A 123,203-nucleotide genomic window follows, 5' to 3' on the forward strand; every position below is an offset into this window, starting at 1 on the left:
ATTCCAATGATATATTTGACTTTATGGGGACTGAATGCTGAGTTAAGGCTGCCAGGCTTGCTAGGGCAGAGCAGATACAACTTCAATTAGTACCGAGGTGTTTGGGCCCAACAAGTGGCAGGAGTCTTTGAAGCCCCCTCCTGCTGTTCAAAGACCACCCACTGGCATTTTCTACAAGTAATCTGCCTCCAGAAATAAAAGCTTCTCTCAAGTGGGTGTGATACCTACTCCCGTTGCCTGCTGCACGGATTCCACCTGGCGATCTGTTCACCGCCTGCCCTGGCCGGTCTCCCCCTGTCTGGTACATGTACCCCCACCACACTCCCCCTCTCTCCCGGGCTTTCACTCGCCTCCAGCACACACACACTGTTGGGGAGAGTGACTCTGAACTTACAATGGCTGGTTATGTTGTTATGTTAAGTTATTTCATTTTTTCTTGTGCATTTTGCCATTTCCCTCATGGCTCCTGCATGCTTTGTTGACTACGAACTTTCTTTACCCAACCGTGGGACAGACTGTTTGTTCCCACACTCGGGACTCTGACTCTATTGGTTACAAGGACTCTTGGCCTCCCGTCCTATTCTAACCACCCTTTGCCGGCTTTGTAATCATGTTACCTGATGAAATTGCTGTAGAATATGATCTTGTTGCCATATGATGCACATTCAATCAATATGATGTTATCTGTGATTGTTTCTGTTGAATTGTGTCTTTGTTTTGTATGTTTGAAATGTACTTGTCTGTATGCCTAAAACTGTATATGTCAACATGTTTACACAGGGCACAGCCGTAAAAGAGATCCAGGTCTCAGTCTGTTTTCCCTGTTAAAATAAAGATTTTTAAAAAATTAAAAAAATTCAGATGTCATAAATCAGCACTGCAGAGCTCTCCCTGTCCTATGCCGTGCCTTGATTGTATTACTGTTGATGATATCTGGAAATGTGCATGTACACCCTGGCCCATCTACTGTTGCTAGCCGCAATTCTGACTTCTGCTCTGATATCTGCTTCACTGATTTCTGCTCTCGTAAAAGCCTGGGTTTTCTGCACGTTAACACAAGAAGCTTATTACCTAAAATGGATCAATTGAAAATGTGGGTTCACAGCTCCAATCCAGATGTTGGTCATTACTGAGACGTGGTTAAGGAAGAGTGTTTTGAACACGGATGTTAACCTTTCTGGTTAACTGTTTTCGGCAAGACAGATCTTCCAAAGGTGAGGGAGTGGCAAGCTTTACCTTCAGTGCTCGGTTGTCTACACCAAGTCTTTCACCAAACAAGTTGATTTGCTGGTTTTAAGCATTACACTTTCAAATAGCTCTTCGTTAACTGTTGCTGGGTGCTATCGTCCTCCATCAGCACCGGCCTGTACCCTACCTGCCCTAAGAGCTCTCCTAGCCCCTTACACTAAGTCTGAATATGTCCTGCTAGGTGACCTAAACTGAGACATGCTTAAACCACCTGACCAAGTCCTAAAGAAATGGGACTCCCTCTCTCTCAGATTTATATCAATCCCACAGCATATGACTCCACCCAGAAAAGGCTACTCTCCTTGATGTTATCCTCACAAATAATCCTGATAGGTACCAGTCTGGTGTTTTCTGTAATGACCTTAGTGATTACTGTTTTACAGCCTGTGTTCGTAATGGCTGCTCAGTGAAACAACCTGTTCTGATTTATCATAGACGCTTGCTAAAAAAACTTGAATGAGCAAGTCTTCCTTCATGAACTGGCCTCAGTAAAATGATATAGAATGAGATTGAACCCCTCTGGCGAAGACGCTTATACCTTCTTTTTTGATATTTTCAGTGGTATTGCTAATTTAAAAAAATTGAATTAAAAACAGGTTCAGCCCCTGATTCGACCGTGATCTTGGAGAGTTACTTCACCTCAAGAATTGCATTTGGTGACAGGCTCGGCACACGCATACTTAGGCTGACTGGCTCTCGTTCAGGCAAATGAGAAATAAGTGCACTCAGGCTATCCAGAAGGCCAAAGTTAGTTACTTTTAGGAGCAGTTCTCTCTCTGTGGGTCTAACCCCAAGAAGTTCCGGAAAACGGTTAAAGACCTGAAGAATAAACCCTCCTCCTCACAGCTGCCCATGTCCCTTAACATTGATGTGGTTGTTACTGACAGGAAGCACATGGCTGAGCTCTTTAATCACCAATTCATTAAGTCAGGATTCATATTGGACTCAGCCATGCCTCCTTGCCCGTCCAACATTTTCTCATCTCCCACCCCTTCTTATGCAACTATCCCCGATGCTTCTCCTTCTTCTCCTGCCCCACTACAAAGTTTCTCCCTGCAGGCAGTCACGGAGTCCAAGGTGCTAAAGGAGCTCATGAAACTTGACCCCAACAAAACATCTGGGTCAGATGGTTTAGACCCTTCAAGGTTGCTGCCCTTATCATCACCAAGCCTATTTCCAACTTTTTAAAAACGTATCTCTCCTTTCTGGGGAGGTTCCCATTGCTTGGAAGGCAGCCACGGTACGTCCTTTATTTACAGGAGGAGATCAAGCTGATCCTAACTGTTATAGGCCTATTTCTATTTTGCCCTGTTTATCAAAAGTGTTGGAAAAACTTGTCAATAATGAAGTGACTGGCTTTCTTGATGTCTATTGTATACCAGATAGTATTCTATCTGGTTTCCGCTAAGGTTATGGATGTGTCACTGCAACCTTAAAGGTCCTCAATGAGGTCACCATTACCCTTCATTCTAAGAAATGTTGTGCTGCTATTTTTATTGACTTGGCCAAAGCTTTGATACGGTAGACCATTCTATTCGTGTGGGCCGGCTAAAGAGTATTGGTGTTTGTGATGGGTCTTTGGCCTTATTTGCTAACTACCTCTCTGAGTGCAGTGTATAAAGTCAGAACATCTGCTGTCTCAGCCACTGCCTGTCACCAAGGGAGTACCCCAAGGCTCAATGCTAGGCCCCAAGCTCTTCTCAATTTACATCAACAACATAGCTCAGGCAGTAGGAAGCGCTCTCATCAATCAAGCAAACGTATTTATAAAGCCCTTTTTACATCAGCCGTTGTCACAAAGTGCTGTACAGAAACCCAGCCTAAAACCTCAAACGGCAAGCAATGCATATGTAGAATCCATTTATATGCAGATGATAGTCTTATACTCAGCTGGCCCCTCCCCGGACTTTGTTAAATGCTCTACAACAAAGCTTTCTTAGTGTCCAACAAGCTTTCTCTACCCTTGACCTTTGTTTTGAAGGTGTTCAGAACAAGGTTATGTGGTTTGGTAAGAAGAATGCCCCTCTCCCCACATGTGTGATTACTACATCTGAGGGTTTAGAGCTTGAGGTAGTCACAAGTACTTGGGAGTATGGCTAGACGGTACACTGTCCTTCTCTCAGCACATATCAAAGCTGCAGGCTAAAGGTAAATCTAGACTTGGTTTCCTCTATCGTAATCGCTCCTTTTTCACTCCAGCTGTCAAACTAACCCTGATTCAGATGACCATCCTACCCATGCTAGATTACAGAGACATAATTTATAGATCGGCATGTAAGGGTGCTCTCGAGCGGCTAGATGTTCTTTACCATTCGGCCATCAGATTTGCCACCAATGCTCCTTATAGGACACATCACTGCAATCTATACTCCTCTGTAAGCTGGTCATCTCTGTATACCCGTCGCAAGACCCACTGGTTGATGCTTATTTATAAAACCCTCTTAGGCCTCACTCCCCTATCTGAGATATCTACTGTAGCCCTCATCCTCCACATACAACACCCGTTCTGCCAGTCACATTATGTTAAATGTCCCCAAAGCACACACATCCCTGGGTCGCTCTTCTTTTCAGTTCGCTGCAGCTAGCAACTGGAACGAGCTGCAACAAACACTCAAACTGGACAGTTTTATCTCAATCTCTTCATTCAAAGACTCAATCATGGACACTCTTACTGATAGTTGTGGCTGCTTTGCGTGATGTATTGTTGTCTCTACCTTGTTGCCCTTTGTGCGGTTGTCTGTGCCCAATAATGTTTGTACCATGTTTTGTGCAACTACCATGTTGTTGCTACCATGGTGTGTTGTCATGTGTTGCTGCCTTGCTATGTTGTCTTAGGTCTCTCTTTATGTAGTGTTGTCTCTCTTGTCGTGATGTGTGTGTGTTGTCCTATATTTATATTTTATTTATTTTACATTTTTAACCCCAGCCCTTGTCCCTGTAGGAGGCCTTTTGCCTTTTGGTAGGCCGTTATTGTAAATAAGAATATGTTCTTAACTGACTTGTCTAGTTAAATAAAGGTTAAATAAACATGCAAAAACACTGCTATTAAAAACAATTCCAAAAAATCAACCTGCAGTACAGCATATTGAGTAAAAAGTTAATTTATCATAATTAAAAAAAAAAAAAAAGTTGTGACTTCTCATTTAGTTGAGTTAGTACCACATAAACATTTGTAAGGGATAAATGCCGACGTTTTGTTCATTACCTTGGAAATAATGGATGACGCAATCCACGAGTCCCTTTGCAGAGTTAAAGTGAAACTGACAGCCTTTTAGCAACATGAAATCTTATTCAAATCTGTTCATATACAGTACCAGTCAAAAGTTTGGGCACACCTACTCATTCAAGGGTTTTTCTTTTGGTTACTACATGATTCCATATGTGTTATTTCATAGTTGTGATGTCTTTACTATTATTCTACAATGTAGAAAATACTACAAATTAAGAAAAACACTGGAATTAGTAGGTGTCCATACTTTTGACTGGTTCTGTACACCCCCAGGAGGAATATCTCACCATACTTAAAAAAAAAAAAGATAATTCTGACATGCATGAACTTAGATGTGGTCATTTTCATAAATTCATAGAATTTTTTGGAATGACGTATAGTAAGGCATTTGTGAAAATTCTACAGCAATATAGAGTGGGAAAGCTAACGTGTATTTGGACAATAAATAGACACTGCAGTAAATAAAACCTAATAAAAACATTTATCTTGTCCAGGACCGGAGTTTACACAGACCGGTGCACCATAGCCAATCAGTGCTACAGTAGGCCTATATGCAAATAATTTGCCACACGGGCCTGCCATCATTCACTGAACTGTCTGTTTACAGGCAGTAGAAACAGGTGCACCTTGTGCTGGGAACAATAAAAGCCTACTCTACACATATTCCACAAATGTCTCACGTTTTGAGGGAAAGTGCAATTGGCAAGCTGATTGCAGGAATGTCCACCATCATTTTTCAACCCTCAGTCGCCTCTAACGTCGTTTTAGAGAATTTGGCAGTATGTCCAACCGGCCTCACAACCGCAGAACGCATATAACCACGCCAGGGACCTACCCATCCGGCTTCTTCATCTGATGAAACTGTGGGTTTGCGCAACTGAAGAATTTCTGCACAAACTGTCAGAAACCATCTCAGGGAAGCTCATCTGCATGCTTGTCGTCCTCACCAGGGTCTTGACCTGACTGCAGTTGGGTGTCGTAAGTGACTTCAGTGGGCAAATGCTCACATTCGATGGCCACTGGCATGCTGGAGAAGTGTGCTCTTCACAGATGAATTCCGGTTTCAATTTTACCCGGGCAGATGGCAGACCGTGTGTTTGGTGTTGTGTGGGCGAGCTATGGTTTGGGCAGGCATAAGTTACAGACAATGAACACAGTTACATTTTATCAATGAAAATTTGAATGCACAGAGATACCGTGACGAGATCCTGAGGACCATTGTTGTACCATTCAGCCGCCGCTATTGCCTCATGTTTCACCATCATAATGCATGGCCCCATGTCGCAAGAATCTGCACAATTCCTGGAAGCTGAAAATGTCCCTTTTCTTCAATGGCCTGCATACTCACCAGACGTGTCACCCATTGAGCATGCTTGGGATGCTCTGGATCGACGTGTACAACAGCGTGTTCCAGTTCCCGCCAATATCCAGAAACTTCGCACAGCCAGTCAAGTTCTTCCACACCAATCTCGAAAAACTATTTCTGTATGAACTTTGTTTTGTGCACGGAGGCACTGTCATGCTGAAACAGGAAAGGGCCTTCCCCAAACTGTTGCCACAAAGTTGGACTCACAGAATTGTCTAGAATGTCATTGTATACTGTAGCATTAAGATTTCCTTTTCACTGAAACTAAGGGCTTTAGCCAGAACCATGAAAAACAGCCCCAGGCCATTACTACTCCTCCACCAAACTTTACAGTTGGCACTATGCATTGGGGCAGGTGGTTTTCTCCTGGCATCCGTCAAACCCAGATGCGTCTGTCTGACTGCCAGATGGTGAAGCATGATTTATCACTCCAGAGAATGAGTTTCCACGGCTCCAGAGTCGAATGGCGACAGGTTTTACACCACTCCAGCCAATGCTTGGCATTGCACATGGTGATCTTAGGCTTGTGTGCGGCTACTTGGCCATGGAAACCCATTTCATGAAGCTCCCGACGAACAGTGCTTGTGCTGACGTTGCTTCCAGAGGCAGTTTGGAACTTGGTAGTGAGTGTTACAGACAATTTCTACACGCTTCAACACTCAGCGGTTTCCGTTCTGTGAGCTTGTGTGGCCTACCACTTCGCAACTGAGCCATTGTTGCTCCTAGACGTTTCCACTTCACAATAACAACACTTGACACAGTTGACCGGGGCAGCTCTAGCAATGCAGAAATTTGACGAACTGACTTGTTGGAAAGGTGGCATCCTATGATGTTGTCACGTTGAAAGCCACTGAGCTCTTCAGTGCGGGCCAATCTACTGCCAGTGTTTGTCTATCAAGATTGCATGGCTGTTAGCTCGATTTTATACACCTGTCAGCAACGGGTGTGGCTGTAATAGCAGAATCCACTAATTTGAAGGCATGCAAAGGCCAAATTGAGCTCCATACCGTGTCGATGAGCGCAGTATAGCTCCGTATAGCTCCGCATTGACATGATTGGTTGACGGTAGGTGGGGGCGGGAGGTCCTGTATAAACAAGCTCACTTTCTTGACAACTTTAATCCAATCAACACTAATTATTATTTGGCTGTCCATGGTTCTGATTTCTGTGTGTGTGTGCGTTTGTTCAAGTAGGAAAAACATGTTGACGCACCCTATTTGTAGAGAAACGCCAATGCCATCCTCTCTTTCATGTTGATGAAACAGTCTATGACCGTCATACAGTACGCTTTTAGTTTTTGTTGTCATTGGCTACCTGGCTAAAATGCTTGCTCGCTAGCCTAACTTCCTTTCATGGGCAACAATGACCCAGCTAGTTAACATTAGTCTACTACATTTAGCCAGCCTACATATTGAACTTCCATCATCTCAGGCCAGGGGCACAAAGTAGGAATTCATGGTTGGATCAGAATCGCTGTTATAATCATTGGCTAACTAGCTAGCCACCGGAGTTTAGCAACACAACGAGATGCAACAATTCCATTTTTTTTATGTCATTTCACATTTTGCTCTCGATTTGATTGGTGTGAAACCAAATCCAAACTGGCTTCCCTTTACACTTTTTTTGGTGTGCCAGGACCATTCACAGTTTAGTTCACTCAGTTTACCTCAATGCTGATTATTTTATACTTTTTTTTGTCAAGGGAGGCCAAATGCTTGCTGGCTTCCCATGCATTCAATGCTAAGGGCAGCAACAATGTCCTACTCTTTTTGTAACGGGGTGTCAAGTAGCCTAGTGGTTAGAGCATTGGGCCAGTAACCGAAAGGTTGTTAGATCAAATCCCCAAGGTAAAAGTGTGTCATTCTGCCCCTGAACAAGGCAGTTAACCCACTGTTCCTTGGCCATCATTGTAAATAAGAATTTGTTCTTAACTGACTTGCCTAGTTAAATAAATAAAAATCAGATGGGCTACAGAGACAGAGGGGCACTGTTTCGCTTGCTTGGGTGCTTTCTCTTGTGAGATACATTCAACCTCTTGCGAATTGAATGAAAATTATTTAACCCAGAGAGACAATATAAATTATTACTATGATTTAAAAAAAAATCTTGGTAAATTTGGGAGACACAAGGCAGTGCATTAAGGCCAATTTATGCTTGATCCGGAAATGTGGTCCGAGGCTTCGTAAGGAGGGTGTGACGCAATTGCAGAGCCTCCGGAGGCATGCAGAAGCCAAATCAAGGTCCGTACTGCATCATCGTGCACCTCTCAAATTTTGTAACAATGCTGAGGGTCACACCCAGATCTGTTTCACCTGTCTTTGTGATTGTCTCCACCCCCCTCCAGGTGTCGCCCATCTTGCCCATTATCCTCTGTGTATTTATACCTGTGTTCTCTGTTTGTCTTTTGCCAGTTCATTTTGTTTTGTCAAGCCTACAAGCGGTTTTCCCTCTCTTCCTGTCTCTCGCTTGTTGCTGTTTTTTAGTTTTCCTGGAGTTGACCTTTTCTGCATGCCTGCCGTCCTGTACCTTTGCCCCACCTATCTGGATTACTGCGCCAACCAGGACCTCAAGACTACTCTGTGCTGCCTGGTCTCCGCCAACCCCACCACCTGGAGCCAGCAGCTTGTGTGGGTGGAATATGCCCGCAACACCCTTCCCTGCTCTGCCATGGGCCTATCGCCATTTGAGTGTTCCCTGGGGTATCAGGCCCCGCTCTTCCCCAAGCAGGAAGAAGAGGTTGGCATACCTTCTGCCCAGATGTTTGTCCGCCGTTGTCGTCGTACCCGGAGAAGACCCTGGTCGGCCCTCCTCCTATATAAAAACAAACTCACTTTCTTGACTACTTCCTTCACAATAGCTTTGCTCTGCTAAGCACAAGAAGTAGGATAACACTGACGTCTGCGGAGGCTGCATCACAGTAAATGCTGTACGGTCACTTCAGATGTCAGATTGACCATGCAGTAGTACATGCAGAGCCTTGTACTGATCTCGATTTGGCCTCTGTAAGCCTCCTGAGGCTCCGCAATTGCGTCACACCCTCTGTTCTGAGCCTACGGATCATATTCCAGAGCAAGCATAAATTGGCTTTACAGTCACAACTTCTGCAGCCAGAATAACAGCAAAGTAGCTGCATTTAAGATTTTTTCTATTGTCTTTTGTTTGTTTTTAATTAGTTATTTTTTTTGGCTTGTATTTTGTATTTATATTTTGCTGTGTATTTTCTGTACATGACGTAATTCAGGGCTCATCTGTAAAAGAGACCTTAGTCTCAGTATGAGTCACTGATAAAATAAAGGTTAAATAAATAAATCAAAATGTGGATACCTCTATAACAATGAGCTGATGATGCCCAATTTTGCCTGGCATAGTGCCTTCTCATCAAAACACACGTTGACACTGTTCATTACGAGGATTGCGTATCAAACACTAGGCTAGAAGCTAACCTATTTCTCCCCTATTTGACCTAGACAGTTTGTGTATTGATATGTAGGCTACGTGTGCCTATTTTTATTGATGTAGTTCTGTCCTTGAGCTCTTCTTGTCTATTAATGTTCTGTATTATGTAATGTTTTGTGTGGATCACAGGAAGAGTAGCTGCTGCTTTTGCAACAGCTAATGGGGATCCTAATAAAATACTAAATAGTTTGTTGTTAGCAAACTGAATTCAAAAATATCAGTTGCTGAAAACGGCTTGTCAAACAAAAAATGTAATGTGGGAGGATTTGACAGTAGGGACCGGAGAAAGTCATGTTCATCATCACTCACCACGTTAGATGCTCCCAAAAAACATGTCTTTGCAAAAACAAATCAATTGCTAGCTAGCTATCTACGGTTTTCATCGTTGGACCTGCGTTTACAATTAATCCAATTTCGTTTTGTGTGGTTGTTGGTTTAACTTTCTGTAACTTTGTAGCAAGTACGGTCTGCATGTGTAAGCACATATTGCGTCATGATTGCAAGGTGTCCGGATATCTTCTTCAACTGTCCTGATATATTTTCCAACTGTCCCTTTTATCTGGTTTTAATGTCCATTCTAGAATGCCTTTCTAGCCAATCAGAAACGAGTATTCAACAATTCTGTGGTATAATAAGTAATAAGGACTTTTTATTGACTTTGAGTTCACTTACTAGAAGTATTTGAGTTAAAAATGCCTTGGGGTTTACAATGCAGCATACAGAGTTTGAAATGCAAACATGTGGATAGGATGAAAACCCATAGATCAGAAAGTGCTTCCTCAAGCGAGTTTCCATAATGTTTCATATTTGATGAAAACAAGATTCTGTTGCAGCCACTATACTACTCTAAGTGTCATGTTGTCATGGATATGAGTCAAAATGTTTGGAATTGTGCCAAACCTTTGTGCACTTTTGATGCCCACACAGCCGAGTGTGTGTGTGTGTGTGTGTGTGTGTGTGTGTGTGTGTGTTATGAGTCATATGACACATTGACACTACATAACCTGACCATACATAACAACTTATCTAACCATCCAAGCACAATGTGTCCCCCCCAACATCAATCTTCTGCTCAGTCAAGATAAAAGGAGGATTGTTTGAGGATGAAACCATGGGAAGATTATGATTTCAAACAGCAGGGACGGTTATGCTTATGTTTGTGCAGAGCTATGCCTCATTTACTGTAAGATTTATGATATATCTGTCTGACCTTATTGGATTCTCTAAAAGGTTTTTTCCCCTCGTCGGAGGGGAAAAACGGTGCGTAAACAGCATTATTAGGTTATTAACCATAGTAAAATGGTAACTATGTAATTACTTAGAAATCCCCTTGTTATTTGTTGTGGTGCTGATATTGAAATGTGAGAAATAAGGGTAGGCCTATGCTAATACACGTACTGCACCAAAACCACACTAAGAGAGAGGTACTTAACTGAGTATTCACCCACAATGGTTCTCAGTGTCGGTGGTATACTAAACAACAGACCTGTGTTCATAGAGTATTGTCATGGTTTCTCCTGGCACAAGACGGCAGCAGAGACCGCCCTAGAGACCTGTTATTGTACTCAGGTGTGTCTTATTATTTCATGATTGTTTCCCCTTTAAGAGAGGTGTGTTCTGTTTCCTTTTGTTAGTTCTTGAATTCAGTTTCCTCTGTTTCCCCATGTGAGTTTTGAGTGCTAGTGTTTGTTGTTTTTGATTAAATATATATAAAAATTGAAAATGTCTACCTGTTTTTGCTTTGTCATTATGGGGTATTATGTGTAGATTAATGAGGGGGGAAAAAACAATTTAATCCATTTTAGAATAAGGCTGTAGCGTAACAAAATATGGAAAAAGTCAAGGGGTCTGAATACTTTCCGAATGCACTGTGTGTGTGTATACATAAATGTGTATGTACAGTGCATTCGGAAAGTATTGAGACCCCTACACTTTTTCCATATTTTGTTACGCTACAGCCTTATTCTAAAATTGATTAAATTATTTTTTCCCCTCATCAATCTACACAATACCCTATAAAGACAAACCAAAAACAGGTTTTAGAAATGTTTGCAAATTTATACAAAATAAACCCTTTACTCAGTACTTTGTTTAAGCACCTTTGGCAGCAATTACAGACTTGAGTCTTCTTGGGTATGGCGCTACGAGCTTAGCACACCTGTATTTAGGGAGTTCATCCCATTATTTTCTGCAGATCCTCTCAAGCGCTGTTGAGTTGGATGGGGAGCTTCACTGCTAAGCTATTTTCAGGTCTCTCCAGAGATGTCCGATCGGGTTCAAGTCCGGGCTCTGGCTGGGCCACTTAAGGACATTCAGAGACTTGTCCCAAAGCCACTCCTACATTGTCTTGGCTGTGTGCTTAGTGTCGTTGTCCTGTTGGAAGGTGAACCTTTTCCCCAGTCGGAGGTCCTGGGTGCACTGGAGCAGGTTTTCATCAAGGAACTCTGTGTACTCTGCTCCGGTCATCTTTCCCTCGATCCTGACTAGTCTCCCAGTCCCTGCCGCTTAAAAACATCCCCAGAGCATGATGCTGCCACCACCATCCTTCACTGTAGTATTGGTGTCAGGTTTCCTCCAGATGTGAAGCCTGGCATTCAGGCCAAAGAGTTCAATCTTGGTTTCATCAGAGCAGAGAATCTTGTTTCTCATGGTCTGAGAGTCCTTTAGGTGCCTTTTGGCAAACTCTAAGCGGGCTGTCATGTGCCTTTTACTGAGAAGTGGCTTCCGTCTGGCCACTCTACCATAAAGGCCTGATTGGTGTAGTGCTGCAGAGATGGTTGTCCCTCTGGAAGCTTCTGCCATCTCCAAAGAGGAACTCTGGAGCTCTGTCAGAGTGACCATCGGGTTCTTGGTCACCTCCCTGACCAAGGCCCTTTTCCCCCAGTTACTCAGTTTGGCTGGGCGTCCAGCTTCAGGAAGAGTCTTGGTGGTTCCAAACTTATTCCATTTAAGAATGATGGAGGCCACTGTGTTCTTGGATCTTCAATGCTGTAGAAATTTTTTTCTACCCTTCCTCAGATCTGTGCCTCAACACAATCCTGTCTCAGAGCTCTATGGACAATTCCTTTGACCTCGTGGCTTGGTTTTTGTGCTGTCAACTGTGGGACCTTATATAGACAGGTGTGTGCCTTTCCAAATCACGTCCAATCAATTGAATTTACCACAGGTGGACTCCAAGTTTTAGAAACATCTCAAGGATGATCAATGGAAGCAGGATTCACCTGAGCTAAATTTAAAGTAACATAGCAAAGGGTCTGCATACTTATGTAAATAAGGCATTTCTGTTTTATTTTTAATACATTTGCAAAAATGTGTCAACCTGTTTTCGCTTCATTTTGGGGTATTGTGTGTAGATTGAGGGGAAAAAATGATTTAATCTATTTTAGAATAAGACTAACATAACATATAGCATGTGGAAAAAGTCGAGGGGTCTGAATACTTTCCCAATGCACTGTATGTATATACTGTATATACTGTACTAGTCAAATGTTTGGACACATATTCAGTGTTTTTCTTTAATTGTATTATTTTCTACATTGTAGAATAATAGTGAAGACATCAAAACTATGAAATAACACATATGGAATCATGTAGTAACCAAAAGTATTAAACAAATTCCAATATATTTTAGATTTGTCAAAGTAGGCACCCTTTGCCTTGACAGCTTTGAAGACTCTTGGCATTTTTTCAACGAGCTTCATGAGGAATGCTTTTCCGAAAGTCTTGAAGGAGTTCCCACATATGCTGAGCACTTGTTGGCTGCTTTTCCTTCACTCTGCAGTCCAACTCATCCCAAACCATCTCAATTGGGTCGAGGTCGGGTGATTGTGGAGGCCAGGCCATCTGATGTAGCACTCCATCACTCTCCTTCTTGGTCATATAGCCCTTACACACCCTGGAGGTGTATTTTGGGTCATTGTCCTGTTGAAAAACAAATGATAGTCCCACTAAGCGCAAACCAGATGGTTTGGCGTATCGCTGCAGAATGCTGTGGTAGCCATGCTGGTTAAGTGTGCCTTGAATTCTAAATAAATCACTGACAGTGTCACCAGCACACCTCCTCCTCCATGCTTCACGGTGGGAACCACATATGCGGAGATCATTCGTTCATCTACTCACAAAGACGCAGCAGTTGGAACCTAAAATCGCAAATTTGGACACATCAAACCAAAGCACAAATTTCCACTGGTCTAATGTCCATTGCTAATGTTTCTTGGCCCAAGCAAGTCTCTTCTTCTTTTTGGTGGCCTTTAATCAATGACACCGCCCTGGACCAGGAAGATTCTAACTTCCTGAATGCAAAAATATCTCGAAGCCGAAAAGGCCTTTGACCAAGTTGAGTGGTCCTATTTATTTGCGGTCCAACAGAAATGTGATATTGGAAACAGGTTCATAAAATGGATCCAGCTTTTTTATAGGAGCCCCTGCGCGAGAGTACTCACTAACCAATCATTGCCGCTCCAATTTAATCTTTATAGAGGGATGAGGTAGGGTTGTGCATTGTCGCCTCTGCTTTTTGCTCGTCATTGAACCTTTCGCTCAAGCAATCAGATCTCACGTAATAATACACAGCTATAATACTAAAGATACTCTAAATAAGATCTCTCTATACGCAGATGACATTCTCATCTATGTAACTGAACCCCAATCTAGTATTCCAGCTATTCTTGATTTGATTTGTGACGTGATGAGGTTGGACCCAGGTGCAGAGAAGAGACCAGACGAGGAATCAGTGGTTAAGGATACACATAATACTTTACTGAGGAACAGTAAACAAAGGATCACAGTAACACTGGTGTAACTCACTCACTCACTCATGAGACAACCGCAAATGGCAAACAGTTCAAGCTTCTGCAAAGCACAAGAGAAAACACACCTCTTTTAACAGGGAAATCATGAGTAATAGAACATGCCTGAGTGTCATAATTGTCTCTAGGATGGTCTCTGCCACCCTCTGGTGACAGGTGGAACCATGACATGAATAACCTGTGTTGTACCTTCTCGGGATATAGAATCAATTCGAACAAGAGTGAACTAATGCCCATACAGGTGCAAAACCCTTCTTGGTTAGAACATCTTCGATTTAAAATATCTTAAGACAATTGTACCTATCTGGGTATTGAAGTTACCAAACAATACTCCTTTACCTATTCCAGAACATCCTGGTATTCAAGTCCGTTCATAAAAACAACTGGACTCAATTATCAATCCATTCATCTGGGATTATAAAACACACAGGATAGGTAGAAAAAAAACCCACCTGTCACGACTGTTTAAATGATCGGACCAACGCGCAGCATGGTTGTAGTTCCACATAATGATATTTATTGTGAAACGTTGCAAAACACCAAATACTTCAATATACAAAAAAACAACAAACCGTGACGCAGAGAGGAAAACACACTACTCAAAAGATAATCACCCACAAAAACAGGTGGGACAAACATCAACTTAAATAGGACCTCCAATTAGAGACAACGACAACCGGCTCCCTCTAATTGGAGGTCATGCCAAACAAAAATCAACATAGAAATACAAAACTAGAAACTGAACATAGAAATAGAAAAACAGACAAACACCCCCTGTCACGCCCTGACCTACTCTACCATAGAAAATAACAACTTACTATGGTCAGGACGTGACAACACCTCTGTGAATTCAAGACGAAAGGAGGATTGGCTTTCCCAAATGTTATATTTTACTATTGGGCTGCTAACCTCCATGCTGTTACGTTTTGGCGTCATCCAGCTGGCTTAGTATGGAGCGTGAGGATTGCCACCCCTTCTATTGGAGCTGTGATTCTGTCCCCTGTCAATTTGGGGATGTCACTTTATAGTAAAAATCGAGTTATACATAGCACAGTCTGTATCTGGAAGTAAATTAAGGTCCATTTTGACCTTAGACCAAAATAATTCCTGCTCCCTATAGCAAGGAATCCCTCCTTTGTCCCTTCTAACCTTGAAAACACATTTGAGCTATGAGGAAAGCTATGGATCAAACCCATAGGGGATCTATATATATATAGAGGGACCTTTGCCTCTGTTGATTTGCTGAAGGGAACCTATAATCTTCCCAGAAGTAACTTTTCAGATACCTACAGATTAGAGACTGTTAGAAAACATCTTCCTACATTTGAAAATGCTAAACCTTCCACGTTTGACGGTTGAAACAAAATATGTCCCACCTCAGGCAAACTGATATCTATATGATGCTTTTCGATTTGTAAGCACACCCTCTACAGATGCCAGGCCCTGACATTTGTGTAGCAGACTGGGAGGATAGCTTGGAGTATATCCACACCGGCTCAATTAACTCCAGACATTGTCTTATACAATTCAAGATTTTACACAGATTACACTATTCCAAAAATAAACTGCATAGAATATTTCCTGATACCTCCCCTATGTGTGATACATTAATGGAGAGAGATTGGGGTAGGTGGGGGGGCTGTGAGGGGGGGACATCTGCCATCTTGTCTGTTTATTTGTCCTTGTTCTGTTTTTATTTTTATATATTTTTTTACTCTGGGTCTATTTGTATCTGTATTTTGTCTATATAAGAAATGCACACTTTTCTACAAAGTACCTATACACAATTCTTATGTGTTCAATATTTATTTTTTGATTGTTAAAAAGCTGGAGTGCATTATCCAGTGTGTGTGCGTGCGCGTGCAATTGTTGGCACTGTCATTGTTGGCACTATTAAATAATAAAAATGTTATTCTAGGGCTGGCATAGCAAAATGGCTCCTTAACTTAGTTACATGGCTAGCCCTAGGCACATGCGGTCGCTTGCGGCCCTTGGCCACTAGGGGGCCACCAACAATTTATTTATGTTTTTGGGGGAACTCCGTTCGGGGTCTCAACTTACTGTTGAGAGTTATAATAGTAGAATACACAAGGTGCAATTTCAAAATGTGGTTGTGCATCAGCAGTTTTCCTTTTATGTCAGTCACTGAAAGTAACTCAATTACCAGATGTCAGCAACATTTTTAGATCGGTAAATTAGTCTAGCCAGCTATCTAAATTTGAATTAATCATGGCCGTCAAATTACCGACCGGGCACGAAGGCCACATGCCCAGGGACCCTGACCTCCAGGGGGCCCCCATTTGCTATTTAACATTTTTTATGGACTCAGTCAGGGTCTCAACTTACTGTTGACAGTTAGAATACACAACGTGCAATTTCGAAATTTGGTTTTGCATCAGCAGTTTTTTTTTTCTCTTATGTCAGTCACTGATAGTCCAACATCATGGCCGAATTACAGACTGGGCACGAATATCATATTAACATGGCATAAGTCATTGCAAAATGTGTAGAATTTCAGGAAATTTGCTTTAAAACTGCAAAAATGTCTCTCCACCGCATGGGAAAATGTGTTGAATCGCAGAAAAGTTGCTGTAAAACTACACATTTTTCTCTCGGCCTCATGGCAAAATGAGTAGAATTCAGGGCTGTTTCTAGGATTTGAAGACATTGGGGGCTCAGCCAAAGCCAGTAGGAGGGTCCGGGGACATTTTCCCCCAGCAAAAAATTAATTTCAACAGCTAAATGCATCCATTTGTTGCACTTTGAGATGAACATTGAGATCTTTTTCAGGAAACTTGCAACTTCCCACCTGCCACAGCAGACACTGCCAGTACTCAATTACAGTTGTTACTGTGGGTCTCTCCATTCTGGAACACTCCTTACTCTGGAACACATGCATCTATTGCCAAGAACCACAACATAGACTCTGAGCCAATGAGCCAAACTGATTAATGAATCCCACAGTACCCAAACACCATTTCTCTCTCGAACACACACACACACACAATGTGCAGTAATTAGAATGCATAGAGCAGCTTTAAGTGACACAGTCTACTGTGTGCTCAGCCCTCTGCCTCTCCATTGCTTTCTCTGTGTCGTCTGTTGCTGTCTCTTGTCTGCCCTCTTGTCTGCCCTCTTCTGTTGCTGTCTCCTGTCTGCCCTCTTCTGTTGCTGTCTCTGAGTATTCTATGTTGCTGTCTCTTGTGTACCCTTTCTCATACTGTCCTGGTTGCAAAAAGTGAAAAGTAAACAATTGTTTTAAAAGTAATTTCAGAGGCTTTTTCACCTCACCTGCAAATTCTTTGTAAATTATGTTTGACTTTTTCACTGTCTGTATTTCACCTGCTATAATTTGTGCAAATAAATAAAACAAATGAGAATCTATAGAGCAGCTTGAAGTGATACAGTCTGCTGTGTGCTCAACCGACCCTTTGTTCTATTTCTGTCTTCTCTCTTCTGCCACTTTCTCTGCGTCTTGTCTGTTGCTGTCTCAGGTTCTTGTTTGTTACTGTCTGTCTATCCTCTTCTGTTATGGACTGTTCTGTTCTTCTAGTGTCTCTCTCCAACATATACTATTCTTCTGTTGCGGTCTCTGTCTTATCTCTTGTCTCCATCATCTACCCCACTATTGCTGCCTCTGTGTCTTGTCTGGTGTGTCCCTTTTAGTTTTGCAATCCAAAACAGTCAAAGGGATACTAGGGTAGCTTAACTTGTTTTGGGCCTATGTCTGGGTCACCTAAATCATCCTATTCCCTACCATTTGCCCCTGGCTGCTATTTTTCTAAGTACTCCCCCTGGCCTGCTGTTCTCATCTGACCTCTTCCTTGGCTCATCAGAAAGGTAGCAAGGTAGAGGTGCAACATGTCATTAGTTTTGTTTTAAAGGGCGACTGTACTTTCTGATTTGGCCTTGTTTTAGATTTGGTTAATTTAGAAATGATAGCAGCCATGACTGAATTCAAAAGTGAGTTGGTTTCGGGTGTGGTTTGATGTGGTTGTCTAGTGTGTGTTCGCAGGTGGGAAGAGTTAGCCAAATTATTTAGCCAATTAGCTTCAGTCGGCTGGTGTGCGACCAGACTTTGACTTTGGATAGCCTATCTCCGGGGCTAGTTAGGGACCGTCAATGAATTACACAATGTAAATGAGACAATATTTTCATGTTGCACACCTTCTCATTAAATGCTTTCAATATTTGTATGGACATTTCTACAGTTTATAGTTGGTTTATAAGCTATTGGAATTTTAACATATTGTCCCATGTACATTGTGTAATTTACCGATGGTCCCTAACTAGCCCCACAAGACATGCCACCAGAGGTCTCTTCACAGTCCCCAAGTCCAGAACAGACTATGGGAGGCGTACAGTACTACATAGAGCCATGACTACATGGAACTCGATTGCATATCAAGTAACTCCAGCAAGCAGTAAAAATTGATTTAAAAAACAGATAAAAACACACCTTATGGAACAGCGGGGACTGTGAAGCAACACAAACATAGGCACTGACACATGCATACAAACACACGATAACAAACGCACTATACACAAGTACACATGGATTTTGTGTTGTAGATATGTGGTAGTAGAGTAGGGGACTGAGTATACACAGTTAATATGTTGTGAAATCTGTTGTGAATAAATTGTAATAAAAAAATGTATAACTGCCTTCATTTTGCTGGACCCCAGGAAGAGTAGCTGCTGCCTTGGCACAAAGATAATGGGGATCTATAATAAATACAAATGGGGATCTCCAAAGTCAACCCAAATTTACCACAGGCATTACAATTGGGTTGCGTGCAGCTGCACTCCAAATTGATGATTACTTGTGTGCTGCCAGCTGTGGGCATGTGGGCAGGATTGAAACAAACCCAACCTTAATTTACGCTATGATACAGTGATGACCACAAGTCTCGAAAATCTCAGTTTTGGAGGAGACTGACTTTATGACAAATTATCCTATTTACACTTTGGTCAATTTTGACAGTAGAATACATTTTTCTGACTCATATCGATGCCACATAGTCTGTTTTCTAAATGAGAAGTTGGTTTTTAGGGGCAGTTGCTCTTTACAGTTACTGTACATTGACATGAACATGGCAACTCAACTGTAAAGAAAAATTCAAGTGCCCGCATAACAACGCAACACAACTCCCAATATGACAGATAAGAAGCTACATAGCCCCTTTGCTATATGAATATAAAGAGACATTAGCCCCTAAAAATTACCTGTAAAATGGAATAAGTTATAAGACCTCAATAATGAATTTAAATTTGTCAGTTCTACCAGCTAATGTGAGATATTTAGATTACATAACATTTGAAGACACATAGTTTAAGGGCCTATGCATTTTCAATGTTTTGTTAACGTACAATCTAAACAAAAAGCTGTGGCTTGAGCACCCTCAAGTTTGTTTATTTCTCATATACACATGATATACGTACATGGAGTACACAGTGAAATGAAATGCTTAATTGTCGGTTAACTTTTCGATAATGCAACAATAAAAAAGGTAAGTAGCTACAGTGTGAATAAAAAGATTAATAAAAATAAAAAATCTAAGAATTTCACCAATTTAATAATGTATATATATTTTTTGTTTTATACATTTTTGTACAAATAGTTACAGTTGAAGTCGGAAGTTTTACAGACACCTTAGCCAAATACTTTTAAACTCAGATTTTCACAATTCCTAACATTTAATCCTAGTAAAAATTCCCTGTCTTAGGTCAGTTAGGATCACCACTTTATTTTATGAATGTGAAATGTCAGAATAATAGTAGAGAGAATGATTTATTTCAGATTTTATCTTTCATCACATTCCCAGTGGGTCAGAAGTTTACATACAGTCAATTAGTATTTGGTAGCATTGCCTTTAAATTGTTTAACTTGGGTCAAACGCTTCGGGTAGCCTTCCACAAGCTTCCCACAATAAGTTGGGTGAATTTTGGCCCATTCCTCCTGACAGAGCTGGTGTAACTGAGTCAGGTTTGTAGGACTCCTTGCTGGCACATGATTTTTTTGGTTCTGCCCACAAATTTTCTATAGGATAGGGTCAGGGCTTTGTGATGGCCACTCCAACACCTTGACTTTGTTGTCCTTAAGCCATTTTGCCACAACTTTGGAAGTATGCTTGGGGTCATTGTCCATTTGGAAGATCCATTTGCGACCAAGCTTTTACTTCCTGACTGATGTCTTGAGATGTTGCTTCAATATATCCACATAATTTTCCTCCCTTTTCTAAAAATGTTCTCTCTGCCCCATGGCAAAATGTGTAGAATTGCAGGAAATTAACTTTAAACATAACATTTTTATTTCTGCCATCAACAGATGTGGGTGGCTCTCGAGTGGCGCTGTGGTCTAAGACACTGCATCTCAGTGCAAGAAGCCTCACTGCAAAACCTGCTTCAAATCCAGGCTGCATCACATCCGGCTGTGATTGTGAGTCCCATAGGGAGGCGTACAATTGGCCCAGCGTTGTCTGGGTTTGGCCGGGGTAGGCTGTCATTGTAAATAAGAATTTGTTTCTAACTGACTTGCCTAGTTAAATAAAAAAAAATCTTGCTACTATATCTCAAATAATGTCAGAGTATAGTTTCAAATACACACTGTGTAACTGTCTGACAGTCTGTTAATTGATACAGATGTGGTATAACTTCCTGTTAAAAAGTACACATTTCTTACGAGAAATCTGTTTTAAGGCTATAGTTTAGGTGTAGCTTAAGGCTTCAATTCAGATACACCTATGTCATATGTCGTACTGGAGACCAATATCTATCTTGGGTTATTAAAGCTATGTAAAACGACGGTCGTTGACGTGAATGGCTGCATTTCAGATAGATTTTTGTACATTTGAATGTCGCAGTAGTAGGACCTACAGTACTAGGACATTTATCTGTCTGGTGCTTTAGCATTTAAGCAAGCGAGAGAGAAAGAGTGTAGGTTTTCATAGAATATATGACTCCCCTCTAAACATGAAGGGTTGAAGGTAGATCAAATGCTTGGTACACTCTGGAATTATCAGAAGTCATTCATAATAGAGATGATGCTTGAGTCAAGGCCAGGAACACAAGCTTCGGCCCGAACTGACAAGCTTTCAAGCAACTGAGGAATCATTGTGTATGACAAATTGAAAAGGCTAAATCTGATTATTATGTAACCGCTCTTTCGGATTGTAATGGGAACCCGGCTAAATTCTGGTAAACTGTCAAATCCCTGAAGGGTTCTACTTCTATCTGCCACAGCAAATTAATTCAGACACTGGCCTCATTACGGGAAAAAAATGCCATCAGTGATGCATTTAATCACCATCTCTTCGAAAGAACTTCTAAGCCTATTCACAGTGATATTGGGCTGGATGCTGATAGGGGAAACTTGCTGAATGATCAGAGAAATCATAGTCAAAGCTTTTCTTTTAGTCTATTTATTAAAAAAAAGTCCTGGTGCTTTGCTAGCAATGGACAACAAGAAATCCACAGGGGCCTGCTTAAGTCTGCAGTGCCCATCGTTGTTGGCTCAATAACCCACATTTTTTTTATTCAACATTTATCAGGAAATATTCCAAAAGTATAAATATTCCTCCATAATTGCAGGAATAGTAGTGATCTTAATTATCGCCCCATTTCAAGGCTTCCTTGTCTAGCGAATAATCTTGAATCCTTGGTAAATGTACAACTTTGCTCTTTTTTTATCTGAGAAATTTATTTTGATGTAAACCAATCAGGGTTTAGGCCTGGGCATAGCACTATTACAGCAACCACTTTAGTTGTTAATGATCTTCTCAATGCTTTAGACACTAAAATGAAATGTGCTGCTTTGTTTGTGGACCTGTCAAAAGCTTTTGATACTGTTGATCATGCTATTTTATTGAATAGGTTGTCAGTGATAGGCTTGAGCTCTGACACCTGTTCATGGTTTCATGACTATCTTAATGACAGGACTCAGGCCATCGTGATTGATGGGGTTAAGTTTGAATATCTTGAAATACATAACGGTGTACCACAGGGATCGATTTTGGCACCTGTTCTCTTTACTATTTATATAAACGCCATTGGTCAATCGAAAAAATAAATAAACTTCATCTACTGTTGAAGTCAGAAGTTTACATACACCTTAGCCAATTACATTTAAACTCAGTTTTTCACCATTCCTGACATTAAATCCTAGTAAAAATTTCCCTGTCTCACCACTTTATTTTAAGAATGTGAAATGTCAGAATAAGAGTAGAGAGAATTATTTATTTCAGCTTTTATTTCTTACATCACATTCCCAGTGGGTTAGAAGTTTACATACACTCAATAAGTATTTGGTAGCATTGCCTTTAAATTGGGTCAAACATTTCGGGTAGCCTTCCACAAGCTTCCAACAATAAGTTGGGTGAATTTTAGCCCATTCCTCCTGACAGAGCTGGTGTAACTGAGTCAGGTTTGTAGGCCTCCTTGCTCGCACACGCTTTTCAGTTCTGCCCAAAAATGTTCCATAGGATTGAAGTCAGGGCTTTGTGAAGGCCACTCCAATTCCTTGACTTTGTTGTCCTTATGCCACTTTGCCACAACTTTGGAAGTATGCTTGGGGTCATTGTCCATTTGGAAGACCCATTTGCGACCAAGCTTTTAACTTCCTGACTAATGTCTTGAGATGTTGCTTCAATATATCTACATAATTTTCCTACCTCATGATGCCATCTATTTTGTTAAGTGGACCAGTCCCTCCTGCATCAAAGCACCCCCACAACATGATGCTGCCACCCCTGTGCTTCATGGTTGGGATGGTGTTCTTCAGCTTGCAAGCATCCGCCTTTTTCCTCCAAACATAATGATGGTCATTACGGCCAAACAGTGCTTTTTTTGTTTCATCAGACCAGAGGACATTTCTCCAAAAAGTACGATCTTTGTCCCCATGTGCAGTTGCAAACCATAGTCTGGCTTTTTTATGGTAGTTTTGGAGCAGTGGCTTCTTCCTTGCTGAGCGGCCTTTCAGGTTTTGTCGATATAGGACTCATTTTTCTGTGGAAATAGATACTTTTGTACTTGTTTCCTCCAGCATCTTCACAAGGTCCTTTGCTGCTGTTCTGGGATTGATTTGCACTTTTCGCACCAAAGTACGTTCATCTCTAGGAGACAGAACGCGTCTCCTTCCTGAGCGGTATGACAGCGGCGTGGTCCCATGGTGTTAATACTTGCGTACTATTGTTTGTACAGATGAACGTGGTACCTTCAGGCGCTTGGAAATTGCTCCCAAGGATGAACCAGACTTGTGGAGGTCTACAATTTTTTTTATGAGTTCTTGGCTGATTTCTTTTGATTTTCCTATGATGTCAAGCAAAAAGGCACTGAGTTTGAAGGTAGGCCTTGAAATACATCCACAGGTACACCTCCAATTGACTCAAATGATGTCACTTAGCCTGTCAGAAACTTCTAAAGCCGTGACATCATTTTCTAGAATTTTCCAAGCTGTTTAAAGGCTCAGTCAACCTAGTGTTTATAAACTTCTGACCCACTGGAATTGTGATACTGTGAATTATAAGTGAAATAATCTGTCTGTAAACAATTGTTGGAAAAATGACTTGTCTTGCACAAAGTAGATGTCCTTACTGACTTGCCAAAACTATAGTTTGTTAACAAGAAATTTGTGGAGTGGTTGAAATACGAGTTTTAATGCTCCAACCTAAGTGTATGTAAACTTCTGACTCCAACTGTATATGTGGATGATACTATTATGTATGCTATACCCCCGACTGTTGATCTGGCTGTGTCAAAACTAGTCCGATTTTATAGCTATGTAGAAATCCCTTGCTGATTTAATACTTGTGCTTAATACAGGAAAAATGAAATACATGTTGTTTTCAAACTCTCATAAGAATGTTTCAGATTAAATACATGTTCACTCATTAGATGCTTCTCTAATCGAACGTGTTCCTGCACATTTGGATTGATATGGATTTGATGTTTAAGAAACATTTAGATGAGCTGGTTAAGAAGCTAAGATTTGGCTTTTTCTACAGAAACAGATTGTGCCTTTCTCTAAGCAGTAGGAAGCAGATTATTCAGTCAACCTTTATCTGTTCTTGATTATGGTGATATTATTTATTTATAGTGCAGCTGCTACTACTCTTAAACCTTTGGATGGCATTGTAACGGAGACGCAGGGAGTCAGGAAGCAGGTGCAGTCGTGAGTTTAATAGGAACGAACATGGAGTGAATACAAAAACAGGAGTAGTGTCTAAACATGAAAAAAGAATTCTACCTAATGGGTGATACAACGGAGTGCTAGATAAAGGGGAAGACGTGACGGCCATCTACCATAGCGCCTTTCGATTTATTACAGACAGTTTTGACACTCATCACTGCATCCTGTATCAAAAGGTTGTCTGGACTTCGCTAAAAGAACTGTTACACATTAATAGGCTATTATGTAAGTGCCCTCTGGTGTTCAGGAAATGACATGAACATCTGAGATGGATTTAGAACAAGAATATCTTTTCCCTAAAGTCATAAAGAAAAGATGATAACAAGCAAGAAAGGAAAAAAAAATAGGAAAATTGTGTAGTTTGATTACAACACTTTATTTTAATCATCAATACTAAGTAATGTAGCCTACTTCAAAAATGGGTTGGTTGCAGTAGCAATTTAGCCTAGGCCTACTAATACATATGCATACCGGTAGCTAGCTAAATATTCATGTCAAGGTGACATGTCAGTAAGGCATAAGCATTTTTCCTTTGCTACCACTTCAAATTCTAATAATAAAGTAGAGCATGTAATAAAGTGGGCTATCCAGAGCATCTTTTCAACACACTTTGTTCACTCCCATGAACCGCAAGAACTGATTTGTGATCTGGGACATCCGGATCTTCAGCTGCTTAGGTTACAGCAAAAATTAACTTCGCATCACTCAGGCTCTGCAGGCCTATCTCGGAAGTCTTCAAATAGTGGGCTGGAACAGAGAGAGGAATGATCAGTGTTAACAACTATACATGTTGGAGATAAACGGTGACTGGATTGACACACTTATGGCACCCTATTCTCTATATGGTGCACTAGAGCCCTATTGGCAGTGGTCAAATGTAGTGCGCTACATAGGGAATAGTGTGCCATTTCGGATTCACATTATCATTTATAGCATCAATGGTACTGGTGTCATACGTTGTCTATGGTCTTACCTTGGTGAAGCTCTGGAATCTGTATCTTGGTGTCTTTTCCCAGGCGCTGTTGGAGTCTCGCCATCGGTGGCATGAGGTAGGGTCCATCAAATCCTCTGGCATAGTCCCATAAGCTCCACAGGTCTGGAGGTCTCAAGTTGTCCAGGAGATGTCTGCCGATAACGCTGCAAACATCTAGGCACATTTCCGTGTCTAGGAGGATGCCCCTCCTCAAACCTTCCTGGGGATGGAAGACATGGGCGGGCACACTCACTCAGGATGTCCCGGGGCCAGATTGCTGGTGAGCTTCAGACGATGCTCATTCTCACACAGCAAGTGGACCATGTCGTTGTTGAGCAAGTTCAGCTCATTCTCCATTAAAGGCGAACCCCCCACGTGTTGCGGAACAAGTCCTTAAGCAGCTGCTTCAGGATGGTGATGGGTGTGGGGAGGAAAGAAGAGTCCTTTTTAACAGCTCTAGGTTTTTTCAGAGATGTGTCCTCTGCAATAAATACAGGGGTCTTCACGAGGCTGAGCTCCACTTTGGACTGGTTGACGATTTTAGTTTGGGACTCAACATTGATCTGGCATTTGGTCAGAGATGTATCCTCAGTAAGTACAGTGCATTCTGAAAATATTCAGACCTCTTGACTTTTTCCACATTTTGTTATGTTACATCCTTATTCTAAAATTGATTAAATTGTTTTCCCCCTCATGAATTTACACACAATACCCCATAATGACAAAGCAAAAACAGGATTTTAGACATTTTTACATATTTATTAACAACAGAAAACTGATATCACATTTGCATAAGTATTCAGACCCTTAACTAAGTACTTTGTTGAAGCACCTTTGGAAGCGATTACAGCCTCGAGTCTTCTTGGATATGATGCTACAAGCTTGGCACACCAGTATTTGGGGAGTTTCTCCCATTTTTCTCTGTAGATCCTCTCAAGCTCTGTCAGATTGGATGGGGGGTGGGGTGGGGGGGCGTCGCTGCACAGCTATTTCTAGGTCTCTCCAGAGATGTTCGGTCGGGTTTAAGTCTGGGCCACTCAAGGACATTCAGAGACTTGTCCCGAAACCACTCCTCGTTGTGTGCTTAGGGTCGCCTTATTCTGAGATCCTGAGCGCTCTGGAGCAGGTTTTCATCAAGGATCTCTCTGTACTATTCTTCATTAATCTTTCCCTCGATCCTGACTAGTCTCCCAGTCCCTGCCACTGAAAAACATCCCTACAACATGATGCTGCCACCACCATGCTTCACCGTAGGGATTTCCTCCAGATGTGACGCTTGGCATTTAGACCAAAGAGTTCAATCTTGGTTTCATCAGACCAGAGAATCTTGTTTCTCATGGTCTGAGAATCCTTTAGGTGCCTTTTGGTAAACTCCAAGCGGGCTGTCATGAGTCTTTTACTGAGGAGTGGCTTCCGTCTGGCCACTCTACAATAAAGGCCTGATTGGTGGAGCGCTCCCAGAAGGACAACCATCTCCACAGAGGAACTCCTGAGCTCTGTCAAAGTGACCCTGGGTTCTTGGTCACCTCCCTGATCAAGGCCCTTCTCCCCCGATTGCTCAGTTTGGCCGGGTGGCCAGCTCTAGGTGGTTCCAAACTTCTTCCATTTAACAATTGTCATGACGTTGGCCTGTGGGTAAGGTTTATGACCCCCCCATAAATACCTTTCTCCCTTCCCCTCTCTTACTGACCCTACTGAAGGACTGCTGTCCTGTTAAATATAGAGAGTCTGGGAACATCAAACAAATGGGGAAAGGAACCATATTTTGGTAATAAAACCAGTTGGAAATATGCTTGATAACGTAATGAGTATGGAGGTCAGTTCATTGTTATCTGGGACATTATGATTGATGACAGGACGACATAAACTGTACCTGAGAAAGTATACACCCTCTAGTTATCAGAGTCACATGGAATTGTTATGCAATTGAAATGTTTGATATTGAAATTGTTTGTTAGGAGATTAAATGTAATTTTAGCTTCCAAATGAGAGAATTGGGTTTTCATAAGGAAAGTGCCCTGCTCGATCAGTGGCCCAACCCTGTGAAGAGACAGGGGTTATAAACGATGAAACACCTCCTACCCCCCTCTCCACTATATAAGCCTTTGATGAAAAGATAACCAGTAGTTCCAGTACGGGAGGTCTGCAGCCTCTACGTTAGAAGGACACATGTCAAGAACAGAACTAAGCCAACCTTGGCGTGAGCTATGGTATGAACTGGTATGAACTTTGAGCTTATTCACTACAGAAGTGATACTTCCTAGCCGTTGAGTTAGCAGCGGCCGCTGTCGACGGGGGCTAGGAAAGGACGGACGACGGATCCAGTCTAACAAACAGACGAAGATACCACCACGTATCCAATTTACCACCAGAGACATTGTTCCGAGTACAAGAAGATCTGTTGGCCAACCCGGCCAGCATCTACGACCAATCTACCGAAGCGCAGCTCAGAGTAAATATTTATTGCATTTTCCTTTTCCAAATGGGCGGTAATTTAGAATGCATAAGATAATGTATTTACGATAGCATAGCTGCTGTTTCTCTGTTCCTAAATCTTCCCGCTCTTTCATTCAAGCCCAACCCCCTTTCCTTTGTGTAACCAGGTTCCGTCCACCGGGACGTTTTCTGTATGACATCATTGGTATTCTGTGTATTTGTAATTCTGTGTGATTAGTTAGGTATTTAGTAAATAAATAATTAAACCCAATTTTGTATTGCTGATTCAACTTGTTAGCTAGGGTTCGTGAAGATAACCAAGAATTTACAACTTTCATTATGAGACTGAAAATAAGTTAAGGGTTAATATTGACTGCTATCGATGTAAAATATTACTAAGTATTTTAAGAGTTTATTCGGAAGATAACAGCTCTATAAACGTTCTTCCGTGGTGCCCCGACTTTCTAGTTAATTACATTTACATGATTAGCTTAATCAGGTAATATTAATTACAGAGAAATCATTTTATAAGTTAGCATGTCATATCACTTAATCCGGCATAGCCAAAGACACGACACAATGATGGAGGTCACTGTGTTCTTGGGGACCTTCAATGCTGCAGAAATGTTTTGGTACCCTTCCCCAGATCTGTGCCTCGACACATTCCTGTCTTGGAGCTCCAGGGACAATTCCTTCGACCTCATGGCTTGCTCTGACATGCACTGTCAACTGTGGGACCTCATATAGACATTTGTGTACCTTTCCAAATCATGTCCAATCAATGAAATGTACCACTTGTGGACTCCAATCAAGTTGTAGAAACATCTCAAGGATGATCAATGTAAACAGGATGCATCTGTGCTCAATTTTGAGTCTCATAGCAAAGTGTCTGAATACTTATGTAAGTATTTAAGATATTTCAGTTTTTTATTTTTTGTAGATTGATGAGGATGTTTTTTTATTTAATCCATTTTAGAATAAGGCTGTAATGTAACAATGTGGAAAAAGGGAAGGGCTCTGAATACTTTCCGAATGCACTGTATATCAGCCCAGGTGGCCCAGGTGGGCTAGGCTTGACTTTGGACCAGATAACAATCGGTAGGGAGGAGAAGGGAGGAGAAAAAAAGTGGGATGCTTTTTCAACAACAGGAGGTTTGGTCAGAAATGTTGCCCTTTTAAGTCCAGGGCTCAGCAGGTAGGTGGGCATGAATTTGGACCATTCAACATCATCTCAATGGGCAAGAGAGTGGGACAAGAGAGGGACTCTTTTGGGGTTCTTCACGCAGGTGGTCTCAACTTTGGTCCGGTCCAAAATGTCTTTCTTCTTCACTTGTAAAGACTCCTTCAGGAGACTCTCATCTTTGTCATCCCTGATCCAATAGAGGATCTGATTCCTCCATTTGAAAAATAGCTCAAACCTTCAATATAGGACATAGAATACATAACAAAATGCATGCGATTTGGAATAGTTTTCATCCAATAAAAGAGTCAAAAGGTCGAGCATGGTATATTCAAGGCTACAGAGGGAGAATTAAGAGTTTTAAAGCATCATGACACTACATGACCAAAGGTATCGTCAAACATCTCATTTCAAAATCATGGGCATTAATATGGAGTTGGTCCCCCCTTTGCTGCTATAATGGCCTCCACTCTTCTGGGAATGCTTTCCACAAGAACATTAGTGAGGTCGGGCACTGATGTTGGGCGATTAGGCCTGGCTCGCAGTCTGTGGTCCAATTCATCCCAAAGGTATTTTGATGGGGTTGAGGTCAGGGCTCTGTGTAGGCCCGTCAAGTTCTTCCACACTGATCTCAACAAACCATGTCTGTATGGACCTCGCTTTGTGCCCAGGGGCATTGCCATAGTGAAACAGGAAAGGGCCTTCTTCAAACTGTTGACACAAAGTTGGAAGCACAGAATTGTCACTGTATGCTGTAGCGTTAAGGTTTTCCTTCACTGGAACTAAGGGGCCTAGTCCGAACCATGAAAAACAGCCTCAGACCATTATTCCTCCTCCATCAAACTTTACAGTTGGCACTATGCATTGGGGCAAGTAGCGTTCTCCTGGCATCCGCCAAACCCAGATTCGTCCGTTGGATTGCCAGATGGGGAAGCGTGATTCATCAGTCCAGAGAACATGTTTCCACTGCTCCAGAGTCCAATGGCAGATAGCTTTACACCACTGAAGCCGATGCTTGGCACTGCACATGGTGATCTTAGGCTTGTATGTGGCTGCCCAGCCATGGAAACCCATTTCATGAAGCTCATGAAAGAACAGTTCTTGTGCTGATGTTGCTTCCAGAGGCACTAGTGAGTGTTGCAACCGAGGACAGACCATTTTTACGGGCTTCAGGACTCGGCGGTCTCGTTCCGTAAGCTTGTGTGGCCTATTACTTTGTGGCTGAGTCGTTGTTGCTCCTAGGAGTGTTCCACTTCACAATAACAGCACTTACAGTTGACCAGGACAGCTCTAGCAGGGCAGAAACATCCTATGACGGACGGTGTGACATTGAAAGTACCTGAGCTCTTCAGTAAAGCCATTCAACAGCCAATGTTTGTGTATGGAGATTGCATGGCTGTGTGCTCGATTTGTATACACCTGTCTGCAACGGGTGTGGCTGAAATAGCTGAATCCACACATTTTTGAAGGGAATTCCACATACTTTTTGTATATATAGTGTAATTGTGAAAGAGCTTTCCCTCCATCGCTGATCAACCACTGTTTAAACTGTCACTGGGTTATCTGCTCTAGGGCCTACTGGGGTTTTCCATAACCTTTAGGATATTCAACTCTAAAAAGGAACATCCATTTACAATGATTAAACCTGTGCATGTATCTATGGAGAGGGGATGCCCCCAGCACATGTTATGTATTGTAACCTAAACTAATAATTGCTGAATATTTTTTTTCACCTTCTCTTTAACATATACAGTATATCCCAGGAGAAAATGTGGAATTTAAAAAATATATATTAATATGCTCACAGACCCACGGACAGACAGTCAGATGCGCGGCACAGACACACACACGCTCGTTTATACCATCTATTGCATCTTGCCTATGCTGCTCTGTCACTGCTCATCCATATATTTATATGCATATATTATTATTCAATTCCTTTACTTAGATTAGTGTTTATTAGGTAGTTGTTGTGGAATTGTTAGAATACATGTTACATATATTGCTGCACTGTCGGAACTAGAAGCACAAGCACACGTCCATACACTCGCAATAACATCAGCTAACCATGTGTACAGTATGTGACCAATAACATTTTATTTGATTGATTTGAACTCAACTCCGCGGTGAAGGAAGTTTCTGATGAACTCCACCAGTGGAGTTGAGAAGAGACCAGGCTTTGTGGAATTCATATCTGACTACATCGATTCGCCCAAAGTCAATACTTGGAACATTTTACAATTATGAAACGCTTACATTGTACATATGTTTGTCCTCTGTCGTTGCTTGCCTTTCTTTGTTTGATGAAATCAATACTTTTTAATAAATGTTAATGAAAAACAACCACCGACTGTTTTCTTGTTGGGAATTGATGTGCATTCGCGCCGAATTACCATTTTAGAGCAACAGCAACGAGGAAGCAGTCAGTGGTTGTACATGATAAACGTTTTCTTGAAAAGTAGGCTGTGCATTTCAGCAAACTAAGAAGTGTAAGGAAGTCCCCACGTTTAATCAGTCAGCACAAACTAGTAGCTAATCGAGAATCATGTTCAAATGAACTTTAAGAATAGTGAATACATTACATTTCAATTATTAATCGGAACCATATTCGGGATGTTTATCGCAGTTGGATTTCGATACCACTAGAGGGTAGTAGTATAGTGAAACCTAGCGTCCACGCCAGACAATAAAAGCAAGAGATAGCTGACAGACGGCTGCTCGGGCTCAACATCAGCATCCTTACCGTGGTGGGCAAACCGAGAAATGACTGCAAATTAATTGTCAACAGCCCAGTAACCCGCCCGGGAGAAATATGGATGTATGGCCGCCGAATTTGGAATAGAGATGTAGCGTTCAAGGATGTCACCCATCTACGTCTCTCGTTTGTTCCTCTTTATTTTTATCTCCGCGGTCTGGGAGGCGCAAGCCAAATCTCTTCCAGATCAAGGAGCACTTGGTAAGCTCACGCCATATGGGGATGCTGCACAATGAGGGAGGATGGGAGTGGTTGCAGTTTTTTTTATTTTTTTTATGGCTTTTGTTGACAAATATTACTGAAATTGCAACCGTTGGTTTGAAAGGATTCTTGCTAATGATACGAGTCACCGTTTTTCTTTAAATTGTATTGTTTATCAATGTGTATTTGGCATCAAATGGATCTTCGGAGCGTCCCAATCAAATGAAATAGCTAGTCATGCCATGAAGCGGATGTGTTTATAACAATAGGTAGAATAATATTTACCTTATCAGCTTTTTTGAAGATATGTAAAATCAATAAAAAAAACTCAATATAGGCCTATCAAATTGTTACAACCCAATTCTCCCTGTCAGGCTATTTGAAGGGCTCATCATGATAAGGGAAAATGTGCCGCTGTAAAACATGTAACCATCACAGTCGAGGAAAATAAATCACAGGCCTAGGTGTTCACATATTTCTCTTGTTAGTTAGGTCCTAAATCGATGTCCCTTTGGCAGCTATGCTAGCCAGGGGTCGACATAGTAATTCATTTAACAGTAACAATGTATCCCGGTCATTTGTGCATTCATAAACTGCTCATGTAGGCCTTGGCATAGAAATATACAGGCCTATATAGTATGTAAAGCATAGTTCCACTCCCAATAAAAAAAAATCTGCAGTATCTATTCTATTCAGCCCTTCATATTTCATATTTGGTTCTGGAATATATCCATTGTATAAATACACCCCCAGCAATTATTTATTGGAGCCTGTGTCCTCAAACACACCAAATGCATTTGTTGAAACAGTAGGGCTCTGTAATGATGGCATGCATGGCAGAAGGAAACACATATGCATGGGAATGCATGCATGTAGCCTGCTATTGGACAAATGCTAGAGCTATCAGAATTAAGAATGGCAACATATGTCTATTTAACAGTCGGCCTAGGTCTCATACTGTAGGCCTACACCCATTCCAGTAGCATTTCTATTTGCCATTTTGAAACACACCTAGTGGAGACTCCTGTATCCACTGAAACCTCCACAGCATATAACCCATATCTATGGAATTAGAGAAACAAGATGCGGAAGAAAAAAAATTCAGAGAGGAAATTATCAGTAGGGGGTCCCAAAGTGTCTACTTGGGTGTGAAGCTACACAGCGTTGGATAGGTTTAGAACGGATGTATTGACAAATTCTATCTGTTGCTCGTGTTTATTGTATTGGTTTATTCAACTGAAGACCAAATACTGGACTTTGTCAGCAACAATAACACCAGTAGCACACACGTTTACTTCTGCAAGTTTGCAATCGCGTGTTTGGGACTATTAAGGTTCTGTCTGCGTTTTTGTCAAAATGTTATTGGCTCTAGCCTAGTTCTGTGCAATGTACTCTACCTATCAGAGGAGGTTGGTGGGAGGAGGTATAGGAGGACAGGCTCATTGTAATGGCTGGAATCTCCACTGCTCCACACCGTCTTCACTGCTACCTATATAGAACTCTAAATACACCAAGTCATGTTGTTAAGTTCAAAAGAATACCATATAAAAATTGCTGACACCATTCAAACCAATGAAGGTTTGGAACCTTTAAGCCAATTTATCTCAGAATCAACTTTTTAAAGATACATCCCAAGCTCTCGCAATTTAACCGTTATTTAACTAGGCAAGTCAGTTAAGAACAAATTCTTATTTACAATGACGGCCTACCTCGGCCAAACCTGGACGACGCTGGGCCAATTGTGCGCCGCCCTATGGGACTCTCAATCACGGCCGGATGTGATACAGCCTGTAGTCCAATCAGGGACTGTAGTGACGCTTCTAACACTGAAATGCAGCGCCTTAGACCGCTTCGCCACTCGGGAACCCAATAGGATGCCATAGAAGCTGAATTATGACAGCACCATTGTGCGTGTTTGAGATCGACTACAGTCAGACTGCACAAAATCACTGATCTAAAAATCATCCTGCATGCCAAATAACTACTAATTATGTGATCAAGATGATCAATTTCTGCACCTCGCCTCGCTCACACTGAACCCCTCAAGCGCTGATTGTTTTCATTCCTTTGCAGAGGTCCAGATCAGAGTTCAGGTGTTCGACAACAGTGACCTCTCACCTTTGGCCGGCGCCGCCATAGAGGTTCATGGGAACCGGTCTGTGTTAGCGTCCAGCCAGGCGGGCAGTGATGGCGTGCTTAGGGTGACCTTCCTGTACCATCCGGGAACCTGGGTCATCATATCAGCGTCCAAACACGACTATGTCACCAACTCCGTCCCCTGGCACGCTAGCCGCATCCCTCGTAAGTGAAAATGCCTATTACAAGTTACATTTCATTTCAGTTCACAAAAATGTGACGAGACGAGAATTCCACATGAGACTAAAGGACATTATATTTCACATAGCATTGTCCAATTAGGCCTACTATCTGAATGTGCACATGGTGGAAGTTAGAGGTAGCCGAAATAGTAATTATTTATTAGATAGAAGGCAGACTACTATGTGACTAAAATGGCTGTGACTAAAACTAGACAAACATTTTCCAGAGTTTTAGTTGAATGATAACATAAACTAACGAAGAATGAAATGACTAAAATGTGACTAACACTAAAATGTATTTTAAGACTAAAAGTAAGACTGAAATATAACAAAACTGTTTGACATAGAAACATTGGATTTTCAGGCGGATTTTTGAAATGTTGATTAATGATTAAATCTGTACCCCTCACATACAATTATCTGTAAGGTCTCTCAGTTGAGCAATTTCAAACACAAAAACCAGGAAGGTTTTCCAAAGAAGGGCACCTATTGGTAGTTGGGTAAAAAAAAGCCGACATTGAATATCCCTTTGAGTATGGTGAAGTTATTAATTACACTTTGGATGGTGTATCAATACACCCAGTCACTACAAAGATGCAGGTGCCTAATTTAGTTTCCGGAAAAGAAGGAAACCATTTAAGGATTTCACTATGAGGCCAAGGGTGATTTTAAAACAGTTACAGAGTTTAATGGCTGTGATAGGAGACGACTGAGGGTGGATCAACAACGTTGTAGTTATTACTCCACAATGCTAACCTAAATGACAGAGTGAAAACAAGGAAGCCTGTATAGAATACAAATATTCCAAAACATGCATCCTGTTTGCAATAAGGCATTAAAGTAAAACTACAAAAATGTTGCAAAGAAATTAACTTTATATCCTGAATACAAAGCGTAATGTTTGGGGCAAATCCAACACATCACTGAGCACTACTCTTCATATCTTCCAGCATGGTGGTGGCTGTGTCATGTTGTGGGTATGCTTGTCATCGGCAAAGACTAGGGAGTTTTTTAGGATAAAAAGAAACGGAATAGAGCTAAGCACAGGCAAAATTCTAGAAGAAAACCTGATTCAGTTTGCTTTCCAAGAGACACTGGGAAACAAATTCATGTTTCAGCAGGACAGTAACCTAAAACACAAGGCCAAATGTACACTGGAGTTGCTTACCAAGACAACATTGAATGTTTCTGAGTGGCCTAGTTACAGTTCTGACTTAAATCTGCTTGAAAATCTATGGTATAACTGGAAAATGGCAATCTATCAAAGATCAACAACCAACTTGACAGAGCTTGAGGAATACAAATAATAATAATGTGCAAATATTGTACTATCCAGGTGTGCAAAGCTCTTAGAGACTTACACATAAAGACTCACAGCTGTAATCGCTGCCAAATGTGATTCTAACATGTATTGAATCAGGGGTGTGAATACTTATGTAAATGAGATACTTATGTATTTAATTTGCAATACATTTGCAATATTGTCTAAAAACAAGTTTTTACTTTGTCTTTATGGGTGAATTGTGTGTAGATAGGTGAGAGATATATATATTTTTAATCCATTTTGAATTCAGGGTGTAACACAACAAAATGTGGAATACGTCAATGGGTATGAATACTTTCTGAAGGCACTGTAATTGGTTTGTATGTGTGGGGCTTTAGCTGAGATTGTTCTTTACAGAGTCAAGTGTATTTGTCCAGGCCTCAATTGTTTCGCTGTCGGTAATTCTAATGTGATAACTTCTAATAGTAACTGTATCCACTGGTTAAATGTTTTTAGAATAGTCACACAAAAAACACAATAACAATAGGTTGGTCTGCCACATCCAGACCCACGCAGAAGTGATCCTATCCTTTGTTTCTCTGTCTCTCAAAATAGGCTGAATTCCAAATTGGGGCCCCTAGCCGCTTCTCCCTAGGCAATTCCTGTAGATCTGAAATCCAGGGGTAGATGTAAGAAATTGCCTAGCTAGACTCAGTCGCGCATTAATATCGGTGTTTTTGTCTCTTGCAGTGTATGCATCGGTCAGCTTGTACCTCCTAGTCCAGAGGCCAGGCACCCTCATTCTCTATGATGATGTCATCCAGGTGCTGCATGGATCCCCAGGTAGGCTACAATAACGAGCTAAGTGGTATTGCCTAGTTGGTCTTTTTCAGTCTTTCTCCCTAGAGCAACATCCAGACAAACTAGGATTTAAGTGATCAATTGAAATTAATAGAAGCCAAACTCTCTTAGGTGGGGGGACCCATCCTGCCTATAGATTTTACATTTGAGTAATTTAGCAGACGCTCTTATTCAGAGCGACTTACAGGAGCAATTAGGATTAAGTGCCTTGCTCAAGGGCATATTGACAGATTTTTCACCATGTCGGCTCGGGGATTCAAACCAGCAACCTTTCGGTTACTGTCCCAATGCTCTTAACTGCTAATGGTAAGGGAAACACTGCTTCTTTGTCCTGCTCTCTGCATGACCTTTTCCTCCTAAAGGGGCAGTCTTTACTCAGACTATTACAGAAATTATGGAAGGAATGTGGTGTTTCAGGTTTGATGCACTATTTGAAATCTGATCAGAGTTCTGAGGCCAATAACAAACATTTATTGTCCAGAATCCACCTCCTTCAAAGAGGGGGAGGGAAGGTCCAATTTTCACCTGACTCCTCTCTGTTCTTGCACTCAACGGCCTCCAGAGGTTCTCACGTGACACTCTATTTCCTTCTGCTGTCTCCATAGCAACAACCACAGTGGAGTACTTGGCTGCTGTTTTGTACAAGTCCATTTCCCAAATTCATGACTACATGTCTCATGTCTCAAACATACAGTACTATTGCCTTAAAGGGGCAATCTGCCGTAGATACAATAACAAAGCGGGCACCCCGCCACTGTTTTTGGCAAACAGCTTAGTGTTGGGGCTAGAGAAATGTTACCTCTCAAATTCATAAACAGCGCTATGGGTGCAAGGACTGACCATCCATGACATCAAAATGTCAAAAGAGGACTGGCCACCCCTCATAGTCTGGTTCCTCTCTAGGTTTCTTCCTAGGTTCCGGCCTTTCTAGGGAGTTTTTCCTAGCCACCGTGCTTCTACACCTGCATTGCTTGCTATTTGGGGTTTTAGGCTGGGTTTCTGTACAGTACTTTGAGATATCAGCTGATGTAAGAAGGGCTATACAAATAAATTTGATTTGATCAAAATCATAGTTTTAACCATGTTTTGAGGCTTTAAAGTGTTTGTTTTGAGTAGCATGTTTACAAACAATGAAATAAAACAAGCTTATATTTTGGGTTCTTATGGGGTACGGCAGTTTAACTAAGCCCATGAGGCATTCTTCAAGAATCAATGGGTATATATGTACAGTATATATCATTAATGTAAAAGTAAAAAAATGTATGTAGCTACTGCAGATTGCCCCTTTAAGTGTTGATAGTGATGTAGTATTTTACCCTACATACTGTAGCTTTTATGTCAAAGTCACTGCCAGGTGAGTGCTGTTATGGTTGAATCAGACTTTGGGTAATTTTTCATTAGGCACCAGACAAGAAAAGGGACTGAAAGGGTGTGCCCTAATGAACATGACCCATATGTCTCACGATTGGCATCTGTTACTTCCTTTATAGGTGCACGGAACCAGCCATTGGTTCAGCTCCAGAGAAAGTCCCTTCAGCTGCCAGCTGATTCCAACTACACAGCACTGTCGGCTGTGCTGACTACTGCCAGAAGCCAGTATGAGATCGGGGGCTTCCCTTACCTCCTGGGCCTGGAAACCAACAGCACAGGTTGGCTTGGGAGAAAGAAAATGTACATTTTAGTTATTTAACAGATGCTCGTATCCAGAGCGACGCACAATAAGTGCCTTCAGTAAAGTAGGTAAGATAACTACATATCACGACGATCATTACAAAATCATGATTGGCCCAGCTTGTTTGGTGCTACTTGTGGTAGTTGATATCAAGGGCATAGTGTTAGGAATGCTTGTTGTTATAGGCTATGGATGGTCAACATATCTCTGTTCACTTTAACCATATCTACATGTACATACTACCTCAATCAGCCTGACTAACCAGTGTCTGTATGTAGCCTCGCTACTGTATATAGCCTCGCTACTGTATGTAGCCTCGCTACTGTATGTAGCCTCGCTACTGTATATAGCCTCGCTACTGTATATAGCCTCGCTACTGTATGTAGCCTCGCTACTGTATATAGTCTGTCTTTTTACTGTTTTATTTCTTTACTTACCTAATACATTTTTTGCACTATTGGTTAGAGCCTGTAAGTAAGCATTTCACTGTAAAGTCTACACCTGTTGCACGTGACAAATAAACTTTGATTTGATTTAACAATAACATGTACACTACAGGGGCAGAGACAGGATGGACAGACTTAACAGCACTGGCAGTGGTCAGCGTTCAGCTCTTTGACCACGATGGGACCGTCATCCAGGTGTCTGACCCGGTTCACGTCTCCGTACCGCTGCCCTCGGATACTCGCACCAGGATCGCCACCAGCATTCCCGCCTGGCTGTACCAGCCCAAGACGGGTATGTGAAAGCTACTGGGATCATATGTTCCATTTGAAATTCTCATATTCATCCATCAGTCTGTGTTATATTTATAGACACAAACATGATAAATAGGTAATCTGGGTTAAAAGGACTCCTTAACCCATAAAGCTGCGCTTTGCAGAAATCGCTCGGCCATTTTCTAGGTGCAAAAATTCTATTCGTTTGCCTAATTTAAGTTTGTGACAAAACAAACATGTACAGTGTAGATAACCATTGTACCAGCTAAACCGCTGTGAAATATATCATTCATAACCCAAAATATTGTACAGTATTTTTAGCTGTTTGAAGCTGGTGTAAAAAACTGAAAGTAAAAGACGGGAAAAAACAAACTTAAGAATGGGAAGCATAAAAATAGCGCCCATAGAACAGATCTACCGACTTGCTTTCAATGAGAATGACAGATCTATAACTCACATCTCTATGTGAATTTGGTCAGGTCGCCCAAAAGGTTACATATTGCAGCTTTAACCTGTATTAAGCATATTCCTGGACTGCATTGAGCATGCTTTTTAGTTCATTAGAAATCATAAGGGGTCTGCACTCACAGCTTAATGAATGCTTCGGTAATGTATTACAAAGTCCCTGGATTATTTGGTTTTAGAGACCCATTTCAGACTACCAAAATTTTAACATTTACATTTACGTCATTTAGCAGACGCTCATATCCAGAGCGACTTACAAATTGGTGCATTCACCTTATGATATCCAAAATGACATATTATTTAACCTTTTTCTAACTAGGCAAGTCATTTAAGAACAAATTCTTATTTACAATGACGGCTTACACCGGCCAAACCCGGACCAATTGTGCACCGCCCTATGGGACTCCCAAACACGGCCAGTTGTGATACAGCCTGGAGTCAAACCAGGTTGTCTGTAGTGACACTTCTAGCACTGAGATGCAGTGCCTTAGACCGCTGCGCCACTCGGGAGCATATGTTTGAATGCTTTTAACTTGTTGCCTACTAAAACATTTATATGTTGGGTGTGTGGATTTTGTTGCAGGTCTGTGGGTCAGGAATGGAACTGGCTACATTAAAAAAGAGGGCACACAACTAATCTGGAACGTGGTCGTTCCTCAGTTGGGGTATTGGGTCGCAGCCTTCCCTTCATCTGCAGGTACTGTAACTGGCTAATTGCCTTGTGCTACGTCTTGGACATTTTGTTAGGATCTTAATTTAAGCCAGTTTGCTACAGCAGAAAAATAATCATGCAGCAACTGGAAATATGAATAATTAGGTGGATTATAATTAATTAACATTTTTGTAGTGGTTGATACATTTTTTGTTAGGGTAAATCAAGTCTGAAGTCGAAATGATAAACTTTAGAAGCTTTTTTAACACTCAAATACACTACATGTTTGCATTTCCTGCTACGCAGGAAAATTCACAGCAACGAAATAGTGATCAAATTAAGATACTACATCTGTAACGGCATCATCTACAAACTAACCATTTTCGTCATGTAATGTTCATTGAACCCCGGTCGTCTTCTTTCCGCAACAGTGCTTTTGCACACTGCACCACAATATATCGCTCAGATATTTCCCTTTTAGCCCACAAATATACAGTATCAGTAACTAATCCTCCACTGCACATATTTTGGTTTTTCATAGAAAAAAATATTACATCCTATTTTTTAGCAGATTTAGGCTTTCTAATGTATCCTCAAAAATGTTTTACTTTTACCCCGTACACCCAGGATTTTTTTTGTTGCCTCAGGGCAAAGCTTTGCCATAAGGGTACTAAAACTCAAAGGAAAATCTGATATTTTCAGACCACTTATTTTAAATAAAATACAGTAGAAACAAGCACTCTTTTCATAAGAAAATTTGTTCAGGACATATTTGTACTGTGCATTAAGCACAATTGTCTCCCATTTCCCCTCCCCCTTGTCCCTCCCCACTATCTCTCTCTCCATATGTCCCATCTGAATCTCTTTATCTATCTCTGTCTCCCCTCCTCTCTCGTCTGTGTCTCTATCTTTGTCCTCTCCTGTCCCTGTCCTCTCTTGTCACTTTATCCTCTCCTGTCTATGTCTCTGTCCTCTCCCTGTCCACTCCTGGCCCTGTCTTTCTGTCTCCTGTCTGTCTACAGTCGTGGCCAAAGGTTTTGAGAATGACACAAATATACATTTTCACAAAGTCTGCTGCCTCAGTGTCTTTAGATATTTTTGGCAGATGTTACAATGGAATACTGAAGTATAATTACAAGCATTTCATAAGTGTCAAAGGCTTTTATTGACAATTACATGGAGTTGATGCAAAGAGTCAATATTTGCAGTGTTGACCCTTCTTTTTCAAGACCTCTGCAATCCGCCCTGGCATGCTGTCAATTAACTTCTGGGCCACATCCTGACTGATGGCAGCCCATTCTTGCATAATCAATGCTTGGAGTTTGTCAGATTTTGTGGGGTTTTGTTTGTCCACCCACCTCTTGAGGATTGACAACAAGTTATCAATGGGATTAAGGTCTGGGGAGTTTCCTGGCCATGGACCCAAAATATTGATATTTTGTTCCCCAAGCCACTTAGTTAAGGCAATACTCCATTTCAACAAGCCGCACCACAAGACACCAGACATCTTTCTTGGCAAGAGCTCTCAAACTATATGCAAATGATCTCTCTATCACTAAAGACATTCATATGCATGTTTATTGATTTAGTGGTATGCCAATTTGTTGTTTATGACAAATGATTTATTGATGACGCACTGTCCATGTAGTTAGGTTGATCATATGTTTAACTTGTGTTTTATATTGTATGACATCACATGTATATATGTTGCTGCATATGTACCAAGACGTTCAAAGAAACATAAACATAAACAAACGACACATGACATATCAAAGGTACAGGGAGAGGGACAACTGCTTGGAATTAAATATAAAGTGCATTTGCAAACTATTCAGACCCCTTCCCTTTTTCTACATTTTGTTACATTACAGCCTTATTCAAAAATTGATAAAAAAAATAAAAATCCTCATCAATCTACAACATTTTTAAAACAGAAATACCTTATTTACATAAGTATTCAGACCCTTTGCTATGAGACTCGAAATTGATTTCAGGTGCATCCTGTTTCCATTGATCATCCTTGAATTGTTTCTACAACTTGGAGTCCACCTGTGGTAAATTCAGTTGATTGGTCATGATTTGGAAAGGCACACACCCATCTATATGAGGTCCCACAGTTGATAGTGCATGTCAGAGCAACAACCAAGCCATGAGGTCGAAGGAATTGTCCGTAGAGCACAGAGACAGGATTGTGTCAAGGCACAGATCTGGGGAAGGGTACAAAAACAATTCTGCAGCATTGAAGGACCCCAAGAACACAGTGGCCTCCATCATTGTTAAATGGAAGAAGTTTGGAACGACCAAGACTCTTCCTAGAGCTGGCCACCCGGCCAAACTGAGCAATCGGGGGAGAAGGGCCTTGGGCAGGGAGGTGACCAAGAACCTGATGATCACTCTGACAGAGCTCCAGAGTTCCTCTGGGGAGATGGGAGAACCTTCAAGAAGGACAACCATCTCTCCAGCACTCCACCAATCAGGTCTTTATGACAAAGTGGCCAGACAGTAACTCCTCATTTAAAACGCAGCCCTCTTGGAGTTTGCCAAAAGGCAACTAAAGGACTCTCAGACCATGAGAAACATGATTCTCTGGTCTGATGAAACCAAGATTGAACTCTTTGGTCTGAATGCTAAGCATCACATCTGGAGGAAACCTGGCACCATCTCTACGGTGAACCATGGTGGTGGCAGCATTATGTTGTGGGGATGTTTTTCAGCGGCAGGGACTGGAAGACTAGTCAGGATCGAGGGAAAGGTCAACAGAGCAAAGTACAGAGAGATTCTTGATGAAAACCTGCTCCAGAGCACCCAGGACCTCAGACTGGGGCAGAGGTTCACCTTCCGACAGGACAACGACCCAAAGCACACAGCCAAGACAACGCAGGAGTAGTTTTGGGACAGGTCTCTGAATGTCCTTGAGTGGCCCAGCCAGAGCCTGGACTTGAACCCAATTGAACATCTCTGGAGAGACTTGAAAATAGCTGAGCAGCGAAGCTCCCCCATCCAAACTGACAGAACTTGAGAGGATCTGCAGAGAAGAATGAGAGAAACTCCCCAAATACAGGTGTACCAAGAAGACTCGAGTCTGTAATTGCTGATAAAGGTACTTCAACAAAGTACTGAGCAAAGGGTCTGAATACTTACACTACCGTTCAAAAGTTTGGGTTCGCTTAGAAATTTCCTTGTTTTTGAAAGAAAAGCACATTTTTTGTCCATTAAAATAACATCAAATTGATCAGAAATACAGTGTAGACATTGTTCATGTTGTAAATGACTATTGAGCTGGAAATGGCAGATTTTTTTAATGGAATATCTACATAGGTGCATAGATGCCCATTATCAGCAACCATCCCTCCTGTGTTCCAATGGCACATTGTGTTAGCAAATCCAAGTTTATCATTTTAAAAGGGTAACTGATCATTAGAAACCCTTTTGCAATTATGTTAGCACAGCTGAAAATTGATTAAAGAAGCAATAAAACTGGCCTTCATTAGACTAGTTGAGTGTCTGGGGTATCAGCATTTGTGGGTTTGATTACAGGCTCAAAATGGCCAGAAACAAAGTATTTTCTTCTGTAACTCGTCAGTCTATTCTTGTTCTGAGAAATGAAGGCTATTCCAAGCAAGAAATTGCCAAGGAACTGAAGAACTCGTACAACGCTGTGCACTACTCCCTTCACAGAACAGCACAAACTGTCTCTAACCAGAATAGAAAGAGAGTGGGAGGCCCCAGTGCACAACTGAGCTAGAGGACAAGTACATTAGAGTGTCTAGTTTGAGAAACAGACGCCTCACAAGTCCTCAACTGGCAGCTTCATTAAATAGTACCCGAAAAAACACCAGTCTCAACGTCAACAGTGAAGAGGTGACTCCGGGATGCTGGCCTTTTCTTTAAAAAAACAATAACATTTCTAAGTGACCCAAACTTTTGAACGGTAGTGTATGTAAATGTGATATTTCAGTTAAAACATTTTTATAAATGTGCAAACATTTCTAAAAACCTGGTTTTGCTTTGTCATTATGGGGTTTTGTGTGTAGATTGATGACAGAAAAAAAACAATTTAATCAATGTTAGTATAAGGCTGTAACGTAACAGAGGGTGGAAAAAGTCAAGGGGTCTGAATACTTTCCGAATGCACTGTAATCCCTTTAGTTGTAAGTAGGCTTCTGCTTCAATCATGGTTCAAATACATTATGTAAAATACTATAGTATTACTGGTGTGCTTGATTTAGTTCGGAATTGGCACTTTTGGGACTACTCCACTGTTTCCATTGTACCAGGCAAACTAAATCAAGCGCCGTTCCAGTATTTAAGTATTTGACCCAGGTCTGCTCCGCTTTATCTTCCACTCAGGCGTAGTCCTGGGTTTCAGGTGCCCTTGATTTAGCATGGAGTTTGCACTTTTTGGGACTACTCTATTGGTTACATTTGATCAGGCAAACTAAATCAAGCGCAGCTCCAGTATCTGACCCAGGTCTGCTCCTATGGGCTTTGTCTTTCATGCAGGCGTGGGTCTGGGGGGTCACTCGGGCCTGAGGGACATCACCACCTACCACACCTTGTTCCTGCTCTCCATCCTGGGCTCGCTGGCTCTGCTGGTGCTCATCCTGCTCTGTGTGCTGCTCTACTACTGCAGGTGTGGAGCACGTAGACATAGGTCTCACTTCTAATGGGCTTCTACATTATGAACATGCGTTAGAAACAAACAACAAAATAATACATTTTTTCATTTGTTTTGTCTGGGGTTTCCACGTCTTTGTCCAAGTTTTTGGTTTCTTTTGTCTGGGGTTTTGTTTGTTTTGTCTGAGTTTTTTAGTTTTGTCTGACTTTTTTGTTTTGTTCTTTTTCCAGACGGAAGTGTCTAAAACCACGGCGACAACAAGGCAAGCCACACACGGCTCTGAACAGCTCCAAGCGCGACCAGGGCACATCCACTTCCCGCCTCAACCTCATCTGTGGTGGCCATGTTGAATCCGGTCCATCCAATGACGCCAGCAAATCTGACCCATCCCCCTCACGAGACTACCAGAGCTCACGGGAGGAGTTCGCCAAGCACGTCCCCGCCCACAAGCTGCGGCATTCGAAGGCGAAAGGAGCCTCGGGACCTCAGAGGGGCGAGAGCTTCCCTATGAAGGTGACCCGCGCCACAGACACCAACAATCTCGACAACCCCCTGCTACTGCAAGAAGACTACTCACGGAACTACAGCCCCATCATGGAGGACGACAAGGACTCGGACTACCACATACGCTGCCACACCGCCAATGACAATCGCGGCTACACCTCGGATGGGGGCTCCCCTCCTCGTTTCCTGTCGGACAAGTCAGACAAGCCTCCCGAGTACTCTGCGGCCGCCGCCGACCACCTAGCCCGCCCGACGTCGCTCAACACCCAACCGGGCCAGATCATCTTCTGCCACTCCATGGACCAGATGAAGGAAAACATGTACCGAAGCATGGTTCCCACCTTGGTCATACCGGCCCACTACATGCGTATGTCCTCAGACTTCTCCGGGAAGGAGCAGCAGCAGGATAAGGAAGGGGGGATGCAGATGGGTGCTGGTCAGTCACACCATCCCCAGCAACAGAGCCAGCACCAGCAGCACCAGCAGCAGGGCGGCTCCCAAGGGGATGACTCGGAGGGTCAAAACTGGAACTCGGACCCATCCCAGGGCCCTGTGCGGATCCCTGTGCTCTTTAACGACTCCACCATGGCACAGATGAATGGCGAGCTGCAGGGGCTGACTGAGAAGAAGCTCCTGGAGCTGGGCATTAAGCAGCACCCACGCGCCTGGTTCATCTCAATGGACGGCCGCGCCAACCACGTGCGCCATTCTTATATCGACGTGAGCAACGACCTCAGCAGCGGCGGAATTGGCGGGGGAGGCGGTGGCCCCAGCTGCAGCACAATCCGAGAAGCCAACCTCGAAGGACCCATGGATAGCACCCAAGACCGCAAGGCTGCGGCAATCCGTAAGGGTAAGGACGAACGGTGGGGAACTGGTGGACGGAAGGGTGGTGGCAGTAAGGGCATGTCCAAGCTGGCATACCAGGAGCACAGCGAGCCCAGCAGCAGCGAGGGCCGCCCGGTGTCGCCCGAGGAGAACTCCCTTACCCCACTGCTGGACGACGGGCCCTCGTCGCGGGGCTCCACCATCCCCCGGAGGGGCCGCAGCCGCATGAACAGCGCGCGCAGCAGCAACAGCGAGAACCGTCGCGACTCCATGACTAGCCCAGAGGACGACCCGGACAGCAAGGACGAGAACAAGAAGAGCCCGTGGCAGAAGATCGAAGACCGGCCTCTCATGGTGTTTCCCCCTAAAAAGTTGTAGGCTAACATCTCAGGCCCCACTCATATGGAACATAAGAGTTGGTCCAGTAGTCAGGGCAATTATACAGCCATTTTGAGACACCTAAAGAAACAATAAAAGGAAGGTGGAGGAGTAGCATTTGACCGAAAGAAGATCCTAGAAAAGCACAAGCCTGCTTGTTAATCCGTGAAATGGTACTATTTTAATGACAGCCTCTTTCTATGGTTTTTGTGGTTCACATTTTTTCGATCACACTCCTAATTCCCATCGTTCTTCTCCTTGTCTTTACAAATCCATTTTTGAGATCCCTCTCAGTAAATTCAACTCTGAGCCACTGACTTTGGAAATAACCATCTTAACGAAGAAAACACAATGGTTATATTTGGAGAGAACTAACCTACAGTATCTTGTTGCGACTGAAATAATTTGCCCAGTGTTGTGAATGGACTTCTACATGAGAAAGACAAGTTACTTCAAGGACAGGACTACCCTCTTTTCTCCTGGACTTGTGTACTACACATTTATGAAGGCCAGGGTCAATTCGATTTCAGTTCAGTCAATTCAGGAAGCAAACCGAAATGTGTAATTTACTTTTGCAACCTGAATTGGCTGAATTAAAATGGAATTGACCAAAACCCTGATATAAGCCCACCTTGAGTTTTAGTGGTTGTAATTCTGTCACTTTGGTCAGCCTGCTTCCTGGACCATAAGGAGATACTGTATTCTGTGAAGACATTAGCACACATTATCCCAAAGCATAAATGTGTGGAGATTATGTGGTTTCTTTCTTTATGGTTTTCTATTTGGAGGATTTTTATGGAATGATAGTTAGTGTAAAATATCTGTTGATCTCCATTTGTCGTGTGTACAATTATGTACTTTTAATGTGAAATGTGCATTACTCCTTCAGGGAAATGTATTTGCAATTCTTTGTGTTGTAATGATTTATTATAATACTGTAAGCCACTTATCTGAGGTGGGATCTCCTACAATTTTGCACAGATTTGTCGTCCTGTTACATGCCACCGGCCATTTTATATTCCACGGGTTTTATTTAGAATTGTTTCTGTTTTTGTGTTTGGAATACCACGGTTGCTATGGGAGATCATGCTGTCTCAATGCATATGATGTAAGCATTTGTAGGCCAATTTCGAAACTGTAGAATAACTGCATTACCTACAATGCTCTACTCAACCATCGACAAACTTCTCCGTCCATTGGACAACCCTTCTCTTACAATCACCACCGACCTCTGTGACAGTTTTCTGGCCTTCAGGCTACCTACCAACAGTTGCAGCAGTCTCACCCTTCATCTGCCCCCAACCCCACCCCACCCCCGCCAGGACTACCTGACTCACAACCTGTGAACAGACTTAATGTCCTCCCTTGTCAATGAAACCACCATTACTGAACTCTTGTCTAAATCCAAAACCAAAGCTCTCTTGACCCAATGTCCACTGCCTTAGTTAAGGTACGCCTCCCAGTTCTCTGCCCCTGGTTGTCAAGATTGTAAATGCATCCCTTACATCTGGCATTGCTCCTACTCCTTTGAAAACGGTGTCTACAACTCCCATGCTGAAGAAACAGGGCCTGGACCCTGACATCCTCACCAACTACAGGCCTATCTCAAACCTACCCTTCCTCGCCAAACTGCTTGAGTGGGTGGTAGCATCACCAATCCAACAACACATGGCCTCTCATGAACTTTCCAAACCCCTCCAGTCGGGCTTCTGGACTATGCATAGCACTGAAACTTCATTGATAAAAGGTAGTGAACGATCTCACCTGTGCTGCCGATGCTGGGAACATCTCCATCCTCATCCTCATGGACCTGTTTGCAGCATTTGACATGGTCTGTCATCAGATTTTAACTGACTGCATCACCCCTTGCCTGGTTCCACTCTTATCTATCTAATAGACAACAGTTTGTCTCCCTTGACAACTGGAGGTCTGCCCCAGCCCCTGTATCACAAGGTGTCCCACAAGTCTCACTGTTCAGTGTTTGGTCCATTACTGTTATGCAGACGACACACAAATCTACATCCACACAAAATCCAACTCCGCTATGCCACCCCCCTCTGTGGTTGACTGTCTGAAAACTTGGATGAGCAATAACTTTTAAAAACGAAACGACGACAAAACAGAGATCACGCTGATGGGCCCCAACTCCGTCGTCAAGAAACTGGGTCAATTCAACATGACAATCAACGGCTGCACCATCCACTCCAACTCCACAGGCAGGATACACGGTGTTACATTTGAACCCCACATCCTTAACATCACCAAGTCAGCCTTTTTCCACCTCAAAAACATCTCATGACTCAGACCCTCTCTCATTGACACCACAACCCTCATCCATGCCTTTGTTTTATCATGCCTGGCCTACTGCAACGCCATTCTCTACGGACTCACCAACAAAACACTGGGCAAACTTCGAAATTCAGCTGCACGGGTACTCACACACACCAGACCTTGGGACCACATCACCCCCACCCTCATCAACCTCCACTGGCTCCCAGTTCAATACAGGATCATATTGCTCATGGTCACCTACAAAGCACTCAATGGACTGGCGCCCACGTACCTTACTGACCTCCTGCACCCCTACACTCCCACCTGTTCACAGCGCTCCTCTGATACTGGCCTCCTCACCATCCCACGCACCAGGCTCCGCTCCATGGGAGACTGGGCTTTTAGCTGTGCAGCTCCTCAAGTCTGGAACTCCCTCCCTCTCCATGTCAGAACCGGACAATCCATACACATATTCAAGTCCACACTAAATACACACCTCTTCACACAGGCTTACCCGGATTATCTGCTGCTTTAGCTTTTATCCTCTGTCTAGTTCACTTCCCTGGTTAATCTGTCATCGTGTTTAGTGTTCTCCATGGTTAGTCTGTCCTTACGTTTAGTGTACTTTTATATACTTCATTATTTTATGTGATTTTAATGCTTTTTATCCTGCTGATTCTCGTGTGTATGTAAAGTGACTTTGGGTGTTGTGAAAAGTGCTTAAAATAACATTTATTTGTATTATTATTATAATGCTCATTGACTGAACATTCCAAATTACTGTGGCAATTATGCATCACAATGCTACCATGGCAATTATGCGTCACAATATGAATTATATTTATGTTGTGTAGGGCATTCCAGTAACTTTTGCAACCAAATCATTGTATTGCACCCAGTTGCATAGAGACTTTTATGGTCACACAAGCTGACACCTGTGGATACAAAATTAGTATCTTAATTATTTACATGCCCCCCCCCCCCAAAAAAAGAGGAGAATTCCACGTTCACATATATTTTCTAGTTTTTATTTAGACAGATTCAATTACAAGGGGATACAGAGGTAACAAGGGGAAAAGTTGGAAGGGTCAACTCGGGGATTAAACCCGGGTCTCTGACGGGGAGTCGCATATAATATGTCACACGAAGAGCGACATTTTTTTTGTGCGCAATTGGCAACATTTGAAATAAACGGGAAGTTGCAATAGCTTATTAGCAGCATGAATTTCTGCTTTGTAGGTGGGGTTATTGAGTGAACAATTCTGTGATGGTTGCAGTCCACAAAGATTAAATTCCATTGAATCAAATGAATCAGATCTATTGATTTACCGCCTGTAGGGCGGGGGTGCAACTAGTGTATTGTATATAGCTATCAAAGATGACGATGACAATTTCAAATGTCGGTCATGATGCACAATCTTTCCTTTACTTCCAGGGTCTTCATTCGTTTGTGTAGTAGTGATAAACTTTGCCAAAATCTGAGACATTTCTGCTTTTCTCCTGTGCCATTTGGTTATTTGCTTGCTGTAAATAATATTTAGCTTTGAGAGACCTTTTGGTTGAAGGTTGCATGTATGAAATAAGCAGAAGGCACCAAAAAAAAGGCCATGCAAATCTATACCACTTTTCTCCTGTAAGTGCCTTTTACATAGGGTTAAGTGACTGGCATGGAGGGCCTTTTCAAAATGCAGTCCAAGAAGGTTTACATCGCCTAAGCTAGTCTTGTCAAATGGACAGACACAAAAATGGAAGCACACTGCATTTAGTTAAGAACACACATATCTTCCTCGGGGGAAGAGCATGCATGCCAAAATTGATCAATGACTCATTTTGTGTTCAATATGTCCTTGTGTTCATAGTTTCTTGTGTATATCCTTTCTCACCAAACGTGTAGACTAAGTGATTGCTATTTATTGTACAAGTTTGATAAGTGACAAATTCCCGAGAACTATATAAGATTGTGTGTGTATATGTACTGTATGTGCACGTAATATGTAGAGTAGAGTGTTTTTAATGGAAAGTTTTTTGATAATATCCAGAATGTTGCTGGCACACATGAAGTATATCAAATTCTGTTGCCAAATGTACACACATTTTAGATGAATTTCGCTCTACTCTTAAAATTCACTTCCGGTCTTAAATGTTTACAAGTACAACATACTGGCCAATATGCTCTCACTGTAGATTGCATCACAATTGCCTATGACACTTAACAACTGTGAGTCATATTTCTTACAGATGTAAATGAAGAAATGCATAGCTAAAGTACAATACAGTCACAAAGAGTTGGTGCGGTAGATCTATAAATGGATGTAATAACATTGAGAGAGATTGTAAAAATAGACAAAAAAGTTATTAAAAATAAAAAGGCGACAATGCGAGGGTAAAACAACATTATTTTGTTGCAGTACATTTTTTTTCTCTCTCTGTTATAAATGGGGAGGAATTTGTTCCGTTTATATTGACAGTAGACTTTTATGAATTTCTTGTTTTTGCTATTTTCAAAGTTGTTCTGAATAATGTTGACTTAAATGTATAGTATGGCTACCCTGACTCTGGATGAAAAATTGTATAGCTCTATTCTAATGGATTCCCAGGTCTATTCTTGCCAAATGATTATGTCATTTTTTCATACAAGCTGTCCATAACCTTTTCCAATGCAGTAAGACAATGTGATGTCGTGTTTGGTTGGTTACAAGAGGAAAAAGTAATGTTCAGAATCTCCCTACCTACTACTAGGCCGGATTTGACAGCATCTTGATTTTAGTGCAATTGTGGATTTGTTTAGTTTGATCCCAGACCTTGAATTGAGCAAAATTACAAAAATAGATTAGTTCAAAATGTAGACCTCATTCAAGTATTTTTAAGTTTTGTGATATCACAATATTACAAAATCAAAAAAACAAACGTACCTGTACACAAGTCTGAATAATGTCCTGCAAATTTTACTTGTGGTTGTGAATTCAATAGATGTCTGTTGGGGTCACCTAATTTCCATCCAATACCCTGATTGCACAAAAACACATTGTCACTCTTGTGTATAAAGAGCAGCTGTATATTAAAAACATCTTTGGGAGTGGAAGAGGACACAACACTTTGTATATTATTCTGTGTGAGAAAAAAAAATTGTCAGTTTGTAAACTGTAAATCGATTCTGTACATGAGATAAGATAGAAATAAACTTGTTTGCACTGTCGAACAATTACATTGGTGATGTGATTTTGTGTACCTTTTATCTCTGTTTGTTCTCATCCATTCACTTTTGTCCTTAGCCGTTACTTCCTCTTACAGTGGTGGTGCCTTTAGCGGGTCATTTCTGTAGATCTCACACCATCCATCCATATCGCTCTCTCGCTCTCTCTCGTTCAATTCAGTTTCAATTGGCTTTATTGGCATGACGTTTTGAAAGCACAATGTTACATTACAAAAAGAGTAATTAACAATAGAACATGATAAAATGATAATAGCTATAGAAAATACACAATTCGAATTTGTGGAAGTAAGATTCTTAAATTGTTGTGTATTTTGTGCATTTTATTGGGAAGTGCAGCTCTGTCTCTGTTTCTTTCATGCTGCAGTGATCACACAGCCTTTCTACTTTTGACAGCCAGCTTTTTCTGTGTCTGCCCTTTTCTATGGCTATGGGCTGTGTTCACTGAGTCTGTACTTTCTCAAATATTTGTACAAAGTTTTGTCATGATGTACTGTCAATTTAAGGACAGATAGCGCTGCATTTTGCTTTGTGCGTGTGTTTTTTACCCAATAGGTGATTTTGTTTTGACTGGGTTGTGATTTGTTTTATTCTATTTGATTGGATGTTCTGGTCCTGAGGCTTCAGTGTGTTAGTAGAACAGGTTTGTGAACTCAGGCCCAGGACCAGCTGGAAGAGGGGACTCTTCTTTGCTCGGCTCTTACAGGGCTTGGTAATGATGTGATAGGGGGTCACTGTATTTCAGTGTTTCAAGTTTTAATGTCACATGCACAGTGAAGTACAGTGAATTGCATTTCTTGCCAGCTCTAACCTCAACAATGCAGTAATCAATAACAATGTAATACTAAAAATAACAAGGTAGAACAAAAACATACAATACATAAAAACAAGAAATAAGAGCACGATAAAGTAAGCATACTATATACAGCAGAGGAGGCTGGTGGGAGGCGCTATAGGAGGACACGCTCATTGTAATGGCAGAAATTGATTAAATGGAACGGAGTCAAACTAGTTGTTTCCATGTGTTTGATGTGTTGGTACCATTCCATAGATTTCATTCCAGCCGTTACAATGAGCCTGTCCTCCTACCAGCCTCCTCTGATATACAGGGTCAGTTCCAGTACCCTATTTACAATGTGCAGGGATACTGGATCGGTAGAGGTAGATATGTATAGGGGTAAGCTGACTAGGCATCAGGATATATGATAAACAGAGTAGCAGCAGCGTATATGCTGATTGTATGTGTGGGTGTGCGTGTGTGTAGAGTCAGTATACATGTACTGTACAGTGTATGCATATTATGTGTGTGTGTGAGCAAATTACTGAGTGTTTTTATGTGTGTTGGAGTGTCAGTGTGCATAAGAGTGTAGGGCCCTGTGAGTTTGCATAAAGACAATAAGAAAAAAGTCTGTGTAGTCATTTTGTTTGCTATTTAGTTAGCAGTCTTATTGCATGGGGATAAAGGTGGTTTAGGAGCCTGTTGGTGTCAGACTTTATGTACCTGTACCGCTTGCCGTGCGGAAGCAAAGAGAATAATCTATGGCTTGGGTGGTTGGTGTCTTTTTTTTGTGTTTATGTCATTGGGTGAAATCTTGTGCTGGACTTCACGCCTCGCTGCCATAAAGTGCAAGACAATTACTTCAAGTTATTTGATGCTACTGCCCAAGCCAACTACAAGGTAGAGTTCTATGGATATGGGAACTTCCCTGGAGTCATTGGCTGTATAGATGGATGTCATATTCCCATCAAGTATCCCTTTACAACAGATGCTGAGAAGTACAGGAATCGTAAAAACGGGTTCTCAATGAATGCACAAAGGGTGTGCACTCCCAATTTGCAGTTCTCCAACATTGTTGCACGTCGGTAAAGTGCAACTCAGGACTCAAGGATTTTCCAAAACTCCTCTTTGTATGCTCAGCTTGAAGGAGGACAACATAGTGGAATCATACTTGGTGACAGTGGGTATGCACAGACCAACTTCTTGTTCACCCTTTATCTTCCTGCAATAGGACCTAGGCAAAACAACGGTACAACCAAGCTCATTTCCACACCAGAGGTGTAGTGGAGCGCATGTTTATTGTATGGAAGAGTCGTTTCCAGTGTCTCAGAAACACATTTCAACCAAGAAGATGCTACATTGTCATAATTGCAACAGCAATGCTTCACAATTACCTCAAACAGCATGGCTGCCCAGATCTTCGCATTGAAAATGAGGATGACCCAGATGTTCCCATGGTTGAGGCAGACAATGATAGAAATGGACTAGCCTGCAGAGATGCTTTTGCTATGCAGCACTTCTCACAACAAAGATAGCTCAAGTGATTGAAGCGAAAAATAGCCATGGATTGTTAACAAAGAGGTTTGATTGAAGCGAACGATAGCCATGGATTGGTAACAAAGAGGTTTTTAATTCACAAATGGAAATATTGTGACCCTGAACTGGTGCTGGTTTGAGAAGAACATTTGTACTGCTGCTGCTTCATGTTTCCCTCCTCCTTCATAGCCAACTCAACAGGAAGGATTTACATCCATGCTCTTCTTATAAATACATTAGTTTGCACTCATGAAATTCCATGGCCAGTTCATCATGCATGCTCAGCCTCTGTCTTTATCCTCCGGCCTGGGTTAACGCACAATGTTTCCTCCTGGCTGCTGCAGATGTAGCAGGCGGACCTTCATCCTGTCTTATCCCCTCCAAGCTATGGTGATCATTTGCCTTTCTAAAATTATTACATTGCTTCATTAGAGAACATTATTTCTTCAAGAGTTTAGTTTTTAAAATGGGAGTGCAAGAGATGACTGACAACAGTGCATATTCCCTGCAGTCTGGGGATGGCACATGTTGACAGAATGTGTCCTACCAAATGAGGATTGGAACAGTCCCCAATCTGAACTGTGTGGTGGTTAATTTCTTTACTATCAAATGAGGAGAGAAAGACTTATCACACAAGTGAGAGCTTTGCGATGGCTGGTCGACAAATCACCCTCAGATGATTCGTTGAGAGCCCCGAGACAAAAGTACAAAGGTCTTTTATAGCTAAGATACACCCCTTTCAACCTACATGACGAACAACAGATATATAGAATGGGTCACAAGGTTAAGATCTGTATGAAAGATACCTATAATTCACAGCAGACAGTATCTGCTGTAAAAACAGTCATCTTTGTGTACAGACCAGGGTCTGGCCCTGGGGTCATCTCTCCATGGTACCATATAGAACAGAAACGTTAACTCATGCTCTGGAATGCGATCTCTTTAGGTTTTATCACCCAAAAGACAACGTAAATCTCCTGTCAGTGTTATCTCCCAGGGGCCCATCCTCAGTAGAACACACACACACACAATAGTTATAAGAATACTCTATTCTGTTGCAGAAAACAACCATTTGATGCAATAAAAGTATTATAACATAATCTTGCAATTTTCCACCATAACTGTCCATCATCGGGGATACCATCCAGGGGTTGCTGGCTATCAATGATCCCAGTCAACAAGTCCCCCAGCTCATCTGTCTGGTCTTACTGGGGGTCTGCCACCAGTCTTGTTCAGCAGTCTTATGGTTTGGGGGTAGAAGCTGTTAAGGAGCCTTTTGGTCCTGGACTTGGCGCTCAGGTACCGCTTGCCCTGTGGTAGCAGAGAGAACAGTCTACCACTTGGGTGGAGTCTTTGACAATTGTTTGTGCTTTCCTCTGACACCACCTCGTATATAGGTCCTGGATGGCAGGAAGCTTGGCCCCAGTGATGTACTGGGCCGTACACACTACTCTCTAGCGCCTTAGGGTCAGATGCCGAGCAGTTGCCATACCAGGCGGTGATGCAACCGGTCAGGATGCTCTCTACGGTGCAGCTGTAAAACGTTTTGAGGATCTGGGGACCCATGCCAAATGTTTTCAGTCTCCTGAGGGGGAAAAGGTGTTGTCGATCCCTCTTCACAACTGTCTTGATGTGTTTGGACCATGATAGTTTGTTGGTGATGTGGACACCAAGGTACCCGCTCCACTACAGCCCCGTCGATGTGAATGGGGGGGATGTTCGGCCCGCATTTTCCTGTAGTCCACAATCAGCTCCTTTGACTTGCTCACATTGAGGGAGAGGTTGTTGTCCTGGCACCACACTGCCAGGTCTCTGACCGTCTCCCCGTCTCCCTTTAGGCTGTCTCATCATTGTCAGTGATCAGGTCTACCACTGTTGTGTCGTCAGCAAACTTAATGAAGGTGTTGGAGTCATGTTTGGCCATGCAGTCATGGGAGAACAGAGAGTACAGGAGGGGACTGAGCACACACCCCTGATGGGCCCCAGTGTCGAGGATAAGTGTGGCAGATGCGTTGTTGCCTACCCTTACCACCTGGGACGGCCCGTTAGGAAGTCCAGGATCCAGTTGCAGAGGGAGGTGTTTAGTCCTAGGGTCCTTAGCTTATTGATGAGCTTTGTGGACACTATGGTGTTCAACGCTGAGCTGTAGTCAATGAAAAGCATTCTCACACAGGTGTTCTGTTTGTCCAGGTGGGAAAGGGCAGTGTGGAGTGCGATTGAGACTGCGTCATCTGTGGATCTGTTGGTGCGGTATGCGAATTGGAGTGGGTCTAGGGTATCTGGGATGATGCTGTTGATGTGAGCCATGACCAGCCTTTCAAAGCACTTCATGGCTACCGACGTGAGTGCTACGGGGCAGTAATCATTTAGGCAGGTTACCTTTGCTTCCTTGGGCACAGGGACTATGGTGGTCTGCTTGAACCATGTAGGTATTACAGACTTGGTCAGGGAGATGTTGAAAATGTCAGTGAAGACACTTGCCAGTTGGTCTGCGCATGCTTTGAGTACACATCCTGGTAATTCGTTTGGCCCTGCGGCTTTGTGAATGTTGACCTCTTTAAAGGTCTTGCTCACATCAGCTACCGAGAGCGTTTTCACACTGTCGTCCGGAACAGCTGGTGCTCTCAGGAAAGCTTCAGTGTTGCTTGCCTCGAAGCAAGCATAAAAGGCATTTAGCTTGTCTGGTAGGCTCGCGTCACTGGGCAGCTCGTGGCTGGGTTTCCCTTTGTAGTCCATAATAGTTTTCAAGACCTGCCACATCCGACGAGCGTCAGAGCCGGTGTAGTAGGATTCAATCTTAATCCTGTATTGACGCTTTGCCTGTTTGATGGTTCATCTGAGGGCGTAGCAGGATTTTTTATAAATGTCCGGATTAGTGTCCCGCTCCTTGAAAGCGGCAGCTTTAGCCTTTAGCTCGATGCGGATGTTGCCTGTAATCCATGGCTTCTGGTTGGGATATGTACATACGGTCACTGTGGGGATGATGTCATCGATGCACTTATTGATGAAGCCGATGACTGAGGTGATATATTCCTCAATGCCAATGGATGAATCCCGGAACATATTCCAGTCTGTGCTAGCAAAACAGTCCTGTAGCATAGCATCTGCTTCATCTGACCACTTCCGTATTGAGAGAGTCACTGGTACTGCTTGTAAGCAGGAATCGGGAGGAAAGCATTATGGTCAGATTTGCCAAATGGAGGGCGAGGGAGAGCTTTGGATGCGTCTCTATTTGTGGAGTAAAGGTCATCTAGAGTTTTTTTCCCTCTGGTTGCATGTGAAAAATCCCGCCAGCTCTATATTATCTGTGTCGTCGTTCAGCCACGACTCAGTGAAACATAAGATATTCCAGTTTTTAATGACCCGTTGGTAGGATAATCTTGATCGTAGATCATCCATTTTGTTTTCCAATGATTGCACGTTGACCAATAGAACAGATGGCAGTGGGGGTTTACTTACTCGCCTACAAATTCTCAGGTAGCCTGACCTCCACCCCCTTTTTCTCTGTCAATTCTTCATGCAAATGATGGGGATTTGGGCCCGTTCCTGAGAAAGCAGTACAGTATATCCTTCGTGTTGGACTCGTTAAAGAAAAAAATCTTTGTCCAGTTCGAAGTGAGTAATATTTTTTCTGATGTCCAGAAGTTATTTTCGGTCACAAGAGACGGTAGCAGCACCATTATGTACAAAATAAGTAAAAAAAGAAGTTACAAACAACGCAAAAAAACTAAACAAACTAGAACAGTTGGTTAGGAGCACGTAAAACGGCAGCCATCCCCTCCGGCGCCATTCTGTCATGGGGCTCGTCTGGTACAAATGGTAGTCCAGGCATTATTATTCTTGTTTTCTGCTGATGAATCATGCTGGTTTTCTCAGTAATTGGGTGGTTTTACACAATTCGCTTTCATATGTTTTTTTCAAAGTCACAGAAATTCTTTGAATGTTTTCCTTTACCTCTGTCCATTTTTTGGTTTAGGTGACTTGCTCCAATTCCCCACAATACTTATGTTTAAGTGTCCCATCCCTGGTTTTTGAAGCATTCTCAGGTCAGCACCTAGTGCACATCATTAATCTATTTAGGATTCACAAATATTAACTTTACCTTAGTCTGGGGCTACCTAGTCTAGACCTAATTAATCTGAAACTAAGCAACATTTTAGAAAGTCATTTTTTAAAATCTGGATTAATTTAAGTAGAATTAGCCTAGTCCTGATTTTAAATTGAACTCAGTATGCAAAACCACACCTATATGTTTTGTACCGGTTGAGAACTTTGGTCTAATTCCCTGAGATCTGGACCTCCCCTGAAAATCAGTATTTTGGTATTTTTGGGGTTTACTACCATGGCCCAGGTCAGGCAGTACTGCTCTAGAAGGTCCAGGCTCTGCTCTAGGCCATGTGCTGTGGGTGACAGCAGGCACAGGTCATCTGCGAAGAGAAGGAATTTAACCTCTGAATTGTGCAGACTAACACCAGTGGCTGAGGATTTTTCTAGAAAAGTGGTCAATTAGTTTATGTAAATATTGTAGAGCACAGGGCTGACTGAGATTGCAACCCTGGCGATGGACCCGCTCCTGGTTAAATAATTCTGTTATTTTCTTGCCCATTTTGATGTTGCACCTATTGATTTAATTATGTCATATGTTTTACCCCCTACACCACTTTCAATAACCTCTTTCTGGGGGATTTGGTTGGAGCTAGTTTTACAATCTTCTCTACATACCACAGTCATAAACTCAGCAAAAAAAGAAACGTCCTCTCACTGTCAACTGCGTTTATTTTCAGCAAACTTAACGTGTGTAAATATTTGGATGAACATGACAAGATTCAACAACTGAGACATAAACTGACCAAGTTCCACAGACATGTGACTAACAGAAATTGAATAATGTGTCCCTGAACAAAGGGGGGGGGGGGGTCAAAAGTAACAGTCAGTATCTGGTGTGTCCACCAACTGCATTAAGTACTACATCTCCTCCTCATAGACTGCACCAGATGTGCCAGTTCTTGCTGTGAGATGTTACCCCACTCTTCCACCAAGGCACTTGCAAGTTCCCGAACATTTCTGGGGGGAATGGCCCTAGCCCTCACCCTCCGATCCAACAGGTCCCAGATGTGCTCAATGGGATTGAGATTGCCTGCAATGACAACAAGCTCAGCCCGATGATGCTGTGACACACCGCCCCAGACCATGACGGACCCTCCACCTCCAAATCGATCCCGCTCCAGAGTACAGGCCTCGGTGTAACGCTCATTCCTTCAACGATAAACGCGAATCCGACCATCACCCCTGGTGAGACAAAACCGTGACTCGTCACAACAGGCCTACAAGCCCTCAGTCCAGCCTCTCTCAGCCTATTGGGGACAGTCTGAGCACTGATGGAGGGATTGTGCGTTCCTGGTGTAACTCGGGCAGTTGTTGTTGCCATCCTGTACCTATCCCGCAGGTGTGATGTTCGGATGTACCGATCCTGTGCAGGTATTGTTACACGTGGTCTGCCACTGCGAGGACAATCAGCTGTCCGTCCTGTCTCCCTGCAGCGCTGTCTTAGGCGTCTCACAGTACGGACATTGCAATGTATTGCCCTGGCCATATCTGCAGTCCTCATGCCTCCTTGCAGCATTCCTAAGGCACGTTCACGCAGATGAGTAGGGACCCTGGGCATCTGTCTTTTGGTGTTTTTCAGAGTCAGTAGAAAGGCCTCTTTAGTGTCCTAAGTTTTCATAACTGTGACCTTAATTGCCTACCGTCTGTAAGCTGTTAGTGTCTAAATGATTGTTCCACAGGTGCATATTCATTAATTGTTTATGGTTCATTGAACAAGCATGTGAAACAGTGTTTAAACCCTTTACAATGAAGATCTGTGAAGTTTTTTTGATTTTTACGACTTATCTTTGAAAGACAGGGTCCTGAAAAAGGGACGTTTTTTTTTTTTTTGCTGAGTTTAGTTCTCATAAGTTTCTCCAACTGTCCAACTAATTAATCGTTTTCTTCACAATTTGATGTACACTGTAACATGGTTTTATTGTATTTCCAATTATTGGTATTTCATTGACTTATTATTTTTGTTTTGTCAAAAAAGTAATAATTTTTTATCAATTTCACAAGTTTCTGTTCAAAAAGTAAGCGCTCTCGACAAGACGTTTATTTTGAAATTCATTAAAAAAACCGTTGACGCCAGGTCCCACGGTAATCTCGCGATAGACTGGAACACGGCTTAAATCAAGGAAGTAGCGAGGTGGGTAGTTTACTTCATTCATGAACATTGACATGTTGTTGGTAGTTATTAATATCACAATTATCTATAAAATAATATGTTTATTGTCTTTGAAAAATGCCTGCAATTTACATGTCATGTAAATCGCGCACAATTTGAAACATCGGGGATGGGCTAACGTTAATGCTTGGCTAGCTAGCTCGCACTGGGAAACAAAACAGTCAGGACAGGCAACGACATCGTTACTAACGTTAGCTAGGGTAGATACTAGCTAGCTAGTAATGTTCGCTAGCTAGCTTTGCCTGAATTTGCTTTGAGAACCCAGTTATTTTTACCTGTCCGTGTGGTTCTTGTTTGTCTAACTGACAGTCTTATCTTTCCTTGACACTGACACCTGGCATATTCTAAATAGTTATGTTGATTTATGAACAGGGAGGCACTTTAACGATGTTAGTCGACTGTCTGCCCAAATTAGTCAGCTAGCTAGCTAATTACCATGAGCTAGCTAATCGGGGCCATCGTCTTGGTCTGATAATTTTAGGTTTACTAGCTGGCTACCTATATGTCAGTAAAGTAATGACAAAAGCAAAAGGCTCAGGCCATGTCCAGTGTGAGCTTTTTGCAGGTCACAGGTGCTTTGGTTAAATTGAGCAAAACCATAGGGTGCTTTATTGTAAAATACGTTGGCATAACTATAACGTTGTCACACTCAAAATAGTGTTACACATAACTTCCCCCTTGTTGACAATAAGTAGCTTTGTAGTTGGTTATTATATTGGGGAGACCTTAAACAACTTTGCTAGCTAATTTGAAGTAGCTAACTTGGTCCAGTGTTGTTCAGCCAAACAACTGTTTTAAACTTAAGTATACAGTGTCAATCTTTCAAACAGTCAATTCAAACAGTCAATGTGGTCATATTTATGTCCTTCTCTCAGATGGAGAACTTGCATCGCTCACAGGGATAGTGCAGTCTCCCGTGCTGTCAAAGGATGCCGCTCATCGCCAGGAACACAAAGAACTCTGGGACACGGACTGCCTCAGTAACTTGTAACCCAGCCGGTTGCTGGGTGTTCAGAAGACGAGAGAAAAGATGCCCGTTGTCTTCATTGTCTGTGCCAGATTGTAGAGAGAAGCAGTGCATCTAACCTCTGTGTTTGACAAACTCCCTAACCACAACGCCTTTAAAACCTAAACACAACACACACAGAAACAACCAAAAAAACTATGAATTTTCTTACAGCCCTCGTGACGTTCGAGAACCTCCATGAGGTCCGGAGGTTGTGTCACTGGGGCCCAGTGATAGCCCTGACGGTCATCGCCGTGTGCTCCTCCATGGCCATATTAGACTCCATTATCTGGTACTGGCCATTGGACACCACGGGAGGGAGCTTCAACTTCATCATGCTCATCAACTGGTCCGTGCTCATTCTCTACAACTACTTCAACGCCATGTTCGTGGGCCCTGGTTACATCCCCCTTGGCTGGAAACCAGTAAGGAGCTAAGCTGAGAAATACATCTTTATTAACCCATTATACAGAGACAAGGGAAACTGATAATTTTGCCGCTACACAACAATGTGTGAAATTGTGTTGTAGAGCAGAGTGGTCACTTAGCCTTATACCCTGGTCCTCCTGGAGAGCCAATTGGGTGCAGCCAGGCGTTTGTTCCAGCCCAGCACTAGGCCTTGATTGGTTGAATCCAGAGTGTTGGTGTTGGGTTAGAAAGAAAGCCTGCTTATCCTGTGGGACCAAGGTAGGGATGGGCACGGTTAATCGAATATCCGAACGGAAATAATAATTATTATATCATTTGAGTGATTGTTCATTTTTGGAGAGAACATTTTAACAATGAAAAGCTTTGTCTAAATTAAATAATTCTTGTGACATTTTTATCTACAAGGATATACCATGACTTTTGAAATTCTTAATTTAATAAAATTACACAATTTTGAATGTCGTTTTTATAACGGTTCATTGAGTTACTGCTGCGCATTTATCCCTCCAGGCTGCCTTGACATCGGCATGATATTTCCCCCACGTTAAATAGCGTTACAGGCACTCACCTAACGGACTTTCCATTATACTCGACAAAGACAACCTTTTTTGTAACAGAAACAGGTCTATCATGATGAAAATTAGCTAAACTACCAGAGAAAAGCAGCATACCCCGTTTACCTCTGTCATGTGTATTTGCGCCATTCTGATTGTTCTAGAGCCAATAGCATTTCAAAAAGGAATGCAATTTGTCTATCCGGATATCCGATAGAGTATAAATTGAATGCATCAGGCCCTTGACGTGTGTTTTTTCCTCTTTAACAGGAGAAGGAAGAAGACACCAAGTACCTTCAGTTCTGCAGAATGTGCCAAGGCTACAAGGCCCCGAGATCCCACCATTGCCGCAAGTGCAACAGGTAGACTTGGCAACCCTGACTCTGTCTTGTCACTGCTACAAATGTGCTCTAGTTGTGCTTCTTTATAGCGTATGCTTACTTCTGAGTTTAGTCTCCCATTGATGTAAATTAATGATTTTACTTGAACATTTTATTTGCCCACACTTAGCTCACCTATAACTCGGTCCCCAAATGACTGAATAGCACGTTGGGCTTTAAAGCAAAAGGGTTTATTCACTTGGAAGCAAACCGGACGAAACAGGGAGGGACTAACTGGATCTTGGCCAATAAGTTGCAAAACATTTTGCTACGGTTTGCTACGGTGTGCACTAATGAATAAACACCAGTATAGTTTAAGCCAATTTACTGAAATCTATGCACCCATCCATTAGTTCTTTATCTCTTAGTCGATGTCTAAGCCTGAGCTCGACTAACTCACTTAAATATGGGGTGTGCTCAGCTGGGTGAAACAAAGGAGATTGCCGTTAGAGATTAACCACATAGAATGGACGCTGGTTTTTACTACTCATACTTTCTACTAATGCTACGATTCATAATAAGGAAATTGTCTGCTCTGTAACGTCATATTTCTTCCTGCCAGTGCCATCAGCATGTCAATCATTCAAGCCTGTGTTTCACAATGCTGATATTCCTCCCCTTCCTCTTTTTCCTCCGCCTTTCTCCTCTTCCTTCTCTCCTCCACCTCTTCTTTAAGATCCACAATGAAAATAAGTCTGACTGTATTGTTTTTAATCCTCCGTTACTTTTAATGTGTGTGTGTGTTGTTGTATTCACATGGCTGAGGCAAGTTCATATGCTTTTTAAAATTGATAAATCATTCCATTCATTTATTCATCCTCAGGTGTGTGATGAAGATGGATCACCACTGCCCGTGGATCAACAACTGCTGCGGCCACCAGAACCACGCCTACTTCACCAGTTTCCTGCTGTTGGCGCCTCTCGGCTGCTCGCACGCCGCTTTCATCTTCATCATGACTATGTACACACAGCTCTACGAGAGGGTGAGGAGTCAGTGACGCATTTGCATTTCACCTCTTATCGATTCATCATTGTAGGCTGGTTTCCCAGACCCGTAACCTCACATTCATGCCGACCCGAACCATACTGTTTCGTTTGGATATATTACAGTACTTTTTATGCTTCCAGCAACTATGGTGGATATGTGACCAGGCCAGCACAGTACACTTTGGCTCAGTTTGACTTGACTCAGTAGTGTGAAAAGGGTACCAGATTAAGCCTACTCCTGGACTGAAAAGCATGCTCAATGGAGATTCTAAATTGGTAGGGCATTTTCGTCTAGTAGTCTTTGGGTCCTAGAAAAGCTTAATATAAATGCATTCTTCTTCATTGTTATTATAGATATCCTTTGGCTGGAGTACCGTGAAGATCGACATGAGTGCCGTCAGACGGTTTCAACCCATCATGCCGTTCAGCGTACCCGCCTTCGCTGCCACTCTCTTTGCCTTAGGGCTGGCACTGGGCACCACCATAGCCGTTGGCATGTTGTTCTTCATACAGGTAACATGCACATTGGGGGTAATAGAATACTGATGGTATTAGTGTGCCCATTGTCCATATTCAGCTATTTTCCAGGTGCAGGGTAGACCCATATGAATGTCTAGTGGATTCACCTCTAGTAGATGACACTGTACACTTGAGTGTGTATTTAATTAAAGACATTCTCTGGAACTTTGGCGACTACTAAGTCTTTTTTTAAACTTTTTTAACTGTTTTTCTGGAAGATGTGCTGTGCCATTTTCCCTACATTTGCCCCCATGTGGGCCAGCCCCCTTGAAATGTAAGTTCTAGCCAATGAGCTTCAGCCCCTCGCCATATGAGTGACAGCTAGCAAGATGCACACACAGCAGAGATAGGGAGAGAGCGATGACGTGGTGCACATATCTGCACATGTGAAGTAGTAGCAATTTTCGGGGACCACTTTTGGCTCGTGAGCGCTACTTTCAGAGCTGCTGGCTAAAAGCGATACAAAATCTCTTTAAGAGATGATGGTAGTACTTTTGATAGGTATTACACAGTAGTAACTGTGAGTTGCCCATGTTTCTCTCAAATAGTTCCCACCAAACCTTTTTTCTTCTCTCCACCCAAGATGAAAGTCATCCTTCGAAACAAGACCTCCATTGAGGCCTGGATCGAGGAAAAGGTGAGTGTTTGTCATGGAATAAGCAGTTTGATTAGGTTTTGTACAACCACGATACAACCTTACCTTGTTTGAAAATTACAACCTCGTCTCCATTTTCTTCTGGACGTGTTTTTTTCACTTGCTAGGCCGTAACCTTCATGATCACTGGTGCTAGTGTGTTTGTCAACAGCCGTGCCACTGTTGTCCAAAAGGCAGGATAATCCAGTAGATCTCAGCTAATCTAATAGACATCAGTGTTATTCTAGTGGCCTCTTAGCCTGTCAAGGGCTTAGTACAGAAGAACTTAGCTAATGTGACACTAGGATTTTAAGATGGTAGGTAAACCCTAAGACAAACATTGGAGCCAGGAATAACCATGTGAACTCTTTCACTCTCTGTGTGTGTGTCTCATTATCTCTTACTTTATTTATCTTACTCTTTTGCTCTCCTACTCTTTTTCACTCTCTGTCTCACTCCCTTTCTCTTATCTCTTTCTCTCTCACTTTTTTTATGTATCTTTCTCTCACTCTGTCATTCTCACTCACTCACTAAATGTTTCTCTCTCTCATGCTTTCTCTCGTTCCTGCCTCGTTTCTCTTTTTCCCATTCCATCTCCTCCATCCTCAGGCCAAAGACAGAATTCAGTACTACCAAACGGGGGAAGAGTTTATCTTCCCCTACGACCTGGGCCGGCGCTGGGAGAACTTCAAACAGGTGTTCACCTGGTCAGGGAGCCCGGAGGGCGACGGCATCCAGTGGCCCATCCACGCCAAGTGTCACCAGCACACCTTAACCGTAAGCCATAATGATGTTGATGTAATATTGTCAATTAGCATTAGCAGACATTTTTATCCAAAGTTGACTTATATTCAGTTATGCTATTATATGCATTTTTAAAGAGAACACTAGGTTTGTATTGTCATGTTGTTATGAGGATGTAAAATGGAATCCAATGTGACTGACAGTCAAATGTGTGTGTAAATATACAGTGCCAGTCAAAAGTTTGGACACACCGACTCGTTCAAGGGTTTTTCTTTATTTTTACTATTTTCTACATTGTAAAATAATAGTGAAGACATCAAAACTATGAAATAACACATAAAGTAACCAAAACAGTGTTAAGCAAATCAAAATATATGTTATATTTGAGACTCTTCATAGTAGCCACCCTTTGCCTTGATGACAGCTTTGCACACTGACTTGTTGGAAAGGTGGCATCCTATGGCAGTGCCACGTCGAAAGTCACCGAGCTCTTCAGTCATTTCATTCTACTGCCAATGTTTGTCTATGGAGATTGCATGGCGGTGTGCTCGATTTTATACACCTATCAACAATGGGTGTGGCTGAAATAAATATATATAGATAGATAGATATAATACATTTTGTTGTTGTAAGTATGTGTGGTCCATCTGGTAATTAAATCAGCTGAACCATCGGAACATGGGTTGTCACACTTAACAGACTTGAGATGTTTGGCATTTTCAATGATAAACCATTCTCTTGTGTTTGTTTGCTTTCTAGATTGAGCAACTGAAACAAAAAGCTGACAAGCGGGTGAGAAGTGTAAGTAGCTGACATGTTCCTGTTCAGACAGCAATATGGGTAGCATTGGTTCAAAGACACCTCGTATGTATTGATGGATTGTGAAATATTTGCAACCTCATGTACTTAGGTGAATGTTTGTTTGCAGTGTCTTCAGTATTCCAGACAATATGTTATTCTATTTTCCCATTCATTCGGAAAACGTGTGGATATACCAGTGCATTCGGAAAGTATTTAGAGTCCTTCCCTTTTTCCACATTTTGTTACATTACAACCTTATTCTAAAATGGATTCAATTAATGTTTTTCCTCATCAATCTAAACACGTTACCCCATAATGACAAAGTGAAAACAGGTTTTTAGAAAATGTTTCAAATGTATAAAAAAAATACAAAAATAAACGTATTTACATAACTATTCAGACCCTGTGCTATGAGACTCAAAATTGAGCTCAGGTGCATCCTGTTTCCATTTATCATCCCTGAGATGTTTCTACTTGATTGGAGTCTACCTGTGGGAAATTCAATTGATTGGACATCATTTGGAAAGGCACACACCCGTCTATATAAGGTCCCACAGTTGACAGATCAGATCAAAAACCAAGCCATGAGGTCGACGGAATTGTCCGTAGAGCTCCGAGACAGGATTGTGTCAAAACATTTCTACAGCATTGAAGGTCCCCAAGAAGTTTGGAACCATCAAGACTCTTCCTAGAGCTGGCCGCCCAGCCAAACTGAGCAATCGGGGGAGAAGGCCCTTGGTCAGGGAGGTGACCAAGAACCCGATGGTCACTCTGACAGAGCTTCAGAGTTCCTCTGTGTGAGAACCTTTCAGAAGGACAACTGTCTCTGCAGCACTCCACCAATCAGGTCTTTATGGCGGAGTGGCCAGACGGAAGCCACTCCTCAGTAAAAGGCGCATGACAGCCCGCTTCGAGTTGCCAAAAGGCACCTAAAGGACTCTCAGACCATGAGAAACAAGATTCTCTGGTCTGATGAAACCAAGATTGAACTCTTTGGCTTAATGCCAAGCGTCACGTCTGGAGGAAACCTGGCACCATCTCTACAGTGAAGCATGGTGGTGGCAGCATCGTGCTGTGGGGATGTCTTTCAGTGGCAGGGACTGAGACTAGTCAGGATCAAGGGAAAGATGAACGGAGCAAAGTACAGAGAGATCCTTGATGAAAACCTGCTCCAGAGCGCTCAGGACCTCAGATTAGGGCGAAGGTTCACCTTCCAACAGGACAACAACCCTAAGCACACAGTCAAGATAAGGCAGGAGTAGCTTTGGGACAAGTCTCTGAAGCTTCTAAAGCCATGACATCATTGTCTGGAATTTTCCAAGCTGTTTAAAGGAACTTAGTGTATATAAACTTCTGACCCACTGGAATTGTGATACAGTGAATTATAAGTGAAATAATCTGTCTGTAAACAATTGTTGGAAAAATTACTTGTGTCATGCACAAAGTAGATGTCCTAACCGACTTGCCAAAACTATAGTTTGTTAACAAGACATTTGTGGAGTGGTTGAAACACTTAGGTTGACGTCATTAAAACTAGTTTACGTAAACTTCCGACTTCAACTGTAAATGTAATATTTCAATAGATTTAAAAAATATATATAAATTGTCAAAAATGTCTAAAAACCTGTTTTTGCTTTGTCATGTGGTATTGTGTGTGGATTAATGAGGGATTTTTTTTTCAATCCATTTTAGAATAAGGCAGTAACGTAACAATGTGGAAAAGGGAAGGGGTCTGAATCATTTCCGAATGCACTGTACCTTCCAAACGCCGACTGCATTGGCATCCCTTTCTGAAGCCACATCTGCATCATATTTCTTTACAAATATGTCGCTATAATCCACTTTTAAATGTTAAAGTTTCAATGTTATGGTCGTTATGGTATAATAACCATGTTATATCCTGTGGCTCGGCCAGCAGATTCAGTACCGGGTAGTGGAGGACTACAACGGAGCCTGCTGCCCACTGAGCAAGGGCCTCAACACCTTCTTCAGGACTCCCTGCACCGAGGAGCCCCGCATCGGCCTCCACAAGGGGGAGACCATCCTTGCCACCCGGGGGACCAAGTGAGTTTCTTTTGAGAACTAATCTGCTAGCTTTTTGGTGGGGGGGTCAGTCTGCAGACTTTTGGGGGAAACCAAATCTTCAGGTTTAGGGCAACCAATCTGCAAGTTTATGGCTGGAAACAATCTGCAGTTTGTTTGTGGGGAATGTATTTTCAGGCTTTTGAGGCGAACCACTAAAGTGAACTCCATGACCTCCATGGTGATAAATACGTCTCTTCTGATTGGGGAAAACCAGTGTGATAGTTACCGTAGTCATGGTATTACTCATTGCCATAGCGATAGTACCATTTGGAAAGTCCTGAGTGCCTCAATAGAGAAGAGAAATGGCAATATTTTATGCCTTTGTGGTTATTAGCCTGTCCCTATAATTGAGTTATTATTGAAGTTGGTTCTTACAGTCTCCATTTGCTGCCAGGTATTGTGTTCGGGCTATTCCGAGCTTCTTTTTTCAGCTGAGTGCTTTCCCACATGCCTGCCAGGTTGTCAGTTGCTAAATTACTGTACCTGAATGGCCAGAGAATGTCAGAGAATTAATTGATTTCTCAAAATTTTCAGAGAATTTCAGAACCATTCGTTATTTTCTGTGTTTCTTCAGATGGTGGATGTATGGGGACAAAGTGCTGGATGACGCGCAGACTAAAGGTATGGCTCCGAACATGGAAGAATACCAGGTTTACTCAGACCTTTCTAACCTGTGCACCTTTTTCAGCCATTTTGCAGAAGAGAATAAAAACTTCCAAACAGAGCTGTTACATAGTAATCTTGATTATCACCCACTTTTTAATGTGTGTGGTTCTGTATTTGCCTTTTCTGGTTATATCTTCCAGAGAGAGAAAAAATAGAGCAAAGATAGTGAATGACGTGAATCTGGCCCTCCCAACAATGCAGAATGACAATAATTACTGTTACTGTATATTTCTAACGTGATCTTTTTGGTTCTTCCTTCAGCTGGAGTTCGCCTGCGGGGTTGGTTTCCCCGCCGGTGCGTAGAAAAGTGCCATTACGACACAGCGGTGACTAGTGCAATGACCAGTGAGACCAGCAGCGAGGAGAAGAAAGTTAAATAAGTTATGACATTAAGATTTGCCACAGAGCAGGGTGCGGTATGACGCTCAATTCCTGGAGGTCTGCAGTGTCTTTGTCTTTCTCCTTGGTAATATATAATACTATATTCCACTAAGCAAATTCTTTTAATTCAAGCAAAGTACAGTGAGTAATGTGTGATGTGTATGTGATCCCTGTGGAAAATGAACCCACTATCTTGTTGTTGCTAGCGCCATGCCCTTACCAACTGAGCCACCGAGGTCTTTGTGTGTCTTTCAATGGGTGAATCTTAATTGTATTTTTGCGCTCTGTGCTTTGAATACTATTGAGACTCACCCCCAGTCACTGATCAACTAAGGAGTTCACACACCCGGGATGTGTTTTAATAGTCAATGACTTGCCAAAGTGACTTTCACCCTTCGTCTGTACTGATCTGGAAACGTAGGATCAATGAGAGCAATATGGTGAATGCTTATGGACTTTTTCATTCACCTGTCAAAATCACATCAGTGCAGATGATGAAAAGCAGATAAGGAGAGGAAGCCACTTTAGCCTATTGAAATACGTCCCTGCTTTCCCAGGTCAAAATCAGATACTAGTTACAAGGAAACATTTTCATTTTATCAGACACTATAATCCAGAGCGATTTACAGGAGCAATTAGGGTCAAGTGCATTGCTCAAGGGCACCGACAATTTTCACCTAGTCAGCTCGGCGATTCAAACCAGCGACCTTTGGGTGACTGGCCCAACGCTCCGAACTTCTAGGCTACCTGCAGCCTTGCAAACCTGCATACCCCCCTTAGCCTCCAGGAGTTTAGTTTGATACCGCTGCCATAGAAAGAGACAACTATAGTCTTAAACAATAGGGATTTTATTTGTTTAGGAGTTGAGCCTTTTACTTGAATCCGCTGTTTTATAATTTTTCCTGATGTCCTTTGCCGATTATACAATTATGCAAATTCCTCTGCCCAGCTTTAACCCAGGGCTTTGTCAGGCAATTTCTTCTCTGTATTCTTTGTACAGCCAAAAGAAAATGCTAACTTTTATTTCAATTTTTGAATTGTTCTTATTATTTTTGTAAAACACTCTCACCCTCAAAGTCAATTAAAAAAATTAAACATGTCCTTCCCTATAAAAGCAGAGTGTCAGTTATCTTTGTATTTCACACTCCATCACGAATGACCTTTGACTTTATTGTGTGAAACTGTTATTTTTAGATATATTTACTGCTGTGTTGCTTAATGTCTTGGGCCGAAGTGACGCAAACCTTCAGGGCCCCTAATAACAAAGCGTCTCAGCACAGATGTAGTATCAGGACCCCTCTGTCCATATAATCTTATACGTTATAGTTTGAAAGACTGATCCCAGATCAAGATGTACTTTATTGTCCATTAATTTACACGTAATTGAAAGGTGTCTAGGCTCACAACCTAACCCTTAGGACACACGTATACCCAAAATTGCTGGAAGCAATGAGCCAGCCTTATTGCAGGACCCTTGAAGCAATTCTACATTTCCATTGCATCTGCATTTCTTGCTGTTTGAGGTTTTAGGCTGGGTTTCTGCATTTACTGACATCTGCTGATGTAAAAAGGGCTTTATAAATACATTTGGGGGTTAAGTGTCTTGCTCAAGGGCACTTGTTGGTATCTAGGATGATGCCAGCAACCCTTGCCAGCCTACTCTGCACCAGATTTTCCTGTCTGAGCTGGGATTCAAACCAGTAACCCTCCAGTTGTTGGTCCGCTTCTCTAACCACAAGCCAGTGGTTGAGATATTGTTGAACTAGTGACCTGGGCCCGTATTCCTAAAGTGTAGAGTAGGAGTAGGAGTTCACAATGTTGCTTCATTCTGGAGTCAATATAAAAATCATCATTTAATTCCATGGATTCAATGTGAATGTCATTGAGAAATTCTCATTCCTAGCATATTCTTTGATGTAACTTTTTCCACTGTTACAGTAATTATCTGGTATTTATTAAATGATGTGCTAACAATGGGTACTCTGATAGTGGTGGTGCTTGTTTTAATGAATCCCAAAGAAGCAAAAGTAATGACACGTTTCCCATGTAATTTCTAACTTCCATAAAATGTACAGTATTTATTTACTGAAAGGTCAACAGGAAGTGAAGCTGTTGCCCATCGGGCCCTACTTCATCCTCCTTCTACCCCTCAGACCAGTCAGTCCATGCTAGCATAGAGGCTGTCGATCTGCGGCTGGAAGAGCTTCTTGAGGTCGGCCCTCTTGGCCTTCAGCGTAGGAGTGAGAAGGCCGTTCTCTATGGTGAACAGCTCTGGGTGCATGTACAGGTCTTTCACCTGCACAACAAAGAGAAACAGCATTAGGACACAATGGAAAACATTTTGAAATGTAGTCCCTCCCTGTTTCAAACAATTTCCCCTCCAATTGGTGCCTAATGAACATGAATCATGTTGTTGGGTCATTCCCACCAGGCAAAAATGGCTTAGTCACTGTGTAAGAACTGAAATAATCCGTGTACAGTATTTACTGCTCCAACAAGTGAATTTATTGATTACATGGAAACGTACGTTTCGAGTTTCGGCCATGAGGGTTTTTCTCCTTTGTCCCTAGTCTCCTCTAGCCTTACCCTACTCTAGCCATAACTTTTTCTGCAATCGAGCTGGTCAACATACAATGTGGCTGTTTGCTTAAAAATGTGGAACCAAGACTTCAAACAAAAATGGGCAACAGAGTTTTATGGTTTGGCTATTCTCAAGCCCAATTCACATTGACATCAATCAAATTTGTCTGTCTTTGCTCAGTAGTTCACCACTGCCTTTAGCTAGTTCACGCAGCATTGACTGTTGATTTTTTGGAAATACTGAGAAAATCAGCTCAACACACTTAGGATTAACTGCAGTAAAGAGTACACAGTATGTTTGAAGTGGTATGTCGAGTGAAAGAAAATTAAGAAGGGCAGGGAGCTTCTGAGTTAATGACAAGACTGCACTTCAGGGCCCATATTCTTAAAGTGTCTAAGAGTAGGAGTGCTGATCTAGGATCAGTGGTTCTCAAACCTCTCCTCTAGGGGCCCCTACTCATTTCACAATTTTGCTGTTGCTCTGAACTAGCTCACCTGATTCAGGTGTGCTAGCTCTGGAATAGCTCAAGTACATGGAACAGGCAGGGGGTCTCAGAGGAGAGGTCTGAGAACCACTGTTTTAGATCATAATGAAAAAGATTACATGGACAGGGGGGACTGATCTTAGATCAGCACACCTACTCTGAGCTTTATGAATACTGGCCCAGGTCTTAATGGGGATTGGTGAAAACATCTTGAAGAGACACGCTCACCTGTTCGAAAGACTTCAGCCCCGCTTGCCGGCCCAGCTTGACCAGGTCAGCGATAATGGCCTTTTTGATTGTCTGCCGCAGGAAAAAAGGAGAGGTCAAACTCAGGCCATCATTCAGTGGTACAAAATAAATTTGCTTCAATCATTGTAAACATGGGCTTGTGAAGTACTTGGACTGTGGTAGCAGTTTTGTGTTCAGTGGTACCCAATGTATGGACAACCATTTATATAATATTTGAATGTCCTTTGTATCTGTGCAAATGTATGAAGAGTATTATAGACAATCACACTTTTGTTTGATGAATGAATCCAAAGTCATGTTCATTAGGGCACGTAACGGACAGTGTTTTAAAACATTTTGGAACAGAAAATGAAAATATGTCTTATTGATTATTACAGATAGTCCATCTCTGTTTCAGTCCATTTTCTTCCATTTGGTGGCTAAGTAAAGAACATGATGCTGTTGTGTTCAAATACTCTAATGTTCTTAGTGGAAAGGTTCTGATACAGCACTCACTTGGCTTTTGCACAGCTCCTCATGAGAACCCTGGACTCCTAGTTTCTGGGCGAAACCTGGCAGGACCTCTGGGTCAGGAACCACAATGGCTACCAAGCTGGCCTACACACACACACACACACACACACACACACACACACACACACACACACACACACACACACACACACACACACACACACACACACACACACACACACACACACACACACACACACACACACACACACACACATTCTGTCTAAGTATTGTATGCTGCTGAAATGTGTGTGCTTGGCATGTGTGCGTAAATGTGTGTACGTTTTTATGCTGTGCGTGTGTGTTGTACCTGAAGACTGTCTCCATGGACAAACACCTGGGCTACAGGTGCACTGCGGATGTACACATTCTCTATCTTCTCCGGGGCGATGTACTCTCCCTGAGCCAGCTTGAAGATATTCTTCTTGCGGTCAACGATCTTCAAGACTCCACTCTGCCATCATTTTGATCATTAGTATTTTCAACAAGCTATACATTATCCTAATTTGTCAATCGGAAATCACCAAGGAACTAGATTGTATCTTGCGTAAAACAGTATGTCATCATGATTGCTCATACTATATTTTGAGCCTTATAAACAAAATATGCCTCTAGGATATAAGTATAGAGAGAGAATGAGAAAAGATAATTACTGAGTTACGTAAAAGTGTGTGTGTGCATATATGTGTGTGTTTACCAGAGGAGGCTGGTGGGAGGAGCTATAGGAGAACGGGCTCATTGTAATGGCTGTCATGGAATATGTGCAATGGAGTCAAACAAATCAAACATGGAAACCACATGACTCCATCCCATTAATTCCACTCCAGTTATTACAATGAGACCGTTCTCCTATAGGTCCTACCACCAGCCTCCTCTGGTAAACAGACATACATATGGACACACACGCACATTCACACACACACACACACACACACACACACACACACACACACACACACACACACACACACACACACACACACACATGCGTGTGTAATTACTGAAACCTAAGAGCAAGCTTAGACAGGTCCCTAATGGACATGCCATCTGTCTATGTTGAGAAAGAAAGGGTCCCCTGGAGAAATTAAAAAGGGCCTACATTATGACAGAGCGAATCAATTAACTCAATTACCTTTATCTTACCCCCCCCTCTCTCTCCCCCTTCTTTTCTCAGATAATGAACATCCCATGTTGAGGCTGGTGAGGCCACAGAGTGCAGAGGGAGAGATCATTAACTAGGCTAATGGCCTTAGGGGGTTAGGACAGGTCCATCATCTGACATCTGTAACATCTGTGACACAGCCCTCACAGGTGAGTGGCATGCCTGTGTGAATTCATTTAAAATTGACCCTGGGCCTATGTCAAGTCATGCAGCATTCATGTGCTACTCAGAATTGGGAAACTCACTATCCAACTGGGAAACTGAGTCTCCTACTCGTATTTTCCACTCGGAAGCTCATTAAGACCAGTTTTTGGCGTCAAAAGCTCTGAGTTATGATGTGTTTTGGCGTTTTAAATCAGTTTTTTAATGCCACGTTTCAGAGTTACCAATAATTTCGGTAGCACATGAATGCATCATCATTCACTGTTCTATATAGAACCAGATTCCGACTTAGGAAATTACGCCTTTCTAATGCACACCTTTCCTACAGTATGCACTTCTCAGTAGTTGGTATTCAGACTTACCTTATGAAGGTGCGAAACGGGCTTTGCACGAGTGGTTCCCTGGCGCGCACTGAATAAATGTAATTCAACCCGCTGAAAACCCTTCTACTTGCTGGCCAACAGATTTTTCTCATGGATTTTTCAATTCAGTACATTTATCTTAAACCGTCTCTTTAAATACGCTGTACCTTTTAGTTCGAATTCTATTGACAGACTCAATAGAATATATAGAGAGAACGGGTTCAGAATATTAGGGATCAATGAAAGAAAGCCATCTAAATATATGCATATTCGTCTGTTTCAGCACCAATTGATAGTTTTAAAAATACTCTGAAAATAATATATTTTATATATATATATATATATATATATATATATATACATATTTTATATATACATCTAAATATATGCATATTCGTCTGTTTCAGCACCAATTGATAGATTTAAAAATACTCTGAAAATAATATATTTTATATATATATATATATATATATATATATACATATTTTATATATTCACAAAAAAATATATATGGGGGATTTGAAATGATGCAGACAATTACATTGATGGAAGCCACAATCTATCTGGAATATTGAAGCTGATCTACCCCCCCATTTAAAAAAAATGGAATAATACTCTGATGTTGTAGATTATTTAAGCAATAAGGCACACCACGTGTAAGGGCTGTTCTTAGGCACGAGGGTGAGGAAAGTATTTATGAATCATAAAAAAACAGGTTTGGGGAGCCTTTACACACGAAAGAAAGAAAACATTGAGTTGATTAATTCAAAAAGTATCCCATGGTAATGTTGGAAGATTAGTGTACATAGAATTATAATAGGGAGAACAGTGTACAATACCAGGCTATACCCTCGTCTATTGCATGCACTAACCATGGAACTGTGTTAAGACACAGTCATGACACAGTTGCTGGTTCAAACTGTTGTGGCTTGGTCTGCGCTCCGCTCCATAACAATTTAATTAGCATACATGTCTTTAAAAAAAATATGATCCACTGTTACTAATGATCCTCATCAACGATCACATGGCCGTTTACAGAGGAAGCAAATAAAGGTTAACGAAACAATGTAATGATGTTAATGTACAGTAGGCTATACCACCAGAAGGGATCAAACAGTAAATTTGCAGTGCGATATGTGTTGTTATTAGGCCTACTGACAGGTCAGTACTGATAGTGGCTAATATTTAACATGATAGAAATAGGAAACGTGGTAGCTTATAATTAAGACATTCGAGAGTGCCCCTCCTTGCAAGTTAAAAGGCCATACAATTTAAATTCTTCATAACGTCACAGCATTTAATAAACTTTACTGTGGGAAAGTTGATATGTTTCAGTTTGCTGCCATATGACTGGATTCACATTTGTCTCCAGCGTTTATTAGGTCAAATATATCTAAAACAAGTGTCATTTCTATTTACAATTCCCTTTTTAAATGGATGACTCATTTACCTAGCTCTTATCAATAGCCCTTATCAAGTTGTAAATGACAGTGCATGGAGAATGGTGTTATTTCTATCTGAAAAAATAGAGTTGAAGCTTTTTCCACTTGGGAATCGGTAGGTTCGCTAGACGTTATTCATGGTTTCCTTGCATGTAAAGGTGGTGGAATTATTAAGGAATTACAGTGAGTGTAAAGTACTTAGTATTTTTTTGGGGTATCTGTAATTTACTTTACTATTTATATTTCTGACATCTTTTACTTCACTACATTCTTAAAGACAAGTATGTACTTTTTACTCAATACATTTTCCTTGACACCCAAAAGTACTCGTTACATTTGAATGCTTATCAGGACAAGAAAAATGTCTGATTCACACACTTATCAAGAGAACATCCCTGGTCATCCCTACTGCCTCTGATCTGGTAGACTCACTCAACACATGCTTCGTATGTAAATTATGTCTGATTTATAGCATGCCCCTGGCTATCCGTAAATTAAAAAAACAAGAAAAATGATGCCGTCTGGTTTGCTTTATAAAAGGAATTGTTATTTATTTCTACTTGTACTTTTGATACTTAAGTATAATTTAGCAATTACATTTACTTTTGATACATAAGTATATTTAAAACCAAATACTTTTAGAATTTTGCTCACCTGCGTTTCATTATGAGCCACACCTGGACACCATCACTACCCTGATTACTTCCCTTTATATAGCACTCCTTTGTTGTCACCCCCCAGGCAATATTGTTTATGTTTTCCATGTTAGAAAGTTCCTTTGGTTTGCATCCGTCCATGTTCTTCGTAATTAATTCACTAACTGCACTTGTTTCCTGACTCCCTGCATCTACATTACCTTACAGAATCTTGCCTCTCAAAATGGAAGCAGCAGCCAACCGAGACATCTCCCAGATGGTCGACGAACAGGGAGACCTACTTCGCCGGCACCACAATCAGCTAGCGCAACTAGGGAGGGTGGTGGATGAGGTCCTCCGCGTTCTTCAACGTCTAGATCTTCTCCAAGAGGCGTCACCCCCAACGAGCGGAGGATCCTCTACCATGAGTCGACCCAGCGAGCCAGCCCATTCAGCAGTCTGCTCAGGTCAGTGACGCCCGTTTTTCCCTTCATGACAAATATGATGGGACTCCATTCAAATATCGTGGCCTCCAGTGCTCCCTCTATTTTGCTCATCAAACGGGTGCCCCCACCACCGAGCGGTCCAAGGTTGCCATGGTTATTTCCCTGTTGACAGGGCATGCGTTTGGATCGAATACGGCCGTCTGGGAGAGAGGAGAAGCTGGGTTCTTATGGGAGGTTCATGGTGCTGTTCAGAGGAGGCTTCAATTATCCACCGGAGGGCAGAGAGGGGGGGTGAGCACCTACTCCAACTACGGCAGGAGGACCAGACCGTTGCGGAGTTCGCACGTACCTTTCGTACATTGGCAGCATCCAGCAGATGGAATGAGCCGGCGCTCCACACCTTATTCAGAAGAGGATAGCGTCAGGAGGTCCAGACAAAGCTGGCATGCCGAGATGACACCCTCTCATTGGATGCACTCATCACGATGACCATCCGTCTGGATGACCTCCTTCGGGAGCATTGGCACTCCATCGCCTCTCTCCCTCTTTCGTTGACGGATCTGAGTTAAAGCCTGACCCCTTGGAGGTAGGGGCTTCACACCTCCCCGCGGCTGAGTGATGCCGCCGGAGACAACTGGGGCTCTGTCCCTATTATGGCCAGGAGGGACACCAGCTTCAACGGTGTCCGCTACATACTAACCCGAGAGTCACTAGAGCAGAGGGATCATCCGTCTCCTGGGGTAAGTGCGAGTATTCCATCTTCACTCTACACCAAACCCTTTTTAGTACCGATTTCACTAGCTGGCTGCCCCTCATGTGGTGTTTCCACAGCTCTAGTGGACTCCGGTGCTGCAGGAATTTTGACTAGGCCCTTGCCTCCTCCCTGAACACAACATCATACCCGCTCTCCTCTCTTTTTCCGGTTCAAGCACTGGATAACCTACCACTGGGATCTGGCACAGTCACACGCATCACATCACCATCACCGTGGGACCCCTGCACCAAGAAAGCCTCCCCTTCCTCATCCTCCAGTCATTCCTACACAAAGGCATCCTCGGCCTCCCGTGGCTCAATGCCACAACCCCACCATCTCCTGGCCGAGGATGGAGAATACGGCCTGGGCACCCTGATGCCGGAAAACCTGCTTTCCCTTACCCTGTGGTTCCACGTCGGTTGAGAGTCTTGTGGTTGCCCTCCAGGCTGACATCCTGGAGGTTTACCAGGATCTCCGGGAGGATTTCGCCAAGACTCACCCCACCTGTCTCCCTCCTCATCACCCCTGGGACTGTGCCATCAACCTGCCTACAGACTCTGCGGCTCTGAGCAGCTGCATCTAACCCCTAACGGTGGCTGAAATCAAGGCAATAGAGGAGTACATCCAGGAGGCTCTCCAACAGGATTTTATCCACCTCCCCTGTGTCGGCTGGTTTCTTCTTCGTGGCCAAGAAGGAGGGGGGTTTTCATCCATGTATTCACTAGAGGTCTCAATGCCATCCCCACAAAGTACCGCTACCCCCTCCCGCTAGTGCCAGCCGCCTTTGAATAGCTCCGTGGGGCCCAGTTTATACCAAGCTGGACCTGCGGAGTTTCTAAAATTTGATCCGCATCCAGGAGAGGGATGAATGGAAGACGGCCTTCAACACGGTGTCTGGGCACTACGAGTACTTGGTGATGCCTTAGTGTTTAGCCAATGCTCTGTCGGTGTTCCAGGCATTTGTGAACGAGGTGTTTCGGGACATGCTTGGGGGGCTTGGTGGTCTTGTATATTGATGACATCGTGATCTACTCGGCCACTTTGCACATCGCCCACGTCGGGGTAGTCCTGGGACGCCTCCTGGATAACCATCTGTACGTCAAGGCGTTAGAAGTGCCAGTTCCATCAGGTTTCCGTCTTGGGATATGGGATCAGCAGGGAGTGGTTATGGAGGAAAGGAAGATAGATGGGGTCAGGTCATGGCCTGTCCCAACCACCATAAAGGGACTATAATGTTTTTTGGGGATTGCCAACTTTTTATTACCGATTTATTCAGGAACTTCAGCTCCATTGCCTCAACTCTCTCCTCAAAGGTGCTCCCCGTAAGTTGCCGTGGAATCCTGCAGCCATTGCTGAAACACGAAGACCCTACGCTGCCCTTTGTGGTGGAGGTGGAAGCCGTCCTGTCACTACGTCAAGGTAATCCACAAACTGTATCCATGTGCATGCTACTCTAAACTGTGTCATCACACAGTTCCATGGTAAGTGCATGCAAGACACTGATACAGCCTACTATTGTACAAAATCTGTATTAAAAAAGAAGATCTACCAATTGGTGCTGAAAAAGCGACGAATATGCATATATTTAGATGGCCTTCTTTCATTGATCCCTAATATTCTGAGTCTGTCAGCTAAAAGGTGCACCGTATTTAAAGATGACTTAAGATAAATGTACTGAAATTAAAAATCCATGAGAAAATCTGTTGGCCAGAACGTAGGAGTGTTGTCAGCGGTTAATTACATTTATTCAGCGCATGCAAGGGATCCACGCCTACAAAGCCCATTACGCACCTTCATAAGGTAAGTCTGAATACCAACTACTGAGAAGTGCATACTGTAGGAAAGGTGCAATTTCCTAAGTCGGAATCGGGACCAAAAGAAAAAGCAGGTGAATAGCACACTATTAGAATACTCATAGAGAAACGTGCATAAAAGGGAAATTACAGTACGCTCCATTTACGCGCTTCACTCCCGTCGGAATCGGCCCTATGTCAGCCTGCAAAGCCAGTTCTGCTTACAAATAATGACAGTCTTGGGGTCTCGTTTATAATTTTCTTAGACACAATTGTATGATCCAATCTGTGTATGTCCATGTTTTGGTTCATAACCATTGAACTTGACTTGAAAATGTGATTTAATATTTTGGTAATCTGCACTGCCCTTTTGTCCTGCTTGTAATAATAGAATAGTTGGGTTTGGATAGTATAACGATGCTGCAGATGACACACAACCCCAGTATTTCACCCCACTGATTGTTTGTCTGGCTTTGAGTTGAATGAACAGGAGAGAGCCGGAAAGATTTTCTACTCGGTCCTGGTATTAAACTCCTCTACCACTGTCATTCAAATTGATGTCAGATTGATTGTATGCTGAGATAAATTCAGAAGGTTATTTTATTGTTCCTACAGTTCGGTTTGTATCTATGAGAATCTCACCGGTAGCCATTTGCCAATGTCTCCAGTGTGTAGCCAGCCATCTTTGTCCAGGGCCTCTGCTGTCTTCTCAGGGTCTTTCAGATATCCTATGAACACGTTTTTACCTTTGATACAGACCTGAGAAAATAGAAAAGTATGCATCAGTAAGTGTTCTAAGTACGGCCGTGGAGTTTTTCCAGACCATGTGACCTGACCAGGAAAACCTCCAGCTCCTAGTTCTAAGGCAGGCAAGCCATAGCAACCATAGCAACCAATTCAAAAGGTTAAACTAAGAGATAAAAAAAAGTTAAAGCCGCAAATGCAGAAATCACTCCACCATTTACTGGATGCAATTTATTTAATTTTTTGCATAATTTCATTTGTTTGTGACTAAACAAGCAATGTGTAGAGAATCATTGTAACATCTAAACTTCTTTGAAATATATTTTCAATAACCAAAAATATCATATCAGTTGTTTGAAGCTGGTGTGCAAAACTGAAAGTAAAAAGAAGCAACATTTTAACTTAAGGACAGTAAGTAAAGACAGCGCACAAAGAACAGACCTGCCGCTTTTCAGACTTGCTTTCAACGAGAATGATAGATCTATAACTCACATGTGTATGTGAATTTGGTCGGGTCGCCCAAAAAGCAATATATTGTGCCTTTAAGCTAATTTTCTACAAATTAAATATGGGGAAATCGGAGAAAGACCATGTCCCCCCCCCCCCCCCCCCCCCACCCCCATGCGTTTGAATGACCCCTAACGTAAACAATCTGTTTCCACTAACATTGCTACATTCTCTAAAAATGATAGCCAGATTATTCTGGACATTACTAAATAACCAGCTTGTTTTATGGTTTGAAGAAAACAAAACCCAAGGGAAGTCGAAAAATAAGCTTTTACATTTTTTGGTTTTTCCATACATTGCAGCATGGCTAGGTAGTGACAACCACTTACCTCCCCTTCACCATTGGAAGCAAAGTAGTTCATGTCTTCAACATCAACCAGTTTCACAATGTTACAAGGTATAGGAGCTCCGACATGCCCTGAGGAAAGAAACACCTGTTTTATAATTTGGGTGATTATATAAGGTCCCTATTTTGAGAAGGAAGTAAGAAGGAAGCATGCAAGTGTTCTCAACTTAAAGGGATAGTTCAACCAAATTACATTGCGGCTGGTACAAGTGGCTACACAAACACAAAGCATGGATTGCAGTCTCTCCTTGTCCATAGACTGCTTTTAGTGTAAGGAAACAAAGAACTTGACATTTAGATGAACTATCCCTTTAATTTAGCATCCTCTGTGGTTGTAAATATTTGTAGTGACATACCAGAAGTGGCGTCTCCCGGCATAGTGAAGGAGCAGGCGGCAGCACACTCTGTTTGGCCGTACGCCTCAAAAATCTGGAGAACCAATCAGAACCGAGAGATCAGTAGGGTCAGTGTGATCTGGTTGTCACAGCAACACGGACAGATCAATACATTTGAGGTCATCTCTGCTCTCCAAACAAAAGCACATGGTCTCAGTTGCTCAGTGCTATTACAAGATCCACAATGGCGCAGGATTGGTTTCATTATATAATAATGACCATCTTATGGTCTTTACAGAAAATAAAATGAAAGTCGCACACTATTCTCTCCTTGCAGGGATCCTGATGAAGGCTTCCAAATTTCAAGGTGTGCAACGGTGATTTTATTTTACAAGTTTATCCTTGTTTGGTCAGGGTATGCTCTTTTTTTCATTTATACTTTATAATACGGTCTTGTTATTATCCAAAGTGACCTACCTCAGCATGTTTATTCAATAGAAATGACCCATATATGTAGGAATCAAACTTGCAACTCAGGTATTGTTAACACCTTCCAGTGGCATGTGTGTGACTTTGAAGCATCTATTCAACTGCTTTCTAGGTATATTTGATATGAGTCGTGACCTGTTTTGACCAGTTCTCCTTAACAGTAATATAATCATTGACGGAGGTGTCTCACTAATGAGTTTGGAGACACATAAGTCCTGTTCACACTGCACTTCAATCACAATCACAGAGCTCCAATGTCATCTAATTTGAATATTCTACTCCAAAAAGTGACCGTTGGGTTTCAGTTAGCCCAGGGTTAACACATGCTTGTGTAAAAGGAGCGTAAGCTAGGCTAAAGGATAGCCATGGGCCAAGAACATGCAGTGTGAAAAGCCCTTTTGAATGGTAGAATAAAATGGATGGGTAGATGGTAGATCTATGGTAGATAATAGATGGGTAGATGGTAGATCTATGGTAGATAATGGATGGGTAGATGGTAGATCTATGGTAGATAATAGATGGGTAGATGGTAGATCTATGGTAGATAATGGATGGGTAGATGGTAGATCTATGGTAGATAATAGATGGGTAGATGGTGCTAAAGTACCTGACACCCCAGAGATGCTCGGAGGAAGTTGAGAACGGAGGGAGAGATGGGTGCTGCTCCCGTCACCATCACTCGCACACGTCCCCCCAACGACTCCTACAGAGAACCGACATGACACGTTCTAGATTGTAGAGCATTCTGTACCATAACAACCTCCCAATTCTCAGCCCCTGCAGTGTAACATTCTTGTTCTCCCCTGTTGCCTTTTTAGGCACAGGAAACGGTTTATATGTAGCCTCCAAGGATTGTTGGCACAACATTGGCGATAGCATTGTTTACTTCCTTGAACACGATGACTCACTCCTACTTGGAGAGTGCCATACCTGAACTTTGTGGAAGATGAGCTTGTCCCATATACTGTCTTTTCTGATGACACCCTCCTTAACTTCGGCAAGCTTTCTGTCAATGGCAAAATTCAGGAGCCATTTTTTGAAGGGGGTTTGGGCTCCGCTTTGGACCTACAGTAGAAAGAGAAAGGATACTCATTTTGGTCTCATATTATATAGATAGTCCTCTTTGGTATTTTTACATTTTTTATTTGCATCCCCCATTAGCTTATTCAAAAGCAGCAGCTAATCTTCCTGGGGTCCACACAACATGAAACATGACATAATTGTTAAGGGATTTATATGTTTGAATGTAATGATTAAATAATTCTACCCTGACACTTAACTATTAGGGATATGGTCTATATAGCATGTAGAATGACTAACTAAAGGGTTAAGCATAAATCTAACGAGGTTGGACTGGGAATGAGAAAAAATGTGTGTCTGTGTGTTTAAGTAAACACCAAGAACTGTTAAACTGTGGTTGACCTGCCCTAGCTTGAACTCTGAGGGTTTAAGATATGAGAGGGAGTACCCCTCAAGGTTTCCCTAATCTCAGAGGAATGAAACTGTCGGCTGGGTAATGATCTACAGTGTTAAGAGATCTGGGGCCTTAATGTTTGTGGGTATATGTGTGCGTAAGGAAGGAGTGAACTATAAAAATGATGTCTCTGTACAATGGACTTCAGAGTGCCCTCGTGAATATTTCTTTTTTACTATTGTAAGCTGGGACTCTGTCTGTGTTATTCAACCAGAATCTTACAAATTCAGGGTTGCAGACTGAGTATTTTAATTGAAGTTCAGTTTATGAACATTGAGAACAAAATTCTCTTAACAATAATACAGAACATTAATAGACAAGAACAGCTCAAGGACAGAACTACATCAATTTTGAATGGTCTACAGACGTTCAAACTATCCATTAGAGCTATTAACTGTAACTCTGTAACTGTAACTCTGTAACTCTATTGACATGCAACAATTTGCTGTGGGTAAGGTTTAGGTAAAGTGCTGAGATTAGTGGTGGGGTTAGTGTACAGTATGAGTGCACACTTCAGAAGAAGGACCGCAGACTAATAACTCACTTTGTCATATACGCGGTTCAGAAGTCGCGGCACCACGGGGAAGACAGTGGGCTGCAGGTACTTCAAGTCGTCTGGCAGTAGTTTAATGTCTCCCTGAAAGAATCCGACCCTGGCCCCAGCACCATACATCACTGTCTGGGAGAGAACACAAGCACTTCTAGACTAGCACCCATCAGCCTCAATACTCAACTCAGAGAACTCAATGTCCTCTGCTCCCATTGGTGAAAAATGTAAGAGGTATATATCACTTGTCAATAGATTTTTTTTTTTTTGTAACAAGAAAATAATTTGTTCCTCGTTGACTTGCCTGGATAAAATACTAAATAAATACATTGTAAAAAGTAACTATTTGTCATGTATTCATGCTAAAGCGGAAGGTGCTCAAAGATAACTCAACCTTAACGCAAAAAAATTCAAGACTAGCTTGCAGTTAGACTGTGAACTCACCTGTACAACCCTCTCAAACATGTGTGCCAGAGGCAGGAAGGAGATGGACACATCCTGAGTAGTAGGAACCACGGAAATCTGTGGGGGACACAAGTTGATTCAGAAGGTTATGATTACATGACTACAAATCTCGGCAATCCAGAACCAAATCCCGTGTGAATGCTTGCCTCTGTTTTTGCCATTCACAAGAGACTACATTATTATAAGATCTCTCTCGTTCTCTTTTTCTCCCACACACATATGCAACTTCACACACACGCAAGCATACACGCAAGCACACTCACAACCCCCCCCCCCCCCCCCCCCCACACACACACACGAGGATAAGATCACAGTGATCCTATTAAATTACTACAATGAGCTCCAAAAGTATTGGTTTTTTTGGTGCACAAATTTGTTTAAATTCCTGTTTGTGAGCATTTCTCCTTTGCCAAGATAATCCATCCACTTGACGGGTGTGGCATATCAAGAAGCTGATTAAACAGCAAGATCCTTACACAGGTGGACCTTGTGCTGGTGACAATAAAAGGCCACTCTAAAATGTGCAGTTTTGTCACACAATGCCACAGATGTCTCAAGTTGAGGGAGTGTGCAATTGGCATGCTGACTGCAGGAATGTCCACCAGAGCTGTTGCCAGATAATTGAATGTTAATTTCTCTACCATAAGCTGCCTTGAATGTCATTTTAGAGAATTTGGCAGTACCTCCAACTGCTCTCAGAACCGCAGACCACGTGTAACCATGCCAGACCAGGAAATTCACATCCGGCTTCTTCAACTGCGTGATCGTCTAAGACCAGCCACCCTGACAGCTGAAAAAACGGCTGAGTATTTCTGTCTGTAATAAAGCTTTGTAGGGAAAAACTCATTCTGATTGGCTGGGCCCGGCTCCCCAGTGGCTGGGCCTTGCTCCCAAGTGTGTGGGCCTATGCCCTTCCAGGCCCACCCATGGCTGAGCCCCTGCCCAGTCATGTGAAATCTATAGATTAGGGCCTAATGGATTTATTTCAATTGACTGATTTCCTTATATGAACTGTAACTCAATAAAATTGTTGAAATTGCTGCGTTTATATTTTTGTTCAGTATAAAATATTTTTCTATATTCCTTTCCCCTAACCCTACCACCCCTCCCGTAATTGAAGTAAACTAATTGACAACAACATTTAGGATTCTACTTCCAGTTTATACATACTATATATATTTTACGGACACAGTATATTTTACAATAGTTATCTTGTGTTTGTTTTTCATCCCATTCACCTACCCTCAACCCCTCCCATCTATCTCTGAACCCCATCCAGTTTTGATTTCTATTTGCCATATATATTTTTCAACTATGCTGTTTCACAACAGTTCTGAACCTATATATATTTTGCGGACACAGTATATTTTACATGAGTTATTTTGTTATTTTTAGTCCCACCCATCAGCTCTATAACCCCTCCCATCTATCTCGGAACACCATCCAGTTTTGACTTCTATTTGCCATATCTTTGTCACTGTGCTGTGATGTTTCACAAAAGTTCTGAACCTTTCTATTCTCATAGTTTCTACAGATTGTAAATATATATATGTTTTTTTGTTAAGAGTATTATTATATTATTGACCAATTGACTATGACTTTTCAAATCACCCAGCAGTGCTATTAGCAGAGTTAGCTTCAGGTAAATGTTGCAATTCTTCAGCCATTCCTGAATCTGCCACCAAAAACAAGCTACATATGGACAGTACCAACTTAAATGATCAAATGATTGTCTCTTTGCAGCAAAATTTGCAGAGCTGGGATAGTTATATCCCCAATATATATAACATTCTATTAGTTGCAAGAATTTTTGAATCCTCTGTCGTTTTGTGTATCAGTTCATAAACCATGTGCCATGGAATCGGTACATCGAAAATCTCTTCCCAACTATTTTGCAATTTGTATGGCACAGCTGTCCATTTTTGGTCCTTAAATTAAACTGGTATATTTTTTTACTTATCACAATTTTCTTTAACCAATTGTGTTCTTTAATGCAGGGCCAACAGACAAATTCCTTACTCTCCCCCCTCCACTTGCCTCTTCAACTTTTGCGGTAATGCTGCAATTAGTTGGTTGTAATTTTGGGTAGAGCAGACATTTCCATATATTTTGTTAGCTGCATGTGTATCATAACTCCACCAGTCCAGTTATGATATAATTTGTAAAGATAATACTGAATTTAATTTTTTTTTTTTTATTGACGTTCTTCTTTTCGCAATTAGTATATTTGAGTTTAACCATAATATTTGTTGTAATACTTGTTCTGTCTTTTCTGATGGATTAAACTGAAATTGCAACAAACTTTCTATGGTTTGTTTTTAAAATAGCATTATATAAATAGGCCCGTTTATCTGAATTGCCGTTCCAAATAAAATTGACTCTTTTTTGCTCAAATAATTTAAAAAACAAGCCGTTGGGTGTAGGCAAGGCCATAAGCAAATAGGTAAACTGGGATATGACTAAAGAGTTAATCAGGGTGTTTTTTCCACAAATAGACAGGTATTTTCCTTTCCATTATAGTAAGATCCTATCTATTTTTGCTAATTTTCTATTAAAATGTATTGTATTGAGATCATTTCTCTCTTTTGAGTATGTCCACTTCACCTTCAAACCATTTTATTAGTAAACTACATGGCAATGTAAAAGTTGTATTTTTTAGTGATCCAATATGTAATATAGTACACTTATCATAATTTGGTTGTAATCCAGAGAGGTTAGAAAAAGTATCTAGTTCCTCTATGAGGCTGTGGAGGGAACCAAATTGTGGATTTAAAAGAAAACATGAATCATCAGCGTACAATGACAGCTTTGTTTTTAAGCCCTGGATTTGTAGCCCCTTGATATTATTGCTAGATCTGATTTTAATAACCAACCTTGTTTTGAGTGAGAAAGTTACAGACACACAAATATCATACGCCCAAGAGATGCTAACCTCTCACCATTACCAAAAAAAAACGTTTTTTATTTCTAAACTGTTCACTCGATATGGATGAAAATACCCTCAAATAAAGCTGACAGTCTGCATTTTAAACTCGTAGTCATTGTATAATTTCAAATCCAGTGCTGAAGTACAGGGCCAAAACAACAACAAAATGTGTCACAGTCCCAATACATTTGGAGCTCACTGTATATGTTATTGGATTACTTTATGGGATTCTAGATGTCCTTCTATGGCTAGGATAACTTTCCTACAAGGTAAAACCTGGACCTAGGCAGTGTTTATATGTCAGTTCCTGATAGAGTATGCATACCTCAAAGGTTTTAATCACACCTGCTGCATCCGAGACCACATTTTCATGAGTCAGCATGGCTCCCTTAGGGTCACCTGAAACCAACAACTAATATTTGGAGGGTGTTCACATGATATACGAGACACACGCACCCACCCACCCACCCACCCACGCACACAGACACACAGACACAGACACAGACACACACACACACACACACACACACACACACACACACACACACACACACACACACACACACACACACACACACACACACACACACACACACACACACACACACAGGAAAACAGGAAAGTACAGTATGGTCAACCTGTAGTTCCACTGGTAAAACATATGATGCTGAGGTCCTCCGGCTTTGGTGGCTGTATGGGTAGCAAAAACACACATTTATTGTAGTATTTCTACATACAATGTTGGCAGAAAATAACAATTTTTAAATCAAAAGCAGGTGGCTTAAATATAGCTAAATATTTCTAAGATGTTTTTTTTAGACTGGATAATAAATATACAAGTAACATATTGTATGAATTTTACTTACAACTGGCTTGTGTAGATGGTCCTTCCCGAGAGCCTAAAAAATATTTAGGATTCAATTGATTGATCTAAAACAGTTTTTCGGCAATGTTTGAAAAGAGGACAGCATTTGCTCTACATGAAATACTAGGGACTAGTACTTGCTTAACTACCCTATAGCATTGTTTACCAAACCTCTTCTTGAGTACTCCCAGACAGTTCCACAAATTGCATGCATTTCAGCATTGTCTTACATTGCACTGGTGTAAGACTATGGAATTTCAGTACAAGGACACTTGATTCAACTCGTCAACTAATAACCATGCACTTCATTAGTTGAGGTGTGCTTTAACTTCTTCGTGCTAGGGGGCAGTATTTGGAAATTTGGATGGAGGAGGTGCCCAAAGTAAACTGCCCGTTACTCAGGCCCAGAAGCTATGATATGCATATAATGAGTAGATTTGGATAGAAAACACTCCAAAGTTTCCAAAACTGTTAAAATAATGTCTGTGAGTATAACAGAACTCATATGGCAGGCAAAAACCTGAGAAAAATCCAACCAGGAAGTGGGAGATTTTGAGGGTTGTAGTTTTTAAGTGACTGCCTTTTTAATATGCTGTGTCTGTGGGGTCAAATTGAATTGCACTTCCTAATGTTTCCAGCAGATGTCAACAGTCTTTAGAAATTGTTTCAGGCTTGTAATTTGACAGGGAATCGAATAAGAGCTCTCAAAACAACAGGCTTCCTGAAAGACAATAGTGCACTCTCGCACGGTCACGTGAAGCACACCGTTCTTTCTTTTTCTTTTGTATTCAATATGCTATTGTCCGGTTGGAATATTATTGAATATTTATGACAAAAATATCCCAAATAATGATTATGGACATCGTTTGACATGTTTCTAGGAACTGTAGTGGAACTTTTTGGACTTTTTGTCCGGCCTTTGTGCCCGCGCATTGTGCATTTCGATTAGTGAGCTAAACTGAAGTAAACATGCAAACAAAACGGAGGTATTTGGACATAAATATGGACTTTATCGAACAAAACAAACATTTATTGTGGAACTGGGAGTCTTTCGAGTGCATTCCGCCGAAGATCAGCAAATGTAAGTGAAGATTTATAATACTGTTTCTGACTTTTGTTGACTCCACAACTTGGCGGGTAACTCTATAGCTTGTTTAGATTGCTGAGCGCTGTACTCAGAATATTGAACAATGTGCTTTCGCCTTAAAGCTGTTTTGAAATCTGACAAAGCAGTTGCATTAAGGAGAAGTTTATCTTTAATCCTATGTAAAACACTCGTATCTTTAATCAAAGTTTATGATGTGTTTTTCTGTAAATTGATGTGCTCATTCACTGGAAGTTTTGGAGGCAAAACATTTCCGAACATTACGTGCCAATGTAAAATGTTTTTTTTTGGATATAAGTATGAACTTTATCGAACAAAACGTACATGTATTGTGTAACATTGAGTCCTGGGAGTGTCATCTGAAGAAGATCGTCAAAGGTTAGTGATTCATTTTAGCTGTATTTCTGGTTTTTGTGACGCCTCTCCTTGCTTGGAAAATGGCTGTGTGGTTTTTCTTGTCTAGGCGCTGTCCCAACATAATCTAATGGTATGCTTTCGCCGTAAAGCCTTTTTGAAATCGGACACTGTGGTTGGATTAATGAGAAGTTTATCTTTAAAATGGTGTATAATACTTGTATGTATCATTTTTAAATATATAAAAATATGAATAAAAATATATAATATATATATATATAATATATAAATATATACATTTGAATTATGAGATTTTTGTTGTTTTGAATTTGGCACTCTGCTATTTCACTGGCTGTTGGCGAGGGGTTCTGCTAGCGGAATGGGGTTCCACTAGCGGAACGTCTTTCCGCAATTAACTGGAAATAATAAGTCAAATAAGTGGAACTGAGTAGAAGGACGTGAGGAGGGATTTGCGAAACACTGCCCTAGAGAGTAGCGATTACTACTATAACTTTCTTGACCCATTACAGTTGGGACCTCATTAAGAAAATACAGGATTAGAGATAAGACAGCTTAAGTTGACAATGTAAGTCCTGCAGTATTATCCCCCAAATGGTTGTTAGGAGTTAGGAATGTAAAGCTGATCCTATCTATGATTAAGGTCAATTTGTTCTCGGAGCATGGGTAAAATAGAGCTGGACTTATCATAGACCCTTGAGGAACCCCTCGGGAGAAACAGGCTTCGACCTGATGAAGACCCCAAGGGTCGAAAAGCTTGGAAGCATAGATTAAAGTGTGCACTCTTTCTTTCTTTAATTAACAAATATTTTGTTCCCCAGCACCTGCTCAAAGCCATTGAAAGTGTGTAAATGCTTATTTTCTTATACATCCCTATATGCTGTCATACAGTACAGTACCTCCACTTCCTTCAGGGACAGAATGTCCACCCCACACTTTGCACCCCGTGCGGTCAGCTTGGTGTCAAAGGCATCCATGAGGATAATGGTTTTGAGCTCAGGCATCTCTCCCTTCTCACAGTTTTCCAGCAGTGTCTCGGCTTTGTTCTGTTTGTCACACAGCACTGTGGAGATGTCCGCTGAAATCACAAACAACCAGTTGAAAATGTGGCAGCTGGAACATGTATGTACAGTGGGTATCATAAGTATTCACCCCCCTTGGATGTTTATACATTTTGTTGCGTTACAAAGTGGGATTGAAATGAATTAAATGATACTTTTTTGTCATTGACCTACACAAAATACTATGTAATGTCAAATATTATAATAAAAATAACACACTAATATAGCTTGATTAGTATATTCATCCCCTGAGTTAATATACTGTTGTTAGAAACACCTTTGGTAGCGATTACAGCTGTGAGTCTTTTGGGGTAAGTCTCTAAGAGCTCTGCACACCTGGATTGTGCAATATTTGCCCAATATTTGCCCATTCTTTTCTAAATTCTTCAAGCTCTGTTAGTCTTGCCTTAGATTTTCAAGCAGATTTAAGTCAAAACTGTAACTGGGCCACTCAAGAACAGTCACTGTCTTCTTGGTAAGCAACTCCAGTGTAGATGTGGCCTTGCATTATAGGTAATTGTCCTACTCAAAGGTGAATTCCTCTCCCAGTATCTGGTGTAAAGCAGACTGAAGCAAGTTTTCCTCTAGGATTTTGCCTGTGCTTTGCTAAATCCCATTTCGTTTCATCCTGAAAAACTCCCCAGTTTTTGCCAATATCAAGCATACCCATACCATGATGCAGCCACCACTATTCTTGAAAATATGGAGAGTGTTGTATTGGATTTGCCCAAAACATTTTGTATTCAGGATAAAGTTTAGGTCCAAAAGGCTTCTTAACAGCTTCTACCCTCAAGCCATAAGACTCCTGAACAGCTAATCAAATGGCTACCCGGACTTTTTGCATTGTCCACCCCGCTGCTGCTACTCTCTGTTTATTATCCATGCATAGTCAATTTACCTCTACCTACATGTGCATATTACCTCAATTACCTCGACTAACCTGTGCCCCCGCAGATTGACTCTGTACCGGTACCCCCTGTAGATAGCCTCGCTACTGTTATTTATTGTTGCTCCTTAATTATTTGTTATTTTTCTATTTTTCTTCTTTTTTATTTGTTTTTTATGTTATTTATTTATTTTTTACTTTAGTTTATTTTAGTAAATACTTTAACACTTCTTTTTCTTAAAACTGCATTGTTGGTTAAGGGCTTGTAAGTAAGTGCAACGTGTGCGCTGAGAGTCGGGAAGCAAGTTCAGGGAGTGAGAGTTTTAATAAATAAACATAATGCCAAACATGAACAACGCACAGACATGACACTGGAACAGAAACAATAACGCCTGGGGGAGGAACCAAAGGGAGTGACATATATAGGGAAGGTAATCAGGGAGGTGATGGAGTCCAGGTGAGTCTTATGACGCGCAGGTGCACGTAACAATGGTGACAGGTGTGCTCCATAATGAGCAGCCTGATGACCTAGAGGCCGGAGAGGGAGCATACATAACAGTAAGCATTTCACTGTTGTATTCGGCGCATGTGACAAATAAAATTTGATTTGATATTTAATGTCTGCTTTTTATTTCACTTTTACCCATCTACCAATAGGTGCCGTTCTTTGTGAGGCTTTGGGAAAACCTCCCTGGTCTTTGTGGTTGAATCTGTGTTAGAAATTCAGTGCTCGACTGAGGGACCTTGCAGATAATTGTATGTGTGGGGCACAAAGAGGAGGTAGTCATTCACAAATCATGTTAAACACTATTATTGCCCACAGAGGGAGTCCATGAACCTTATGTGACTTGTGTAGCACATTGTTACTTATTTAGACTTGCCATAATGAAGGGGTTGAATACTTATTGAATCAAGACATTTCAGCTTTTCTATTTTATATTAATTTGTACGCATGCATACATGTATGTATTCATACTTGGTTGTAACAGGTCCATGCATCTTGATTTTGCCGAATGTGGCACAACCCCTTTGCCACATTCTTTATAGCGTTACATTTGTTTATAAATGATTTCTAAAGCATCTATGTGAGCGTTATAAAGGGTTTATGAAGGCTTGCACTATACTAGCAGTGGCATAGAGGGGAGGAGGTGGAGTTAAGAAGTGAGAGAGGAAAAATAATAATAAGATTAGTCAAGGTAAAATATAGTGGACTCGGGAACAAGCCTTGTGGAACCCCTAGGGAATGACGGGCCTAAACCTGTCCTCATTAACACTGTTAATGAAGTGCAGTACATGGTGGAGAAGGCCCAATTACCTTTCTTAATAATGAACTCCAGTGCCTCATGTCCCAGGGTGTCGTACAGGGGCACCGCCACCATGGAATAGGTGTAGCAGGCCAGCTCACTGATAATCCACTGGACCAAAGAACAAGCAGGGAGCAATAATAAGCCATAAAGGATCAATGTTCAATGGATCAACACTCATGTGCACCGCTCATGTGTTGCCCATTTCGAATACAATACCAATTCGGATTTTTCAAACAGTTCAATAACTGCAACTTCTGTATGCATCAATAAGACCGTGATAGATTAAATATATTCAACCTAGAAAAAATGTCTCACCTCTGGTCTGTTCTGAGCAAAGATACCAATGAAGGTATCAGGGGTCGGCTTCAGGCCCCTGTGGATCAGCCCTGACCCAAGGTGCTCAGCTCGATTGGACACCTGTGGTGGGAGGCATTACATAAAAGGTCTAAAGTCAAGGATGTTAGGGTCTCTATTCATACAGAGCTTGATCAAATGCACGAAGAATGCACTATCCATCCGTCTGTCCATCAAAAGTTCTAATTACGGACAAGTCACTGTCATGTCTACCTCTGATAAAGCAATGACAAGCCTCCCAGTAAAGCAATAACAACAATCAAACAACACAGAAAAGCGCAAAAAATTAACATATGTATTATTAACATTAACATATGTAGCCTAAGAAACAAGGTTAATGAAATCGATAACTTGCTAGAAACAGAATGCATTCATATACTGGCTATCTCTGAAACTCAGTTAGATAATTATTTTGATGATACAGTGGTAGCAATATATGGTTATAACATCAACAGAAGAGACAGGGATACCAATGAGGGAGGTGTTGCTATTTATATTCAGTCATATTCCTGTAAAGCTTAGAGAGGATCTCATGTCAAATGCTGTTGAAATAATATGGCTACAGATTCACCTGGCTCACCTAAAGCCTATACTTATGGGAAGTTGCTATAGACCACCAAGTGCTAACAGTCAGTTTCTGGATAATATGTGTGAAATGCTTGATAATGTATGTGATGTCAACAGAGACGTGTACTTTTTGGGTGACAAATATTGACTGGCTTTCATAAAGCTGTCTACTCAAGAAAAAGCTTCAGGCTGTAACCAGTGCCTCCAACCTGGTTCAGGTTATTAATCAATCTACTAGGGTATTTACAAACAGCACAGGAATGAAATCATCCACATGTATTAATCACATCTTTACTAATGCTGCAGAAATCTGCTCTAAAGCAGTATCCACATCCTTTGGATGTAGTGATCATAATATTGTAGCCACATCTAGGCTGCAATAAAAAAGTTAGAAAAAATGTCCAAAGGCTGGGCCTAATATAGTGTATAAGAGATCATACAAGAGGTTTTGTAATGTTTGCTTCGTTGAAGACGCTGAACTTAACGCATTTATGCAATTGCTTATTCCAGTTACTAATAAGCATGTACCCATTAAGAAAATGACTGTAAAAACGTTTAAATCTCGGTGGATCGATGAGGAATTAAAAAAATGTATGGTTGAGAGGGTCGAGGCAAAATGAATGGCAAATAAGTCTGGCTGCACAACTGATCTTTGAACATGCTGTAAATTTCAAAATCATGTGACTAAACTAAGCAAAAAGAAGAAACAAAGATAAATTATATAAAGAACGATTGTAAAACGTTTTGGAGCACTTTAAATTAAATTGTGGCCAAGAAAGGCGACCTCAGCTCCATCCTTTATTGAATCAGATGGTTCATTCATCACAAAACCCAATGATATTGGCAACTACGTTAATGATTTTTTTCATTGGCAACATTAGCAAATTTAGGCATGACATGCCAACAACACACCTACACAGCCATTCATAACTGACCAAATTATGAAAGACAAGCACTGTAATTTTGAATTCAGTAAAGCGAGTGTGGAAGAGGTGAAACAATTATATTATTGTCTATCAACAATGACAAGCCACCTGGGTCTCACAACTTGGATGGAAAAGTACTGAGGATGATGGCGGACTATATTGCCACTCCTATCTCTTCAATCTAAGCCTATAGGAAAGTGTGTGCCCTCAGGCCTGGAGGGAAACAAAAGTAATTCCGCTACCCAAGAATACAGCCGACCAATCAGCCTGCTACCAACCTTTAGTAAACCTTTGGTGTTTGACCAGATATAATGCTATTTTACAGTAAACTAATTCACAATTGACTTTCACAATGCTTATAAGGAAGGGCACTCAATATGTACGGCACTTACACAAATAACTGATGATTGGCTGAAAGAAATTGATGAGAAGAAGCTTGTGGGAGCTGTGTTGTTAGCTTTGACGTTATCGATCATAATCTGCTGCTGTAAAAACGTATTATTATGGCTTTACATCCCCTGCTGTATCGTGGATCAAGAATGACCCATCTAACAGAAAAGTTGGTGTTCTTTAATGGAAGCTTTTCCAACATAATCAAGGTAGAGTGGCATTTTCCAGGGAAGTTTTCTAGGCCCCTCACTTTTTTTCAATCTTTACTAATGACCGGCCACTGGCACTGAGTAAAGGCTGTGTATATATGTATGCTGATAACACAACATTATACACATCAGCTACCACAGCAAGTGAAATCACTGCAATCCTTAACAAAGACCTGCAGTCAGTTTTAGAATAGATGGCAAGTAACAAGCTAGTACTAAATATTTAAAAAACTAAAAGTATTGTATATTGGACAGACAAGTCACTAAACTCTAACCCTCATCTAAATCTTGTAATGAATAATGTGGAAATTGAGCAAGTTGAGAAGACTAAACTGCTTGGTGTCACCCTGAATTGTAAACTGTCATTTTCAAAACATATTGATGCAATGGTAGCTAAGATGGGGAGAGGTCTGTCCACAATAAAGCGTTGCTCTGCTTTCTTGACATTGCTATCATCAAAACAAGTCCTACAGGCCCTAGTTTTGTCGCACCTGGACTACTGCTCAGTCATATGGTCAAGTGCCACAAAGAGAGAAATAGGCAAACTACAGTTGGCCCAGAACAGAGCAGCAAGGCTGGCCCTTAATTGTACGCGGAGAGCTAATATCAATGCCATGCACGTCAATCTCTCCTGGCTCAAAGTAGAGGAAAGATTGACTGCATCACTACTTGTCTTTTTTGTCTCTTTTACGCTGCTGCTACTCTCTGTTATTATCTACGCATTGTCACTTTAATAACTCTACCTACATGTCCATATTACCTCAATTACCTCGACTAACCGGTGCCCCCACACATTGACTCTGTACCAGTAACCCCTGTATGTAGCCTCGTTATTGCTATTTTCCTGCTGCTGTTTAATTATTTGTTACTTTTATTTGTTACTTTTTAAAAATGCATTGTTGGTTAAGGGCTTATAAGTAAGCATTTCAATGTAAGGGCTACACCTCGGTGCATGTGACAAATACAATTTTATTTGATTTTGATTTGATTTGTAAGAGGTGTTGAAAGCACCGAGCTCGGTTGAAAGCACCGAGCTGTCTGTAAAAATGTCTAGCACACAGCTCAGACACCTATGCATACCCCACAAGACATGACACAAGGGGTTTCTTCAAGTCCAGAACAGACTCTGGGAAACACACAGTACAACACAGAGCCACGACTACATAGAACTCTATTCCACATCAAGTAACTCATGCATGCAGTAAAATCAGGTTTAAAAAAACAGATAAAACTACACTTTATGGAACAAAGCAGACTGTGAAAAGACACACACAGGTTCACACGCATACACAAACACGCTAGAACACGCTAGAACACGCTCTCTACACGCACACGTACACTAAAGCTCAAAAGTTTGGGGTCGCTTAAAAATTTCTAGTCTCACCGTCGACAGTGAAGAGGCAACTCTAGGATGCTGGCCTTCAAGGCAGAGTTCCTCTGTCCAGTGTCTGTGTTCTTTTGCCCATCTTAATCTTTTCTTTTTATTGGCCAGTCTGAGATATGGCATTTTCTTTACAACTCTGCCTAGAAGGCCAGCATCCCAGAGCCGCTTCTTCACTGTTGACGTTGAGACTGGTGTTTTGCGGGTACTGTTTATTGAAGCTGCCAGTTGAGGACTTGTGAGGCATCTGTTTCTCAAACTAGACACTCTAATGTACTTGTCCTCTTGCTCAGTTGTGTACCGGGCCTCCCACTCCTCTTTCTATTCTGGTTAGGGCCAGTTTGTGCTGTTCTGTGAAGGGAGTAGTACACAGCGTTGTACCAGATCTTCAGTTTCTTGGCAATTTCTCGCATGGAATAGCCTTCATTTCTTAGAACAAGAATAAACTGATGAGTTTCAGAAGAAAGTGCTTTGTTTCTAGCCATTTTGAGCCTGTAATCGAACCCACAAATGCTGATGCTCCAGATGCTCAACTAGTCTAAAGAAGGCCAGTTTTATTGCTGCTTTAATCAGCACAACAGTTTTCAGCTGTGCTAACAAAATTGCAAAAGGGTTTTCTAATGATCAGCTAGCCTTTTAAAATGATTAACTTGGATTAGCTAACACAACGTGCCATTGGAGCACAGAAGTGATGGTTGCTAATAATGGGCCTCTGTACGCCTATGTAGATATTCCATAAAAAATCTGCCGTTTACAGCTACAATAGTCATTTACCACATTAACAATGTCTACACTGTATTTCTGATCAATTCGTTGTTATTTTAATGGACAAAAAATGTGCTTTTCTTTCAAAAACAAGGAAATTTCTAAGTGACCCCAAACTTTGAACGGTAGTGTACATTGTAATATTGTTGTATGGTGGTATTATAAATGTTGTATTGTAGATATGTAGTGGTGTAATAATGTTATATGATGTAAGGTTTTTTGTGTGATGTAAGTGCCTTAGGACAGGACCTAACACATTGGGATACCTAATAAATACACAAACAAACACAAATTAATGTCAACGCATGAACCACTTAGAAAAGCCATTGACTCATTCCATTATTTTTTCCAAAATATTGTATACAAAATATTTTCTGAATTCAGACCCAGAGACATGCAGGCCTATGTAAGTAGTATCGGTGGCAGTGTCGTACCTGTTTGTATTTCAGCCACTGGTACGGTTGCCCTGGTTTCCTGTAGCCTAGACAGGGTCCATTACCTGTAAATGAGACATGGATTTGATCTCCTCATTATGATAACCACATAATCTCACTGACCTTGCCACGCTCAGTCAGACATGAATACTACTATGTATTCTAATGTTGATTCCAAAAACCTCTCTCTTATTCTTAGTGCAGAAACAAGATATATGTGACAGAAGGAGATATGGTGGTGACCTGAGACTTGTAGTCCCCTCTGGAAAACTTCGTACAGTGTTCTGGCGTCGTCATGAAAATACGACATCAGGTTGTCATCTTCCTGCAGGGCACTTTTCCTCGCTCCACCCTGGATATGAGGGAGAGCAATGACATATAAGGGAAGACATTGAAAAGCAATGAGGAAAATTGAAATTGGAATCTGTTTATGACTTCCTGATTTGACTGAATTGAAATGGAATTGACCCTCAACCATGTGATCCAATCCTCTCAGATACAGGAGTGCCTAAGGTGTAGGTAGAGGCTAGGGGTCAATTTGCAATTCAGCCGGAGAGTGTCCTTACCTTGACTCCTACGGTCTGGCAGTTGAGGTCTGCAGGCATAGTGAGGGGTTTAGGCCTGGTGTTGAGGTAGACCAGGGCAGCCCCCATCAAGGCAAACAGGGAGACGATGGCCGAGGTGGGCAGAGGGCTAAACAGGAAGTTGAGGAGGAAGTCCATGTTCAAATCTGACGAGAGAAAGGAAGTGCTGTTACCAATACACAATATTAACACTATTACTTGTATACACTTATATTGGCGGTAGGTAGTCTAGCGGTTAAGAGCGTCGGGCCAGTAACTGAAATGTTGCAGGTTCAAATCCTGAGCCAACTAGGTGAAATATCTGTCAATGTGTCCAAATAAATGGGGATACTTAATAAATACACATACAAACACATACAAAAAGCAAAGGCACTTAACCCTAATTGCTCCTGTCTGATAAATGACTCAAATGTACACATTGTATTGTCTAGCTGAGATATGTAGTGATTTCATTGGAATGTGACAATTTTCTTTTGTGCAGGGTACATGTACATGTACTACATCATGTATGATGTTCAGTACCAGTCAAACGTTTGGACACACCTACTCATTCAAGAGTTTTTCTTTATTTTTTCTATTTTCTACATTGTGGAATAATAGGAAACACATCAAAACTATGAAATAACACATATAGTGTATGTAGTATACATGTAGTAACCAAAAAAGTGTTAAACAAATCAAAATATATTTTATATTTGAGATTATTCAAAGTAGCCACCCTTTGCCTTGATGACAGTTTTGCACACTCATGCCATTCTGTCAACCAGCTTCATCAGGAATGATTAGTTCCCACATATGCTGAGCACTTGTTGGCTGCTTTTCTTTCACTCTGCGGTCCAACTCATCCCAAACCATCTCAATTGGGTTGAGGTTGGGTGATCTGATGGTCATCTGATGCAGCACTCCATCACTCTCCTTCTTGGTCAAATAGCCCTTACACAGCCTAGAGATGTGTTGGGTCATTGTCCTGTTGAAAAACAAATGATAGTCCCACTAAGCGCAAACCAGATCGGATGGCATATCGCTACAGAATGCTGTGGAAGCCATGCTGGTTAATTAAGTATGCCTTGAATTCTAAATAAATCACAGACAGTGTCACCAGCAAAGCACCCCCACACCATCACAAAATCTTCCTCCATGCTTCACTGTGGGAACCACACATGCGGAGATCATCCGTTCACCTACTCTGCGTCTCACAAAGAAACGACGGTTGGAGCCAAAAATCTCCAATTTGGACTCATCAGACCAAAGGACAGATTTCCACCAGTCTAATGTCCATTGCCCATGTTTCTTGGCCCAAGCAAGTCTCTTCTTATTATTGGTGTCCTTTAGTAGTGGTTTCTTTGCAGCAATTCAACCATGAAGGCCTGATTCACACAGTCTCCTCTGAACAGTTGATGTTGAGATGTGTCTGTTACTTGAACTCTGTGAAGCATTTATTTTGGATGCAATTTCTGAGGCTGGTAACTCTAATAAACGTATATTCTGCAGCAGAGGTAACTGGGACTTCCTTTCCAATGGCGGTCCTCATGAGAGCCAGTTTCATCATAGTGCTTGATGGTTTTTCCGATTGCACTTGAAGAAACTTAAAAAGTTCTTGAAATTTCCGCATTGACTGACCTTAATGTCTTAAAGTAATAATGGACTGTTGTTTCTTTTTAATTATTTGAGCTGTTCTTGACATAATATGGACTTTTACCAAATCTTCTGTATACCACCCCTACCTTGTCACAACACAACTGATTGGCTCAAATGCATTAAGAAGGAAAGAAATTAAGGACATTAACTTTTAATAAGGCACACCTGTTAATTGAAATGCATTCCAGGTGACTACCTCATGAAGCTGGTTGAGAGAATGACAAGAGTGGACAAAGCTGTCATCAAGGCAAAGGGTGGCTACTTTGAAGAATCTCAAATATAAAATGTATTTTGATTTGTTTAACAGTTTTTTGGTTACTACATGATTCCATATGTGTTATTTCATAGTTTTGATGTCTTCACTATTATTCTACAATGTAGAAAATAGTACAAATAAAGAAAAACCCATGAATGAGTAGGTGTGTCCACACCTTTGACTGGATCTGCATGTGTGTGTGTTACCATTAAATGGGGTCAAAGTCAGTGTATATTACTGTAGTGTTATCTGCAATGACTTTTGCCCCATGTACATTTACTGTTAGAGTAATTCTCAATTTAGTGGTCTACTTGGTACATTGTAGAATGCTGTTTACCTAGGTTTACCCATTTCCGCCATCTCCTTCAATTCAATGCTTGCCTCTAACAATTCTCAATGTCAATATTTGTCTTTGACCTAGTGTGTGGGTGTGTTTATGTGCATGCTCGTGTGTGTATTCAACGCTGACTGTATTTCAGTAAGAGGAGAAACTAAGGAAGAATTAATCGATTTATGCTAACAGATCGGCCCTCTGAAATGCCTGCATAGGGAACAGTGAAAGACATTGATAAGACTTTATGGTCATCTACAGTCCAAAGTCAGAACTTCAAGGGCACTTGGGAGGTCGGACCCACTGGACGCATAAAGATTTGATACTGTTGATAATACCACTGACCATATTTCCAGGAGTATACTCCCCCTCTTGAGATCAAATGTAGAGGGTGTACCACAGGGATTTTTGGACCTTCAAATTTATATTCATGATCTGCCAAACGCATCTAAAATGCTTTCTCAGATTCTGTTACCTGATGATACAAGTGTATTTTAATTCGATAGGGGGTAAAAAAAAGTTTTCACATAGCATACCATATTTGTTTGTCTCTATTTGCATCTATTCTCTCTCTCTATCTATTTGGTCATTTTACCCATACTACGATTACATAATGCATCACTCGATATCACAGTTTTTCTTAATCTGATCAATGGTCAAAATGGTGCATTGTGGTTAATACTGTCCATCTGACATGCCGTTTATGCAAATAAAGGGGCAAATACAGACTCGATTAGCCCATCAACATCACTAGTCAATAAAGTACACCCAGTTTTTAACAGTTTTAACTGTGCAAAACCATAGTCAGGAGTACCTATCTGTATACTCAAACAGTCTAAAACATATTTAGCTAGGCTAACTCTGCTAACATGTTTTCTTTAAACTTAGTTGAAGCATGTTGCAGTTGAATTCATCATACTGATAGTGTGTCAATACTTAGTCGAACATCTTTAGATCACCTGAGAGGGGTTATGCAAATAAAATCTTAACGATTTGTTTGTTTGACCAATGTCAACAGTCTAACCCCTACACCTAACAAGCACACAAAACATGACATGAAGCCACTGCCACCCTACCTGTCTTTCTCCCAGGTATCTTTCGGTTTCTCTGCCGTCCTTTCCAATTTCACCGTCTGCTCTTTGGGGGCTCCACTCACCAATGACAGGTGTGTGTCTATGTGTGTGTGTGGGACCAAGCCTCGTCCACTGGTCTGCTTGCTGAGACTCGGGCGAGTGAGGAAGTCATAACCAAAGCTCCAATAAAACTGAGCTGAGAGGAAGTGACCTTTGAACCTTGGCCACTATCTTTCAAACTGATAACTGAAAATGAGCAAAGACATCAACGTAAGGCGCTACAGAGGGTAGTGCGTACGGCCCAATACATCACTGGGGCGAAGCTTCCTGCTATCCAGGACCTATATACTAGGCGGTGTCAGAGGAAGACTCAAAAAATTGTCAAAGACTCCAGTCACCCAAGTCATAGACTGTTCTCTCTGCTACCGCACGGCAAGCGGTACCGGAATGCCAAGTCTAGGTCCAAAAGGCTCCTTAACAGCTTCAAACCCCAAACCATAAGACTGCTGAACAAGTAATCAAATGGCCAGCTGGACTATATGCATTGACACCACCCCCTTTGTTTTTACACTGCTGTTATTGCTATTTATTATCTATGCATAGTCACTTTACCCTTACCTACATGTACAAATTACCTTGACTAACCTGTACCCCCGCACATTGACTCGGTACTGGTACCCCTGTATATAGCCTCATTATTGTTATTTTATTGTGTTACTTTATTTCGATTTTTTTAACTTTAGTTTATTCAGTAAATATTTTCTGAACTCTATTTTCTTAAAACTGTGGGCTTGTGAGTAAGCATTTCACTGTAAGGTCTACACCTGTTGTATTCGGCGCATGTGACAAATACAATTTGATTTGATTTGATTTGTTCATTGGGTGAAAGGTTGTCATCTTGGTGCAGCTTCTAGCCAAGATCTTATCATCCAGCTCCTCACCTTCCCACTCAATTTTTGGTACCATTGCTAATACATATATACTGGATTGGTCACTAGGTTAAAGGTTGCACAGGCTTCTAGCCAAGTTCTTATAATCTCCTCCTCTTTATACTGCTCCTCACCTAACCTTTCAATTCCAATATCTCAACTAACCCAAAATCCATACCTTACTTAATACTCTGTATAGGCAACATGTGTCCTTATCGACTTGGGAAGCAAGTTCATGTCATGGGGCGGCAGGTAGCCTAGTGGTTAGAGCGTTGGACTAGTAACCGGAAGGTTAAAAGATTGAATCCCTGAGCTGACAAGGTAAAAATCTGTCGTTCTGCCCCTGAACAAGGCAGTTAACCCACTGAGCTAGTCTTGACACGGTACCGCACTGCCTATGGGTGTTGCGTTTTTGATCTCAAAGGTCAAACTACTATAAGATTAAACTTCTACTGAAGATTCCATGATAAACTAACAACATTCATGTGATTTTAGTATAAAAAATATTTTGTATTTGGCCAAATTCTGAATAACCTTGGAAAGGGATGTACGTTTACCACAGGGTGTAAGCATTCGATACATGTACCCAGGATAATGCAAGCTACCTCTTTTGATTTAATTATTTATGCTAGCCAGACAGCAATGATGCTATCAATGCATAGGTGGATCAGGGTTTCTCCAGAAGGACACTAGAATGACTGAGGTTATAGTAGCATTGTTTTGAAATGCTAGCTTATCAGAAGATTCAAGGAAATATGTTCACATATACAATGCCTTCAAAAAGTATTCACACCCCTTGACTTTTTCCACATTTTGTTGTTTTACAAAGTGGGATTAAAATGTATTTAATTGTAATTTTTGGTCAACAATCTACACAGCTGCCAAAGGGGTAAATCTCTAAGAGCTTTGCGCAACTGGATTGTACAATATTTGCCCATTATTCTTTACAAAATGTCTTCAAGCTCTGGCAAGTTGGTTGTTGATGAAAACTAGAAAGCCATTTTCAAGCCTTGGGATCGATTTTCAAGCCGATATAAATCAGAACTTTAACCAGGCCACTCAGGAACATTCAATGTCGTCTTGGTAAGCAACTCCATTGCAGATTTAGCCTTGTGTTTTAGGTTATTGTCCTGCTGAAAGATGAATTTGTATCCCAGTGTATGTTGGAAAGAAGACCGAACCAGGTTTTCCTCTAGGATTTTGGCTGTTCTTAGCTGTTTTCTGTTTATTTTTATCCCAAAAAACTCCCTAGTCCTTGAAGATGACAAGCATACTCATAACATGATGCAGCCACCACCATGATTGAAAATATGAAGAGTGGTACTCAGTGATGTGTTGCGTTGGATTTGCCCAGAACATAACGTTATGTATTCAGGACAAAAAGTTAATTTCTTTGACACATTTTCTACAGTATTATGTAAGTGCCTAGTTGCAAACAGGATGCATGTTTTTGAATATTTTTATTCTGGACAGGTGTAACAGTGTAGGTTCCGTCCCTCTCTTCGCCCCAACCTGGGCTCGAACCAGGGACCCTTGCACACATCAACAACTGACACCCACGAAGCATCGTTACCCATCGCGCCACAAAAGCCGCGGCCCTTGCAACGCAAGGGGAACAACCACTTCAGGTCTCAGAGCGAGTGACGTCACCGATTGAAACGCTATTAGCGCGCACCACCGCTAACTAACTAGCCATTTCACATCGGTTACACAGGCTTCTTTCTTTTCACTCTGTCATTTATGTTAGTATTGTGGAGTAACTACAATGTTTTTGATCCATCTTCAGTTTTCTCATGTCACAACCACTCAACTCTGTAACTGTTTCAAAATCACAATTGTGCTCATGGTGAAAACACTAAGCAGTTTCCTTCTTCTTCGGTAACTTAGTTAGGAAGGACGCCTGTATCTTTGTAGTGACTGGGTGTACTGATACACCATCCAAAGCCTAATTAAGAACTTCACCATCCTCAAAGGGATTTAATTTTTTTACACATCTACCAATCGGTGCCCTTCTTTGCGAGGCATTGAAAAACCTCCCTGGTCTTTGTAGTTGAATCTGTTTTAGATATGCATTACTCGATTGAGGGTCCTTACAGATAATTGTATGTGTGGGGTAGAGAGATGGGGTTGTCAGTCAAAAATCATGTTAAACACTTATTATGTGATTTGTTAAGCACATTCTTACTCCTGAACTTATTTAGGCTTGCCATAACAAAGGGGTTGAATACTTATTGACTCAAGACATTTCAGCTTTTAATTTTTTATTAATTTCAAACGTTTTCTACAAACAAAATCCAATTTTGACATTATGAGATAGTGTGTAAATCAGTGACTCTAAATCTCAATTAATACATTTTAAATCCAGGCTGTAACACAACACAAAGTAAAGCGGTGTGAATACTTTCTGAAGGCAATGTATAAGCTACTTGCCAGCATCAACACTAGGAAATTCTCGATTCTAGTGTTAGTTTAACAGGATAGTGTTCATGGTGGGGCTAACGATGGGAAATCTGTGGGGATTAAGGCACACCTACTTCAATCAGCATCACCTGTATTCTGTTCTATTCACCTTTGGTCGTTAGCACATGGTTAACACATCGTTAGTGCGACACAGCATGACCCTGGAAACACAATAGTTGTCACCCTAGTCATCAGTACAGGAAGTGCCACCATAATAATTGATTCCTAGGTTAATTAAAAGGCGGAGGCTGCACTACCTGATCGAGCTGTCCCATCCCACACCTCTTTCCTATAGCTAAAAATCCTTCAGATTCAGTGTTTAATAGTCATATGTACAGGGTTGCAGGTGTGATTTCAGGGTACAGTGGAAGTCTTTGGCGCTGAGCTCCAACATGCAGGATTAAGTGAAATAAAATAATGAAAATGGTAAAACAACAACAATATAAATATCACTATATACACTGAACAAAAATATAAGTCTTAATTTTCATATGCACAGAAAGCTTATTTCTCTCAAATTTAGTGCACCAATTTGTTTACATCCCTGTTAGTGAGCCAAGATAATCCATCCATCTGACAGGTGTGATTAAACAGCAGGATCATTACACTCGTGCACCTTTTGCTGGGGACAATAAAAGGCCACTCCAAAATGTGCAGTTCTGTCACACATCACAATGCCAGAGATGTCTCAAGTTTTGAGGGAGTGTGCAATTAGCATGCTGACTGAAGGATTGTCCACCAGAGCTGTTGCCAGAGAATGAGAATGCTAATTTCTTTACCATAAGCTGCCTCCAACGTTGTTGAAGATAATTTGGCAGTACGTCCAACTGGCCTCACAACCGCAGGCCACATGTATAGTGTTGCGTGGGCGAGCGGTTTGATGATGTCAACGTTGTGAACAGAGTGCCCCATGGTGGAGTTATGGTATAGGCAGGCATAAGCTATGGACAACGAACACAAATGCATTTTGTTGATATCAATTTGAATTCACAGAGATATCATGACGAGATCCTGAGGCCAATTGCCATGCCATTCATCCGTCGCCATCACCTCATGTTTCAGCATGATAATGCACATACCTCAGGGATCTGTCCACAATTCTTTGAATCTGAAAATGTCCCAGTTCTTCCATGGCCTGCATACTCACCAGACATGCCACCCATTGAGCATGTTTGGGATGCTCTGGATTGACGTGTTCAACAGCGTGTTCCAGTTCTCGCCAATATCCAGTAACTTCGCACAGCCATTGAAGAGGAGTGGGACAACATTAAACTGGCCACAATCAAGAGCCTGATGAACTCTATGTGAAGGAGATATGTCGCGCTGCATGAGGCAAATGGTGGTCACACCAGAGACTGACTGGTATCCTGATACACACCTCTACCTTTTTTTTTACATATCTGTGTGACCAAAAGATGCACATCTGTATTCCAGGTCATGTGAAATCCATAGATTAGGGCCTAATGAATTTATTTCTATTGACTGATTTCCTTATATGAACTGTAACTCAGTAAAATCTTTGAAATTGTTGCATGTTGTGTTCATATGTTTGTTTAGTATACATCATAACTGTACAGTGATGAATAAACAATTGTCCTTTGGGGGGAGGCTGAGTAAAGACTGTTCAGGGCAGGGCAAAGGCTATAAAGAATGGTTGGCTGATTTTGCCTTCACCGTGGACATCATGGTCTTCATGAATGAACTGAATTCCAAACTACAAGGGAAGGGCCTTTTTGCACATCAGATGTACAGCCTTGTCAAAGCCTTCTTCAATAACTTGGTTAGGAAGGATCCTGTATATTTGTAGTGACTGGGTGTACTGATACACCATCCAAAGCCTAATTAAGAACTTCACCATCCTCAAAGGGATTTAATTTTTTTACACATCTACCAATCCCTTCTTTGCGAGGCATTGAAAAACCTCGCTGGTCTTTGTAGTTGAATCTGTTTTAGAAATGCATTACTCGATTGAGGGTCCTTACAGATAATTGTATGTGTGGGGTAGAGAGATGGGGTTGTCAGTCAAAAATCATGTTAAACACTTATTATGTGATTTGTTAAGCACATTCTTACTCCTGAACTTATTTAGGCTTGCCAAAGCCAAGTTTCAGAAAAACGAAATCTGTTGCAGAATCTGATGTCCCTCTGGAAGGAGATCCTCGCTCTGAGTTTGTCAAGTTTGTTAATTAATGATTGAACATGGCGAGTAGTATGCTCGGTAATGGAGGACGGGTCGCCAGCGTCTTAATCTCACTAAGACCCTGCCACGTCTGCCTCTCTGTCGGTGTCTTCGCTTCCTACTCTCTGGAAGGACTCCCAAGTAGCTTGGCGCCTCACTGAAGAAACTATGTAGCAATGCATGAAGCAAACGGATTAAGAACATTTTAGAAAAACACTAGAAAACACGCTGAAAATTGTTGAAACCTGCAATGTTTTATCGGAGTGTGAGGCGCCATCTTAACCATTTTACAATGTTCTGCATGATGTTACTTTACGCACACACACATCTTTTTACTTAGCTGCTGCTCCCCCTCCACCTCCCTTCACGTTTATCACTTTATTCTCACCCTCTTCCCACACCTTCCAATCAGCGACATATGATCGTCATGATGTACCTCTATACTTCATATTTTTTAACAGCTGAAATAAAAACCCAGCAGCGATTTGAACAAACATTTAAACACACCAAACACATGTATCATAACATAATCTAGCCTAGGTTATGTAACATGTAGCCTAGCCCTGTCTACACATTGCATTGGGGCCAACAATCTGCGTTTGAACCATAAATAATATACAATTGTTATTTAGCTTCTACCCTGAAGCTACCCTTAAGAAACATACATTGAGTGTACAAAACATTAGAAACTCTTTCCATGACATTGACTGATCAGGTGAATCCAGGTGAAAGCTCTGATTCCTTATTGATGTCACTTGTTAAATTCATTTCAATCAGTGTAGATGAACAGTAAGAGACAGGTTAAAACCTCTCTAGGGGGTGTGGGACGCTACCGTTCCACCTGGTCAACATCCAGTGAAATTGCAGAGCGCCAAATTCAAAAACAGAAATACTCATTATAAAAATTCATAAAAAATACAAGGGTTATACATCGGTTTAAAGATTAACTTCTTGTTCAAAAATACTTTACGGCGAAAGCAAACCATGCGATTATCTGAGAACAGCGCCCAGCAGACAAATCATTACAAACAGTAACCAGCCAAGTAGAGGAGTAACAAAAGTCAGAAATAGTGATAAAATTAATCACTTACCTTTGATTATCTTCATATGGTTACACTCACAAGACTCCCAGTTACCCAATAAATGTTTGTTTTGTTCGATAAAGTCCCTCTTTATATCCCAAAACCTCAGTTTTGTTAGCACGTTTTGTTCAGTAATCCACTGTCTCAAACAACATCCGGTGAAATGCAGAGCGTGAAACTCAACAAAACAGAAATTCTCATAATAAACATACATAAAAGATACAAGTGTTATACATCAGCTTAAAGATAAACTTCTTGTTAATCCAGCCGCTGTGTCAGATTTCAAAAAGGCTATACGGTGAAAGCAAACCATGCGATTATCTGAGAACAGCGCCCAGCAGACAAATCATTACAAACAGTAACCAGCCAAGTAGAGTAACAAAAGTCAGCAATAGCGATAAAATGTATCACTTACCTTCGATGATCTTCATATGGTTACACTCACAAGACTCCCAGTTACCCAATAAATGGTTGCACTCCCAAGACTCCATGTTACACAATAAATGTTTGTTTTGTTTGATAAAGTCCCTCTTTATATTCAAAAACCTCCGTTTTGTTGGTGCGTTTTGTTCAGTAATCCATTGGAACAAAGCGCGGTCACAGCAGGCAGACGAAAAATCAAAAAAGTACCATAAAAGTTCGTAGAAACATGTCAAACGATATTTATAATCAATCCTCAGGTTGTTTTTGTCATAAATAAACTATCATATTTCAACCGGACAATAGCTTCGTCAATAGAAAAGGAAAAACAAGAAAGGCACACTCCCGGTCACGCGCAGGACTCATGTCTGGAAATTTCCACTGTCCTCTCATTTTTCAGAGTAAAAGCCTGAAACAATGCCTAAAGACTGGCCACATGTAGTGGAAGGCATAGGGATCGTGAACTGGGTCATAAGTCTTTGTATGGTGGATAGGCTTTTAATGGAAAAACAGCCATTTCAAAATAATAGCACTTCCTGGATGGATTTTCCTCAGGTTTTCGCCTGTCATATCAGTTCTGTTATACTCACAGACATTATTTTAACAGTTTTTGGTAAGCTTAGAGTGTTTTCTATCCAAATCTACCAATTATCTGCATATCCTAGCTTCTGGGCCTGAGAAGCAGACAGTTTACTTTGGGCACGCTTTTCATCCAAAATTCCAAATGCTACCCTAGTGAGGTTAAACAAGGATTTTATTTTGAGATATTGATTTGTTTGTGTGTCATTCAGAGGATGAATTGGCAGGATAAAATATTTAACTGCATTTGAACGGGTATGGTAGTAAGTGCCAGGCGCAGTGGTTTGAGTGTGTCAAGAACTGCAACGCTTCTGGGTTTTTCACACTCAACAGTTTATCAAGAATGGTCCAGCACCCAAATGACATCCAGCTAACTTCACACAACTGTGGGAAGCATTGGAGTAACTTGTAGTTACATATTATTTGCAGCATGCATGATCATGAGCAAAGTCAATCTAGCCTATCATTTCATCTCCCCTGTGAGAACCATGAGCATGGACTGACTTGGCTTTGCTGTACAACAGCTGAAGCCTGCCAGCAGCCTACCAAAGGTTGCACTGTGTCCATTACAATGTGTAAAAACACATATCAGCAACAAAAAATAACATTAGCTAGCTAGATTAGGTTAGCATGCTAGCTAACTACACTGACAGTCGTCAGTGGCCTATTTGTTGATGTTAATCAATTCCATGTGGAAATTCCCAAACCCAATTAGTGAAAATGTATAAGTAGCCTTCGTCATTCTTTCGAGGTAGAACCAAAACGTGCATTTAATCTCTAAGACAGGAAATTACATCAAAATAGTGACTGCGACTTCCTCTGGGGGGGATCCTTTATTTAGGTAAGGGCAAATATGATCTATTATATTGACAAGATAGTAGAGTGACTGCTCTAACAATGGAAATACATGGGAGGAGGCAAGATCAGGTGGGAGGAGGCAAGATCAGGTAGGACCATTCTAGCCAATGAGAGACCAGATATGTATGTGAACAAGAGGCACAACTCTGATGTTCTGTTTTTGTTGCCAGAATGCCACATATATCCTCTTATATCAGTGCATTCGTTACAAACTAACCATTATGAAATTTATATTCAATCAAATTAGCCTCATGTAGTAAATGAGCAAAATATACATTTTTACCAAATTCGACATTCTCTCATTGACCTCCATACAAAAATGGCTCACTTCTGGGTTTTATTTTTGTGGGCATATTTTGGGCGGAGTAAACCCTCTCACTTCACTTCTTCCTCTCTGGTAAGGGTTAACGTTAGGGCTAGGTAAGGGTTAAAGTTAGGGTTGGGATATCCCAAGGATCCCAGATAGCAGTAACCCATTTGTATACATGACCCTAAGCATGATGGGATGTTAACTGCTTAATTAACTCAGGGACCACACCTGTGTGGAAGCACTGCTTTCAATACACTTTGTATCCTTCAGACACTCAAGTCTTTCCATTATGTTGTCATTTACCTGTAGGTTACAACGTGTGTGGATGCTAAATTCGATTTTGTGTGGGTGATTATGTTGTTTATAGTTACAACAGACAAAGAAGTTTGTACAACATGTCTTAGGTTACAGCAGACAATGACATCCCAATGTGGGGTGCGTGAGAACAGGATGGAAGCAGCAGCAGAGTTCCGGAGCAACATAAAAACAACAGACAAAGTAGCACATGTGTAGAAGGTACAGTTGTTTAGCTAATGGGAAGAGAGAGTCTGGTCACACAGTCAATCCGTAATTAAAGAGTGACTGCCCCTAAAACCCAACTAATCCCTTTGAAAACGGCCCATCTGGCATCGATATGAGTCAAAAACATTTATTCTTGTGTCCAAATTGACAGCAAAGTGTAAATAGGATAATTTTGGTCATAAAGTCAGTCTTGTCCGAAACGGAGTTTGGAACTTGAGTTTGTCACATGTAAATGAAGGTTGGGTTTGGATTACAATTATGGCATCAATTCATGCCTCCTTTTGCCTATTAACACATGGTGGCACTGTGTTTTCTGGGAAAAGACTGGGCGAGACTGCTTTGCATGGAGATATCTCCTTATGGAGACCAATTGAATTGTCGAAAATGAGCAAACCCCGCCCACCTGGGGAACCTAACTCGCACAACGGAATGTCTTCCCCAGACAAGAAGTGTGGTTAGTACTTGCCCTTGCTCGGGAAATAGCTCCTAGTGAAAATGGGCTTCCATAAAGTTGTTTAACAATCTTGGACAGATGGCCAGGATATCAATCAAATTTATTTATAAAGCCCTTTTTACATCAGCTGATGCCACAAAGTGCTATACAGAAACCCCGCCTAAAACCCCAAACAGCAAGCAATGCAGATGTATAAGTTCCTTTCCTGAGGATGGCTCACCCCTCACAGTTCTGGGTGACTTTAACCTCCCTACATCTACCTTTGGCTCATTTCTCTCTGCCTCCTTCTTTCCACTCCTCTCCTCTTTTGACCTCACCCTCTCACCGTTCCCCCCTACTCACAAGGCAGGCAATACGCTTGACCTCATCTTTACTATATGCTGTTCTTCTACTAATCTCACTGCAACTCCCCTCCAAGTCTCCGACCACTACCTTGTATCCTTTTCCCTCTCGCTCTCCTCCAACACTACTCACTCTGCCCCTACTCAGATGGTATTGCGCCGTCGCAACCTTCGCTCTCTCTCTCCTGCTACTCTCTCCTCTTCCATCCTATCATCTCTTCCCTCTGCTCAATCCTTCTCCAACCAATCTCCTGATTCTGCCTCCTCAACCCTCCTCTCCTCCCTTTCTGCATCCTTTGACTCTCTATGTCCCCTTTCCTCCCGGCCGGCTCGGTCCTCCCCTCCTGCTCCGTGGCTTGACGACTCATTGCGAGCTCACAGAACAGGGCTCCGGGCAGCCGAGCGGAAATGGAGGAAAACTAGCCTCCCTGCGGACCTGGCATCTTTTCACTCCCTCCTCTCTACATTTTCTTCCTCTGTTTCTGCTGCTAAAGCCACATTCTACCACTCTAAATTCCAAGCATCTGCCTCTAACCCTAGGAAGCTCTTTGCCACCTTCTCCTCCCTCCTGAATCCTCCTCCCCCTCCCCCTCCTCCCTCTCTGCGGATGACTTCATCAACCATTTTGAAAAGAAGTTTGATGACATCCGATCCTCGTTTGTTAAGTCAAACGACACTGCTGGTCCTGCTCACATTGCCCTACCCTATGCTTTGACCTCTTTCTCCCCTCTCTCTCCAGATGAAATCTTGCGACTTGTGACGGCCGGCCGCCCAACAACCTGCCCGCTTGACCCTATCCCCTCCTCTCTTCTCCAGACCATTTTCGGAGACCTTCTCCCTTACCTCACCTCGCTCATCAACTCATCCTTGACCGCTGGCTATGTCCCTTCCGTCTTCAAGAGATCGAGAGTTGCACCCCTTCTCAAAAAACCTACACTCGATCCCTCCAATGTCAACAACTACAGACCAGTATCCCTTCTTTCTTTTCTCTCCAAAACTCTTGAGCGTGCCGTCCTTGGCCAGCTCTCTTGCTATCTATCTCAGAATGACCTTCTTGATCCAAATCAGTCAGGTTTCAAGACTGGTCATTCAACTGAGACTGCTCTTCTCTGTGTCACGGAGGCTCTCCGCACTGCTAAAGCTAACTCTCTCTCCTCTGCTCTCATCCTTCTAGACCTATCTGCTGCCTTTGATACTGTGAACCATCAGATCCTCCTCTCCACCCTCTCCGAGTTGGGCATCTCTGGCGTGGCTCACTCTTGGATCGCGTCCTACCTGACAGGTCGCTCCTATCAGGTGGCGTGGCGAGAATCCGTCTCCGCACTACGTGCTCTCACCACTCGTGTCCCCCAGGGCTCAGTTCTAGGCCCTCTCCTATTCTTGCTATACACCAAGTCACTTGGCTCTGTCATATCCTCACATGGTCTCTCCTATCATTGCCACGCAGATGACACACAATTAATCTTCTCCTTTCCCCCTTCTGATAACCAGGTGGCGAATCGCATCTCTGCATGTCTGGCAGACATATCAGTGTGGATGACGGATCACCACCTCAAGCTGAACCTCGGCAAGACGGAGCTGCTCTTCCCGGGGAAGGACTGCCCGTTCCATGACCTCGCCATCACGGTTGACCACTCCATTGTGTCCTCCTCCCAGAGTGCTAAGAGCCTTGGCGTGACCCTGGACAACACCCTGTCGTTCTCCGCTAACATCAAGGCGGTGACCCGATCCTGTAGGTTTATGCTCTACAACATTCGCAGAGTACGACCCTGCCTTACACAGGAAGCGGCGCAGGTCCTAATCCAGGCACTTGTCATCTCCCGTCTGGATTACTGCAACTTGCTGTTGGCGGGGCTCCCTGCCTGTGCCATTAAACCCCTACTACTCATCCAGAACGCCGCAGCCCGTCTGGTGTTCAACCTTCCCAAGTTCTCTCACGTCACCCCGCTCCTCCGCACACTCCACTGGCTTCCAGTTGAAGCTCGCATCTGCTACAAGACCATGGTGCTTCCCTACGGAGCTGTGAGGGGAACGGCACCTTCGTACCTTCAGGCTCTGATCAGGCCCTACACCAAAACAAGGGCACTGTGATCATCCACCTCTGGCCTGCTGGCCCCCCTACCTCTGCGGAAGCACAGTTCCCGCTCAGCCCAGTCAAAACTGTTCGCTGCTCTGGCATCCCAATGGTGGAACAAGCTCCCTCACGACGCCAGGACAGCGGAGTCAATTACCACCTTCCGGAGACACCTGAAACCCCACCTCTTTAAGGAACACCTGGGATAGGATAAAGTAATCCTTCTAACCCCCCCCAAAAAGATATAGATGTACTATTGTAAAGTGGTTGTTCCACTGGATATCATAAGGTGAATGCACCAATTTGTAAGTTGCTCTGGATAAGAGCGTCTGCTAAATGACGTAAATGTAAATGTAAAAATGTAGAAGCACTGTGGCTAGGAAAAACTCCCTAGAAAGCCAGGAACCTAGGAAGAAACCTAGAGAGGAACCAGGCTCGGAGCATTGGCCAGTCCTCTTCTGGCTGTGCCAGGAGGAGATTATAACAGTACATGGCCAAGATGTTCAAACGTTCATAGATGACCAGCAGGTTCAAATAATAATAATCACAGTGGCTGTAGAACGTGCAACAGGTCAGCACCTGTCAGTAAATGTCAGTTGGCTTTTCATAGCCGATCATTCAGAGTTAAAGACATCAGGTGCGGTAGAGAGCGAGAGTCGAAAACAGCAGGTCCGGGACAAGGTAGCACATATCTTCAAACCACCAACTTACTACCCTGAGACAAGGCCGAGTATAGCCCACAAAGATCTCCCCAATGGCATGAACCCGAGGGGGGCGCCAACAAGGACAGGAAGATCACGTTAGTGACTCTACCCACACAAGCGACGCACCCCTTCTAGGGACGGCATGGAAGAGCACCAGTAAGCCAGTGACTCAGCCCCTGTAATAGGGTTAGAGGCAGAGAATCCCAGTGGAGAGAGGGGAACCGGCCAGGCAGAGACAGCAAGGGCGGTTCGTCGCTCCAGTGCCTTTCTGTTCACCTTCAAACCCCTGAGCCAGACTGCACTCAATCATAGGACCTACTGAAGACATGAGTCTTCTATAAAGACTTAAAGGTCGACGCCGAGTCTGCGTCTCTCACATGGTTAGGCAGACCATTCCATAAAAATGGAGCTCTATAGGAGAAAGCCCTGCCTCCAGCTGTTTGCTTAGAAATTCTAGGGACAATAAGGAGGCCTGCGTCTTCTGACAGTAGTGTATGTGTAGGTATGTACGGCTGGAACAAATCAAAAAGATAGGTAGGAGCAAGCCCATGTAATGCTTTGTAGGTTAGCAGTAAAACCTTGAAATCATCCCTAGCCTTAACAGGAAGCCAGTGTAGAGAGGCTAACACTGGAGTAATATGATACATTTTTGTTGGTTCTAGTCAAGATTCTAATAGCTGTGTATAGCACTAACTGAAGTTTATTTAGTGCTTTATCCTGGGTAGCCGGAAAGTAGAGAATTGCAGTATCTAGAAGTGACAAAAGCATGGATTCATATTTCTGAATTATTTTTGTACAGAAAGTTTCAGATTTTTGCACTGTTACGTAGATGGAAAAAAGCAGTCCTTGAAATAGTCTTGATATGTTCGTCAAAAGAGAGATCAGGCTCCAGAGTAATGCCGAGGTCCTTCACAGTTTTATTTGAGACGACTGTACAACCATCAAGATTAATTGTCAGATCCAACAGAAGATCTCTTTGTTCCTTGGGACTTCTCTGTTTTGTTAGAGTTTAAAAGTAAAAACTTTGCCACCGTCCACTTCCTTATGTCTGAAACACAGGCTTCCAGTGAGGGCAATTTTGGGGCTTCATCATGTTTCATCAAAGTGTACAGCTGTATATCGTCCGCATAGCAGTGAAAGTTAACATAATTTTTTCCGAATGACATCACCAAGAGGTAAAATATAGAGTGAAAACAATAGTGGTCCTAAGACAGAATCCTGAGGAACACCGAAATGTACAGTTGTTTTGTCAGAGGACAAACCATCCACAGAGACAAACTGATATCTTTTCGACAGATAAGATCTATACCAGGCCAGAACTTGTCTGTGTAGACCAATTTGGGTTTCCAATCTCTCCAAAAGAATGTGGTGATTGATGGTATCAAAAGCAGCACTAAGGTCTAGGAGCAAGAGGACAGATGCAGAGCCTTGGTCTGACGCCATTGAAATGTAATTTACCACCTTCACGAGTGCAGTCTCACTGCTATGATGGGGTCTAAAACCAGACTGAAGCGTTTCGTATACATTGGTTGCCTTCAGGAAGGCAGTGAGTTGCTGAACAAAACCTTTTTCAAAATGTTTTGAGAGGACTGGGAGATTCGAAACTGGACGCTATTTTTTTTTATTTTCTGTGTCAAAGATGGGCTTTTTCAAGAGAGGCTTTATTACTGCCACTTTTAGTGAGTTTGGTACACATCCGGTGGATAGGGAGCCGTTTATTATGTGCAACATAAGAGGGCCAAGCACAGGAAGCAGCTCTTTCAGTAGTTTAGTTGGAACTTGGTCCAGTATGTAGCTTGAAGGTTTAGAGGCCATGACTATTTTCATCAACGTGTCAAGAGATATAGTAAAAAAACAACTTGATTGTCTCCCTTGATCCTAGGTCCTGGCAGTGTTGTGCAGACTCTGAGCTTTGGAGAAGCTCAACTGAGCTTAGGAGAAATACGCAGATTTAAAGAGGTGTCCGTAATTTGCTTTCTAATGATCATGATCTTTTCATCAAAGAAGTTCATGAATTTATCACGGCTGAAGTGAAAGCCATCCTTTCTTGGGGAATGCTGCTTTTTAGTTAGCTTTGCGACCGAATCAAAAATAAATGTTGGATTGTTCTTATTCTCCTCAATTAATTTGGAAAAATAGGATGATCGAGCAGCAGTGAGGGCTCTTCGATACTGCATGGTACTGTCCTTCCAAGCTAGTCGGAAGACTTCCAGTTTGGTGTAGCGCCATTTCCGTTCCAATTTTCTGGAAGCTTGCTTCAGGGTTCGGGTATTTTCTGTATACCAGGGAGCTAGTTTCTTATGACAAATGTTTTTTGTTTTTAGGGGTGCGACTGCATCTAGGGTATTACACATTAAGAGCCACAATATTTATTCCACGGGACAAAACTAGGTCCAGAGTATGACTGTGGCAGTGAGAAGTTCCAGAGACATGTTGGACAAAACCAACTGAGTTGATGATGGCTCTGAAAGCCTTTTGGAGTGGGTCTGTGGACTTTTCCATGTGAATATTAAAGTCACCAAAAATGTGAATATTATCAGCCATGACTACAAGGTCCGATAGGTATTCAGGGAACTGAATACGGCCCAGGAGGCATGTAAACAGTAGCTATAAAAAGTGATTGAAGCTCAAAAGACGTGATTGAAGCTCAAAAGACGAAAACGCAGTCATTTATTTTTTGGTAAATTGAAATTTGCTATCGTAAATGTTACCAACACCTCCGCCTTTGCGGGATGTGGAGGGGGATATAGTCACTATTGTAACCAGGAGGAGAGGCCTCATTTAACACAGTAAATTCATCAGGTTTAAGCCATGTTTCAGTCAGGCCAATCACATCAAGATTATGATCAGTGATTAGTTCATTGACTATAACTGCCTTGGAAGTGAGGGATCTAACATTAAGTAGCCCTATTTTGAGATGTGAGATATCACAATCTCTTTCAATAATGACAGGAATGGAGGTTGTCTTTATTCCATTGAGATTGCTAAAGCAAACACGGTCATGTTTAGTTTTGCCCAACCTAGATTGCGGCACAGACACGGTCTCAATGGGGATTGAAGTGGGTTCACCTAGGGGTCATGATAGGGGCTGTACCAAATGTTTGATGTATTATAATAATTGAGTATGCTTATGTTTTATTAATAGAAAGGGAGGGGTTATAAGACCCCTCACTCCTTACATTTATAGGGTCCTAGACTACAGATTAACAATATATATACATTATGAGGTTTAATATTGTTTCACAGTACTTTTCTAGGCTCTCTGCCTCTTATGAAGAAACTGTCTGAGAAATGTGTGATTGTGAAGACAGAACTCTGCAGGGGAGTGTAAGAGATCATAGATTAGTCAGACATTCCACTATAAATCAACTTGGACGTTTACTGCTAAGCTTTTAGATAGCTATTTAAACAAGAGTTTTAGTGTTGAGTAGGCATGGTGTTGGTCTCAGGAGTAGAAGATAATGACGTAGGCATTGACATCACTAGGGCTGGACTTCGGGTTTAATAAAATAACTTGGGACTTTTTCTTTGATGCAGAATTTACTCGGAAACATGCGTGCTATGTTCCTGGTGTCAACTTCTGTCTGCAATTGCATTAATAAAGGTTTTTGAAGGATTTAATTAAAGATTTTGTCATAATGCTAATTTAACCAATGAGCCAATGATTGACAAGGAACAAGGAAACGAACCCCAACAGGATAGCTGAGCTGACTACACTGACTGTGCTAGTGGCAGACTCCACTAAGCTGGCAGGCTGGCAGGCTGGCTAACAGCCTGCTGCCTGGCCTGCACCCTATCTCATTGTGGAGCTAGGGGAGTTAGAGCCCTGTCTATGTTCATAGATAAGATGAGAGCACCCTTCCAGCTAGGATGGAGTCCATCATTCCTCAGCAGGCCAGGCTTGGTCCTGTTCTCACAACTCTTCTATTGAGTTGTGAGACTCTGTTGTAGAGCTCATCACTCCCCCTAACTGGGAGGGGGCCAGAGAAAATTACTCGATGCCGATACATCTTTCTAGCTGATTTACACGCTGAAGCTATATTGCGCTTGGTGACCTCTGACTGTTTCATCCTAACATCGTTGGTGCCGACGTGGATAATAATATCCCTATACTCTCTACACTCGCCAGTTTTAGCCTTGGCCAGCACCATCTTCAGATTGGATGATTCTTTTTAAGTCTAATACTGTGGGTAATGGAGTCGCCAATGACTAGGGTTTTCAATGTGTCAGAGCTAATGGTGAGAGGCTTCGGCGTCTCAGACCCCGTAATGGGTGGAGGAGAGACCAGAGAAGGCTCGGCCTCTGACTCCTACTCGTTGAAGTTTCTGTTGGCTGAATGAGCGACACCGGTTGAGCAGGCTGCGGGGACAGTGCGAGGTGATTTATACTACTCTCTGTACTTACTGGTGGCACAGACACAGTTTCATCCTTTCCTACACTTAAATTACCCTTGCCTAATCATTGCGTCTGAAGCTGGGCTTGCAGCACGGCTATCCTCACCATAAGGCGATCGGTCTCCTGTATATTACAAGTACAACGACTGAAATTAGAAGGCATAATGTTAATGTTACTACTTAGCTTCGGCTGTAGGTCCTGTAGAACCATGTCCATATAAAGCGTCCGAGGTGAAAAAGTTGAATTAAAAAAGTTGAGAGAGGGAAAAAATATAAATATAAAACAGCAATTAAAAAGTAAAAACCGTAAAGTTGGCAGGTAGCAACGTAACGTTAGCACGTTAGCACGTAAACAAGTCCACAAGTTGTGACCGGATTACTTGGGCTGTAAACTGTTAAATCTGAGGTTGGTGTGTTGTCGGTATGTTTTTTTTGTATTATTATATTATATATTTAACTTTTTTGTTTCATTAATAATGTAAAATTAACAGCCGTACAGAACTACTCATGTGAAGGCAAAATTACAGAGGAGGAACTTCTTGATGCAATTAAAGCCTTTTAAGTCCAGGAACACTCAAGGGCTGGATGGCATACCAGTGGAGGTATACTAAACCTTTTTTAATACAGTATATTCAGGAGACCGTTATTAACATGTTTAACCTTTCTGGCGCAGGTGTTCCGCTAGCGACCCACCTCGACAACATCCGGTGAAATTGCAGAGCGCCAAATTCAAAATACAGAAATAGTCATAATAAACATTCATAAAAATACAAGTGTTATACATCGGCTTAAAGATTAACTTCTTGTTAATCCAGCCGCTTTGTAAGATTTCAAAAAGGCTTTACGGCGAAAGCATACCATGCGATTATCTGAGGACAGCGCCCCGCTTACAAAAGCATACAAACATTTTCCAACCAAGTAGAGGAGTCACGAAAGTCAGAAATAGCGATAAAATTAATCACTTACCTTTGAAGATCTTCATCTGGTTGCAGTCACAAGAGTCCCAGCTACACAATAAATGTTTGCTTTGTTCGATAAAGTCCCTCTTTATATGGCGCGTTTTGTTCAGTAATCCACTGGCTCAAAGGCGGTCAAAACATGCAGACGAATACATCCTAATAGTAACGGTAAAGTTCGTCGAAACATGTCAAACGATGTTTATAATTAATCCTCAGGTTGTCAATTGTGTAAATAATTGATAATATTTCAACCGGACAATAGCGTATTCAATAGAAAGGAAAAACCACGAAGGGCGCGCACTCGGTCACGCACGCAAACCAGCACTGCAGGATTCTACAGTCCACTGACAGAAAGGTCTAATTTTTCTTCATTTTTCAGAAAACAAGCCTGAAACAATGTCTAAAGACTGTTGACATCTAGTGGAAGCCATAGGAACTGCAATATGGGTCCTAACCCATTAGATACTCTATAGGCATTCAATTGAAAACTACCCACTGTCACGTCCTGACCAGCAGATGGAGCTGTTGTAGTAGTTTTGGGGTCAGGACGTGGCAGTCTTGTGTGTGTGAATGTTCTGTGTTGGTCTTGTGACTCCTGATCAGGAACAGCTGGGGATTGTTGTTCCTGATTGGGAGTCATATATGTAGGAGTATGTTTGTCACTTGGTTTTGTGGGTAGTTGTTCTTGCACTGCGTTTTTGTATGCCTGTGAGACTGGTCCTGTCGTGAGTATCATTTAGTGTATTGTTTTTCCAGTGGATGCCTTACTCCTATTTTTTTGAATTAAAAGAAAATGAGTATCCACAACTCTGCCGCATTTTGGTCCTCTCTACAACACCATGACAAAATCTGTGACAGAACTACCCACCAAACTTGGACCAAGCAGCAGAGGAACGAGGAGGAAGGATGGACATGGACAGAAATAAGGTTAAGCGTTTCCAGGGCTATGGAGGAGTTTAGGAAACTCGAGAGGCAGCCCCAATACTTTTTTTGGGGGGGGGGCACAAGGGCAGTTTTACGGGGCAAGAATGGAGCCCCAGGGCAGCTCCCCGCACTAGCCTGAAGGTGCGTGTCTCCAGGCTGGCATGTCCAGTACCAGCCCCACGCACAAGGCGTCCAGTGCGTCAGCCCAGCCTCGCCAGTCAACAGTCACCAGAGCTGCCCGCCAGTCGAAGGTCACCAGAGCTGCCCGCCAGTCGAAGGTCACCAGAGCTGCCCGCCAGTCGAAGGTCACCAGAGCTGCCCGCCAGTCGAAAGTCACCAGAGCTGCCCGCCAGTCGAAAGTCACCAGAGCTGCCCACCAGTCGAAAGTCACCAGAGCTGCCTGCCAGTCAGGAGCCGCCAGAGCCGCCCGCTAGTCAGGAGATGCCAGAGTGGTCAGACTGCCCGGAGCTGCCAGAGTGGCCAGACTGCCCTCCGGCCCAGCCCGAGTGGCCCTCCTGTCCTCCGGCCCAGCCCGAGTGGCCCTCTTGTCCTCCGGCCCAGCCCGAGGGGCCCTCCTGTCCTCCGGCCCAGCCCGAGGAGCCCTCCTGTCCTCCGGCCCAGCCTGAGGGGCCCTCCTGTCCTCCGGCCCAGCCCGAGTGGCCCTCCTGTCCTCCGGCCCAGCCCAAGTGGCCCTCCTGTCCTCCGGCCCAGCCCGAGGGGCCCTCCTGTCCTCCGGTCCAGCCCGAGTGGCCCGTCTGCCTCACGCAGCTATCGGCGCCGCCGAAGTGGGCGACGCCGAGGGTGGAGCAAGGTCCACGTCCTGCACCTGAGCCACCTCCAGGATAGGTGGGTTGGGGAGGGAGGGTGTAGCACAGTGCCGTCGTTGACGGCAGCCACCCTCCCTTCCCTCCCTTATTGTTTAGTGTTTATTGTTTATGGGTTTTGTTGGGGATATTGTTTGTTGGTGTTTTCTGTTGTTAGGTGCATTCCTGGGTCTGCACCTTGAGGGGAGGGGGTACTGTCACGTCCTGACCAGCAGATGGAGCTGTTGTAGTAGTTTTGGGGTCAGGACGTGGCAGTCTTGTGTGTGTGAATGTTCTGTGTTGGTCTTGTGACTCCTGATCAGGAACAGCTGGGGATCGTTGTTCCTGATTGGGAGTCATATATGTAGGAGTATGTTTGTCACTTGGTTTTGTGGGTAATTGTTCTTGCACTGCGTTTTTGTATGCCTGTGAGACTGGTCCTGTCGTGAGTATCATTTAGTGTATTGTTTTTCCAGTGGATGCCTTACTCCTATTTTTTTAATTAAAAGAAAATGAGTATCCACAACTCTGCTGCATTTTGGTCCTCTCTACAACACCATGACAAAATCTGCGACACCCACATAAAAAAAGCCACTTCCTGGATGGATTTTCCACAGGTTTTCGTCTGCCATATCAGTTCTGTTATACTCAGACATTATTTTAACAGTTTTGGAAACTTTAGTGTTTTCTATCCAAATCTACCAATTATATGCATATCCTAGCTTCTGGGTCTGAGTAACAGGCAGTTTACTTTGGGCACGCTTCTCATCCAGACGTTGAAATACTGACCCCAAGCCATAAGAGGTTTTAAACCACTCCTATGTAAATGGTAGATTATCAGACACTCTACAAGAAGGTCTGATTTCAATATTACTGAAACAGGATAGAAGTTGGAATTATAAAAGATCCAGTCCA

The 123,203-nt window shown here is 42.0% G+C and overlaps 3 protein-coding genes across 5 annotated transcripts; 2 read left to right on the forward strand and 1 right to left on the reverse strand.

The window, feature by feature from the left end:
- The first annotated feature begins 31,520 nt into the window (after positions 1-31,520).
- On the forward strand, positions 31,521-51,590 carry fam171a2b (family with sequence similarity 171 member A2b). Its single transcript, XM_029712528.1, has 8 exons — positions 31,521-31,838; positions 33,912-34,139; positions 36,171-36,263; positions 37,772-37,930; positions 38,512-38,691; positions 39,721-39,834; positions 44,293-44,422; positions 44,638-51,590. Exons 1-8 carry the CDS (start codon positions 31,742-31,744, stop codon positions 46,115-46,117), a joined length of 2,481 nt encoding a protein of 826 aa, XP_029568388.1. The 5' UTR covers positions 31,521-31,741; the 3' UTR covers positions 46,118-51,590.
- An 8,494-nt stretch (positions 51,591-60,084) lies between these two features.
- On the forward strand, positions 60,085-70,525 carry zdhhc6 (zDHHC palmitoyltransferase 6). 3 transcript variants are annotated; one of them, XM_029712530.1, is made up of 11 exons: positions 60,085-60,151; positions 61,066-61,621; positions 62,450-62,541; positions 63,383-63,542; positions 63,901-64,059; positions 64,649-64,702; positions 65,309-65,476; positions 66,203-66,244; positions 68,160-68,308; positions 68,904-68,950; positions 69,257-70,525. In XM_029712530.1, exons 2-11 carry the CDS (start codon positions 61,355-61,357, stop codon positions 69,373-69,375), a joined length of 1,257 nt encoding a protein of 418 aa, XP_029568390.1. In that variant the 5' UTR covers positions 60,085-60,151; positions 61,066-61,354; the 3' UTR covers positions 69,376-70,525. The 3 variants fall into 3 exon arrangements, with proteins under 3 accessions (XP_029568390.1, XP_029568392.1, XP_029568391.1); XM_029712532.1 differs by having other exon boundaries at positions 68,163-68,308; XM_029712531.1 differs by lacking the exon at positions 60,085-60,151 and adding an exon at positions 60,173-60,192.
- A 691-nt stretch (positions 70,526-71,216) lies between these two features.
- On the reverse strand, positions 71,217-102,466 carry acsl5 (acyl-CoA synthetase long chain family member 5). The gene is made up of 21 exons (XM_029712529.1): positions 102,300-102,466; positions 98,981-99,144; positions 98,658-98,766; positions 98,415-98,479; positions 93,704-93,805; positions 93,397-93,496; positions 91,034-91,212; positions 88,659-88,691; positions 88,431-88,482; positions 88,118-88,191; positions 84,846-84,923; positions 84,399-84,533; positions 83,311-83,445; positions 82,988-83,083; positions 81,913-81,985; positions 81,540-81,628; positions 80,602-80,718; positions 73,514-73,657; positions 73,186-73,287; positions 72,670-72,741; positions 71,217-71,672 (listed from the first exon to the last, which is right to left on the reverse strand). The coding sequence occupies exons 2-21, from the start codon at positions 99,134-99,136 to the stop codon at positions 71,535-71,537; spliced, it is 2,049 nt and encodes a 682-aa protein (XP_029568389.1). The 5' UTR covers positions 99,137-99,144; positions 102,300-102,466; the 3' UTR covers positions 71,217-71,534.
- Positions 102,467-123,203: the final 20,737 nt, after the last annotated feature.

Source organism: Salmo trutta, chromosome 2 (genome assembly GCF_901001165.1).
Source record: "Salmo trutta chromosome 2, fSalTru1.1, whole genome shotgun sequence".
NCBI classification, from domain to species: Eukaryota; Metazoa; Chordata; class Actinopteri; order Salmoniformes; family Salmonidae; genus Salmo; species Salmo trutta.

Bases quoted from the DNA above. Each gene is read 5' to 3' on its own strand.
- fam171a2b (XM_029712528.1), top strand. From the start codon at position 31,742: ATGTCACCCATCTACGTCTCTCGTTTGTTCCTCTTTATTTTTATCTCC. The intron at 36,264-37,771 runs GTAGGCTACAAT...CTTCCTTTATAG, and splicing joins GGTGCTGCATGGATCCCCAG to GTGCACGGAACCAGCCATTG. The intron at 44,423-44,637 runs GTGTGGAGCACG...TTCTTTTTCCAG, and splicing joins GTGCTGCTCTACTACTGCAG to ACGGAAGTGTCTAAAACCAC.
- zdhhc6 (XM_029712530.1), top strand. From the start codon at position 61,355: ATGAATTTTCTTACAGCCCTCGTGACGTTCGAGAACCTCCATGAGGTC. The intron at 61,622-62,449 runs GTAAGGAGCTAA...CCTCTTTAACAG, and splicing joins TCCCCCTTGGCTGGAAACCA to GAGAAGGAAGAAGACACCAA. The intron at 66,245-68,159 runs GTAAGTAGCTGA...TGGCTCGGCCAG, and splicing joins CTGACAAGCGGGTGAGAAGT to CAGATTCAGTACCGGGTAGT.
- acsl5 (XM_029712529.1), bottom strand. From the start codon at position 99,136: ATGGACTTCCTCCTCAACTTCCTGTTTAGCCCTCTGCCCACCTCGGCC. The intron at 98,480-98,657 runs GTCACCACCATA...TCTCATTTACAG, and splicing joins GAGGGGACTACAAGTCTCAG to GTAATGGACCCTGTCTAGGC. The intron at 84,534-84,845 runs GTGAGTTCACAG...GTTCTCTCCCAG, and splicing joins TGTTTGAGAGGGTTGTACAG to ACAGTGATGTATGGTGCTGG.